The 144179-nt window shown below is 44.9% G+C and overlaps 1 protein-coding gene across 7 annotated transcripts; it reads right to left on the reverse strand.

Moving 5' to 3' along the window:
- Positions 1 to 4985: 4985 nt before the first annotated feature.
- On the reverse strand, positions 4986 to 105698 carry LOC144770022 (uncharacterized). 7 transcript variants are annotated; one of them, XM_078654215.1, is made up of 4 exons: positions 105560 to 105692; positions 99958 to 100035; positions 99719 to 99848; positions 4986 to 7167 (listed from the first exon to the last, which is right to left on the reverse strand). In XM_078654215.1, the coding sequence occupies exon 4, from the start codon at positions 7070 to 7072 to the stop codon at positions 5174 to 5176; it is 1899 nt and encodes a 632-aa protein (XP_078510341.1). In that variant the 5' UTR covers positions 7073 to 7167; positions 99719 to 99848; positions 99958 to 100035; positions 105560 to 105692; the 3' UTR covers positions 4986 to 5173. The 7 variants fall into 7 exon arrangements, with proteins under 7 accessions (XP_078510341.1, XP_078510342.1, XP_078510345.1 ...); XM_078654216.1 differs by having other exon boundaries at positions 99715 to 99848; XM_078654219.1 differs by having other exon boundaries at positions 99958 to 100030; positions 105560 to 105666.
- Positions 105699 to 144179: the final 38481 nt, after the last annotated feature.

Below are 144179 nucleotides of genomic sequence, written 5' to 3' on the forward strand. Positions count from 1 at the left end.
TCAACAGAAGAAGTGGAGCAGAAAGAACACTGAAGGTGTCATCTAGGCTTCTGGAATATATGGTAGGTAAGTCTTATATCATGCCCCTCCAACTGCCAGATGTGTGTTAATCTGGTTAATAATTGTACATCACAGAATGTAACTCACCTGTATTCCTAGTTCTTTTCTAGAAGATTTATAGCAGGTTTGGGTTTAAACTCACTGGAACTTGACTTTTGGATTCCTCCACTGCCAGCTGTTCTCTAGCAAATGGGGCTGAGCAAATGGAACGTGCAACTGTCTATATGTCCATGTTGTTCCTTCACTCAGGTAGTGGCGAGTGTGTAAGGTTAGCTTTCTTGAGTTTTGGAGAAACATAATAAGAGGGAGGAGGTGGTAGTAGGAGAAGTGGTGGCATCCTGATGTTAAATTCTTTAATAAAGGGATGACTACAGTGTATTAATGCATTGGAGGTTATTTCAGAGAAGAGTATTTGGTTAAACATTTAAGCAAGATAGGAGCACATGCAATTCGACAGAGCAGAAATGTTATCACTTATACCAGGCCTTCTCCTCTCCGATACCGACTCTCCTGAGAACAAGTTTTCTCCTACATTTATGCTTCAATTCCTAATAAGCCCCAATTTGTTTGACTACTAATCCTATTTTTCCAACAGCAATCATGCTTCCTCAACTAAAACCCCTACTCCTCTCTACTGCTAAACTGAAAAAGATGACTGAGCATGCTCCCATGGCTTAGCAGAGCTTTCTCGTCCATTAGTCCTCTTCCACGAACATAACCTCACCAACCCCTCCCTAACTTCTACACTTGTTCCTCCCAATACAAATTCTGCCCTGTTCAACGCTAGCCCTGACACACACCATTAATTCCATTACATACACTTCTTTAATACACTACTGATCTCCTTCACTTCCAGTCCTCCTTCCCAGTACTATTGTCCCACTTGCCTGAACCATGTACTTTTGCACTATTAACCCTACTCCACATCATCCGTTCGGCTCCTTATAATGGGCCCTACTCATTTTCATTTAATGTATTTTTACTTATGATAAGGAACTCCAATGGAGATCCACATAACACCATATCAGAAGACAACAAGCATTTACAATGCAATAGGTCTTGCATTGTAGAAAGGTAGAGCAATTGGTGTTGTTAAGCTACTTAAGAAATAGACGCCATACTTTCAGAAGCATTGCCTGTGTAAAGTCAGCTAAAATAAGAGGGGTCTGCCCTCCCTTTTACTGTGTTGCCCCTGCTTCCAGCTGAGACAGACTTTTATTTTGTCATATAACTGCAACCGCCAACAGTGCGCATGAGCCGGGTGTCTAATGCAGGAGCGTAATTACAGGCCGGGACTGGTTTAGCAAATGGGTGGTTCCGTTAATGCGTACTTTGGTAGCTCCTTTATGTCCTGGGCTTAACTGTCTGCCAACAAAAGGCGCTCCTTAAGTTTTAACATGAGCAACAGTGGACAAAACAGTGGGCTATGGTGTTTTGCAATACCGTGTAGCCCGTGCCTGGGACGCTGATATCCTCTTGCTAGCCCACATTGGTAAAGATGAAGCGCGGCATGCCGCGCTCCCCCCCCCCCCAAAAACATTGGGCGAGCCGCGAACAACAAAAGAAAAGGCGCACGGACGCCATTGGTAAAGATCAAGCACAGCGTGCCGCACTGGAAAAACAAATAAATAAATAAAATGTTACCTTGCACACTAGTGCAACAAACCACATAGGAAACACACTTAAAATTACAAGAACAACATGCCGGTGAAGTGCGTTTCAGGCAGTGCGTAGCTGTTGTGCCTGCAACTGCAGCCACGCCAATATAAAGAGTGCTCACAAACTGTAAATAAAACATACAAAGTAACCCCACATGTAATAGGGGCAGTCGTTATGGGATGTTACAAGAGTAGAAAAGGAGAGCCTAAAGAGGGGCTAGTTAGCAAAGTAACCAAAGAAAATAAAGCATTTACAAAGGACAGTTACAAGAGCCAATTGAAAACATGGGTGTGCAATGGGTAGAGCATAAAGCTCTAATCCTGAACACAACAGGTCTCTTAGAGACAATGCAAGCGCTGCCTAAGTGAGACCTTAAAAACAGAATTGCACACTAAACACATTGTATGCAATCATACATATAAACAATTCCTTCATACATAACAAAATAATTTAAAAATAATCTTCACACAGACTTATTACAGAAAGCCTCCAAAACAAGAAGATAATCAAAACCATTAGGTCAGTATCCTTAAAAAGTGATATTGTGCATACTGCAATTCAGAGCTTGCATATAATACATAACATATAATACATAATTGATCCTTTGAGTGAAAAATCAGACTCAAAAGTGTACATTTTGACAGAGGGGGAAACACACATCTAAATAGTAAAAAGATCTTGTAGCGACCCAATTCATAAAACAAAAATATTAAACCCTTGCTGACCGCATACAGTAGTTAAATGTTATATTTTGAAGAAGCATTAGCCAAAGTGCATTGTGCAAGATTTGGAATACAAACAGTGCCATCAAACCTCCAAACCCACATCATAGACAAAAACCTTAAACAAAACACCTACAACCTCCTATACTGATCAGATGTTCAAATTTGAGGAACAGTATCCTTGAAACGAACATTGTGCAACATTAGGCATTTAACGTTCCACCATACCTACAAAGAAAATTAAGGATTAAAGGTATTCCACAGATAATCCTCTTTCAAGTATACACAGCCCAGCTCATTAATACAAGTTTAGGAAACATCTAATAAATTGGAAAGTCTCATCACTAACCGTTCCATTAGGAGGAAACATTAGACATTTACGGACCTCAGATACTGAATGAATGCTATATGTAATAAACAGTGGCCTCAGAAAGTGACGATGTGCATTGTGCAACAGAGGACATGTGGATATTACATGACTGAAATCTTGAACATGTAACTGACATAATTTGCAGATTCTCTCCTCCTTTGGCACTTTATCCTCAATACTAGGAATAGCACGTAAGGGGAGAAAATCCAATCTCATCAAAAAGATCCGCTTTCGGATCCCGTGAGAAAGATTCCAGGTTACATATGTTTGAGGTTTATTAATAAGATTGCTCTGCTGTACCACGAAATTTTGCGCATCCGATTGCACTATCTCTATCCTGACTTATTTAATAAGAGGTATTTTTTATATGACTCTTTAAAAGATATTTAGGCAAACAGAAGCCTACATTCAAATTTAACATAAAGGTTTCTTTGGCCAACTCAAAAGACCTAAAGGCTGAACTCCTTGCTTTTTAAAGGGCAAATATTTCACACTTCAGTGCTGGACGAAGTGCGCCTGCTTCTACGCCCAAAAGCAGATTTCCCCATCTCAAAACAGCAGCCAGAACCAAGATATAAGTTGCCGTTAGGCCAAATTCCAGGAGAAAGAGCATTCGGGCTGCCAGTGTATTCAAAACACAAATCTGGCGAAAAATCCAACCTTCTTTTGGCTCAAAAGAGCACCAGTAATGTCTATCAACCACCTCACAGGCATAACTTAGGGCAGACATAATTTTAACCTTATAAACCGACAAAATATAACCAAAGTGATGTCTCCACATGATTTATATAATCTTTTGAGGGCATTTGTCTGGGAGTGGGCTCTACTCAAACAAAGATTAATATGGTCATCCCACCAGTTACTAGAGAATATTTTACCTGGGTAAAGATACAAATCCACTTTCTCTAATTTATCTTCCCCGAGTTACCAATTAAACTTCCCCCTTGCACTTGCACCCCTCTTACGAAAGGTCACATTTTTACTTTTAGATCTATTCATTTTCAGAAAGTGGACTTTATCAAAGCGGTAAGGCGATGTTGTAGGCCAATGGGAGATTATATCCATTATAGTCACAACCTCACCATAAACAAACAGCCAATGGACATATCTCTAATATTTGATGGATCCTTCTGCACCTGACCTATAGTGCACCGTCAGGTCATATATATCTACAGGGAAAACAGCAGGTGAGCCCACAAGCAGGCCTGTTTCAGACCATTATGAGTTGTAACTTTTCTAAAAACACCTTGAGCTCCTCCCATGAGAACCTGACACTAAGTATAAGAATGAAGTTCAAAGATGAGCCTTTAAAGATGGTGCGGACCCCACTGCTTACAACATTCTTTGCATCCCTCTAGTTTAATACCCACTGCTAGTTGTGCTTCACCCACTGACTACAAGCCCTGCTTCCACTATTAGGTCTGCTCCTCTATTAATCTTGCTTCCTTTCACTACTATCGCTGATCTACCTGCCCTTTGTTAGTACTTCCCCATTCCACCTAACAGTTAATTTCTTTTATTTCCATGCCTTCAACCCTTTTAGGACATTGATCATATATAAATAATTTTGTCCTACTATTATGAATGCTGATACTTCTCTATGCTTAAAGCCATGTTTTTCATCCCACCACTGCTAGCAGCACTTTCTCTATTGCTAGCCCCGTCTTCTCCAATAACCCTGCTCCTTTACCTACCCTTCTCTACTAGTATGGTTATCTCCTCACCTTGCTGACCTAACTACTGCTAGCCTTTAACCCCTCCCAGCCATTCCCTCTACCACTATTTCTCATCTACACTCCCAGTTCTTATCCACAGCAGTTCCTCTACCACCAAGTCAATCTTCCCATTCTTTTCAGCCTCACCTCCAACATTTATTAGTTTTACTGCTAGTCCATTTGCTGTGTTAGTAGCTCACCCACTTATCACAAGCAGCCCTCTATTCTACCCCACATTAATCAGGTTGCTCTTCAATAGTTCTATTCCAGAAGGTGAATCTCTTTGCACACCCAACTGAACCAAATACCAGTTTAATAACATATTGCTCAATTAGCGTACATAAAGACTTCATACCATAGTTTTCCCGTAAAATTCTAACAGCTTCAGGTTGATAACTCAAGTTGCACAGAACACTCCAAATCTATTAAGTAAAGTAGGTTTAAAATAAGAGAAAAAGAAACTTGTCTAACACTTTAATTTTAACGTATAAAAATATGAACAAACTTTTTTATAGTTACACTGCCAAGGAAACAATGACATCTACAAAGCACCTAAACCCATAGACAATAATATTCTGAACGTTAAAAGGCAAACTATAATTCTTTACATTTTCATTAACAAGTTTTCAGTGGAAAAGTCTCAATATTTATTTGTACAAAATGCTGCTGGGATACCTTCCCAGCAGCGCTTTATCAGGTGTAAATGTGGCTGAATTTAGGTTATTTCGTTGGAGTCCATAAATAATGTGCATTCTGTTTGAAAGGAGCTTTGGTTCCATACTATCCTCTATAAAAAATGGTACATATGAGAACATCTTCTCCAGGCGTGTGCTTGAGAGTGGAAGCGTCAGCAACATCCTAAATGCACCCAATGACATTTCCAGAAAGCAGGGTTTTCCAGCTGCATCAGTGTAGCTAAACACCTCGACCCAGAAGCGCTCCATGCTTTCCTCTTCTGTAAACTTGCATGAAGACACATTTGTCCACTGAGATTCCAAGACTTCTGTTGGGCAGGTGAAAAAAATACCTGGGAGTTCAATAACAGGTTTTTTATCTGCTAATGCCTTCTTTGGGCTTAAAAACTCAAGTTTCTCCAGCACATTTAGGAGTTCCACAAGACGCATTTGGTATTGTGTAAGCAGAAGTTTTATGAAGTCAAAACATCTTTTTGTGATTTCACCCTTGGCAACTCCAGGCAGTTCACTTGCTTCCAGCTTCTGCTGGAATCTAATGCCAAGATCAGCGCCCTCTGGCATTCGGTAGATAGCAGGATTCTGCAAGTCTAAACTTCGCAGCTCTTCTTCTCTGGTGCTTCTCAAAATACTTGGTTCCACTATTCTTTCCAGAGTAGACAAAAACAGTCTGTGCAAATCACGGAATTGTTCTACTGCATCTCCCGACTCCATTTGGAAAATTTTGTCAACTGTTTTAATCTCCTGTAAGAACGGTTTTAAAAAAGAGAGGTACAGAAAGTTGTTTTCATTTTCATACATTTCTTGCAGCAATTGAGAAGCATATTGATGTGCCACATGATGCGCTTGGGAAAAGTGTACTTTTATTGTGTCAAATTGCTCTAAAATTCGTTCAACACAATCAGCCATAACAAACCAACAGGTGCCGGTTGGGGAAACCAGTTTTAAAGGGGGATCTCGAGCCAATACCTCATACAGCCCCTTGGCATCATCTTGACACTTTTCTGATTCAGCCAAACACTTGTAGGTCTCTCTGATCATAAATTCAAGGTTACTGGGAAGACTTTGAACTGCGTTTTTTGCAATAGTCTCAAGTGAGTGACAATCACAGCTCACCAGCTGTAAAGAGGGTTGCTTTCCCATTAAACTAATAAACACAGCATGATTCTTACTGCATATCACACTTGCCCCATCTGCACCAAGTCCAACAAGATTTTCGGTTTGAAGTCGGTTTTCATCCAGTAGGTCTAGAATCGCTTTGGCTACATCATCTTCCTTTAGTAAGTCTATTAAACCAAGGTAACTGCAAACAAACCGATTATGCCTTTGACTAAAGTACCTAATGCAAATTCCCAGAAGTGGTTTCACTGAAATATCAGTTGACTGCTCAACAAGTAAAGAATAGGGTGATTGGCCAACATCATCAAGCAGCTGATCTCTGAAATAAGGCCCCAAAAGAGAATTGATGATTGTTGTACATTTTGTGCTATCCAATTCAAAAGATCCAAATTCATCACTAAGAATTTCCCCCAACTCATCCACATTACTAATTGCTATATTACAGGCAGCATAGGCTGTGATTTTTAATTCTCTCCTTTTCTGAAAGTCAGATATTGGTTTAACAGAAATTGCATAAGATGCTATAGACTCTGCAGAGTGCTTACTACGGGAATGGTGTTTACTTCTTCCTGCATGTGATTTTAGATCGTTGTAATGTGCACGAATTTCTACACAGCAGTGCCTGCAAAATGCCTTTGTTTTATCAGTTAGCACTGGGGCAATCCACGATTTCAATTGAGGATCAGACTCCCATTCCAGTCTATAACATTTTTTATACTGGGACCATTTACCCATTTTGTATTAAAGATGTTGCAAGAATGATTGGTCTCAAAACGCTTGCATTGCAGACTCAATGCATTAAGAGGCAGTCCCAGTGAGTCGGTGAACACCTGTTAAATATTTAAAAACAAAGAAGAGTGATATTAGATTTCGGAATAATTATTGCTACCACATTAAGCAAGCATAGTTATCAAGTAGTCCTACCTATTTAGCAAGGTAATCTGATCTGTAAATCCTGAATGATGTACACATTTCTCAGTTCATGAAAGCATATCAGAAATCTGCAAATTGCATTGTACACTTAACTGTAAAAAGAAGTTGAATAAGATAAAGTTACCTTCAAGAAGAATCCTTTTCTCCCAGTCGGTGGGCTCTCTTCCTGCACCAAATTACTGATCTATCTATTTAATAAAGAGCGTTCATGTGTTGGTATGGTGTAACTTGTACATCATAAAGGGGCATATCACAATCACCAATACCCTTGCCAGGTTCCTTTAATTTACAAAAAGGCCAATCGGTGTTTTTTTTGTCTGAGAGCAGGAGCAGTCAGGAAGAAGTTAATGCTAACTAAGAGTAAGGCAGATACCATAATTGTAAACGTTCCTACTTTTACCCGGTTTCACTCCCAATCTCAAATCGAAGTTCCACAGCAGTGATAACAAGCATTGGCATAGCAAATAGGTCCTGCTTTTGGGATCTTATAAGTATTTAGTTATGCAGCACAATATGTTTGGTGCAACATCATCAACTGTTACTTGGCTAAACACTTATAAGGTCCCAAAGGCTAGACCTATTGGCTATGCCAATGCTTGTTTCTTCTGTAGTTTAGTCTAAAAGGGACTTTACATCTCAACCAGTATTAAGTTATTTCACCATCATCATCACGCGATCTACAATTCCCTCGCAGCCTATGTATTAGCAGCCCCATCTGGGGTGGGCACACGGGGCCAAGAGACACAAAGTGTGGGCATAAGGAGGAGATACTTTAATTTTTTTTGTTGAAAAATAACACGCACAAAACCGGCGCCATGAAGTCATGCTACAGAGCTAAATCAGCCATCATTTACAGGTGGGAATTCACCTTCATTTTTATGTGGGCCGGCTATATAGTTCCAAAAGGAGACTGTCCCTTGTCTCTGTCCAGTAAGAGAATACCGGAAAGGAGATGCAGATAAGAACTAGCACTGGCAAAGCCAACAGGTCTGGCATTTGCTTCCTGTCTTTTGGCTTGGTCATTGCGTGTTTTATGTTTTTCTTTTTACTTAATTGTTAAGGAGCTGCCGGACCCTCTCCAATATTAAATAATAAATAAGATGGAAGCAAAACCGTTCTTTACTCTTAAAAAAACATTTTTGCCATAGTAGCCCCTGCCATTGAAGGAAACAACTGTGTATGGAAGTGATTTTGTGAAATATTAGAATCTCGTCCCTCAAGGTCAAGTTAGCCAATGGCAGAAATGGGCTGACCCACTGCCCCATGCTGCATGCTCTAGTGACACAACATCAGGCCAATTAATGAAGACGGCTGGCTGGTGGCCCCCATAAGTATGTATGATATATATGTATAACTTTAGTAAAATCAAAAAGGTCGTGGCTAACACCAGACCTAAAGAACAGAGTAAGGGGAGAAGAGGTATGGTTATGTGTAATAGGACGGCACACACAGGCAAATAATATACCAAGTGTAGCAGGCATTTAAAAGGTGCCCTTCCTACGGTGCAATGCCCTAGACTCTTTACATCAAGCACAGGTGTGGTTTGGTGCAGTACTTCTCAGCCTTTCAAAGTTGTGAAAGTTACAGGATCATGAAATGTAGGTTTAACAGTACTTCTCTATTAAGAAGCAATGGACTGGCTGAATAAGTAATTTGGAAGCGTTCATTTTTCTAAAAAAAAAAAAAAAAAAAAAAGTAGGTAAATAACTACTAGAACAACCAAAAAAAGATGTCTCCCCTGACTATATGCCACACATGTACATCATTTGGACAGTGGGCAAGCGTATTGAGAGAGGAGATACTTACCTGCCTTAGTGAAGCCCTCTAGCCACACTCTCCGAAACCCACTACGCCCGATACACTCACTTAACAAAACCATATTCCTTTCTCTGCTAACATCCAGGGGCATAGCTTAGTACGTAAAATTGGGAGGTTGGAGGGTGGGACGAAGGGGGGTAGGGGGCTGGGGGCGAGGGGAGCTTCGCATTTCCCAACAAACACGCTGGCATATAATGTTAAAATACTTTATACAACAAGCAGGATGCATGAGAGGGGCAAAAGGGGAAGTGGAAAGGGAGTGGAATACGGACTGGTAGGATTACTAAGTCCGAGAAACATAACATTTTGTAAAATAACCAACATTTTTTAGGCCTTTCAAAACGGAGATGAGAGAGTTTTTGTCAGTGTGTGCATGCACAAATCCCAGGTGAAATCTGACAGGCACCATACCTGACTGAAAGCACATGTGCCCAACTATTCATGAGAAAATATAATTATATGGGGGATGAAACACCCCAAACAGCCAGCCGAAGCTACCACCCTGCTAACACCGCAACGCCACAAACCTACTCACTCTGCCCTGCCTTGAAAACTTTGATATTGTTTGGAAAGTCTTCCCCATACTACTGTATGTCCTCCGATGTGTGCTATATAAGTGACAAATAACAAGAACATTTGCTAAAATGGGAGTCACCTCAGAAGCTATGTGTAATGGCTATCTACTGTGGGCTAGAGGTGCAGGTGGCTCTGCAAGCAATGACCACTACTCCTGGATCCTGCCCAAACTGGTGGCATCGAGCAGCCGTGAAACTGATGAGAGAGCTTGTCATAGGGAATATGATGTCACTGTCCAGCTGCATGGATCACAAGGTACAATGGAAAAAGGGGAAAGGACTGATGACGGATGGAAAGCACCAGAGTGAGAGGTCCTCGTGTTTGGGGCACAGACAGAGTGCAGCAGTGCAAGCAATCAACAGTGTGCCAGTGGGACTTGCTTCAGGAGCATTGCAATCAGGAATGGTGCAAGGATTTTTGTTGCTCCAAGTAAATTGGCAATTTGCAAATGGTGCATCTCCTTATCACCCAACAAAGTCATTTTCAGTCCAGTTCTTGTCATCTGGCATCACCTACCGATCACACTGTAAGGTGGCCGGCCACTTTACCTCATCTTACTGACGTCCAGACTCTACTTGTGACCATCTCTACATTATGCTACTCAAAGCCCCACTTCTCCTTAGACACTTAGTAGTGCTTGACAGAAAAAAGAGGAAGGACATCAAAGGGATAACTTCTCAAACTCAATGTGCCGTGAACTAGTGGGTCCCACTCCAGGGCTGTTTGAGCAGCGCTTTGTATAAAAGAACCTCGCCGATGAGCACCACACCATGCATGCACAGCAATGGGGTACAAAAGGGGGTGGTGATAGACTGAGCATCTGAACCAATCAAACACTCACACCCAGTCAAAAGATCTGGGTTTGATCCATCACCGTTCTTTAGCCCACTCTGCCACCCCAGTTCAGACATGGCTATATGCAAATCAGTCTGACCCTGTGCCTCATGGGAACAGTCCAGCCCGAACTGCCAAGCCATGCCTTCCCTGGACCAGAAACAAGCTTCCGAGGACCGGTTTCTGGCATTCCAGCCGTCTTCAGCCCGGCTTGCTTGAATCCAGTGGCAAAGTGAGCAAGGGACTCACGTCTCAGCATACCCTGCCACACTTATGGCGGCCAAAACGGCTAAAGAACGGTGATGGATCAAACCCAGATCTTTTGACTGGGTGTGAGTGTTTGATTGGTTCAGATGCTCTGTCCATCACCACCCCCTTTCGTACTGCTTTGGCCGCCATAAGTGTGGCAGGGTATGCTCAGACGTGAGTCCCTTGCTCACTTTGCCACTGGATTCAAGCAAGCCGGGCTGAAGACGGCTGGAATGCCAGAAACCGGTCCTCGGAAGCTTGTTTCCGGTCCAGGGAAGACATGGCTTGACAGTTCGGGCTGGACTGTTCCCATGAGGCACAGGATCAGACTGATTTGCATATAGCCATGGCTGAACTGGGGTGGCAGAGTGGGCTAAAGAACGGTGATGGATCAAACCCAGATCTTTTGACTGGGTGTGAGTGTTTGATTGGTTCAGATGCTCCGTCCATCACCACCCCCTTTTGTACTGCACAGCAATGGGAGCACTCTTTGGCCTAGTAAGAGTAGGTGAAGCTTCCTGTCTTATGGACCATTGTCTTGTACCACCAAACCACTAGTTTCTCCAAAGAGCCACAGTGCCAAAACTTACAATACACGTGAGGGACCATGAGAAAACTTTAGTGATCTAATGAAGGTTGGAGGGAATATTTAGTTTTTTAAGCAGACAATGGATGACAAAAGAATACACACTTTTACTGCCAGCAACTCAAAAAGAAGGAAATCGGGACTGCCAGGAAATGTAATGTAGCGACCTGACTGTACGATTTGAGTTTTGTTAAAAAACGCTTTTCTCCTAGTCAAAATAGTTTATTGTATTTGATTACTTAAAATCGTTACAATGTACATTTTTAAAAATATATTTTTTTAACTTAATCTTCCATTAAATACTTATTTTCAGTGTCATGGTTACCAAGATTTTAAAATCTGAAACAACATTATGATACATCTAAAATGTAATCTAACAGTTTAAAATGATCTTTGCGGGTTCTAGTAAAAGGCTTTCAGAATTGCGCAGTGTCTGTAAAAGTCCTGGATTACTTTCAGCCAGATCCTGTTCGAGATATAATGTCCAATTTATCTTTGTCATGCGACGCCCCTACCGTCCTTGATCATGCTTTATTTGTGGCCTTTAAATCGGCTGGCATTAAAAGGTTCCTTACTTTTGCTAGGTATTTGACACCCCAGCAAGCAAAGATGATTGAGGATCCTTCCAGCCAACGTATCACTGCTTGCCTGCAAGTGTGAATATTCAGTTCGTTAATAATTGGTTTTAAAGCCCCCTCCTTATGTCCTTGACTGCTGGGCAAGCACACAGGAGGTGTGTTAGTGTTTCATTACCGAAGCCGCATAGTCAACAGTGTGCATGCAGTTTGATGGTTTCTTTGCCAGGACGGTTGTAAATCTTTCAAGTCATGCATGCCTTAGCGATATTTTGTGAAACTCTTTTTTATCTCAGTACTAAAACATATCAATAAGTATGCCTGAGGCTTTGTTGATATGTAAGAGTTAATCACGGTCCACCCATGACTTCTTTGAGGTTTTATTTACCAATTTACCAAAAGCTACCCGCTCTAACGGGCTATCCCAAGTTGTTTGTATATCAAGTTCCGCTAGTGATTTTTTCAGGTATGCTCCCCATGAATGTGGTATGTCTTGGTCCATCTGGCTTTTGATTTCTTTCCAGCAGATGTTGTTCAATGATCCTTGCTCAGATGCGGGGAATTTGTAGCATAGTTTCACGAAGCCGCTCATGCTCCGGAATTTCTGATTCTGAAGGCCGAACTCCAGTCGGACCTGAGCTGGAGAGGCGGACTTTGGTAAATTAAAAACAGCTTTGTAAACCCTTGTCTGAAGATCAATTAGCAGTTTCGCCTCTTTACCGCATGAAAACTACTAGGGCGTATGACAATGTCGGTACGATTTGTGCTGCCATTACTTTTAGAAGATGTGCATAGCTCGGGCAGCCCATTTTCTTATTCAGGAGTTTGTACGTAAAGATTAACGATTGTGCATTTGCCTTTAAGTCCACTTTATGTTATTTGTGTGTTGAGCCTCGGCCTAGTTTTAAACCAAGGTATTTGTAGGCCACTTGTTCTTTTATTGGAGTCCCTTTTATGTGCCATTTAAACTTGTTTTTTTTTTGGGTCAGCAAGACGTACAACTTTGTTTTTTTCTTTATTTATTTCCAAGCGGTCTCTGTCTAGATAGGTTACTAAGTTGTTAATCGCTCTTTGACTCAGTACCACGATATCGTCTGCGTACTGTAGGAAGGGTATTGGCTCCTTGACTAGATGCGGTGGATGGCAGTTGTCCGATTGCATGTGCTTACTAAGATCTGCCATAAATAGATTAAATAGGCTCGGGGCAAGGACGCAGCCTTGTTTTAGGCCTTGCTCTATGCAGATACTGCTGGTGGTGTTAAGCTCATCGCCTAGTTTCACTCTAGCCCAGGTTTCGCTGTGCAGCGCTATTATTGCATTCAGTAATTTGCTCGGCAGCCCCCATGCCCTTAATTTTCCCCAGAGGCGATTTCGGCTTACTTTGTTGAATGCTGCTTTCAAATCGACAAAACATGCAAATAGCCGATTTTTCTTTTTCCTTGCCTTTTCAGTTAGGAGAGCCAGTGTAGCCAGGTTTGTCAAAGTACCAATCCCTTGTCTAAAACTCGTTTGGAACTTTGGAATTATGCTAGTCTCGTCCATCCAGTCCTGCAGGTGAAGTAATAGGCATGAACCGTATAGTTAGGCCTCAACGTCAATCAGTGATATTAGTCTGTAGTTTTCTGGTTTATTATTTATTTATTATTTATTATGAAGTTTTATATAGCGCTAGCCAGACCCGGAGGTATCAGAGCGCTTCACAGCCGTTCAAATGCAAGGCCAAACAAACATTCACTGTAAGTACAGTGCAGATATCAGCACAGGTGTCAGGAGTCTCGAGACAATATCAGGTATACACTTTGCGTATTGGAGGGAAAGTCAGCAGTGTCGATACGTACTCGTAGTACCTTATCAGGATGACCGTACTCTGGGTATCCCACCCACATCGGTGGGTATTATCAATAGCTCTTCTGTGTCTCCTGCCCTTTTGCTAGGGACCGGTCAAGGAAAAGATTTTTGAGTTGCTCTTTGAATTTAGCGAAGGAGGAGATAGTTCTTATATGAGGGGGAATAGCGTTCCAGATTTTGGGCGTGTTTCCCGTGAAGGATCGGGCTGCGGTTTTTTGTTTGCGAGCTTTCATTGGGATGAGTAGTAGTGTGTTTGAGCTCCAGAGTTACCTGGTTTGTCCGGCTTTTTTTAGTTTAGAGGCCAAGTATTTGGGTTTGCCTGAGTGAAGGGCTTTGTGAGTGAGGCGGGCTGTTCTGAAACTGGCACGCATTTCAACTGGGAGCCATTTTAGTTCTCTGAGTGCGGGTGAGATATGGTCAAATTTCTTCACTCCTGTGACCATTCTAGCTGCTGCGTTTAGTGTTGTTTTAAGGAGGGCCAGGTGCGCCTTTGCTGAGCCTGACAGTGTTGCGATCCCATAGTCTAATCTGGATAGCACCAGTGATTGGGTAACTTGTTTAAGGTCCTTGGCTGGTATGAAAGGTTTTATTTTGTTCAATAGCTTTAAGTTCAGGAAGGCGCCCTTTGCCGAGATCTTAATGTGTTTGGTCATGTTCAGTTTCGGTCTAAAGTGATGTCTAATGATTTTACAGAATCCGCCAGGGTGATGGTTCCGTCGAGTGTATCGATTGCAGATAACCATTCTGTAATTTGAGGGTTCTCTTCTTTGTTTGAGATGAGGAGTATTCCAGTCTTGTCTTGATTGAGTTTTAGGCGGTTCCTTGATAGCCAGTGTTGGACTTCTCTGAGCGTGTCATTGAGTCTCTGAATGTCGTCCATGGATGTGGTTTCCAGGTAGATCTGTGTGTCATCGGCATAAAGGTGAAAGGGGATGTTAGCTTTTCTGAGTAAGGTTGTGAGTGGTTCCATGTAAATGTTAAAGAGTTGTGGTGAGAGCACTGATCCTTGGGGGACTCCCTTGCTAACTTGATGTAGGCCGGACGAGCAGTTTCTGATTTTTATTCTTTGAGTGCGGTTGTGGAGAAAGGAGGAGAACCATTGTAAGACCACCTCATCTAGACCTGCCCTTTCTTGAAGAGCCTTAATGAGGAGGATGTGATCAACCGTGTCAAAAGCTGCTGATAAATCTAGGAGGATGAGAAGGCAGCATTTGTCCGCATCCAATGATTAGTGCATGTCATCAATGACGTTGAGGATCGCGGTTTCCGTGCTACATCCCTTTCTAAAGCCCGATTGGTTGATGTCGAGTAGGTTGATGCTATCCAGGTGTTGGGTAAGTTGCAAGAGCACGCATCTTTCTAGGGTTTTGGCTAGAAGAGGTAGGTTTGAGATTGGTCTGTATTTGTTCAGATCTTTTTTGTCTAGGTCTGGGTTTTTTAGCAGTGGCGGGACTTGCCCCTGTTTGAGGCATTCCGGGATGATGCCGGATTGCAGTGAACTGTTAATGATCTTGCTCCACAGCGGGGCAAGTGAGAGTTTATTCTTTTTGGTCAATTGAGGCGGCAGAGAATCTAGAGCGTGTGAGGTAGGCTTAGATGTGGAGATCAGGTTGACTATCTCGTCTTCATGTATAGGGCTGAAAGATTTCCACGATTTTGAAGGAGGTTTGCATGGGGCGTCCTTGATCTCGGGCTGGGGGATCTTGTTGAGGTATTGATGTTGATCTAAAGTGAAAGTTCGATCTTGTTGATTTTTTCCTCAAAGAAGATTGCAAAGTTATCACATAATTCTTTGGAAGCTTGCACTGCGGAGGTAGCAGGCTTGGAGGTTTGTTCTCTAATGATGCTAAAGAGTTCTCTAGGCCTGTTTTTTGCGTTATCCAGTGCAGTGCAAACAAATTAGGATTTTTCGTTCTCAATGTGTTTTTTGTACTTCCCACGAGCTTCTTTGAGTTGTTCGCGATGTGTGACTGAGGGGTTGTGTCTCCATATTCTCTCTGTAGCTCTTAGTTGTCTCCTTTCTGAGTTAATGTCGGAGTTAAACCAAGATCTGGATGGAGTACTCCTGCTTCTTTTTTAATTTTAGAGGACCTATTTGATCGAGGATGGATGTCATCTTGGAGATGTAGTGCGAGGTAAGTTCCGTTGTTGAAAGGTGATCAGAGAAGCTGGGGTGGAGTGCACATATCTTTGCGTCTAGGTCTGTTGAAGGAATCAGAGTTAGATTTCTGGACCATTTGGAGGGGTCTAGCAAGGGAGGCTGGAGAAAAGTTTTTTGGTTGATGTGAAATAGGATGTTGTGATTGTAGGACAAGTCTACGGGGAGGACATAGTTAATCGTCATTGTGTCATTTTGAGCGAGAATGGCATCTAAGGTTTCCCCATTCTTGTGCGTTTCTTCAGAACAGAATTGAGTCAAATTGTTGTCCAGAAGAAGATTGTTGAGGGTCAGAATTAGTGGATTGTTTGCCTCATTCCAGTGTACGTTGAGGTCACCGAGAATTAGGTTATTTGCATTGCCGAGTGAGCAGTGGGCAATCATATCTGACAGGTGTTCCCCGAAAGTGGACGTGTTGCCTGGGGGATGGTATAGCAGATGGCAGAGAATTTGTTTAGCCAAGTCTCAGTTATAAACGCAATGTCTATGTCATGCGAGAGGATGGTTTACACAGGTTCTGTTGCGTGTTTGACTGCTGATCTACAATTTATGAGCATGCATTTGGTAGTGCGTTCCCCTTTGGTGTGCTTCTTTGTGGGGGAGGCTCTGGGAATGGGAGTGAGGAGGGCCGGAGGTCTTGGAGAATTCGAGGAGCGGTGGCCTCTTCCGAAACCGGTGATCACTGGAATCTTGGCTGTAGGGGTATCTGTGAGCGGAGTGTTGTAGGTTAGGGATAGCTCCATCGCATCCTTAGAGGACATGACTGCTTTGGTTCTTCTAGGTCTCTGACTTCTATGTTCTAGGTCGTTTTTTTGGGTCTTTGTGTTAGGATCACATGGGTGAGTGGGGGTTCCCTGGATCTCTGCGTTTGATATTCAGTATCGGCTTCTCTGGATCTTTGTGACAGTGATGCATGGTTGGTTGGGGGTTCACTGGGTCTCTGGATTTGATAGTTATTATTGGTTTCTTTCTGTCTATGTTTCAAGCTCGGCAAGGTGGGTGGCAGCTCATTTAGGTGTAGTGATTTGTTCGATCTTGGGTGGGGGGAGCTAGTCGAAGTTTGAGACTGAGGCGGAGGCAATCTAGTCTTACGGGCCGATTCAAGGTTGGTTAAAATTTCCCTCAGACCCAGGGTTATCAGTTCTAGTTGGCTTTCTAGGAGGACTAGCCGCTGTTCCAAGTTAACTGAGGATAGGTTAGAGGCCGCTTGGGCAGTAGTGTCTCGGGAGGGGGACGTTTGGTCAGGTGTGTCCGGGAGGAGGATGGGCCCATCTGTGTTGAGGGGCCTGTTGATGTAGGAGCGGACACTATTAGGGATCATAAGTACGGGGAGCAGTTGGTTGGGTTGGGCTTTCGTCATCCTGTTGTTCACAGCATGAGTGGAGTGGCTAAGGGACTGTGTATGTGTTTGGGAGACGTTCCTGGTTTGTAGGTTGGTTAGATCGGGAGGAGGAGGGTATGACTCAGCGGGAGGTAGTTGCTCTTGGGTTGAGGGAGCACAAGTGCGGGTGATGGTTCGTTAAGGGAGGAAGGTTGTTCTGGTAGATGGCGAGTAGAAGGATGATTGTTTCTCCAAATCTGGTTGGTTGGTTAGAGGTACGGAGTAGGGCGAGAGGGGACGTGGCGTGTGAACGGGGGCGATCTTCAGTGAGGGGAAGAGAGAGTCAAAGGTTTCTAGATTCTCGTGGCTTGATTAGATCAGGACTGTGCTGTTCGTGTAGATGGTTATAGAGGTGTTGCTGTTTCGCGTCGAGAGGTTGGTAATTGTGGTTGTCAGTTTGCAGCTGTGCAGGGTGGTCGTAGTTTTGGTAATAGGTAGCTGTGATTTGAGCATGGTGATCCAGTTGTCTGGTGTTTTTGTATGGAAGATTAGATCCATTTTTATTTGCCCTTTGGAGGAGCAGTGGTAAATGTCCACGAAAAGGGTTTCGGGGTGTTCTCTGATTAGTCTATGTTTAAGGTTTCTTTTTGCTTTATGATCTCCCTGTATGAATATTGGGTGGATAATGTTCCCTTTCCATGATTTGGGGATGTTGTTCTGTCTCTAGATCATATTAAATAATGGCGTGAGGTTATCGGCCCAAAAATCCGGCGCGCGTTTGAATAGGGCGTTGGGCAGTCCATTCGGGCCTGCCGACCCCTCTGTTTTCAACCTTTTTATTATTCCGCTCAATTGTTTTTTGTCAATTAAAAGATATTGGTCATTGTCACTTTCTGCTTGACCTGCGTATTCTGCTACTTCGAGGGTTTTGCCATTGTGCCCACATCATTCTTCGCACTGCTGTACTCATTATGTACGTGCTCCATCCAAGTTATTTCACTAATTCCCGCTTCTTGTTGTAAATTTCTTCCCTTGGTCATGTTATTTATAATGCCCCTGAAATCTCTGCTGTTTGGCAAAGTACTTGCCCACAATAGCTGTGTCCAGATTTTCTCTTTGTGTTCTATCTTGGCTTCCCTCAGCATTTTCCTCTAGTTCTTCTGTAGCTCCTTTAATTTGGTCCTGTCTCTTTTCTTACCCATTTTGACCGCCATGGATTGAATGCATGCCTCTTTTGCCATCTTTCTCTTTTCGTCTCGTAGGGCAAGGTTAAACCATTGGATCCTTTCTGATGTCTATTCTTTTTGTGTTTCTGTTGGTAGCTGGAAAACTTTGGGTAAGGAAGAGGCATAGTTCTTCCCAAGTTGTTATTCGGTTTTCTTCTATCTGCGGCCCTATTTGAATCCTATGTTCTTTGAGGATATCCATTATATTTGTCATATTGTACCTAGCCATTTTATTTTCCTCAAGTTAAACTTTTCTACATGTTGTCCCAACGTGTTCATTTTCTTTACCCCGGCTAGCTTTATATTAAGCTTTGTAATTTGCAGGTGATGGTCACTTTCTATACGTGTGGGGATTTTAAATGAGTCTATCCTTGGGACTAGATTTGAGCTGATGATGGTAAAATCTATTGTAGATCGTCTTTTTCTGTTGGAGTACGTTATGGCTGAAGGTCTGTCCCCTGCGGTGTTGCCATTCAGGATTGACAGGCCCTACCTTTCTAACCCCCGCGTTATGATTTGATGTCCCCAGTCCTCCTGCCTCTTTATTTTATTTTGTTTTAGAAGGTTACAATTGAAATCTCCTGAAATGATCAAAGGGCAGAATTTGTGCGACTTTTGCAATGCAATAATCAGATTTATTAGTATTGTAAATTTTTCCTTCTGATTTTTTTTTTTCAGGGTGAACATATACATTGACTAAGATTAGTTGCCAGTCCCTTTTATTTAAGTTATGCTTTCCGGTATCTTTTGTAACTTGGAGCCAGTCTGCCCCGGCATCTAACCCTTCTGTGTGCCAACCATGTTTTTGTGATATGTATGTTGATAAGCCTCCCCTTAGGGTGACCAAACCTTGCGAATTTTACTGCAAGGATAAGATGTTCAATGTAACAGGATATTGCAGTGGGTTTCATTATCCACGTTTCTTGAAGGAGTATAATACCTTCTTGTTCGAGGAAGGCCAGAGTTTTGTGGTCTTGACCCACGTTTTTGAATCCGTGGACGTTCCGTGAACAAATAGTTATCGTGTTCTGATTTCCATCCTTCAACTCACGGCCCTGCTCTCTAACCTGAACAATCTGCCCGCACCTTTCATCAATCATTGGAGAGTTTAATTGTTCATTAGATACGCGCATTGCTTAGTGCTTTTGGCACCCAAGACCAGTCTGTGCCGTCAGCTGTGAGGTTTTTTAACTGCCTCCCAGTTTCAATGCCCTCTTTTGAATTTCCTAGTGTTACCGAGTACTAAAAAAAGGAAAAGAGTGGTGCAAATTAAACTTTTGTGTTTATTTATATTAATAAAAGAAATGATAACTATTCACATAGTCTTGCAAAAGGGTTAAATATGTAAACTTTTTTTTGCTAAATCTGTTTTTATTGGCATATATTTTATAATTAACACATTTACCAAACATATTCTTACCGTATTTCTTGGTAGTGTCTTATCCCAGTGCAATGTGGTATTATTGTGAGATGTGAATAGGTTAACATACCACCTCACTACAGGCAAACAATCTTTATGTAAGGGAATTATGTTGTCCTAGTTTGTACTGTTATTACGTAAAGGTTCAAATACTCCACTGGGGTGATATCTATGATAACATGGATATATAAGGCATATCAGTCAGTCCTACTCTAAGGGCCACCTTAAGATATTGCCGATTTAAACATTGCTCCTGGGATCTCCGGGAAGGGTACCATTCAATGTGAATCGCAACTCTGGGTTAAATATGTAACTTTGTAAACCTTTGTTTTTATAGGCCAACATCTGCAGAAAGTAAAACGGAGCGTAAGAAACTGGGGTGGAAGAGGCTGGAATTTTGTGGAAAACTAGGCACTCATTCTTTGCTCCCGGTACCCGTTTGCTCCTGAGAAGTGCAGGTGCTCTCCCCTTCAAATGAAAGACGTGCAGGTACTCAGTACCGGACAGCACCTGCCCATTTAAAGAACTGTAGGAAAACATTTATATTCTGTTGCCATTCTGGGTAAACTCACAAAGAACGTACAGGTTCGTATTAATAAAGTGAAGTATGGGGAATGGAACAATGGACTTAGTATAAATATGTAGGAATGTGGGGGTGACTGGATAACATTCATATGGTCTTAAAAGCTATCAGATTCTTAAATTCTTCAAAGCTAACATTACATATTCGATGGAGAGACTAGGATTTCCCTCTATTGCTCATTTGAATGCTAACAAAAACATCAACTTGAACCTTTTACTCTGAAAATTAAGCGATTTGTAATTATACCAACTGTGCTTCTTTATAACTTTTTCTCTCACTCTCTCTCTCTCTCTCTATATATATATATATATATATATATATATATATATATATATATATATATATATATATATATATATATATATATATATATACATATATACATACACCAATGTTTAAATAAATAAAGAAGACGTGACTTGTGAAAGAAAAAATAAACTGTGAAAACAGACTGTTACCACCATACATGCACGTAAATTATTTTTTCTTTTTCTTTCAATTTGTTTTCAAAATACATTCATGGATCATAAAAGGAAAGCATATTATTTGCACGTTTACATAATTCACAAGTCTTTACACTTGTATTCCGCATGATGCAGGAATCAAAGCATGTCGTCATTTCTTGAAGAAGAGATCAATTTCATACCTGTTCCACACGGAAATGGTTGTGGACTTGATGTACAAATGCCTCACCCAGAACTTTTTTACTTTTGATAAAGTGATATATCGTCAAATACTCGGGACTACGATGGGGACCTGCTTTGCTCCCAGTTTTGTGGGGCTGTACCTCGGTTGGTGGGAGCAGCAGGTCGCCGTCGCACTTCCCCTGTACAAAGAATGTGTGGTGAAATGGGCAAGGTATATCGACGACATTTTTGTTGTCTGGAATGGGAGTATCAATAAAGCCAATCAGTTCGTAAATTGTATTAATGACAACACCTTGGAACCTACATTTTAGCAGTAGAATAGAAAAGGAACAAATTGAGTTCCTAGATGTGAAACTCTGAGTGACAGACCAAGGTCTGGAAAGCTCCTTATTCCGGAAAGAAACGGCGAGCAACAGCTTGCTCCAGCTTTCACCCTCTGAACCTCATACGAAGTATCCCCTTGGGAGAACTACTGCGTGCCAAAAGAAATTGCAGCAGTAGCGAGGGTTATGAAAGTGAGAAAGAAAGAATGATTACACGTTTCCTTGACAGAGGTTATTGTCAAAAAGATATCAAAAAAGCCTGTGTAGAAGTTGACAACAGATCAAGAGATGATCTCTTGAAAATTAAGACTGTTGAGACAACTGAAACCAAGAATGAGAATAAGATTAGGTTCATTACCAATTTCTCTAGTCAGGCATTCGAAGTAAGGGAAAGCCTTAAAAAGTATTGGCCTATTTTGCATACCGATAATGACCTAGCACAGGTAATAGAAGAACACCCACAGGTAAGTTACCGCAAAGCTCAGTCCTTAAAAGACAAACTTTTTCCCAGCATAGTAACTCAAACACCTAAATCTGCCAATCAAATCTCTGGCTTTTACACCTGCCACAGATGCAAGGCGTGCAAATATAGTAAAAATTGCAAACTAGTGAAATTGTCTTCAAACATAAAGCCTTATGCAATTAATAAACATGTTAACTTCAATACAGATCACGCAGTTTACGCCTTGAGATGCCCTTGCGATAAGTACTATATTGGGAGCACAATTCACCCGGCCAAAAAGAGGGTTCTTGAACACCTGCGGGCTATCACCAACGATAACAGACAATACCCCATAGCTAGACACTTCAAGGAAGAGCATGAACAAAAAACACGTGTCTCTTACCTTTCTGTGTCTTAGACACAATCCCTATAAGAGAGAGGGGAGGGAACAGAGTCCTGGAATGAAGGCGTTTAGAGTCTAGATTGATAATAGAATACCAAACCATTCTGCCTTTCGGGCATAACATTGACGAGGAGCTAACAGTCCACTTGAGTTAACCTTTAGGAGACTTCACTAGCTGAACTAGGAATGCTTGTTAATTTCTGAAGTTATATGAACATACTTAGTCATTGGTATTTTCTCACATTGTGTATTTTTAAACTGTCTTTATGCTGTCTTGTATGAATGTCATGTAGTATACTTCTAATCATATGAACCACGTTGTGACCATATTTTATCATGTGTGTTTCTTACAGGCTTACCACCTAGCAAGTTTTGGATCACGATGTTCAATGGCAGTTGCATAGACCGATCAGAGGACCGGAGCACTTATGACTAGACCCCGAGACTGAAAATCTCACTTGGATAGAACTTTGAACTTTATTTAGTTAAATTTATGTTCATTTTTTACGTTTGCCCCTTGAACCTGCTGCATTAAGTTAATTTAATTTTGGCCCACTAGGGCAAAATTATAATTGAAACAAAAATAGAGCTTCCTAAGCGCACTTGCGCAGTAGTTGATAGACGGGATGTAGTACATTCCAAGTCCATCGTCACTTGAAGGCACAAGGCAGTGTATGGGGAACAGAATATACAGTTTATTTCAACAATGGGATCTGTAAAAACGACATGGTCCTCCGGCCGTAAAACTAACCATGTGACATTTAACATGTGTAGTGTAGCCATTGCCTGTAGATCGGCCCCTGATGGGGCTAGAACTTTCTGTCAGCATAGCGGGGAACAATAAAGTTTCTGTTCTCCCGAGCGATTACTGGGCACTTAGAGAAACGCGATACTTGCTGCCAGAGAGGGGCTACTTTGAATTATGTAAACGTGCAAATAATATGCTTTCATTTTTTGATCCATGAATGTATTTTGAAAACAAATTAAAAGAAAAAGAAAAAATAATTTGGATATATATATATATAATTTTTTCTTTTCTTCCAGGAATCCCCTTGCAGAGGAAAGGTCAGCTGCACACCACAACGAAGCTTATATTCTTTATTAGTGAGACGAACGGCAATCCGACATGTTTCGTCCAGCATTTAACTTCTTCATTAGGTACGCCTCTCGCATAACATCAGGTGCTTGGAAACAACAGCAATGTGTCTTTTTGTGCCCTGGTGGGCGTCCACAGTGGGTTGCAAGGTCTTGTGGTACTTGTTGTTCCCCTAAGCTTTTTTCCTCGTTTTGTACCCTCCATTGGGTGATTGTAATTTGTGTTAGTGTTATTTTAGTCTCAGAATATAAAGTCCGTTGCGCCCCAGGTACAAACCATTTTCAAGTTGAGCCGGGATAAGCATTTGTGGTGCCGTGGATCGTTGTTTTGTGGGAGAATTAAAACGACAAAAGTATATATATATATATATGGCGGTGTAGAGGCCATTCAGCCTCACGCTGGGCTAGGCTTGATTTCAGCCTCGCCCCCGCCCAATTTGTTCCTGATGACAGCAGGGTAAAGCGGTTAGGGGGAGAGGAGGAGACGGCGTGTTCCACAAACATGGGAGGAAGGACGGTTCCCCCTGCAACTTCATGTACCTGCTCCACGCAACAACCTCCAAATAACAAACGATGGACAATGCATCTTGGTACTGGTAGGCGTAGCAAAAATAACGGACTACCAGGGTTTGTTAGCGTTAGGCATACACCTTTAAGGAGCAGGACTGTGTGCAATCAATCAGGAAGGGCGGGTTACAATATCCGAGAGACACAAACCTTCCTGTTTCATTTACACCCATGGCGCTGAGGAAGGCAGACAACACGCCGAAATGCATTTGCCTGTAGTGGGTGAAGGAGAGCTGCCAATTCACCTGTGAGATGGAATAAAGCCGGTTTCTCAATACTCCCCTGCTGTGGTCTCTTCACTTTTTCCCTGGCGAAAGTGTGGAGTGTGAGATATATATATATATATATATATATTTTAATATATTATTTTATTTACCGTTTTGCCAACTACTGGCTATTATTTTGTTTAAACGTAGGGCATGACATTCGGTGATATAGCAAGTCTACAGAATATGCACTCTGCGTAACATACCCTGTTGTTTTAACATCTTGTTTACTGAGGAATTGCTATATCCAAAAGGAATCACAGACTTAGCTTCAGGTTCTTGGATTTCAAAAGCAGTCCCAGAGTCCAAAGAAGTTAGAAGCCACACTTATGTACTTAAGTGTTTCACATAGTGCTTAATAGTGCACTGTGGTTGATGGCGCTCGTGTTCTTGAGATCCTGGAGAAATTTGTGCGAGGGTTGAGGCCCGCAAGGTAGCAGGGTCCTGGTGGGACCCAGTGATCAGTCCATTGGGCAAGTATTGGAACTGCAACACTTCCAAGGCTAGATGAGTTACACGTGCTGGACCTGGTGATGGAGAGTTTGTGGGCCTGGAGGAAAGAAGAACTGCTACCACAAGAGCTTTCCAAATAGTAAACTTTACTGCTGCTCATCTGTTACTTTAGGGCAGAAGTGTTGTGCTGGATGGTACGATATAAGCAAAAGCTGACTCCACAAAGAACCTCTGGATCAGGCACTGTTTAATTTGTGCTTTTCCAGGTGATGTATTTTGGACATTTGGATTGTAAAAATAAGACTTAAAGTCGTTTCTCTACAATCATGCGTTAAAAATGTCCCGTCATTGCCCTTTCTCTATCCTTTCTCATCACTGTCTAGGAGATACAAATAACAGTGGTGGAGCCATCAAATCTCTTTTGTCTGGCTTGGAAAAATTTAAGGGTGAAGCTTCAAGTAGAACATTAATTAAAGTTCCACTTGAAAACACAATTTGGACAAGAATCAGGTGGATTGCATTCCCTGGGGTGATGAAATAACATGCTTGTTGTTCATGTGAAACGAGGAAGACCACAGACACCACAAACCTGGTCAAACTGGTATTGAAACTTGTTGTATACCAATGGCTACACCCTTACGGAGTCTCGTCGAATTCAATAGGTCTTCTAGGGACATTAAGTTTAACTGACGGAAAGCCGGTGGCGTATGCAAATGAGGACCCGTTTCAGAATAATACATTTTTATCATTTGAAGAAGCATAGACTATCTTTGAAATGAAAGTCAGTTTCCTCCATATGGGTGACTAGTTAGAGTGGCTAAGGACACTTGGAGTACGTTTCCTGTCGCCCATGAGGCGTCTGTCATACTAACCAGGATCCTCGACTTGAAAAATTGCTCTTGTATAGGGTGAACTGGAATGACAGAAAAAGGGGGGTATCACAGATGAAACTTAAATGGAAAAGGAATTGTGAGTGTGATTTTCAAAAAGGAGCGGGCAGAGGCAGTCCTCAGCACTCATAAGTCCTTGACATTTAAGCAAGCTTACTCAATTTCATGGACTCCAACTATCCAACATAAAATGAACTCCAAGAGAAGTGATTCTTGCCCTAAATATGGGATGTTTAATTCTGTGTTCTTTTGCCAAGTATGAGATTTCCCTGGACCTATAGAGTTCTGTGGAAAGTCTCCAACAGCTTTTCCAACTTGGCTGGGCTACACCGGATGAAGACCACTATGACATGCTTTCAGGAAATTCCACCAAAAAACGAAAAATATATGATTCAATGAATGCAACGCTACTAGCACTTACAGTGGTTAGGCACAAACCAGCGATCAAATGGATAAGCCCTGAAACTCACCCGCAGGTCGATTGGTTAACGAATTTGAGGGAAGGATCAGTGAAGGAAGTAATATGTATGAAAATCGTTAGGAAAGATGATAGTTTAATCGAGGACCTGTGTGACTGGAGCAAATTAATGCAGAGATTGTAGCACCAACAACATTCACTCCTCCACCCTGAACATAAGTTATTCATGTTTATATTCACGGAAGTATTTACTTGACAGAAAGTTAGTGAGACATACAAGCTTGGGGTATATTGCAAAGAGCTGATGAAGACATCTGGGCATTAGATGGGTCTACGTGGCCCGAGGACCAGTGTGCAATCTAATAATATCCGATTCATGAAACAGCTTTCTCGGAATACCCAACGTAATAAATACAACTGCATTTAAAAAAAAGTTCCAAGAAATTTACAGAAAGGTAACAAAAACACATTTCACAAAAACATTCATAAAAGTTGTTTCCATGATGAATCAATTCCCCGTTTTCAACTGAATGCAATAGAATGATTGTCAATTCTAAGAAATGAAACTAATTGAACGTCTTATATTCTAACTTTTCACCTAATGCCCTGTATTGACAGTTTTCACATTCCGCCGAGTCACTTCACGCTTCGGCTGAGTGGTTGTCCTCTACAGCCTGGAGAGGAACGTGCACTGCAAGAGTCGTCTATGTCAACGAGGCATGTCCAGTTCCGGTGTTCCGTTGTTTTAATCTCCCCATCGAGATGATCTGTCCCTTCGCATATTCGCATAAGCCCCGAAGGGGGAGACCAAACCGACGGGGGAGAGCATCTAGTTAGCTTATAGCTGTATTTGTAAGCTCCCCACTGAGTAGGGGGATCATCTAGTTAGAACAGTGGCCCTTTTGAAAGGGAGGGGGCATTTACAGCACAGTTTGTACGCTTTAAGGAAAACAAACGGGATGTTTAAAAGACGGGTAGTGGTAGTTCACAGCTCGGGCAATGGGTGACTGTCATTTGTAATCGGTAGTTGTTGTTGCCTGCTGCTCTCAATAGAGGAGTCTTTGCTTTGAGGGGCAAATACAAACCCATGCTGAAAGAAAAACAAGCAGAGGTGACCAGAAGGGCGGGGGGAGAAGGGTGGGGGTAGTGCAAGCAGAGGAGCCTGAATAAAGCTGACGAGGAGGGAGGGGGGGAAGGGAGGAGGGAGGGGGGAGTGCGAGCAGAGGAGCCATTAGAACAAGGCTTAATGAGATAAGAAAGGCAGATGTCGGCTGTGCGTGTTCACATTGATTGTTAGCACTTTGAAAAGCCCCTTACTAAAAGTCGAGCAACAGCGCATGCGCTGCTCTAGTCTTGACCTAAAAAGGAAAAGAAACAAGCATTTACAATTCAACAGTCTCGCCTTTGCAAAAGTTAGAGCTATTGGCATTGTAAATGACAAATTTGTAATTTATGTGTTGGTTTTGAAAACAGATAAATAAATGGCATTGTCATTTACAAAGCCAATAGCTTATGCAATCAGTGCAGACAGCCCATCCAATAACCAGAGCAATGGAGCTCATGTGGAGAGCACCTTGGAGCTCTTAGTAGGGGGTACCACAGAGATCACTCACGTAAGCAAGTGCCCTGGAGCACCTTGTATTGACACAGTGCCTTGAGACCATCATTTCCGGGTCTCAAGCTGTCAAAGCTCAGTGCCAAAAGGCTGAATTCCCCTCCTAACACCACCTCCTTCTTCTGTCCACTGGAGGGTGGCAGGCCGCAGCACACCAACAACAGAACACTAAGCACCGGCAGCAAGAAACTCATGGTACCTAATGTATAACAAAAATCAAATATGAATCCTGGATACGCCATTTTTCAAGAATCTGATTTAAATAAAAAATAAACATCTTTTAGAAAGGATTGGGTCGAAACATATTGCAACCAGTTTATATCCACAAGCCCTTAGTATCTGAAATACAATCCCAGACCAGATGTGCATAGTTCCATTCGTTGAGGAAGTCTGCACGGAGCTGAAAATCGTTCCTTAAAAGCAATACAAGGCAAAGGAGTAATCAACTGGATGTCTAACAACCCCAAAGTGTTCCCACTCCTACCCATCCCAGTCACTACACAATACCTCAAAATGCCCCTGTAAACCATAACCCAGCACCGTTTCTGAGTCCGCTAGAATTTTCCATCTTTATTCTTTAGATTCAGAATCCCAAACCCATTCTTCTGTATTACCCTCTATAAAACAGGCATATTGCCACACTGTAGCTAAGCTTGCACTAAATGCATTGAACATTTAATGCAACACAGCAAGGTCAAAAGGATGTACGTAGGCTGTTAGAAATCTTAAATGCTACCACAGTTCTAAAACCAATGCTTTGTCCTCAAAGTATATGGACTATGAGCAAAGTGAGCAAAATTCTCCGTAGGGGAAAATTAAAATTAAACGCACCAATTTTTTTTATAACAATCATCAAATGTTCAGCCATGCTTACAAATCAAACAAATGCTAATGGACTGAGAGCCTGGCAATGTACCAATCTGGGAGGGGCAGGTTTAAATTATTACTTAACTCTTTTGCAACAATAAAATGTCCAGTGACACTGGGGACGAATTTGAATATTGTATTGACTACACAAGAAATTAAGGTAACTGATAAGACAGGCATAAGGGCAGATCTTGGCATGTTTAAATCAAGTAGGGATTAAGCATACTGAGAAAGGGAAGCATGGTGTTTCGAACTAGCACACTAAGCACTTTTAAAAGAGTGAAAAACAGACTACAGCATTATAATTACGGAGTCAAAAATCAAAGGTGTTGTTCTGCTGTGTCCTGTACAAGCAATGGTTGAACTCCAACAAACAAGCACAAGCAGTGAAACAGTGACAAAAATGCCATTCACTAAATAGACAATGGAAGCATGCCTTTCTTCTGATTCCATGTTTGAAATTGCTCACTGTCCATCCTCCTTTTAAGAACAAACTACGTGGAAAACATTACCACATTGATATTTAAGGGCATCCAGCATGTAAATATGACCACACAAAAAAAAAGGTTACATTGCAGCTAGCTAACTGCTCGCCTACCAGGAAAAGTTGCAAGGATCACAGGGAGTCACGAGGCGCACGGTTACCTGGAAAGGCAGTAAGGGGGTGCCATTCTCCGCCCTGAAAGCGTTCTCTTCCACCCAAGATTTGGGGGGGGCAGCAGGATGTCCCTTGGAAACTTAGGAGGCGCGATAACATTGCTGCAGAATGGCTTCTTCAAGGGTGAGATGGGGTTCAGCGGGGAGGGTAACCCCACGCTGACACCCACGGCCCTGCACGGGTCCCGACCGACGGGGACCAACCCTAGGGGCTGGACTGCCTGCTCCAGGCGGCGATCTGCTGGCTGCTGGTGTTATAGCTGGACGTGGTGGAGGGCTTGCTGGTCATAATGGGATGGTGGTTGATGACGCTTATGTGGGGGGCGTACTGCACTCCCAGGGGGCCCTTCTCTGCTGCGGAGCGGCGGCTGCTGCTGGGGGGATGGTGGTGGTGCTTTGCGCCAGGCCGAGCTGCGATCTGAAGCCGCCGAACACCAGGGCCTAACACTGGACTGAGGTGCGAGAAGTTCTGAAAGAGCAGTGCGCCGTTCACCGGGGCATTCCTTGGAAGAAAGTGCTGCTGAAGTACGACGTGATTGCTGGTGCTGCCGCAGGAAGTGCAGGCAGGGCAGCAGCGGGGATTCCATCTGCATCTTGTCCTTGCTGTACTGCGTGCTCACGCTCACCAGCACTGCGCCCCCACCAAGCCCCACTCACCGGAGCTCTCGGGCGTCCCTCGACGACTGGACACTGCCTCTGGGATTCCTGGAAGCTTTGTGGGGCAAAGTCGCGGGGCTCTCCCTCACGCAGGGGAGCTCCCCGGATTCACCGGTCGAGACGCGCAGTGGCTGAATGCGGGACTTTCTCCTTTGGAGCCTCCAACGCTCCAAGTAATAGACTGCACGCGGGGCACGAGCAGGCAGTCCTGGGCTCTCCCTCGCTCTCAGGAGCCCCGGGTGATGACGCAACGATCTCCCTCATTGTACAGGAGCGCGGGGTGGGCTCCCGTCTGCTTCCTGTTTGATTTCAGTCACTTCCGGGTCGCAGCGGGCTACGCGGCGGCCCTCAGCGTTACTCCTGGCGGCTGTGATACGGGGTAGGCTCCCGTTATTTTTACATAAAGTCCCTGGCCGGGGGGGGGGGGGGGGGGGAGGACCAGCTAAGGGAATAAGGAGCAGCACAAGGTCCCTGGTGGGGTGGGCACCCGCTAATGATATCAAAAACAGCAAATCCACGGGGTGGGCACCCGCGCCGAAATCGGGCAGATTGCCGGGTAGGGATCAGGGCCCTAAAGCAGGGAGGTTGAGCCGTCGCACTTGGAAGGGCTCGGCATGACTTACTGCTGGAGTAAAAGGTTTCTTATCTTCTTTATGAGGCCATCTGTTTCACCCTATATAGAAGATAAGAAACCTTTTACCACAGCAGCAAGTCAAGGAAGCCAGTCTAAAAAGGACGGGGCTTAAAGAGAAAGAAGTACGCCACTGGGACCTCTTTTTCAATGGATGGCCACAGTTTAGCATGAACGGTGACGCCAGCCAATGGAAAAGAGGGGCGGGCTTAACCTCGCTAGTGAAACTCACTCTAAGTCATTAAGTCTCGCCAGCGAGACTGCGCATGTGTGCAGCCATCGCAGGCCTAGTCCTAAAATGGAAGACAGTAATTTTACGCAAATGTTTGCTCTGAATCTCTTGCCATGTTGTCCATCTGCCAATTATTGTCTTAACAGTTGGCTGGATGGCATCATGAGCACAGTGACTGCTTGGCGTTCAAATTCTGGAGTGTGTTCAGCCGAGGAGGCTTATAATAGAGGGGAAATTATTTCTTCATTCATGTGACTCTCTGACAATACTTCTGGAAAGAAAGGGGGTGAATTAATAGAACCACACATTCCCTAGAAAAGAAATTCTGGACAGCTCTGAGACACAAATAAAAGAATTAGGCATGCACATGTCTTTCAAACGCCTAGTCGGTTCTTTCGGATGAGGCCATTAATACCCATTGGCTGCACTTTGCCCCCACTCTGAACAGCACCGGCCATGTGGCCTTAAGTCCTCAAGCAGACCCATGTGATGCAGAGGGGTCCTCTTCTGAGCCTGAGATCTCCAAAGATGAGGGAACCATCTACTGAGCCCCCATAGTGTGTGTTTGGAAATTCCCAGCTCATTTTGCAGAGGTGATGGCAGCTTCTCTCAAGGGCAAAACAATGTCCTTGCAGATGGAAAAGAAGAAGTCTAGATCCAAAGGGCAGTGTCTCCCTGCAGCAAGGGAATGGTTGAAAAAACTGTCAATATCTGTGGCATTGATTTGGGCATATTATTCATTATCCAGGAATCACAATGGAGATCACCTCCAGTCGTTATTGCATGAAAGCCTCAGCTCAGATGCAGATATTTATGGTCACTGGTACATATATATATAATTCAGTGGTCTTCAAACTTTTTTATGGTGTCCCCCCTCTTACCCCCCCCCCCCCAAAAAAAATTAAAGAAATACCATTCTTTGGGCTCCCCAACAGATTTTTCACAATTATTCAATTCAAGCGGCAAAGTTTAAATAAGTCTTGACTTATTTAAACACAAGACATATTTAAACATTGCAGTTAAATTCTGTTACCATTTTTCCAGCTAGGATATAAATGACAAAATAAGCTTGGATAGCCCATTACAGAGTGGCTTACTGCCGCCCATTTTTTACCACTGCTTAAAACAAAGCACTGCTATCAGCATAATGCTTCTTTTGGTCAGAGCATGGTGCCCCCCTGGGATCACAGACTGAAGACCCCTGATCTAAGTTTTCAGCAATTGCGTGAAAAAAGTGTCATTCACATTTTGGAGCAGGCCAGAGGAGTTATTTCATTTTCACCATTTACTGTTGGCTATTAGAAATTTCAATTCACCAGCTTAAAAAGTACTTCTAATTGCAGTGCATGGAGAATTAAGCTAAATGTCCACGAACTGTATCTATGCATTTAAAACTGGTTTCACATTTCTGTTGATGCTGTACCAACAACGATTAGTGCTCCTAATTCCTATTGCTGATATTGCACTAAGGGTGTGCTTATTTCTAAATGTGGGATATCGTACTGATACACAATTATTACAATTAATGTATCATGTTTTCTCCCTGCACTGAGTAACATCCAACAGCTTAATGTCGCAGCTCAAAATTTGCTTTTCATGATGAATAACATTCATGTTTTTCATGAGATCCTATTATGGCCATCAAAACACAGTACGCATCATAGCAGATCAGACTCCAGGAGAGTAATAACACCTCAGAGATTCAATTCCCCTCTGGCCTATCCCAAACTATCCTACGATACTTAAAACACCTAGCCCTGGTGGTCACCTGGAAACCTTTATCAGGGTACTTCTCTTAAATGTCAATTTAGGATTGCAATCTATTCAAAACGAACGTTTTGTTTAACATTTAAATCAAACATATACCTTTGTGGATTGATAAACTACTTTCTTCTCGGTCTAAAGAACACAACAATCCATTATTGGGAAAATTTACTATCTCTGGTTACTACAACTAAAATGTGAATTGCACTTCACCCTGTATAAAAATGGGAAGGCTATAATCTCATCCCCTGATATATAGCTCCATGTCATCACCACGTTGTTTTATACCACGAAGGTCTTACAAAACTTCCACTATGCTATATGACATTAATACTGACACTTTGCCTACATTCCCTGCCGAATGTGACACCACTAGCTGACCCTCCTCTACTTCTCCCATTATTTCCCAAACTCCCTGGAGAAAATAAATCATATCAAAATGGGAGGGTAATTCAACACAGACAGCGAGGTGTGGCGCCGCGGCCAGGGCGACTGATGCTGAAATCTGGGGATCAGGGTTCGATCCCCGGCTCCGGCGGCAGGTTAGCCCAGCACCATGTGACTCTGGGCAATAGCTTGCTTAATCTTCCCGACGGCCCCCAGCGCCTAGAGACCCTTACGGGGGATTGTGCGCTTTACAAATGTGGATTATTATTATTATTATTATAACCTGGAGCAAGGCTACTCTCAACTTCCAAAACCCTCTGGTATTGACCACCACTCCTTGATAAAGCTGCCCTCCAGTCCAGCTACACCAATACAGTGCAAAAACCGACTACACACAAGAGGACATGAGAGAGATTAAACCCAGCCATATGCAAATTAGTCTTGGTCCAACTCCTCCTCTCTGTAAATGGAGACAAGTAACCAAAGACCAGCTCCGTCCTAATTGGGCCTTTTCAGTCACATCTTGATGCTATTGCACTCATAGAACCCTGGTCGTTGTCACCTTCCATACCATTATCTTACTACCAGTATAAAATGTTATACACCTCAACTAAGCAGACATGCATTGGCAAAGATAACAACACTTGCTTTTTTTACATATTGGCTTTTCTGCTGATACTGTGAAAGATGGTCCACAAGAGGCTTTCGCCTTCAGACAGGTAAAAGCTGTCTGATAAGCGGAACCTAAAACAAAATTCAGAGGGGATTGCCTTTATCCATAAGGATTCCCTAAAATTAAAACGGATTACATTTAATAAAGACAAAGATCCCAAATATCCCTCTCCAAATCCTTATTGGACAACAAATTACTACGACATTGCACCTTGACAATCCACAACAAGCACTGGCATAGCCAATAGGTCTCGCTTTTGGGACCTTATAAGTATTTAGTTTTGCAGCACAATATCCTTGGTGCAACATCAGCTGTTACATGGCTAAACCTTGTACCTTATAAGTGCTTAGCCATGCAACAGTTGATGTTGTTGCACCAAGGATATTGTGCTGCATAACTAAATACTTATAAGGTCCCAAAAGCGAGACCTATTGGCTATGCCAATGCTTGGATGCGGAGGGGAGAAGGGTGCAAGGCAGAGGGGAGAAGGGTGCAAGGCAGAGGGGAGAAGGGTGCAAGGCAGAGGGGAGAAGGGTGCAAGGCAGAGGGGAGAAGGGTGCAAGGCAGAGGGTAGAAGGGTGCAAGGAAGAGGGGAGAAGGGTGCAATGCAGAGAAGGGTGCAAGACGGAGGTAGAGAAGGGTACAAGCCGGATGGGGAGAAGGGTACAAGGCGGAGGGGGAGAAGGGTACAAGGCGGAGGGGGAGAAGGGTACAAGGCGGAGGGGGAGAAGGGTACAAGGCGGAGGGGGAGAAGGGTACAAGGCGGAGGGGGAGAAGGGTGCAAGGCAGAGGGGAGAAGGGTGCAAAGCAGAGAAGGGTGCAAGGAAGAGGGGGAGATGGGTTTAAGGTGGGGAAGGGTGCAAGGCGGAAGGGGAGAAGGATGCAGGGTGGAAGGGGAGAAGGATGCAAGGTGGAAGGGGAGAAGGGTGCAAGGCAGAGGAGGAGAAGGGTGCAAGGTGGAGAAGTGTGCAGGTTGGAGGCGGAGAAGGGTGCAAGGTGGAAGGGGAGAAGGGTGCAAGGCAGATGTGGAGAAGGGTGCGAGGCGTAGGGGGATAAGGGTGCAAGGCAGAGGGGGAGAAGGGTGCAAAGCGGAGGGGGAGAAGGGTGCAAAGCGGAGGGGGAGAAGGGTGCAAAGCGGAGGGGGAGAAGGGTGCAAGGTGGAGGGGGAGAAGGGAGCAAGGTGGAGGGGGAGAAGGGTGCAAGGCAGAGGGGTAGAAGGATGCAAGGCATAGCATGAGGAGCGTCTTGCAGCACCAGGCCCGTCAGCAGTTTTTACTGACCCCTATACTATGCAGGGTCCCAAGTCACAAGCGCCTCTTTCGAAGTTTAAAAATAAAGTGTTATGGGAAAGAGAAAACACAGTAGCTCCAGTGTCCGCCACCAACTAATGATTTCAAATGCGTCAGCTGACATGAAAAAACACAAAATGCTAGCTTCAAAACATATGCATAGATTTTGTAGCAGAAGCACTGGTCCCGTCAAGGCGCAGGGTCTGAGGAAAAGAGTCCCTTTAGCAGTCCTCGAGTCTGTATCAAGGTGTGACTGCATCAGTGCTCCCTTTACACACGGTATCGCAATCAGCGGCTGTCTTCTCCCGCGTGTGGCGGTGGCTGGGGCCTCAGAATACATTATGATGGTGCTGAGGCCTCTAAACAGCAGCAGGTTCGGTATTATCGAGAACATGCTCTGCATACAGCGTGGACCCGTTATCATCAGTGGCGCGTGGGCCAGACACGGCTGGGGCTGGAAGCTTCTCAGCACAGCCAGCGTGTTTACCAAGGAGACGTGTCCTTGGCAACCACTGGCCCCAAATTCATTCTCTGTAGGTCTCACTAGGGAAGTAGACGATCCCGAGCTGGCGGGGCCCGAGGGGTGGCAGCACATGCCTAAAGTCAGAGGGGCCCTTATGAGTGCAGCAACTTCTGCTAGTAGCGAGAGGAGGGGGGGTGCACAGCGAGGGATATAGGTGAGGGGGGGAGAGTGTGGAGGGATCGAAGGGACAGAAGGTGATAAGGGGGTGAGAGGGGGCCTGAAAGGTGGGAGGGCACAGAGAAATTCAAAAGGAGGCTCTGGTGAAAAGGGGCGAGAAGGAGATTTCAAGGTGGTGAGGGGTGAATGTAGCAGAGAGGGGAAGAGAAACAGGAGACAGGTGTGCCAGGGGGAGGGAGGGATACAAGTGAGAAAGGTGTAAAGGAGTGGGGAGGGGAGGTAGCAAAACGAAGTAAAGAGAGGAGCCAGGTGAGAAATATATTAGAAAAAGAAGGCATTAGGGAGCGAGAGAGACAGGGATAGGGCTTGTGAAAAGGGGAGGCACGAGAGAAAGTGACTGAGGATGAAACCGATGCAGACAGGGAGTGAGACAGTGAGCAGGTGGGTAAATGAGGTATGGGGGAAGAAGGAAGTGGGTGAGCGAAAGGCCTTGGAGAGATATCGAGGAAAAGAGAGGCCAGAGGGAGCATATGTGACTGGAAGGAAGAGGCCGGGTGTGCAGAGAGGCCTCAAGAAGGGGGTGCAGGGCGAGATGAGAGCGGGTAGCAGCGGGGAAACAGGTGGAGGCGAAGGGGAACATGAATATATGGAGGCGAACAAGGGGAGGCCGATGAGCAGGAGAGAAGGGGAGATCAGAGGGCCGAGGAGGGGAAAGAGGGGGGCTAAGTGAGTGGGTGAAATGGGGAGAAGGTGGAAGAGGAAGCAGCGAAAAGGAAAACAGGTGGAATAAAAGGAGCTCAAGGAAATCTGATGCTGGAGGGGAAAGAACGACAGATGTAGAGAAACGCGGGGTGAGAAGGGGTTGAAAAGAAGACGGGGATCAATAGGAAAGAGGTGTGTAGCAAGGGGGAGGAGAGGTGGACGAAAATGAGGGAGGAAGAAGGGATCACAACGGAGCCATGAAAGAAAAGTGAGATAAGAAGTGCAAAAAGGAGGTAAAGAGGAGGGGCATGGTGAAGAGGGGAGGGTTCACAAAGCAGCGGAGAGACACTAAAATGTTATGAAAGACTGTGTACAGGGAGAAAGTGCAGGGGGTGGGTTAAAGGTGAGAGAGAGGGAAGATCGCAGGTTAGGAGAGATACAGAGAACCAAAGAGGACAGAGAATACAAAAGCAAGAAGAAACGGGGTGGCACTCGTGCCAGGGATAACAGGAGGAGAGGCACAGATAACATGAGGAGAAGGCGCACAGCCATGTAAGTAAAGCAGCCATGTGGCAGTGAAAAGACTGGCTCACTGAGAACATCAAAGCGGCCGTGTAAGTGATCGCGATCAAGCGCGGCGAGCGATGCGCTTAATGAGCATGACGAGGAAAGCCATATGGCGCCTCTGCTCGTAAGCGTGCGCCTGCGCCCATACACTCAAGCTGTAGGCCGGCCATGGTAGCATTTTTTGAAGTGATTACTAAAAGTCTTGCCAAACCAGCACATGCGCTGGGTCAGGCGAGACCTAAAAATGGCTCTACACAAGAACTGATTTGCATGAAGAAATATCACATACCAATATCGTACCACGTTAAACTGGTCAGACAACATTCCTTTCAAAGTAATGACTGCCTTACAAGCCGAACAGCTGAACCACTAGTATATGTACTAGACCTTTGTACTCACTACCATTCCTATGTGATTCTTTGAGTTTATCCATTTGTATCTCTTCCTAGAGTGACTTTACAACTTGTACATTTGCAATTTTTTCTATTTGTATCTCTTCCCTGTGTGACTTTACAACTTGTACATTTGCAATTTTTTAGGTCTCGGCCTATTCCATTCCGCAAGGAATGAATAGGACGAGTCTATTGTGGTGAAACTAAGAGTTAAACTAAAGCGGTTTTCCACGAGTGCATGAGTTCTCGTGACCGCGCTTTTATCCGAGCCGCCTGCCTCCGAGAGCTTCAAATTAAAGCCATCTGTTGCTTCCCCAGCGCACTCGGCCTCACTTCTCCTCCCCCTAATTAACACACACTTCTTTCACGGCCGCGAGGCCGTGCTTCAAAGGGATCCGCTCCAACGCCCCTAAAAGCTTCTGTCAGCGATGTTCTTTCATTCACAACTTGTTTCTTTGGTTAATATGCTTAGTAGTCCCTCCTTTTCTACCTCCCATGAGGACTGCCCTGTAACATGTTCTCTTAATCTTCGTGTTATTTTAGGATACTTGGAGAGAAGTATTCTTTTTGTTGGCCTGCCTCTGCTATGTTTATTTTGTGCATGAAACTTCGATCACCTTGCTGTCACAATCTCATTCGGCCATCCCACCACCCCCTCACCCCTTCCACAACACTGCTTGCCTGCGCCCACCACCACTCCACGGACGCTGCTATTTTTTTCTTTAATTTAAATTTAATTTGCCACTTCATTTGCAGTGCCGTCACTTAATCTCCCTGTGCCATCTCCACCTACCCACCCACAACACTGCTTGCCCGCCCCCACCACCCCTCCCCACCACCACTTCAAGATCGCTGCTGTTTTGTTCAAGATCGCAGCTGTTTGTTTTTTTTCTTTAATTTAAATTAGTAAATTACATTTGAAGATTTATATAGTGCTCTCCTTGGGCACAGGGGAAATTAAGTGCTTTGCCCAGAGTTACAGGATGCCGAGCCCAGGCCAAGACTCGAACACAGCTCCCAAGTAGGAAACTGACCGCAGCGCAACATTCTCTCCCTCTGAGAGCAAGAACGGTTGAGAAAGAAAAGTGAGAGGCGAAATCCCAGCAGGCTGCTCCTGGTCTCGCTCCACCCTCCCCTTTCCAGAAAGCCATAGATTTGTTTGTTAGCAGCTCTCTCGATCTATTCACTTCCCTCTCCTCCCCCACGCGTAGTCTCATGGAAAAATGAGATCAGAAATCTTCAAGCCCGACTAGCAAAAGCCTTGGTACCTCAGAAACAGCAGCCGTTGCTAATTTATGTATTTTTTCAGCACACAATACCACTTTAAGGTTTGTAACCACTTAATGGAAGGATTTTTTGCCTAACCTGTGCACATATATTTACTGATTTACTAGTTGAGTTATTGTTCGTTTTTGGTAAGATCTCTAACTCATTTGAATTAATCTTCTGGATGTTGGACGAAAATAACAATGAACTTTTCAAAAGATAAGAAAAAGATCTGCTTTTATCATGAATGGCATTTGGTAGAAAAACTTTTCCACAAGTATTACATATCTGTAAAAATCTTCTCATCTCGGTTTCCTCAAATTCTAATTAACATCATTCTTAACACATTAATTAATAATTAGCTTTTTCGTGCCGAATATTTCTTCGACTTTATAACTGTTTTCACACGCGTCCGTCCTGTTTATAAGGTCCCAAAGATGAGACCTATTGGCCATGCCAATGCTTGTTTTCTGTTTGTATCTTTTATGTAACTCATGTAATCCTAAGTCCTTATGTATCGCAACTGGTTCTTTAGTAAAGCGTTCTGACACCTTCCGGTAATGTTTGCGCTATAGAAAATCGCATTAACTAAATAAATAAATAAACACTAACAGCAAACACTGGCAAAGCTAAAAAGGTCTGACTTTAATGTGCACATACAGACTGTTTGTGCTATGCAACCTCTTTCGAACTGGGCCTCCAATGTTTTTTGGTCTGATTGTTATACTGCAAGCTTCTAGAGCACTGAATTTGTATTCTGCATGTTTACAATTCTGGAGACATGCTGCACCACAAGGTTGGGAAATGAAACATACTGCACCCACCTAAGCAATCCTGTGTTAGCATGTACTAGCACATTAAACCATGACTTACAGCTTTTGCTAATGCATGCAGGATCTATTTTGAGATGTAAATAGTTTCCCTCAAGCCAAACAAAACTCTACAGCAACATTCAGAATGTGGCTGCCATGTTGTACAGAGCTCTACTTGGCAGTCCTAGATTAGCACAATTGCAAAAATCAAAGAGGTAATTGACAAATGTATTCAGCACTATGGTTTCAAGTGAAATTCCTCCTTATACCACTATACTAGAAGAAGCATCTACTAGATCAGAGAAGTTATCTACCCAAGATAAAGATTATGAAAAATCCCACGTTCCTTGCCATGATCGAGAGTGTTGGGCATGGAGCCGGGCCATAAAGACGTTCCACTTGTTGGGAAAGTAGCGAGTTACCAGAATTTCTAGTTTAGGATGTTCAGTTTCAGATACCATAGAGCCGTACACCAATAAGCATAGTCCAGAATCAGTGTGTCATTTGCAAATATGTAGAAGGCATAGCCAATTCCATGCAGTATATGAGCAGGAGGTGATATATAATGACTGAGCAAGAGATGGAACAAAATAAGAGCTTTGAAGTGACTCCTCAAGTCCTGTGTGGAGAGGAGAGAGAGCCTGAGGAATTGAACGTGTTCCTCCACTCAGGAATAACTTAATTCATTGTAGCATTATTCCACCCAAGAAAGAGACAACTAAATGTCACAGAAGTGCCGGATAGTCAAAACTGTTGAAGGTTGCCAATATTTCTAAAAGAATCAGGGGCCTGGCACCAGCCCAAACCATCACAATGAGAAATGTGTTCACCACAGAGGAGCTGGGCTTAACTCCGGGGTACAGAGCCTACAGAGCAAGGATTACTTGCTTCACTTGCATACTGCCAGTGAGGGCAACTATCTACTGGGAAGGAGAGGATAACAGGGGAGTGATGCCTTGCTACATCACCGGAAAGAAGGGTACAGCTGATCGACACCTGTGGACAACACCTTGTATTTAATTCTTTACTCGTCTTAGCGATGAAAACCAAACACCTCTTTTGGGAATGGTGCACCCTCAATCTGCATGTACACCAAGAGTTTCCAAAGGGACCTCATACTCATGATAGCACACAAAGAACGGATAGGCACTGGATAACTATTCCCCAGACACAAGAGTCAACCCTATTATATGGCAAAACGCTCTAAGGTTACACAATTCATCTGTTCAAACGGCTTATGACACTATGTTCATGGCTTAAAGGCAGACTGCAGTATAACTTGCCAAAATTGCATGAACATGGAGATGGAAGGTAAAATACATTGAAAAAAAACCCAAAACAAGGAGCAAAGCCCCATTAAGAAATCTAAGAACATACAAGAAGCAGATTCTAAACCACAGCAACTCGCACAAAAAAAAATGAAAAGTGATGATTGAGTAGAGATGAGGAAGTTCCAAGTATGAGGTACACCGACATATGTGGTACTGCCACGTGAAAGCTAGTCCTGCGAGTAGATGGCAGGGATAACTACAAGCAGAGTATGAAATAGAGCCTGGACTAAGACAAAAATGGCTTCTGCGCACTAGTGTCTAAAATGGCCACTTCAGAAATCACATGCTAAGCATCTGCTATGCTCAAAACTAAACTGTGTTTTATACTAAGTACTAATGCATAAAGAATAATTTTGAGTAAATGGGATTAGAGTAGACATAAGTGGTATACAGTGAAACCATTTTAAGTCTAACATCTTGTCTTTTTTGCCTTCTCTGTTAGATCGCAATTTGGCCTAAACCGAGAGACGAGGCTAAAACTCACATGAGTAACGTGCGCAGACTCAGTAGACAATAACCCCGGCGTCATGATCTCAAGCTTTGGAATATGGTCAAGGTCGATCTTTTCTCATAAAGAGAGCAGACGGAACATCCTGAAGACTCAATAAACAAATGTACAAATAAGATACAATTTTTATTTTTAATGAAGAAAAGGGTGGGAATAAAGCTTGGGAAAACAAATTAAATGGGCGGGAATATAAGACAATACTCTTTAGAAAAGTAATACATTTAGTATGGTGTGATGATCATCTCCCTTGGCTCGTCCAATCAGAAAACACAATTTAACACCAGTCTGAAACATTTAGGGGCGAACATGCCACCAGAAGGTATAATTGGGATAGTAGCAATATTGATTAGCCTTAATCGCTACCAGAACACTGAGAGAGAGACCTGCTGTACGATTGCTGATAGACTACCTGAAACAGACTTAGAAATTTCAAATAAAATTTAGGAAAGAGTGTGTGGAAGAGGACCGAGGAGGCAAGGGATTAGGAACGAGAGAGCGGAAGAGGACCGAGGAGGCAAGGGACTAGGAACGAGATGCAGAAGAATTATCGAAGAGGAAACTATTATCTGAGAGGGGTTTGACGCTGGCATTGAATCCAGAAGAGGTGATCCGTCCTGTCTAAACCTGTCCTGAACCGATACCTGGTCATTTGTGGGGTCCAAACTCTTGGTCAGAGGGGGTCTGATCTCGCACCATCCTAGGTAAATATAAATGCATTGTGTCAATGTGCCTTTTCTCTCTATGCTCTCTTCCTGAGGTACTCGTCTTTAAACGTCATTAGTCTAATTTAGGGAATTGGAACGTACCTTTCCAGAATGATGGAGTTAACACTGTAATTTGTATTTGATTCACTAAATATTTTCCGATAAAATTTTAAACTAGAACTGAGTCTGTGGTTATTTCATTAAGTTAAATAAGTAAATGCTTTAAAGTCATGAATTACCGTTTCTAACAACTAAAAAACGATCCAAGAGTAAGGAAGGGCGTAGAAAATTAAATAGGGTTAAATTCCTTTAGGCCAATGAACATATAGAAAGCCCTAAATTGATTCCCGGAGGGGTTTATCAACTGCATTCAGTAAGTGAGTATGGTTAATGGGCCCGAGTGTGTGTCCACAGGTTGGTGTCCCGCTGGATCACTTGCTGCGTAAGAAAGCAGTGGGGACTCCAGTTCTCGCCATATGGTGAGGTCACTTGGCCCTGGCGATTATAGCCACGTCCCTGCACTCACGTCCCCCATGGGAAAGGCAAATATTTACTCAGGGACACTGCCTGGGTTTCAAAAGAAAAGAGAACTGGAAAAAAGAGGCAAAAAGCCTAAATCCAAAGAGGAAAAGGCTCAGATCTCTCACTATGAACAGAACACAGGTAGAAGAACCCAGACACAAACTGCACTGTTTCTATGAACAGAAGAGAGAAAGCTCCCACCCCTAACACTTGCACAAACAACTCCATAAGATCTTTATCGAGAGAAGAGAACACAAGTTATCTTTCTCTCTTCTTCCATCCACATATATGAAACGTTCTTGTTAAAATGTAAAATCTGATTCTCTCGTTTTTTGATTAAGCTATGCCTCATCCATTTTTCACCCTTGCGCTGCTTCCAGCTCGGCTCTATCCTTGACACCGCATCTGTATAAACATGAGTAAAGAATCCAGATTGGGGCATTGTAGGCTGTGTGCACATGCAGAGTCCGCGCAAAAGAACAGCTGGCATCCGCTCGAGGATTTTCAGACAATGATTAATCATCAAGTAAAGTTTGCTCAGATAGCATATCTTGTTGTTCAGCCTTAGGACGTAGCAATTGCACAAGACACTGAAGCGGTCAGTTACCTCATTTGTGTGTTTTTACAGAATCTCTATTTACCTCTGGGCGTTCCTGGTTTGTGATCTCTTGCTATAAAAACCCATGTAACCCATCGCTCAGTGTGCTTCTCTCAGAGTATTTCTATGGTGCATGTGGGATGGGCCCCCATTCATGAATGCTAAATAAATGAGCCATTGTACTTCACTCCAGTGCCGATGCCTCCTTACTTGTTAAGAACCCATGGACTAAAGGGTGACCCTGCACAAGTGGATTATTAATAATCTACTTTCACAAATTGGTGCCCAGACGTGGTGCCTCATCAAAGTCTTGCAGTCGGACCGGGGGAGGAGATCGTGTCAGTAAGATGAACTTCGCTGAGGGGCACCCCATCTGAAGAGACTAGTGTTTCTTGTGGCCCAAGGTGATTTTTCAGCTCTCCGACTCAGATCTTCTTGGCGGCTGCTAGCCTTGGTCTGTGGCTCTCTGATGGTCATTTTTTTGGATCAAGAAGGATCGACAGGTGGGAGTTGAAGACTACACAGAAGGTGGATCTGTATTGAACTGGTTCATTTGGTTAGAATTTGTTTGGTATTTGCTTGGAATTTATTTGGAATTTGCTTGGCATTTGTTTAGTATCTATTAGGAATCTGCTTGGAATTTGTAATCTGTTTTGGAACTTGCTAGTTGTTATGACTAACATTTTTCCTTACAGGTAATGTGAGAAATTTTCTTATTTCTCTCTGTTTATAAGTTTTTTATATCTTATATAAGATGCCTGTATTTAGTAAGCTTTGGAAGTTTTGTTGCTGCTGCTGCGATAACCAGAGCATTTTGGAAGCAAGTCAGCCGGCGCCACCAGAAGGTACAACGAATTTTGAGATGTACATCAAATATGGTATTTGTTCCATCATGTATAATGCATTGCGGAACAAATATACAAAAGGGGATCCCCAGTTGCATTGGCCATTAGAGGGGACAATGGACCCTAGTATTTAGAGAAACGATTGTTTTTAAAGAAAGTTAGGCCAGCTATGTTTGACAGTTTGCGTATGTAGAGGAAGGAAGTATAGGAGTGGAAGGAAGTATAGGAGTGGAAGGAAGTATAGGAGCGGCAACTCAAGGCAGAGAAGGTACAAAGGAAACAGGAAAGGAAGACAGAGTATCATAAGTATAAGTAGAAGTAGAAATATAAGTATCAGAAGTATAAGGAATTGAAGGATAAGGAAGTTCAGGAGAAAAAGGAATGTTTAGATCGAGAGCATAGATTGCTAATATCTAAGGAATATATAGTCAGACCGACAGTAGAAGCACAAATCCTCCAAGAAGATGTGGATTCAGACATTGACGGAATATTGATTGAACAAACCCCACCCCAATATGTACCTTGGACACCTCTTCGCCCTGGACTACCAAATGTCGTTCCCCCTGTACCTCCGGCACCACCTCCTTTGCCTGCGATTGTCCAGCTCCCTATTTTCCAACCAGTACCGGTACATCCCTTACCCCCCGCCCATCTCAGGCCACTTCACCTGAAAGGACTGATGATCCCGTACTTCCTGTATCTGTCTCTACCCCTCGAATTCTTCGTTCTACTGTACCTCAGATTCATCAGGACGCAATAAAGGTCCATAGTACTGAAGTGGTTAAGTGATTTAGAAATGGAAGTAGAAGAAATGTTTGTTTTGTTTTTGTACTTGTATAGCGCACAGCTACCTGCAGTGGGTTTCCCGGCGCTTGTACGAATACCGCAAGGGAACCCTTCCTGGCTTTCCCTGTGAAGTGTCCACTCCTGGGCACCCCCATGGTGCAGACCAGGCATCCCTCGCGTTGTGGGGGCCGTTGTGGAGACTAAGCAAGCTATTGCCCAGAATTGCAGCGCGGGACCCATGATCAGAATAGGCACTGAGACGAGAATTTCCGGTCAGGGAAATTAATGAGCCCGAGACCCGCCGAGGCGGGAATCGAACCCTGGTCCCTGGCCAGAGCTCTGCATCAAGGTCTGCCTGCTCTAACCATTGAGCCACACTTCTCCACATGTTAGATCAGATACACTTCTCCAAATATTAGATCAGATACAGGAGTTTTCAGATGGCGAACTTCTTTGTCTGATAAATAAGCTTTCTCATCAACTTATAGTTCAGTGGGAGATGACTACAGGACAAAACGGTCCAGATGAAGTTAGATCTATTAATCGACAGTGTCAGATAGGAGCCTTCCCTGTAAGTAGAGTCAACACGGCCATAGCAACAATAATTGGATATAGTATTGAACTATCTTCCTCTCCTCGAATAAGACCCATGACGGAAGCCGTGCCACAGTTCATTTCTGGAAGAGGGAATGCAGATAATGATGACCCTAATGAGCCCAATGCTAGAGCCCATTCTTTGTATAATTGGATATATACGCCCTGGAAAAGGATGGATGTACTTACTTTAAAAGCCTCTTTACCAGACATACGGAAAAATGATGATGTACAGGCAGCCATTGATTCCTGTGTCATGACCTTAGCTGATATGGATATGTTTTTGGTAAGATCCTGCCACCGCATATGTGGCGACTTACTCGGAAACAGGATCATGCTGCTGATTTAGGTGAAGACTGGGCTGCCCTCATAGCAGCCAACAGGGATAGGAAACCTGGTCAGAAACCTAGTCAGCTCATACTGGATCTGCCTGGTCACATACTTACTTACATAAAAACGATGGTACCGGCAAGGAAAATAGATTGTGCACTTCTCACTGCTTATAAACAAAAACAGCGAGAGGCCGTCCTTGATTTCTTTACTCGCTTTGAGGAAGTGTTCCACGATTTTAATAGGCAAGACACTTCTACACCTACCGGTGCGCCTTTGTTTGTAGATAGATTTGTAGGAAATTTACTTCCTGAGATATCTGTTCGCTTAAAAAATTCTGAGAGTACATGGGTTTCAGTAACCCCAAAAGCTATATTAGATATGGCTCAGTATTATCAGAATCAAGTGATCACTGAGCAAGAACGGAAAGAAGGAAAACTAAAAGAATTGAAAACGAAGGTAATGATGGTCAAGGACTATGGACCCCAAAGTCGACGTCGTGATCAAACCTATGGTCAGAATTTTAGGCAAACACCTCCAGAAGGGCCACCACGAAGACAAACTCCACTAGGACCAGATCAATGAGCTTACTGCAAGGAGAAAGGACATTGGCCTTCCGAGTGTCCTGTTTTAGCTGCTAGTGGTAGACGAAGGGGACAAGTGTATGGTAGCCGGGGCACTCAAGATTCCCGACAGCAGCTACAACAAGCTCAAGCTCCAGAGAAAAACAGGTCAGACAATTATTTTGATCAACGGAATAATCAATATTCTATGGAGGATTGGGAATCAGAGGAAACTGTTGGAACAAATTTTGCGTAGGACAAGGAGGACCCGTTGAGATACCTGTAGACTAGTCATGACCCTATATAATAGCCGCCATACTTGGGCAGGATCAAAACATTTTAGTGGATACAGGGGCGACACGCAGTGCGATATCTCAGAAACTGGTCCATGGGACACCCTTGTCTGGCCAAGTGATTACATCGATTGGATTTGATGGAACACCAACTCCTAGCCCTGTGTCCCAAAAATTGCCTTTGCAGGTTGAGAATTGTATTGCTTTAACCCCCTTTTTACTTCCCCCACACGTTCCTGATAATTTGATGGGACTTGATCTTTTGAAATATTTCAATGCAACTATACATTGTTCCCCATCTGGAGTAAGTGTCATTTTTGGGAAAAAGACATTGCCTAAACAATATAATTTCCCCTTATGTTCGATCTTGATTCTGTTCCTTCATGTGTTTGGGCTACTGCTGACACAGATGTGGGAAGAATCGACATTTCCCCAGTACACATACAGGTTCGAGAGGATGCTTCCTTACAAAGGGTCCCGCAATACAAGATATCAAAAGAAGGTGAGGATGCGCTGATATCTATCATTGATGACATGATACGTACAGGAGTTGTTGAGGAGGTTTCCTCCAATGTATGCAATAGGCCCACTCTCCCCATCCTAAACAAGCATTTGCAATGCAATAGGTCTCGCATTAGGAAAGTTTGAGCTATTGGTCTTGTAAATGACAATTTTTTTATTTATGTGTTGGTTTTGAAAATAGCTAAATTAATAGCTTTGTCATTTACAATGCCAATAGTTATAACTTTCGCAAATGGGACACCTATAGCATTTGTAATGCAACATGTTTTGTATTTACGTGACTTAGCTGTATTGATATTACAAATTACAATGGCTTTTAATTTTTTAAAATAATTAATACTTAAACAAAAGTGATTGTAATTTATAATGGCAATCGCTTAAATTTTTGTAAATAACTATTGTGAAGATTATGTTCAGTGTATTTTATTGTGACGAAAATCCAAGAACAGATGTGAAATATTAACATCTTTTTGTGACATTTGTAATAAAGCTTGAAACATTGAGAGAACATATTTGAACCAGTTGTTGTTGAATGGTTGCGCAGATTGATGCTGGGGTGGCGCTGAGTGATGCTGTGGTGGTGCTGAGTGGTGCTCGTGGTGGTACTGGGGTGGTGCTGGAGTGATACTGGGGTGGTGCCGAGAGATGCTGGGGTGGTGCTGAGAGATGCTGGGGTGGTGCTGAGAGATGCTGGGGTGGTGCTGAGTGATGCTGGGGTGGTGCTGAGTGATGCTGGGGTGGTGCTGAGGTGGTGCTGAGTGATGCTGGGGTGGTGCTGAGTGATGCTGGGGTGGTGCTGAGTGATGCTGTGGTGATGCTGAGTGATGCTGTGGTGATGCTGAGTGATGCTGTGGTGATGCTGAGTGATGCTGTGGTGATGCTGAGTGATGCTGTGGTGGTGCTGAGTGATGCTGTGGTGGTGCTGAGTGATGCTGTGGCGGTGCTGAGTGATGCTGTGGTGGTGCTGAGTGATGTTGTGGTGACGCTGAGTGGTGCTGTGGTGACGCTGAGTGATGCTGTGGTGATGCTGAGTGATGCTGTGGTGGTGCTGAGTGATGCTGTGGTGGTGCTGAGTGATGCTGTGGCGGTGCTGAGTGATGCTGTGGCGGTGCTGAGTGATGTTGTGGTGACGCTGAGTGATGCTGTGGTGGTGCCGAGTGGTGCTGTGGTGGTGCCGAGTGATGCTGTGGTGGGGCTGAGTGATGCTGTGGTGGCGCTGAGTGATAATGTGGTGGTGCTGAGTGATAATGTGGTGGTGCCGAGTGATAATGTGGTAGCGCTGAGTGATGATGTGGTGATGTAGAGGTCAGAAAGGCACAAAAAGTGAGTCTAACAGAGGGGAGAAGGGCACAAAAAACGAGTCTAACAGAGGGCAGAAGGGCACAAAAAATGAGTCTAACAGAGGGCAGAAAAACAAGGTAAAAACGAGTCTAACAGAGGGCAGAAGGGCACAAAAAACTAGTCTAACGGGTCAAAAAGGCACAAAAAACGAGTCTAACAGAGGGCAGAGTGGCACAAAAAAAGGAGTCTAACAGAGGGCAGAAAGGCACAAAAAAAGCGACGTGCTAGACCTTGGAAAATGTCGAGGGCAACTCACTGGAGCGGCCTCCATAAGTAGCCTTGGGAGGTTGGAGGGGCTGGGCGGGAGGGCAGAGGGCGGGAAATGACGCGTGAAAAACTGCGATAAAAACAAAATAGAAACACAACAGAATTGCAAAGTGGTGCAGAATACAGTAGTAAAAAGAGTAGAAACATTGCGTATAAATGCAAGCACAGTAATGGCAGACAGCAATAACAGGGGAGACCTGTGACTGAAATACAGTATTACAACGGGAAACACAAAACTTGCAAATACAGGCACAATAATGGCAGACAACAAGTACAGGGGAGATCTGGGACCAAACAGCGGTTCGAGGCGAGCTCGAGGCTGTGGTGGTGCCGCTGTGGTTTGAGGAGCTGCAGCGAGGGAGTGGCATGCTAGACTTTGGAAAAGGTTGAGGGCTATTCCATTACCATTAGATCAAAGTAACATTGTATCACAGAACAATCTCTTTATAACAGAAATCAAACTTGGAACATATCGGCTAACTGAAGGTCAAGTGGCAAATAAGCCGTAATTGCTCATAAGTAGCGCCCGCATTTTAAGATTAAACAAAAATGGCTAATGTCGCCGGCCCCGAAAAGTTAAAGAAACTAGGTGGTAAAGTAAGTTGGCCGTAAACAAATGTCGCCCACAGCAACAAATAAGCTGACAAGTCAGCTAATGTGTATATAGTGCCCTCATCGAAAAGTTAAACGAAGTGGCGAGAAAAGCTGTGATCAAATGTAATAAAAAGGGCCCGCAGCGTGATTAGACAAAGCAGTACACTGGGTGGGGGGAGGATGTTGAAAGAGACACGGCCTGGTGGCCGTGAAAGTGAAAGTACGGCCGTGGGCAGCAACAGCAGGGGTGAATAATTAGGGGGGAGGAGAAATGCCTGAGGCCGAGCGCACGCTGGGGGAAGCTTCAGATGCCTGTGGGAGGGAGGCTGATGGCTTTGATGTGGACGCGCTTTCCGCACGAGTGCACCACACGAACTGTCCGAAATCCGTGATGGTTTAAGACCTTGGTTTGCCCACTATACTCTCGTCTATTTATCCCTTGCGGAATATAATAGTCTCGACCTAAAAAGGGCGATGGAAAAGGGGACAAGATTTACAGATTCGTGATTGATTCAAGAGAAGTCTCTGATGTTACGACCTTGTTGACATTAATCCCACCTACAGCCACTGTATTTTCTGTTATTGACCTCAAAAATGCATTTTTCTCTATTCCTATACATGAGAATAGTAGATATTTATTCGGATTCTCATTTAGATTTTGTAGGGCTCCACAAGGCTATACAGAAAGTCCCAGCATTTACAGTCAGGCACTTAAACGACAGTTGGATGAACTTCTTTTGCCACCAGGAATTACACTTCTGCAATACGTCGGTTACATTTTGCTTGCAGCAGACACAGTTGAGCATTGTAAAGAAGCCACTCTTTCCCTATTGCATCATCTTGCTACTAAGGGACATACGGCCTCTAAGAATAAGTTGCAATATTGTCAATTTCTGGTCACTTATTTGGGTCACCTCTTGTCTAAGGAAGGCACACTCTGACTAAAGACAGAGTTCAAACTATTCTAAAAATTTCCAGCCCAAGTACTCGAAAAGAAGTCAGGGTACTTATTGGCATTACTTCCTATCGTAGATAGTAGATCCCCAACTTCTCCCTTATCATCAAACCTTTTTTGTCCCTTGTTAGTAAAGATACTCCCTTTCCTCTACCATGGACATCTGAATGTCAAGAAGCATATCAGCAGCGTTGTGCCTCCCTTTGTTCTACTCCAGTGTTAGGCACTCCAGACTATGCTATGCCTTTTATATTATATGTACATGAGAGAGAAGGATGTGCATTGTCAGTTTTAACATAATCATATGGTAGTAAACATCGTATATGTGCTTATTTTTCAGCTGTATTGGACCCAGTGGCCAGAGGACTTCCAGGCTGTCTTAGAGCGCTTGCTACCACAGCCATTCTTATACGACAATCTGAAGGGATAGTGTTGAGTAACATGGTTAGTGTACCATATTCCATAGATGCACTCCTTAATCAGACTAAGACACAACACCTGACTCTGTGCTAGACTTACAGGATACAAACTTACACTCTTGGCACCTCGTATCACACTCAAAAGATGTTTGACATTGAACCCAGCTACATTGTTACCTTTGCCAGCTGAACAACTCATGATTTGCACAACTGTATTTTTCTGACGAACAAAGTAAGGGAAGAACAGATCTTAAAGATACACCGTTGTTAGATCCTGAGGGGGAATTATGGGTGGATGGTTCCTGCTTGAAATTACCTGATGGCACCACCTCTGCATCCTTTGCCATAACCACATTACAAACTCTGGTAGAAACAGCCCGTATTCCACAAACATCTGCCCAAGCAGCTGAACTTATTGCGCTTTTAATGGCCTGTGAACTTAGTGAAGGGTTATCAGTGAACATTTACACAGACAGTCAGTATGCATTTGGTGCGGCACACAATTTTGGCAAGCTTTGTAAGGAACGAGGATTCCTAACCTCCCATGGTTCTAAAATACAGCATGGTGAATTGGTAAATAGTCTTTTTACTGCCTTGACATTGCCAAAGTGTGTAGCCAATATCAAATGTAGTGCCCACAAGAAAATTATAGATAAAGTGGGACAAGGAAATGAATTTGCAGACGAAATTGCAAGAAAAACTGCAATTATACACACAAGTAGGTTGTATTATGATCCCAAGCTGAGAGATGGGAAAATATGTATACAGAGATCAAAGAAATACAGCAGTTAGCTACAGAACAAGAAAGAGCAGAATGGAACAAGCATTTACAATGCAACGGTCTCGCCTTTGCAAAAGTTAGAGCTATTGGCATTGTAATTAACAACATTTTTATTTATGTGTTGATTTTGAAAATAGATAAATAAATGGCATTGTCATTTACAATGCCAATAGCTTAATCTCTCGCAAATGCGAGACCTATTGCATTTGCACCCACACAGAGCAACACACAGAGCCACATGCACCCACACACAGACAGAACCACACACACACACACACACACACACACAGACAGAACCCCACACACACACACAGACAGAACCCTACATACATTCAACGCAGGTTTCAAGTTGTCACTTTACTACGTCTCTAACCACGACGACATGACCTCACTTTCTCGAGACAAAAAGGATTTGGGGAACAACTAAATGGGATGACGATGGACAAATATAAGCGGTAGAACTGCATTCTTCAAAAAATTAAAATTGGACTATAATAACAAGACTTGAACCTGCTTCTCCAGCTATAAAGTTGGCAGCTTTGAGAGAGGGAAGGAGGGCGGAGGAGAAGAGACTGCTGGAGTGATAGCATGAGACGAGAGCGGAGGTACGAATGGCTGATGTCAGCAGCAAAGAGTTAAAGAGAGAAGCCGGCTTCAAGAGGGAATGGATGCAACAAGCTCTGAAGACTGAAGAGGAGAGAGGTAAGAAGGGCGGGGGAGTAGAGACTGCTGTAGTGACAGCATGAGACGAGAGTGGAGGTATGAGAGGCTGATGACAGCAGCAAGAGGTTAAGGAGAGAAGCCCGCTTCAAGAGGGAATGGAAGCAACAAGCTCTGAAGACTGAAAGGGAGAGAGGGAAGAAGGGCAGAGGAGAAGAGACAGCATGAGCAGAGAGCGGAGGTACGAATGGCTGATGTCAGGAGCGAGGAGTTAAGGAGAGAAGCCGTCTTCAAGAGGGAATGGAAGCAACAAGCTCTGAAGACTGAAGGGGAGAGAGGGGAATAAAGGCGGAGGAGAAAAGACTGCTCGACAGACAAACACTAGACAGAAACTAGACAAACACCAGCAAACAAGCTTTTGCAAAACCAATAGGTCTGGACTTGATAGCTGTTTTTTTTTTTTTAACAGATTTACGGAAGAAGATTTTCTGACCAAAGCCCCAATAAGTGGATAGATGAGGGAAATGTTTAGAGAAAACAAATGTCTTAAAGGCCAGACCGAACAACAACAAAAAACAAGCATTTGCAATGCAATAGGTCTCGCATTAGGAAAGTTTGAGCTATTGGTATTGTAAATGACAATATTTTTATGTATGTGTTGGTTTTGAAAATAGCGAAATTAATAACTTTGTCATTTACAATGCCAATAGTTATAAATTTCGCAAATGTCACACCTATAGCATTTGTAATGCAATATGTGTTGTATTTACGTGACTTAGATGTATTGCTATTACAAATAACAATGGCTTTTAATTTGTTTTAATAATGAATACTTAAATAAAAGTTATTGTAATTTATAATGGCAATAGCTTAAACTTTTGTAAATAAATTTTGTGAAGATTATGTTCAGTGTATTTTATTGTGACGAAAATCCAAGAACAGAAGTGAAATATTAACATCTTTTTGTGACATTTGTAGTAAAGCTTGAAACATTGAGAGAACATATTTGAACCAGTTGTTGTTGAATGGTTGCACAGATTGATGCTGTGGTGGCGCTGAGTGATGCTGTGGTGGCGCTGAGTGATGCTGTGGCGTTCAGTGATGCTGTGGTAGCGCATAGTGATGTTGTGGTAGCGCATAGTGATGTTGTGGTAGGGCATAGTGATGCTGTGGTGCCCCTGAGTGATGCTGTGGTGGTGCTGAGTGATGCTGTGGTGATGCGAAAGAGTGAGGGCGATAGATAGATAGAGTGAGGGCGATAGATAGATAGACAGATAGATGGTTGTGTGTGTGGTTGTGGTTGTGTGTGTGTGTGTGTTGTTATGCTTTGCTATGCTATGTTTTGCTATGCTATGTTTTGCTATGCTATGTTTTGTTTTGCTATGCTATGTTTTGTTAAGCTATGCTATGTTTTGTTAAGCTATGCTATGTTATGCTATGTTTTGTTTTGCTATGCTATGCTATGTTATGCTTTGTTTTATGTTATGCTATGTTTTGTTATGCTATGCTATGTTTTGTAATGTTATGTTTTGTTATGCTATGTTTTGTTATGCTATGTTTTGTTATGCTATGTTTTGTTATGCTATGTTTTGTTATTCTATGTTTTGTTGCGTTTGGTACGCTATGCTATGTTTTGCTATGCTATGTTTTGCTATGCTATGTTTTGTTTTGCTATGCTATGTTTTGTTAAGCTATGCTATGTTATGCTTTGTTTTATGTTATGCTATGTTTTGTTATGCTATGCTTTGTTGTGTTTTGTTATGCTATGTTTTGTTGTGTTGTGTTTTGTTATGCTATACTATGTTTTGTTTTGCTATGCTATGTTTTGCTATCCTGGTGTGTGGTTGTGTGTGTGTGGTTGTGTGTGTGTGGTTGTGTGTGTGTGGTTGTGTGTGTGTGTGGGGGGGGGGTGGGGGTGTGTGTGGGTGGGGGGGTGTGGGTGGGTGTGTAGGTGTGTGTGCGGGTGTGCGTGTGCGGGTGTGTGTGTGCGGGTGTGCGTGTGCGGTTGTGCGTGTGTGGTTGTGGGTGCAGTTGTGGGTGCAGTTGTGGGTGCAGTTGTGGGTGCAGTTGTGGGTGCAGTTGTGGGTGTCTGTGGATGTGTGGTTGTGTGTGTGTGGTTGTGTGTGGTTGTGTGTGTGTGTGTGTGTGTGTGTGTATGGTGTGTGTGTGTGGTTGTGCATGTGTGTGGTTGTGCGTGTGTGTTTGGTTGTGTGTGTGTGAGAAAGAGAATGTGCATGTGTGCGTGCCTGTGTGTGTGTGTGTGAGAGAGAGAGAGAGAGATAGCGTGTATGTGTGTGTGAGGGGGAGAGAAAGAGAGCAGAGCCTGCACTGCATGTGTGAGTATGCGTGTGTGTGTGAGTGCGAGAGAGCGTTCATGTGTGCCTGTGTGTGTGTGAGAAAGATAGCGCGTGCATGTGTGCATGCATGTGTGTGGGCGAGGAAGAGAGAGTATGCATGTGTGAGTGCATGCGTGTGTGAGAGGGAGAAAGCTTGTGTGCGTGAAAAAGATAGAGTTGTAGGGAGAGCGGGTATATCCTATCAATGAGAGGAAAGGCGCCCCGCGGCACCGGTTCTAATGCAATCTTTTTGTGTTTTAGGTATTTTAAATGCTGTGTTTTCCGGACCTTTGTAATATACACACGCGGGACAAGCGGGGAGCATGGAGTAGAGCAGGAAAAGGTGTGAGGGAACGCACACACACCACCCTAGCCTTTCACAAACGCACCCACTGCTGACTCCGCAGCTGCAGGAGAATCATAACAGGCACCAGCCCTGAGCAGCTGGAATAAATGATGCACCACCACTGCTGGAGACTTTATAGGGAGCAAAGGCCTGCCTGCTGTCAAGCCATGGCCCTATTGAAAGCAGTGAGCACCAATGAATGCCTTACTGTGCATAGCAGTAGTCAAAAGTGCTTCGGCACTGCGCACTGCCACCACTACGCCACCAGTGCTTGAGGCCTGAAAGGGAGCAAAGGGGTCCTTGTATCATACCATAGTGAAGCTAAAAGCACCAGTGAAGGTCTTACTGTAACTACCCCCACCACGCCACAAGTGCTAGAGGCCTTGCAGGGAGCAAGGGGTCCTTGTATCATAATAAAAGCACCCATGAATGGCTTACCGTGCCTAGCAGGAATAAATGGTGCTTCGGCACTACACACCAAAGAAAGAGAGAATGCATGTGTGCGTAAGTGTCTGTGTGTGTGCGCGCGAGAGAAGGGGGAAGAGAGAAAGAGCGTGGGCGTGTGTATGTGTGTGAGAGAGCGTGCATGTGTGCGTGCATGCATGCGTGTGAGAGCGTTGAAGTCACCAGTAAACAGAATGATCACTTGACACAGAAATGAGGAGGAGGTCAGTATGGAGAAGCCTCAGTGGGGTGATTTGGCTGGGGGTGAGAGGTGGTAGCAAGTGAGAAATGTGTATTTGATCTCAGGAGAGGCTTGAATGTATTTTGCTGTGACTTTGTATGCAGAGAAGGTGGTTGAATAGGGGTGTTTATGAGTATATAAAGTGGTTTTGGAGAATAGTGGCTTCTTGCCCTTTTCATCTAGTTAGTTAATTAGATCAGATACGAATAGATAATGATGTACTTACGGGGATCTAAATTCTGGAAGGTGAGTGCTTAGGGATTACGAGCCATGCTTCTGTGAGAGAAAGAGAGCGTGCATGTGTGCGTGAGAGAGGGAGAGAGAGAGCTTGTGTGCATGAAAGAGAGAGAGAGTTGATGCTGCATGGCAGAGCATGTTGGGGATCCCACAGCAACCCTCGAACCCCTGTAGGCATGTATTTCGTGGAAAACATGAATATGAGTCCAACTCGAGGTTCGTAGGCGTGTGTAGGGCACCCTGCCATAAACAAGGAGAGACAGATGGCAGACTGAGAGTGAGTAACCAAGAACGAGGAGGGAGAGGCCATAAGACAAGGCAGCGCTGGGAGGGAGGCTGGGCAGAAATGCGAGTCACAGCCAGCCTGGCGGCCGTGAAGTGTGAAACAGTGGGCGGGGAGGCAGGAGCAAATGGTAAGGGGAGCCTTTGAAGAGCAAGGCAGGGGGATAGAAGCGCGTTCACGAGCACGTGCACTTCTACAAATCCGGATCGTAAAAGTCAGCTTTGTGGTTTGGTTGCAATAGGTCTCTCTGCGAGACCTAAAAAGGCGTACTGTACGGTATAAAGTGTTGCGAAATTCTCAGTTAATTTTCATCATAAGTATATTAGTTCTTTTTTTTACCGATTCAGTGAGTCGCTTTGCTTTCACAGTAGCAAAGCGACTCTCAGTATGGTTTACCAGCTGGCACCCTATACCTTACCTACAAATGATCATTAGGAAAGGTACATGTGACACTACCTGTAAGTTTACCGCTGTGACTTGGTCCACAAAACCAGGCCCATAAATAGCCGTCTTTCAAGAGGTTTTGAAAGGCTTGAAACCAGGGGCAGCTCCTCCACGTGGGTGGAGAAGCGTCACCCCACTGATTTCTTGCAGTGCAAGAAGCAGAAACATAAAATGGTATTAGACGCCTGTGCTGTAGGCGTCCCATCCAATCATTGCAGCATTGTGATTGGTTTAGGGGAGGGAAGAGAGGCTGCTTGATTCCTGTGAAGAGCAGAGAGTTGCAGGACGATGCAGCACAGCACCGGACCGGGCTGACGAAGATAAGTTAGCATTATTATTTTTTAATTTAAAATTACACAACCCCCGCCCCCATTTCCCCCTGCGTGACTCCCCCTCCCACCCGCGAGTCCTGCCAGCCTCGACTGCTTGCAACAAGAGGAGAAAAGTTCAGAAGGTATACTCGAAATACAGCAAAATCAAGAGAAATGTAGCAAAACTGTAAGTCATTGGCAACTACACAGCACTGCTCTTGATATACCTTTTTCACAGGGCAAACAAATGGCATATAAATGGGAGTTCAACTGTCATCTGATTTTGGGGTAGGTCCAAGACCATTCGTATATATTTTCCCTGTGCAATGCATTTTATTTATGTGTTTGTGTTTTACAATATAAACCATGATCCCTTTGTGTTTTACAATGCCAATAGGTTAAACTCTCGCAAATGTGAGACCTATTACATTGCTTCCTGTTGCAGCGGAAAAGAGGGATCGAACGGGGAATAGGAGCAGTCGGCTGCGAAAGGTGCGGCTTGGTAAGCAGCACAGTACACCACCTGTGGCGCCCTTCTCACAAAAAAGTTAAAATTTTGAAAAAATAAACTATGGCGAACTGCGCCTTTCTTTTCTTTGTGGCGGCTAGCCGAAGTCTATTTTTTCAACTCTGTAAAAGTCTGGTAAGCAGCGCAGCATGTAGCCTGTGTTGTGCTGTGCTGTAGGAGAAATTTCTTAAAGAAAATAGTGTTGACACACTGTAAAGAAAAGATGTGTAACTGCACAAATAAAAGGGCCAGGCCTCATGGGAGGTTACAAATGTAGACATGGCGGTACAAAGGAAATACTAGCTAGCCTATCAACAAGTCAGAAGCTAACATTTACAAAGGACAATGCCATAAGCCAGTGACAAATGTGGGCAGAGAGTGGGCAGAGCTCAAAGTTCATACCCGAATACAGCATGCCTCGCGCAGCTGCGCATGCGCTGCCCAGGTTCGACCTAAAAAACGGCCACTGGCAGTTTGTGTTATGGTTAGTTATAACGTCAGAGGCATCCAGTCTTCTCACAAACACCCACCTTAAAAATAAAAAAAGTCAACTTTGTTCTCTTTCCCATTCATCCTGCTTTTTTACTGTAAAACGGCATGAGTTAAAATGCCTTCCCAAAAGACGTTAATGACTTGTGGCAGCGTATTTAATGGCACAGCTGTAGCTGCCATCCACAGACTCGAACAACAGTCCTCAAAATACACTGACTCTTTGAAATGGAAACGCTGGCTAAGAAATGCAACTGCAGAATGCTTGTGGGTTTTGGAACGGAAGTGCTCTGTGTATGATGTTTCCGAATCAACACAGAGTGACTGGCGGATGTGGTTATCACAATGCAAAAAAGGCACGCGCGCAATGTGTTATCTTCCTTAATACAGAAGAAAATTGAGGCGAAACAGGAAACATCAAACAGTAGACACAGAACCGGTAACCACACTACGAGAGACCATTCCTCCACTACAGCATTCCAACTAGAAGCAGTGACCCTGCACTAACGTTTCACTTATGCTTAGGTCTGCCAGTCACAGTGTAAACACTACACTGTTCGTATCATGTGATTCGGACTGTCAGACACCCAGACTGTAAACATTGGACTGTTCCTATCATGTGTGTAGGTCTGTTCATACATCCAGACTGTAAACATTGCACTATTTGCATCACTTGTTTATGGCTGTTGGTCACGGACTGCAAACATTGCACTGTTCCTATCACATGCTTAAAACTGTCAGACACACAGACTATAAACATTGCACTATTTGTTTCATATGCTTAAACATTGCACTGTCTGTGTCATGTTCTAAGGATTGTTCAGACACCCAGACTGTAAACATTGCACTATTTGTATCATTTGATTAGGATGTCATTCACAGTCTGCAAACATCGCACTGTTTTTATCATGCGCTTAGGACTATCGGACACCCAGACTGTAAACATTGCACTATTTGTAACACTTGATAATGACAGTCGGTCACAGACTGTAAACATTGCACTGTTGGCATCATGTGCTTAGTATTGTTCAAACCCCAGACTGTAAACATTGCACTATTTGTATCAGATGCTTAGGGTTATCAGACGGAATAAATACTGAACTCCTACTTCGTGGTTAGGACTGTCAGACAGTAAACATTGAATAGTTTCTATATTATGGTTAGTTGGGGCCATCAAAGACTGTAAACTGCGCGATTCGAATCGTGTGCTTAAAGTGGGAAGAGACTAAACATTGCACCACTTGTAAGTTGCGCGGAGGGTTGTCCGAGACTGTAAACATTGCACTGAGGTTTCATGTGATTGGGGCTTGTAAACTGATTGTAAAATATGCACTGCTGCCATCGTGTCCCCGGGTCGTTCAGACTGCAAGCACTGAGCCGTTTGGTTATGTGCTTAGCACAAGTAACCAGAAATAATAAACACAGCACTGTCCATACAAAAACAAACCCCCTGTAGACCCCACTCTGATATAGGGTTCAGCAGTTGATGCTACCAGGAAGCAGCGTTCATAGGAACGGTTACAGATACAAGCAATCTATTCATGGCTGCCTGAAAACCGTTACCAAAAGACAAATCACTGTAGGGCACAATACCTCCAGGTAATATGTACACATACAACCATGACTGGCAACGCCTCAATTCGGTCCACAATGTAATCATAGAAACCAGGGCAAGAAAATACAATTACGAATTTTGCTGTTAAGGCTTTAAAATAAATGAAAACAAGGGACCATATAAACTAACATTTACACGATGTGGGTAGATGACATCAACAGGAGTTTGGAGTATACGAGGGGGACAAAACAAATACGGGTTTTTTTGTGCAAGAGTAATGACAGTTTGAAGGGCCCTTGCTTAAATACTAATGTCAGAAAGCTAGCTTTTTGAATCTCTGTAAAATAACATTTAATACGATCATGAAATTATAAACAAAAATAAATTCACCTTCATGTTTCTGCTATAAGATGAAAGGAATGCAGAGGGCAAAAAAAGATAACAGTGAATGGCATGCCAGGCATGCAGCCCTGGTAAGCTCACTCCCATCTTCACTATAACAGGAGTTCAGTGAAAATCTGGCTAGTAGGCACGCTGAAGGAAAACACACCGTCGTTCTAATTGATGAGATTCAAAACTAAAGCAGCCCTGAAATGATGCCAATGACAATTTTGAAATATGCACATACTGCGCTGCAGTCACCAAACGGGTTAGGCTGAGCATTTGCTTCCAGACTTCATGCACGAGCTTAACACACTCCAATCTTATACCCTTAAGTGATGCTGATGAGTATTTTTTTTATTTATTTTTTAAACAGTGACATCAAAATCAGGCGTGCATTCTTTGTGTTTTGCTCTGTATGTATTTTTAACAAATGCCCATCTGAACAGTTTTCTCTTCTGAAACGAGCAATCGCATCCAGTTAAGGAAACCTGGACAGAGCCCCCTCTGGGGAGGGTCAGAAGAAAATGAGAACAGCTAAGAGAGCATGTCAATGGTTAAAAGATCAACTTGAGGGAATTTAGGGCACACTTCTGGGGCTTCCATAAAGTTATTCTGTATAGAAGACTGCTCACCCCCCTAGTTGTAAACCAACATCTTAGACACCAAATACATATTCAGATATATGACCATTTAAGTTGTCAAAGACTATAATAACTTTTCTACTACAAAGTAAAGAAAACTGGTTGGGTAGCTTCCTCCAAGTTCGACATTTCTTAATCTAATGCATAATTTCACACACTCATACCATCTTTACATTGGAAATTACAAAGTCAATTTAGACTGCCTGCTCCTTTCACAAAAGGAAATGTTCCTTTCAGGTAAACAAAAAGCTAAGCCTCCTTATAATTCTTTTTCTTAGGTAACGGATTTGACTGTCCCCGAGGGCAGCCAAGTACTTAAATCGGCATGCTCATCCAGTTAAGCAAGCTTAATTCTAACATGCGTGAAACTCTCTGAATGACCCATAACAAGTCCTAGTAGCAAGAGGGTTGACCCGAGCATTAAGCAGATATGTGAAGCCATTCCAACAGTAATCTTGAGATGCTGCATAGCTCTGTTTCGATAAAACAACTAAAACCCCTGAGGACAGCCCACGGTCTTTAAGATACCCTACATACGCCATGCTGTCAGATCCAATCTTTGCCTTTATAAGGAGACATATAAAAAGGCCTCATTAGTAAAACAAAGGCACGTATTAAGGTTGGGCATGGTTTGTTTTGGTGGTGTAATTTTCATATAAAAGCCGACATAGCAGGGATGAAGACCGTAACCTGCCAAATTTCATAAGGAGCGGAGTGTTTTTTAGTTTCAGGGGATATACATTCATTGGAAATAGTTTACAGCACATTGTTAACTCCTCTGTAGAGAAAAGAAACGCTTTCTACCCCATTTATCAGCTCTGTATATTTGTATTGTCAGACAGCTTACTCACAAAATCCACCATGCTTCTAATTCAACTCTAACATTTGAAATGGTGCTTTAATATGTGTGTATTTTACAAAAAAAAGTCCCTTCAACAAAACACAATATATAAAGGTATGCATATCAAGAAGAAGCCAACGCTTTTTTAAGTAAAACAAGGCATGCAAACTTAATAACAAGCTAGCAACAAAGCAAACAAATCCCGCCGCCCCCCGTCCCTCACTTACCTACCTCCGGCCGCTGGAACACCCTGTGACGCACACCGCAACCGCAAGTCTGCCTGGAGCCGCCTCGGCAGAGAAGCGGGAGGACAGGAGCGTGACGCGCGTGAACGTGCACGTTGACGTTCCCGTGCGTTCACGGACCTGAGTCGGCTCGTTCCCAGCTCTGTGTCGGGCTCGTTCACAGCTGCTACTCCCTTGACAGGGAGGAAGGTGACTATAGAACTCGCTGGCGGGAGCGCTTCGCGCTCCAACGCCAGGCGAGCCCTAACCAGTAGACTGGTGATACGGCTAAATCTGCCTGAAAGGCCAGATCTCAAAACAACCATCATAACTAGAGAAATCACTATTGGCGGGCACCTGGTGTGTAATTCTTTTACAAGTCAGCATCCAGCACTCGGAAGGGGCGAGCATGCTTATGAAGATTAGTCCTCTCGGAAGCCACAAGTTATTTTCAAGTTTATTTTAATGTAGATAAGAATAGAGTCCTCAGTGAATACTGATATTAAAAGTGAGTTAAAAGTGAATGAATATGGTAGCTTAACATGTGTGGGAGTTATGACGAATATAATGATAGGTGGGTGATTGGACTGATTGATGGACAGGTGGATGCAATGAGGGGTGTAGGGAAAGAGGAAGGTAGGCAGGAAAGAACGACCAAAAGAGAGATGGATGTGCGGATGAATGAATGACTGCATGGATGGATGGATGGACTGACGGACGGACGAATGGGTGGATGATGCGTGGGTGGATGGTTGGCAGCCTCACGAGGCAGAAAGGCCCTGTGTGTTTGACAGCTTAATTGATTTAACAATCATGCGTTCCAATGATAACAGTTGAATATAGTCTAACGCTCCAGGCCCGTTGTATCTCTTTCTGGCACTGTTGAAGTTCAACAGCGCAGCCAATAACTTCACAGCATGCAATAACCATACACAACGTCTCCTTTCTTCTGAAACATAACCAAATTCCATCAGCAGTTGGAAGGAGACAAGTACTTGGTCCATGCTCTACAAGAGGGCCAGATACAAGAACAGGACATGACACCCGCATGCCATGACGAATGGAAAGAAAGCAAACCAGGGAGATACTGAAGCATACCAATAGTAAGCTCTGGGCAGGCTGTAAGCCCACTGATTTAAAACAACATGTCTTGAAGACACAGCGTATGCCCTGTCTAGCTAAGACCTAAAAAATCACCCTCTGCCACCAGACTACTCATGACGGAAAGCCACTCTCTACACAAACAGGCTGCCATGTAAGCAGGGCTCCCCTAGTTGCAGAAGTTGACGATTTCACATGCTCACAAAAGCAGTGCCCAGGTCGGCATTAACCTCTTTTATTCCCACAGAATCGTTATTACAACGAACGACGCTCTATGCACTCTTCAGCAAGACTTAGATGACGGTTGTTGAAAAAAGAGCTAAGCAGTTTCGAACGCACAAAGCTCCGTGGCTGTAGGAGCTTTGTTAATGATTCACACCACTGCGTTTCACAGCTCTGCCAGCTTTGCCTGTAGTTTAGAGCACCGACGACTGGGCTTTTGTACACAGGACATGAAACCAAGGTACATAGGTCTAGGCACTATGCATTTAACTCAGCACAGTGTTGCACAGCTCCAACATTTTGCCAGTGTGTCACATTGCAAGTACATACTAGTCCCTAGCAAGTTGGATAGCGTACACGGGCTCCTGCACTTTGTCTATAGTGCACAGCACAAGGTAAGATAAGTCTAGGTGCCATGCCTCTATCAGAGCACAGTGTTGCACGGCTCCAAGACTCCGCAAGTGACCTATAGCATGAGATGACATAGTCCCAGGTATGGTATGGTACACAGCAAAAAGTCAAGTTACACAACTCCAGCATTTTGAAGCACACAGCACAAGACTAAACATCTGTCTGTGATCGGGAAGGAAACGAATATTATTGGAGTAGTCTGGAGGCGCCTGCTCTAACTGAGTGCTGAAACGGGGCAATACAACAGCCACCACCGGGGATCGGGGCTTAAAGAATGCTTCACTGTTTCAACAGGCTACAAAACTGAGCTGACCACCATTAAAATAAACCGCACTAGAGTCAAGGCAACAACAATACCTTCTACTTGCTCGTTTCTCCATATTTTACACCACTTACGTCATCACCCCATCTCTACTGGCTCCTGCACAGCCCTCTCACTTCAGACTCCATGTCGGCTCCTGCAGCATCCTCTTCTCGCAGCGTCTCCTCCTGTTCTGACTCCAGTTCCCCTCCAGGCTCATGCAGCGTCCTGTTACTCCAGGCAACCTCCTTACACTTTCATCAACAGTTTCAGCGTACAACTACTACTGGGTACGAAAAGAGGTCCGAAACAATTCCAGCCCACACAACGATGCCGACAAACATTTCACCGTCAATTGTGTGGTCCACGCTTTACTTGGTCTTCTCTGTGTCATAATTTTGCCTCTTTACGCTAAATTACTCTGAAAAACAAGAAATGCTGAAACCACACTAAAAGCGAAAGAAAGTAAAGAACAAGCACAACGAGAAAGGGGGGGGTGCGGGGGGGCGGACGGGCGGGCAGCACAACCTTTCTCCAGCGGCGGTCGGGGGAAATGGCAAAACAAGAGTGCCGGCAAAAAAAAAAAAAAGTAAACACCCACCTCCGAATGACGATGAAAAAGGGGCGGGACTTAAAAAAAAGAGACAGAAACGCCCATGAATCGCATCAAGGCGGGGAAAATAGTAATTGACACACATCTCTTCCAATGGCTAGCCTCTATTTACGAAGCTAGCCAATGGAAGAGAGAGGTGGGATTAAGCTCCACTGTTGAAGTCATGAAATCTCGGCTCCGCCCCCCACTGCTTCGCAGTGAGACGGTAGCCGAGACCTAAAAAGGAAGGAGAGTTAGATGATGAGGGATGTTGGAAGTCCAAAGATATGTCGAAACGGAAGTTGCCCTATGCCTACTTATCACCTTTCGTGACTATGGCTCATGGACCTGCTCACGTCAGTGCCAAAAACACCATCTCCCAACCAGAACAGGTTTGGGATATTCAGCACATTCGGAAAACAGCTGAACATTTGGTTAAACATTGCATGATATGTCTACAGCACAATCCTGGGAAAGTAGTATTAACTCCTACTGGTGGATTTTCTCCACCCCAGGCCCCCTTCGAAGCACTTCAAATGGATTATATTCAGTTAGAGCGCTGCAATAATTTAAAGTATGTATTAGTAGTGGTTTATTTTTTTAGTAAGTGGGTGAGAGCCTATCCAACCAAAGACAACACAGCCTTGACAACAGCTAAAGTTCTGCTAAAGGAGTTCTTCCCCCGTTTTGGGGTTTGTAGAGTCCTATGGAGTGACAATGGCCCCCACTTTACTGGCCAGATAATAGAGTACCTAATGAAGGGTTTAGGGGTAAAATAAAAGTTTCACGCCGCTAATTACCCCCAAGTGCAAAAACAACAGTTGATGGACAGAATGCAGAAAAATGTCATACATTCACTCCAGTACAGAGATCTGGCCCGAACTACCAAGCCATGTCTTCCCTAGACCGGAATCAAGAAACTAGGACCGGTTTCTGGCTATCAGCCGTCTTCAGCCAGGATAGCTTGACTCCAGTGGCGTGGAGAGCACGGGACTCACGTCTGAGCACACCCATCCCACTCGGGGTGACAAATGCAAAAACAACAGTTGATGGACAGATGCAGAACAATGTCATACATTCACCCAAGTACAGAGAGCTGGGCCTATATCCATCATTTTTTTGCTCACCACACCACCCCAGTTTGTTTTTCTAATTACCCCCAGGCAGCAGGTCTAATAGAGAGGTACAATGCCACATTGAAGTTGAAACTAGCGAAGATACAGGCAACAACGGCCAGATGCTTTGCCCCTAACATTGTTATCTGTTCGTTCCATCCCACATAGTAAAATTAGACTTTCTCCCTATGAAATAGTCTTCGGCAGGCATATGAATGTATGAGGACCCCCAAGGCCAAACATGATAAAAGAAATACAGTACCCTATTTTGAGTGATTATCTAAGAAACTTAGGTGCATGAAGATATACCAGACAAATCAGAGGGTCCGGCTCATGGTCTCCAACCAGGCGAGTTTGTGTTCGTGAAGAACTTTCAACACTATGAATCTGAAGCCTCGCTGGAAGAACATTGAGCAAGTCTTGCTGGCAACCCGAACTGCTGTCCGTGTCATCAACAGACCCAATTGGATAAATGCTGCACACTGCAAGCGAATCCCTGCAACTGTTCTCCAGCCAGAAGGCAAAGATGATCTGAAAGACATCTTACAGACTCAGAAAAGTGTTGCTCCTCTGAACGAAGATACTTTGTTTCCTGATCAAACTACGCCTTCAGCAACAAGGTACGATTTACGACCAAGGAAGGGAAGGAGCAGATACCGGAGGACCAGTTTCAATTAGTGGAACGGTTCGGCTGTGACACGGTAGGATCGCAGAATGGGCTGAACTAGGTTCAGAGTGGGTTGTGATACATGTTCAGTGGTGCCTGGGTCTCTCTCCGACCTGTGGTTGTATTGATACAGAGAAGGAGAAATGCTGAGATTGGGATCCAAGCTGCGAAGTAATGACAAGACTGTGTATGGTGATCATATTGTTGATAATATTGGCAGCAGTTTTTTGGACAATGGAGAAAGTAATTCCAGCTCAAAACTTATTGCCCACTACTACTCCTGTCACCATGGAACATTATTATTTCACCCTTCCCTACCACGAGAGAAAGCACCAAATGTCCTACCTCAATAACACTTTCATACAAATGCTACATCATACTCATAATGCTACGAACACTACCAACTGCTGGGTATGTGGAATGATGCCAGCCCATCAGAAAAAAGGAGGAACGCCTTTCATTCCCCTGCCATTCTCACATAATGGCTCTTATGGAGCCTGGTTCACAATTTTGTGGGCCTCTGCAATCAATAATATTACTCTAGCTGATGTTGGAAGTCTCAATGCCCCATTAAACAAGGTATGTCACCCCGATGATGAAGGCCTCCCGCAGGCCAGAGGAACTGTATGGAAAATGGAGGAGTATCGCAGAGGAAATTCCTCCACAAGATATGTTTTTCCTAACACTCGTACAGCCAAAGGTAATGGACCTCCTGTTATTGCTGTAACCAGAGCCCGAGCAGATCTTTGTGTGAGCAGCATTGGCAGTATTCCTGTGGGGAAATGTGACTGTACTACAATATTGAATATCACTGGAACGAATAATAGTAGTTTCCTATGTTCACATAACACTTATTTCATTTGCAGAAACAAAGGTTATCATCATCTACCAGTCGGTTGGTCTGGAACTTGTTATGTGTCCTTTTTGCTTCCTCCTGTATTCTTAGCACCTGCATCTTATCACAAAGACCATAGACTGTTTAGTGACATTTCTTTGAATAGACTTAAAAGAACTCTAAATAATGATGAAGTAGATCAAACGGATACAGCATTACAGCAGTACGTTGATTTTAACTTGGGATTCTTTTTCTTTGTTGGGGCAGCCCCAAATAGTAGGAAGATTAGACGTCTGACCCGGGTGGTAGAAACTGGAACTAATCAAACAGCAATGGCTCTTGGAAATATTAAGGAAGAGCTTCAAATTACGAGAATTGTAACGTTACAAAACAGAATGGTCCTAGACATATTATTAGCTGATCGTGGTGGAGCATGTCGCATTATCGGGAGTAGCTGCTGTGTGTTCATCCCTGACCGCGCCCCATCGGTTTATGACGCCATTTCTAATTTGCATAAAATAGCTGCGGAAATACATCAAGACCAACGAACATGGACTTGGTCTGAGTGGTTATGGGGAATCATTTCTACATGGGGCTGGAAATTATTATTGGGAATAGCTACCATAGGAATAATCTTTCTCACATGCTATTGTTGCATTCAATGTGCCCCTACGATATGTACAGCTTGTATAGCTACTTGTAATAATATTAAACCTCCCCCAATTAATGTTCATGAATCAAATCGAGAAATGATGATTCAAACTTAAATTTTGAATATTATCATCAGCTATTATTACATGTACTTTTAAAATGGATTCAGAATAGGCTGAAAAGGAAGGACTGTTAAAATGTAAAATCTGATTCTCTTGTTTATTGAATAAGCTATGCCTCATCCATTTTTCACCCTTGCCCTGCTTCCAGTCCGGCTCTATCCTTGACACTGCATCTGTATAAACAGGAGTATAGAATCTTGATTGGGGTATTGTAGGCTGTGCACACATGCAGAGTCAGCGCAAAAGAACAGCTGGCGTCTGCTCGAGGGTTTTCAGACAAATGGTTAATCCTCAAGTAAAGTTTACTCAGATAGCATATCTTGTTGTTCAGCCTTAGGATGTAGCAATTGCACAAGACATAGGCTGTCGATTCTTGCCGTTACCTCATTTGTGTGTTTTTCCCAAAGCTCTACTTACCTCTGGGCGTCCCTTGTTTGCGATCTCTTGCAATAAAAACCCATGTAACCCATTGTTCAGTGTGCTTCTCCCAGAGTATCTCTATGGTGCTTGTGGGAAGGGCCCCCATTCATGAATGCTAAATAAATGATCCATGGTACTTCACTCCAGTGTCGATTCTTCCTTACTTGTTAAGAACCCGTGGACTAAAGGGTGACCCTGCACCAGTGGATTATTAATAATCTACTTCCGATCTTAAAATGCCATCCATCAGCAACTGGGCGCTCCATGGCTTACTGCACTTGCTTAGGTCGACCAGATCGGCCCCGATTTTTTGAGGGCTAGGTGTAATCATAGGACCATAGGAGGAGCCAACAAAGATGATATAAGTCTCAAATCTCGGCCCCATCTCGAAAGGGGCTGCCAGATGTTTGCAGAGCTAGCCTCAGTTCCGCCGTGGTCTAGGCGAGCCATAGAAAATGCAGCTTTAAGCCAATTCTCTCTATTCGGAGGATGGGGATCTTCCACTTCATACATATTTCTCTCCAGGCCAGTAGCATCATGTATAGAAGCAACCCACTATGAATCTGTGAAAGGTTCAGAGTAGATATGCCATTGTTTCCAAAGAATACCAATGATAGATTGACCTCAATGTTTACTTTAAAGATGTCACGGAGAGTATCCCCAGCCCCTTTCAGAAGGCTCTTAATTCGGGACACTCATAAAAGATATGGATGTCATTAGCATTGAGTGCCTTACACCTAGGACATTTTGGGGTGGGCTGCGGGGCAATCTAGGCTATCTTAGCTGGTGTGTAGTAGAGTCGATTGGTGACAATAAAAATATTTTTCTTTAGACTGGCTGGTTTAATAAATTTGTATACTAGTTTCAGAGAGGGCTCGAGTAAATCTCCAATGTTGGACTCAAAGGGGGATTGATTCCAGACCGAGGATTGTGGTGGAAGATCCAAATCTTCTGCATCCAGAGACTTCTTATACCGAATAGAAATGTCTTTCTTATTTTGGCTGTGCGGATTGGAAAAGAATCTCCGTGTCCCAGTCTCCAGTTATTTCCCCCTTTCCTGCTTCATACCAAGATTTAAGTTGTACATACTTGAACTTCGAGAACCCAGGACCTACCTTGGCTCTTAGTAAATCCCAAGGCTGAATTCCTTCTGCATCTACCAAGTCGGACCAGATGGTTATGCCTGCTCTCTTAATAGGTACAGCCAGACTATCTTGGAGGCAGAGTGGTGTCCCAGGGGAATCCCATATAGGTGCAAATTATGAATAATAACCAATTCCCCACCTGCTTCTCACTTTATACCATGTTTCCCGGGCGGCCCAGAAGACATTCAGATGCACTCGTTTAAAGTACCTTGGGGCCCCAAACTTGTATAAAAAGCCTTCTCCACCTCCTCCGCAGTCCATCCTAGCCATTTCGCCCAACAGTCTTCCCCACGATGAATCCACCGGTTTAGAAAGTAGCATCCGAATACTTTTAAATTGGAATGCAACAGAATACCATCTAATGTCCGGAAGAGCCAACCCTCCTTTAGTGAGCCTACGCCTCAACTTCTTCCAGGATAGCGTTACTCCTTTATCTCCCCAAATAAAGCTTCCCTTTTTAAGATCTGCAGAAGCTTACGGGCGAGATGAGGACAATTAATTAAAAAATAAAAAATAATTAAAAATGATCTACTTCCACACTCTGGCCAATAAAAGCCTAGCCAGTCTAGCGGCGGTCCATAAGGTTCACTGAATACGTGTTTACACATAGCTGAAACTTTTTAACTGTTCTGGCAAAGAACTCCGATACACAAGAATCTTTGCCCATATGAACAGACAAGAATCACACTGAACATGAATCACTTTTCAATGAGAAATACCAAGAGCAAAGATGCAGTTTCCTCCAGAAACACAGACACACGCCTGTTAGTATGACAAGCACAAAGGAAAGGGCATTACACACTTCCACCATGTGGATGCGTAGAAGAGATTTTACATATTAGAAAATAACTCCTAATTGAACAGTGTTTCAGTCAACACGACATGGCCGCAGTCAGCTTGCGTTAACAGCTATTTCTATTTGCACACTAAGTGCAAGTGAGCCTCTTTCTCTCTCTCTCTCTCTCTCATTCAGGGTTGTGTTTTTCTATTTCAGCAAATTCACTGGAAATTAAGCTGCAACCGTGGTGTCTGGTGTACAATCATAACATGTAATACTTGTGTTCTCTCAAGGAAGCAATGCTTGCTTTATTTTGAAACTTTTTAAGGTTGCATGCAGATGTCCTGTGTATGCCATTCATCAGTCATACAAACCATTGTATTGCCGAGTTACATAAAATGTGAATTTGTACGCTTAATTAATTAAGCATTACCTAACCATGAAATGCTTTAGGAAGTGGTGTCTCTAGAAGGAACTTGTTTACTAAAATATTGATTGGTTTATCTGTTTGAACAATTACTAGTGGAACCTGCACCCCACCCCACCCCACCCCACCCTCAGCCCCTTGAGATCCTTACGGGTGAGTTGTTGCGCTTAACAAACACCTGATTGATTGATTGATAGTCCAATACTGTTATGTCAAATCATACCATAAAATGTGCGTGGCTTCTGTATCCTGAAATATTGTAAAAGTGGCATCATTTTGAACATGATAGTTGTCTTTTGGTTTAATTCTTATAAGGCAGGCTCTTTTTGCCATTTCAACTGAGCAGACTGTCCGTCTGTATATTGATTTGTACTCAGTCTTTCCTTGGGTTTTCTTCGGTAGACCTTACTGTAGTTTTCCTGCAGAATTATACTTTGACTATGCCAATTCCCCGATTGACTAATTAATTTCTTTCTGTAACTATGACATATTAGGTTTTAACTTGGAAACTTGTCTCACACAGGTTTGTTTTTTTAGCCTTGGACTAAGTCTTACGAATACTCAAAGTCTTATGAAAATTCAGATAATTCCGATCCTGCGCCTCTACTTTCTCATTTAGTTACAGCATCAGATTTTGGTGGTGAATTAGGGCAAGGGGCTAATTGATTAAGCTAATTAACATTAAGATAATTGATGAAAATTAACAGGTGGAGAAAATTTGCATGATCTTGGAGATTTATTTGATTATTGCCATAGTACGCTGCCATGGTGCGTGTTGTCTAGGGAGTGGATTTGGGGAGTATTAATAGGGTTTTTGCATTGTGTGAGATGTCATGCGACGTGATAGGTTATACTGATTTGGCAATTGCGTTTGTGTCACGATACATTTGCATGCAAAAGTGAAGCTGTGACATACTGGAATGTGGCGTATGTTGTAACAAACTGTTGATTCATATTCTGTTGAAGAGATATTATTTAATGTGATATATGTAAAGGTATTGGATTTATGGAGGACTCAAATTGGATATAAAGTTGCCTGCTGAATAAGGTGTGGCAGCAAGATAATTATAAGTAGGGGTTTATTACATCCTTAATAGTCTTGCTGTGAATGAATACTACTTAGGAAATGCATTTTGTTCTGTGCAGAAAGATAGAATACATGTATCCCAGGTTGGGTTTGAATTTCCAGTTGATAAACCTAGCTCAGAGTATATGTATGTAGTATTCCGAGGTATTACATTTCTTTTAATTTACTCATTTTAAAGTTTCATAGAGCGCGAACCAGACCCGTGAGGGTATCGGAGCGCTTTACAGGATTGACGGGTGGATACAAAGGACTTAGGAGGGGAGGATACCAATGGGATACAAAGGGGTATGTACATTATACCAGAAAAACAAGTGAGGAGTTTGATTCATTAACCATGTTCCAGTAGACAGACCAAGGCTTATGCACTTTGATTTGTTGACACTGTGCATTGTTTTTGAGGTTTCACTATGAAATTGTATAGCAATTCATTATGCGTATTGGGAAAGTTTGATTGAACCAGCAATGGATACGCTTATGGCAAAAATCAAAGAGATCGTTCCATGGTGGGGAGATTCCACCTCCAGTGGACAGTGCTGAGTATGAGATGCTGCTGAATCATGGTTTAACTAAGTGTCTGTGGCTTCAATAAATGGCATATGGCTACTAAAAGTGATAGAAAATTTGGAAATTCCTGAGAACAGTACATTTCATGTGAAGAAACATAAGCATTTGAGGTGTGCCATGTTTGCTGTGAGACTGCAACCAAGACCTATACAGTTTGAGGCACTGAATGAACGCGAATCTCTAGCCTATGACAAAAGACAACAGAAAAGGTTAAAGTGTCAAGTTGGTATGGCCATGAATAATTGGTTGAAAGGAATATTGCTTTATGGAAAAAGGAATGGCATTAGAGCATGTTAGAAACTGAAAACGTTTTTCCTGTGACTGCTACTAACTCTGATAAAAACAAAACAAAAGAAATTAAACAGAAAATACAAACGAGAATAAGTATGTGAAGAGAGTGAGAATAAAAGTGATTCTGAGGATTAATGCATAGCTGATTTGACAATCGTGACAAAACCAGACCAACTCCCTATAATGAGGTTCATGCACAAGAAGTTAGAACAAATATATGACGCTACCATTAAAACGGGGGGGATGTGCAGTACCAAATTTTTCATTTTATTATTTAGCCTGCCTCCTGTAAAACATGCAGTATCTGGTGATAGGAGCAGAAGTACAACAGGTGGAAGCACCTAATATATATCAAATGTTGATGGGGACTCAGGTCAGTGAGGACTTACTTAAGTTTTTTTAACCTAGTTATTTTAAGAGAACGCGGTTTAACATTTTCAGTACAGCATATAAAGCCTGGAAGATAATACGCAAATTGATATTGCTAGGTCCTATAAATCATTATACATCCTGAAATGCCATAGAATTATTCCCTGCTGTATTTTGGGATGCAAAGATGGATAGATGGCGCGAGAAGGGGATACAACATTTAGGAGATTTGTATAATGGTGAGATAATGGCCTCTTTTACCGAGCTGGCTGAACAATATAATTTAGCTAAACATGACTTTAAATTTTTACAAATCCGTGACTACTTAACGAAACATTGTAGACATTTAGTAGTAGCATCCTAGGAGTTAAAAGAGCTAGGATTGGGACATTATATGGTATTTTGACGGAGACCTTGTGTGATGATATAGAGAGACATGATGCTAGGTGGAGTGAAAGATTTGGGACCACAGGAACATATGTGCAAAAATCAATTGATACTGCAGCTAAAGTCATGTTGACAGCTAACTTGCGCACTCAACATTATAAAACTTTGTTCAACTTATATCACACCCCAGTTAAATCCAAGAAGTGGAGGTGGCCCCACGATGGGAAATGTTTTAGATGTCAGATAGACAATGCTGAGATTGTAAATTTTTTGACTTATATTACAGGGGTTAATGTGTCTATCACTAGAGAGGTGATGTTAACAGGATATCTTATGTTTATGGCAGCTGCAGTTGCTCGACTGTGTATTGCTACTGTGTGGCTTCAGCCTGAAGTACCATCGTTTGAAATGTGGCGTGCAAAGCTTTACAATGTATTTAACTTGGAATATAGGCTGTATAGTATTAAATCGATGAGGAAAAAAAAATTGGGGGCTCATATTTGGGGGAAGAAGAAGAAGAAGAAGAAGAAGAAGAAGAAGAAGAAGAAGAAGAAGAAGAAGAAGAAGAAGAAGAAGAAGAAGAAGAAGAAGAAGAAGAAGAAGAAGAAGAAGAAGAAGAAGAAGAAGAAGAAGAAGAAGAAGAAGAAGAAGAAGAAGAAGAAGAAGAAGAAGAAGAAGAAGAAGAAGAAGAAGAAGAAGAAGAAGAAGAAGAAGAAGAAGAAGAAGAAGAAGAAGAAGAAGAAGAAGAAGAAGAAGAAGAAGAAGAAGAAGAAGAAGAAGAAGAAGAAGAAGAAGAAGAAGAAGAAGAAGAAGAAGAAGAAGAAGAAGAAGAAGAAGAAGAAGAAGAAGAAGAAGAATTTAGACCAATTTGTGGATTCAGATATTTATATAGGTAAACGAATAAAGAATAATACATGTTTCAGAACTTGGAAGTCGGGAAGAGCACTAAGCATGCATATGAAACACTTGAGGTTGGCTGAGGAATTGCATGTAAACTCAAAAGAAAAAACTGATCTTTGTACCATACTCAATGAGATGGGCAGAATCTGAATAGCACTGAGAACAAATCTCAGAAAATTAATTGATTTGAAAGATGATTGGGTTCCAAAGTTGGGAGCAAGTCAAATCGAGTCATAACTGCGGGGGATTCAGAAATTGCAGTGACAGCTGAAATAGTTCTCCTTGCAAAAAGGGCCTGGAGGAGCATATGTGCATGTTCCTTGGATTCAATGGCATTTGTGGACCTTTACAAATATTTTCCCAAAGCTTAAAGGAACCAGAAAAGTGGTACAAAAGTACAAAGACCGGAACAGCAGAGGGAGGGTCCTTGTTTTAAGCTTTCACTGTTTGTCATGCAAAAGTTTACTCAGGTTATTGAACATTTGAAAGGTACAGTTCCACAGAAACAGGCTACTTGGTCAAAAATCATGACAGCGACAAAATGCACATAAACCAGTTCATGCATGTTATGAGAAATTGATGCAGATTTAAAGGCAGCAAAGTGGAGTTGAGAATCCTTCAAAGGAAGGTGTGTCAGGATTTGTTTGCTTATGTTTTTTGTGTGCAACCTAGAATCAGTACACTTCTTCACCAGAGTGTGATACGTAGATGAAATCCTTGCCTAAGCAAAGTATTGAGTGAATATAGTGATGCGGAAACAAAACGACAAAGAAGAAGTTGATGGTGGTGCAAACTCAGTTTTTTCAGAAAGGGGCTGACGGTAATTTTTATTGTGGGGGTGCAAGGTGGAAATGGTGACTCTGAACACAGAATAAGAGGTTTTATCAAAGATTATGTTAACAATATTCAAATGAAATCAGGAGCATCATGTCAAATTTGTGGTAGAGAGGGGAAAAGGAAATGTACATTTAGTGTGAAGAGATTTCCAAATAAGTTACAAAAAGTCCCTTAAATGAATCTCATACAGCAGAATAGCAACTGGCTCCATATTTTAAAGCCCGTCTGGCATTTGTGCAGAATATGCACATTACAAGGCAGTTGAATAGGAATAGGCCTTCAGCCCCAGTCCTACAACAACCTATGCAGAATAATACATCACAATTTCAACCAAATTTAAAATTTCAGCAAAAATGTTCAGTAATAAATGTACATTTTTCAAAATCTGCAGCTCGACTCAGAGTCCCTTCTGGACCGAATCAAGCACAAATGTCTGTGTCTCAGGGAGAATAGGAGAATTGCATGCTTAGTGCAGCCCCAGAGGCTTCATGATGGTCTATATGTGGAAGGAGAAGTTAATGGCCATCTCACATCATACCAGTGAGAGCTCTAGACCTACCCATCTTGGGAAAAGAAGTCAAGGTCGAGGAGGGTCCCGATGTAGTCAGTGGCAGGGACCAGTGCAGTGTCTGTGCTGTGTTTGCCATGAAATCCTGATTGTGAGGCGTCAAGAAGGTGGTTTCGTTCTAAGTATTTGGTGAGCTGTTGGTGGATGGCCTTCTCGAGTACTTTGGCTGGGTAGATGAGTAGAGAGATCAGTCTGTAATTCTTGAGGTAGCTGGGGTCGGCGGAGGGCTTCTTTAGGAGGGGTCTGACTTCAGTGTGCTTCTATTTGTCAGGAAAGGTTGCTGTGGAGATGGAGTTATTGAGAATGCTGGTGAGTTCCGGGTTGATAGGGTTGGATCAGAGGTTGAAGAGACAGTGGAGGTAGGGGTCGGCGGGAGCCCCAGAGTGGATGGATGACGCGATGGCTGGGATGGTCTGAGGGGTGATCAGAAACCAGGTGGTTATTTTGCAGCTGGTGTTCACTAGTTGAGAGAGGTTGTCAAGGATAAGAGTGGTGGGTTGGGGGTCGGAGTTGTGGTAATCTTGCTGTGGGAGTAGTCTGAGAGGGTGATGCAGAGTTCTGGGGAGGGGTCGATGATGGTCTTGGTGGCTGTCAAGCTGGAGAATTCCTTGAAGATTTTGAAGAGTTCTTTTGTGTGGTTGGCTGAGGTGTCAATGTGGGCTCTCTTGGCTACCTTGATGTGGAGGTGGTAGTTGCTTTGTGAGAGGCTCTGTCGGAGTCCTTGGTCATACGCCAGCGATTCCTGAGTCGGTGCAAGTTGTGTTTGGCAATTGTGAGCTCTGGAGTGTACCATCTCGCTAGCTCAGATGGGTTGTTTGATTTTAGTGGTATCAGTAAGACTAATGTCTGCCCATTCGGTGACCCAGGCGGTGAAGATCTGGACGATCTGGTCGAGGTCCGCCTTGGGCTCGGGTTGTGAGGTACCGAAGGCCTGCAAACATTGGGTCTCAGTTACCTTGCCGCAGCTCTGGTGGGTGGTGCTTGGGGATGGTGGCTGGTCATTGAAGATGGTAAAGTGGACGATGTTGTGGTCTGTCCAGGTGAATTCTGTAACGTGGGTAAAATTGATTCTGCGGTTGGAGGTGATGGCATCAAGTGTGTGTTTAGCTTTGTGCCGGGGTTCAGTGACCAGCTGGGTGAGGCTGATGTTACTGAGGTTCTCCAGGAGGGATGTTGAGTTGGTGTCATTGGTGTTGTTGAGGTTTAAATTGAGATAGGAGAGTAGGACGTACTGGAGGGAGTCGATGGCAAAGACGACGATGAGCTTGGAGATGGCCGGTCAGGGTCCTGGGGTTCTGTAAGTGAGGGTGCCTTGCAACCTGGTCTTAGCATTGGTTTGTAGTCAGGAGTTGAAGTGTTCCATGAGAGGTGGGGGGTCGTCCTCGTTAACAGTGCATTGGATGGCGATGCCCCCGCCGTCTTTGTTGGTGCAGTCTAGGTGAATCATTTGCCATCACTGGTGGCAGTGGCGATGTCTGGGGTCGAGGAGGGGTTTAGTCATATTTCGTTAGGTGACATCTGGGGAGCAGGCGGCGATGGTATCCCAGATTTCTGTGGTGTGTTTGCAGAGGAAGCGGGCGTTGAGCAGGATTTTTTGGAGCGGTTCTGGGTTGTTTGTAGTCTTATGTGTGGAGGTATTGGGGTTGTCTCAGGAAAAGCGGCAGGTGAAGGGTCCTTTGGTCGACCATGTGAAGGATGTGAAGCAGCTGTTGTTACGGTGTGCAGGGCCAGGAGCTCCTTGGTGGTCTAGCGGAGTATAGTGGGGTGACCAGGGGTCCCAACGCAAGGCGTGGTCCAAGCGCAAACAGGCTTGCCTTTGGTGCGGCTACTGCGTGTGGCTGTGCGGTGGCCTCCATTATCAGTCATGGGAGGAGCAGTGGCAGGAAAGTGGCTTCAGCAAGTTTCGAATGTAATGCGGACAGTAGCTAGGCAACAAGAGGCAGGACCGCAGAGATGCATCTGGGGAGCTGTGACTGGTCCAAGAGGTCAGGCACTGCTCACCAAGACCGCACTATGTCCCCATTATTAGTTCTGAGAGGGGGGCGTGGACAGTGGCAGGGGGGTCTGGAATAGCAGAAAAGAGGCATCAGCATGACACAAATATAATGCAGGCATTATCTAGACAACAAGAGGCAGGCCAGCAGAGATGCGGCTGGGGAACTGGGACAAGAGTCAGGCACAGAGTAAATACTTAATATATCTAGGGTGGTTTGTATCATAAAGGTGGAGCTACCATTTATATGGATCTAAAGGTCCACAAATAAAATGCAAAATGGGTCTGTTCAAGAATGAGAGAAGCGCAAGGCCTGGCAGCAATGTAAACTACTCTAATACGGCCTATCACTTGTAATTTAGCAAAGGGAACTTCTAGTCCTCAATGTGCAGAAGTCAGTGGCAGAATTTTGGTCCTCAGGCCTAGATCATGTTCCAGCACTGTCACCCTTGTGGGAGCCAGATAACAAGATAAGAGGATGAGCTCAAACCCAGAGAGCATAAGCTTTTCTGAGAAGGGATGCATGCCAAGTGACTTGCATGGTACCAACAGATGGACTGCAGGACATTGACGCAAGCCTCAGCAGAAGGCAGCAGGGTGGAAAAAAACATACTAGGATTGTTGGACTTAGTCCTTTTTGCAGGTTCACACCAAAACTTTCTGCATTTCTCCCAGCCTTTTTCTCAGTGTAGTGTTAGTGGTTTTAGGATGCTGGGCACTTTAGCCCTGTGGTCCAGTGTAAAGTGTGTGCGCTCTCCGTTACATTTAGTGGGAGTGAGGGTGGCCTGCCCTCCCATAGGAATGCATGGGGTGTTATGAGAGTAGCAGTATGGTCAAGTCTGGTATGTATGAAATTGTGACAATAAATGCTGCGCAATGGTGTGCGCAGATTTATTATGACTTGTAACTTTTGAGAACAAAGTCTTTTGGTGGTATAAGTAAAGGGGCTGTGACCCCATTAAATTGTTCAGTTCCATGGTGCTCTTCTAGGATGATGTGCTGTTCCTGATCCTGCTGGGGCATGCTGCTGCTGGGGCCCAGGTGGCACTGCCATGAGGGCTTGCCTCCCTGGGCAATGCATTGCCCCCTTGATTGCTGAGGACTTTTGCTTTTGGAGCTATGGCTCCCTGCGCCCTGTGAGCGCTATATTTTAATTCTTTCCTGGAGGAAGAACGTGTTACTTCTGGATGTCAAGACGAACCACTGTCTGTGTAACTAGAGGGAAAGGACTTTGAAACGTTCATCCATCTTGCTAAAGCAACTACCCAAAGGCCTGATTTGAGCTTGGTTCCTGCTGAAGTCTCAGGGACATTAGACTTCACCCATCAGCCGTCCGGTTTCCTATTTGAGGGGAATTCTCCTCTCAGGTAAGGCCTCTGTTGAGAATTCCAGAGCCTCTGGTTCTACTGCGGGGAACGCTTGATGAAAGTCAACATTATCGCTACTAGGGGCCGAAGCGGAGGAGCTGTTGCCGCTAGGAGCCCGCATTTGCCTGTGTTACCAAAGTCATCGTTATCGCTATTGTGGGCCTCCGCAGCTGAGGAGCTGTTGCCGCTGAGAGCCCGCATTTGCCGTCATAAGGGAATCATGGCTATCGCTATTGTGGGCCGCTGCAACTGGGGAGCTGTGGCCGCTGAGTGTCCGCATTTGCCGTCCTACGAGAATCATCGCTATCGCTATTGTGGGCCGCTGCAGCTGAGGAGCTGTTGCCGCTGAGAGCCCGCATTTGTTTGTGTTACCAAAGTCATCGTTTTCGCTATTGTGGGGCGCCGCAGCTGAGGAGTTGTGGCCACTGAGTGCCCGCATTTGCCGTTATAAGGGAATCATGGCTATCGCGGGCCGCTGCAGCTGAGGAGCTGTGGCTGCTGAGTGCCCGCATTTGCCGTCCTACGAAAATCATCGCTATTGTGGGCCGCTGCAGCTGAGGAGCTGTGCCGCTGAGTGCCTGCATTTGCCGTCCTAAGAGAATCATCCCTACCGCTATTGTGGACCACTGCAGCCAAGGAGATGTGCCGCTGAGTGCCCGCATTCCCCGTACTATGAACATCATCGCTATCGCTGTTGTGAGCCGTTGCAGCAGAGAAGCTGTGCCACTGAGTGCCCGCCTTTAAGCCCCATACTTTCACAGCTGTGCAGCACTTAGTGACAGCTGCAACGTTTAAGTCTGCGCAATTGCGCACGTGGATTCTGCTGCATTGGCAGCTGCCCTGACACTTTGGACATAGGGCATTTTGATCCCCTTTGAGAAAGCCAGTTGGCCAGGGGGACTGTTAGGTTTGTAGGGCGCCAGGCCCTAATGTGATGGATGTGGTGCTTGACAATGTGATTTATGTAGTATGATTTACGCACCCTGTTTTATGCCTCTAAATGTGGTTTATGATTATGAGGTTTTGCATACTGTATTTATGTTTGATGGTCTCAGACTATTCCTTTTTCTAAAACCGATTCATTAGGTTAACTCTTCAAAGTTCATCTGATTTAGTGGGCACATATGATTAATTTCCCACAATTCAATCAGTGTCCATATTTCACAATAAGCGAAACAAAAAGAATAGCAACAGCAAAAATTCAAATAGTTACGGGGCAATTTTAATTCATTGCATTTGTGGCTGTCTCATTTAGAAGGCATTGTATAGTTGCCCAAGAAGAATGTGCAAAAAGATAGGAGTAAAAAGTGATGAATAGAAAAGTTGAGAGAAAAAACATAGAGTAGTACAATATTTACAATATTTTACAAAATTATATATACAATATATAAATTTAAACAAGAATAACAATAGATTCCTCAGAGTCCTGGTGTCTATTGCAAAAACTTAAGCACAGTTCATCATTAAATGGAGACACTGCTTCCAAACTGGTATTTGCACTAGATTATATATGCCACCATCCAGGACAAACTAGATCGTCGACGTTTCGACTCGTCTTGGGGCCATTGAGGTAATTTTAAACCGTGGCTATGCGAGTCTTCATCAGGACTGTGAACTAGGGCAACACGGGAGCAGCACTTGCCCTGAAACATAATAAATAAATATGTCAAGCTGTTGCTATTCTTCCAAATGCGATCAAATATGAATCGCATATATCCATGGTAAGTAGTTAAACTTACCCAAAGTTGATTGGATAAACCTCTATGGATAGGACTCTTACTCAGCTGGTAAATTAATTACCTAAAAACATAACGGAGGGGTCATTAGACCTCACTCAAGAGGGGTCAACAAATCACAATTTCCGACCGGAGGTTATAAATCATTACCTGTAAGTAAGATGCGGAACTAAGTATCTGGGTCCTCCAATTAGAGTACTTGAATTCGAAATTACAATTGACCCTGTTGTAAACAAACATGGGTAAGGTAAGTGAAGGGGTTGTTAAGGATCCAAATAACAGGCATATATATACACCGTGTTTCCATCAGATTCCACCATGTCATAAGTAAATCTTACCAGTAAAACAAGGGAATTGATGCCTGTATAGTGGATTTCAATCTTGTGGGTTTCAAAGATGTGGGGCTTCCTATAATAGAATAGCAATACCCCAATGATTACCATGAATATATAATGGACCGAGTTCAAAGTAAATAGAAGGTGTGGGTCGCATTCACCAATTAAGTAGATATAATGCGCACCCACTTCGTGTCATGCTACACGGGACACCCTGCCGAAATAAGCGGAGTTAACGTTAGAAATCCGCACATTTTTAAATGTTGGTCAGGCATCTGAAAAAGGCTTATTCCCACGTATTATCTTACCACGCAAAACAACTTCTGTATCCCACAACTTCAATGTCAGCTGTGACCGGCGTCCGTTCGCTCGATACTACAACGCCATCAATAGCGGAAAGGGACTACCGACCCAGTCAAGCTAGATGGGCTTCAATGGAAATGGAAGACGGCCGAAAACGTGTCGGCCATTTTGGAGCAGGGGCACAGACACGGCGCTGGTGTGGACGTCAGCAATTCTGTGCTTGTGCTACACAAAGTTATTCCATCATATTACACTCGTATTCGTGGCTGAATAAAGAGACTTATTTACATCATGTAAAAGAACAGTACCATCATTCTAATAACATCATGTTAGGTATATGTTAACATCATATGAGAAACGGTACCATCATAAAAGTCACATCGCAGTAATACAGTGTGTCATTCATATTATTATTACATGTATTTCAATCACAGTAAAACCGGGGGTAGACATACATGCATAGGGTACCGATAGCAATTTAAAAAGAGTCACTTCACAGTTACATGTATCTGTCTCGTATGTATTCACGAAAGTATTCACCACTAATTGTTGTTAACACTGTGTAGTGGTTACACCCTCAGGAGAGACACCTGTCTACTAATCTCCTCCTGTTCATTCAGTCCTCGATTTACAGTATTAAGTGAATATATCCACTTGCACTCTCTAATGTTGAGTGTATTCCCAAAGTCACCACCCCGAACATTCCTGGCCACTTTTTCAATCACCCACCATCGAAGACTGTCGCAATCGTGCCCGAAGGCGGTGAAGTGTTCAACCAGAGGGGCACCTGGTGTTCTACATCTAATGCGACTGCAGTGCTGTAGAATTCTGCATTTAACTCTCTGGGTAGTTTGGCCCACATACAAAAATCCACAGGGGCACAAGATGGCATATATGACCCCGAGGTGTTACAGTTACTGTGCTGTTTAAGGGTATGTATTTGACTATTGTGTTGAAATGTAGTACACTCATTTGTTAGAGGGCAAGCGCGACATGTGCCACATTTCGTGTGGCCTTTAATCGGAGGAAGATCCCACAGTGTAGTCTGGCCCATGGTAGGATTTGAAGGCAGCAATGCTCGCACTAGATGGTCCCTCACGCTCATTCCCTTACGGAATGCATGTAAGGGTGGGGGCATGTGTCCCAATTCCTCACTCACAAGATGCCAATGCTGGTTGATAGATTTCTTGATGGCACTACTCTTAGTATTAAAAGTCGTGACACATACAAGGCGTTCCTCACTTTGCTTCTTCTGGTTTGGTACTAGTAGGTCTTCACGATGGTTATACCATGCCCTCTTCCGTGCTTTTTAGGTCTCGCCTGTCGATGCGCATGCGCATCGAGCAAGCGAGACTATAGGGGCTCATCGACTCTTTATCTAACTTGCAAGGAATCGTGGCGATTCCTTGCAGTGCCCGTGACTTTTAAGCTCAATGCGCATGCGCATTGAGCTTAAAAGCGCGTGCACAGCCGCCCGCATTCCTCCGACACCTTTGAAGTGAAGCTTAGCTTCACTTCAAAGGCCCGGCTTCCACGGCCGCCAGGCCACATCAAAGGCTTCCCCAGCACTGCCCCGCCCATCAATCACCCTCCCACTGCCACCCCCCTCCCTCTCCATATGGTGCGCTCTGCCTCAGGCCTCTGAGCCGTCCCTACGCTCCCCGCCCACCCCCATCCTTCACACCCTTTGTCATTACTTCGGCCCCGAGCCACCCCTACGCTCCCCGCCCACCCCCATCCTTCACACCCTTCGGCACCACTTTTACATGAGAGCTAGTTGCATAGTACAAGAACACATTGCCTTCTTAAAGCCGCAGGAACATTAACTAATTCTCCCACAGTCACAGTATAGTGAGCTGACATTCTAACTTGTACCTGGCTTTCTAGCTTTTCGCTTGCAGCTCTGGGCATTACGCCACATTCTTGTTATCTCATTCATCCTCCCTGGCTGACCCACATGCATGGCGCTCCTCCTCTCTTTAGATGCCGTCATCCTCCTCGCACTTCAGTCTCCCGCCACTCAGCTCGCGCCCCCTCTATGAACGAAGATGTTTACGGGCGTCGGTCTGAAACAGGCAATTGTCTTCCAGCTCCCGTGTTCTTAAACCCGGACATAGCGCAGAGCTGTAAATAACAGAACTCAACTTTTCAGAGAATATTTTGATCAATAATGTTCGTGTTTGTCTTCAGGCCCTATTACTTGAGTCAGAATGTGGCATAACGGCAAAAGCTGCCGACTTTGGAACTGGGAAACAGGGTTCGAGTCTAGGCGTCGGCTCAACATCCTGTTGTGATTCTGGGCAAATCACTTAATCTCCGTTGCTAACAAAAATGTGTTCTTGTGTAATGCAACTTGTGCTCGTGTAAAAAGCGCTCCTATACCATCGCGTCGAGTTCATGCTATATAAAACTGCAAAAACACATGAACACTCGGAGACGCAGAGCTGTGCCAGGGCACTGACTCAACTTTTCCTATTTTTTATTTTTATTTACTTTTGCCCCTTGCCTCCATCGGATTGCTTCCACGAGCCTTCTTCCGCCAGTAGTTTGAGACTTTGTTAATCACGTCTTAGCTCGGCCTCATTATTTATCTCTCGCCTATCGCCTAATGATATTTAGTGGTAGCCCTCCGCTCCTACCTTACAATTAAACTTCAGCTACAGCCCTGTTTGTCCGCTCCTGCGGACTCCCTGCTGTGTGCCTCACTTGAAAGCGCTACTGCTGTATGTGTTAGCACATAAAAACAAGACCTGTTCTCTTTACCAGTGCTTCTTTTAATAGCCTCGTATTCTTCATTTTCCAGGGTCTGTTTGCCTTAAATTACTATAGTGTTAGAGTGGTCTAACAACCCCATCTCATGAGCCGAAATGGATAGAGCCACATGGCGGCAGGGCTTGAGAACCCTGCGCTCTGGCAACTTGACGAGCGAGGAACTGGTCAGTATTACAGAGAAATAACATTAGAAAGGCCAGAATGCTTCTGTGGGCAGGTGTGTGGAGAAATGCCAGGGCCGGGTCATGTGCCGCTCAAACCCCACAGCATTTTATTTTTAGCTCATTCATCCTCCCTCGCCGACCCACATGGCGCTCCTCCTCTCTTTAGATGCCGTCATCGTCCTCGCACTTTAGTCTCCCGCCACTCAGCTCGCGACCCCTCCATGAACGAAGATGCTTACGGGCGTCGGTCTGAAACAGGCAATTGTCTTCCAGCTCCCGTGTTCTTAAACCCGGACATAGCGCAGAGCTGTAAATAACAGAACTCAACTTTTCAGAGAATATTTTGATCAATAATGTTCGTGTTTGTGTTCAGGCCCTATTACTTGAGTCAGAATGTGGCATAACGGCAAAAGCTGCCGACTTTGGAACTGGGAAACCGGTTCAAGTCTAGGCGTCGGCTCCCTCCTCTTTTGGACACTCGCATTCAGGGGTAGATTCAGCCGAATTTTTTCTCTCCCATTTTATTTTCATTCTTCCCCTTTTCTCTTCCTCCCATCTGCCCCCTTAACCAATTTAGCTCCCTCCTGATTTCTTTACATGCACCTGTCTTTTGTTATCTCTGTTTCTTTGCTCCTCTCACTTTTTTTCTCTCCTCAGTTTTTACCATTCCTCCCCTTTCAATAATGTTTCCATTGTCTCTTAACTCACTCCTCCCGACCACTTACCGTCCCCACTTCCTTCATCTCCCGTTGGACCTTCCCCTCTCACTCCTCCACATTTTGTACCATTCCCTCCTCAATTTTTGCCTTTATTTGCGTCTATCCTTGGGTCCCCCCTCACCCACACTCGTTTACCTCCTCACTCAGCTCTTTTCTATATCTCTGTACCCTCCTCTATACCTCGCTCTCTTCTTTAGCTCTCTGTGGCTCTCCCTCCACCACCCATTCTGTTACCACCTCCTCTGTGTTTATCCCAATTTTTTTTTTCTTGATATGCCTTGTATATTGAGTTTGATTATGTAAACATACAGTAGGTTGATCCTTCTAAATGAATAGGTGATAACTGTCATGTTAAAACCAGTTGTTTATTTATATCTATTGCGTAAAATATATGTACTCTCTTTTTTAAAGTTACAGTTTCCCATATATGTATAAATTAACGAATGTATTGCTTATGACTTCACTGCAATATTCATTGGGAAGAGAATTACATCGCTATGGATACTGTTTTGGGGGGACCACATAATTACACTCCACATAATTACACTGCGCACAATGCAACATACACTCCAAATCCCACTCAGTGCCACATAATTACACCCCACATAATTACACAGCACTCAATGCAGCATACACTCCAAATCCCACTCAGTGCCACATAATTACAATCCACATAATTACACTGCACTCAATGCAACATACACTCCAAATACCACTTAGTGCCACATAATTGCACGCCACATAATTACACTGCACTCAATGCAACATACACTCCAAATCCCACTCAGTGCCACATAATTACACGCCACATAATTACACTGCACTCAATGCAACATACACTCCAAATACCACTCAGTGCCACATAATTACACGCCACATAATTACACTACGCTCAATGCAACATACACTACAAATACCACTCAGTGCCATAGAATTACACACCACATAATTACACTGCGCTCAATGCAACATACACTTCAAATGCCACTCAGTGCCACATAATTACACACCACATAATTACACTAAACTCAATGCAACATACTCCAAATCCCACTCAGTGCCACATAATTACACACCACATAATTACACTAAACTCAATGCAACATACTCCAAATCCCACTCAGTGCCACATAATTACACGCCACATAATTACACAGCACTCAATGCAACATACACTTCAAATCCCACTCAGTACCACATAATTACATGCCACATAATTACACTACGCTCAATGCAACATACACTCCAAATACCACTCAGTGCTACAACACATATTGTGTTACAAATGTTATAGGTGTCACATTTGCGAAAGATAAAACTATTGGCATTGTAAATGATAAAGCTATTAATTTCGCTATTTTCAAAACAAGCACATAAATAAAAAATGTGTCATTTACAATACCAATAGCTCAAACTTTCCTAATGCGAGACCTATTGCATTGCAAATGCTTGTTTTACAAGGCGCATGGGGTAACCACGTTCATGGAGTCTCACCATAAGTAAAGCTGACTCATCAAAGTAGTCCTCTTTTTTGGTACAATTCCTCCGCAACCTCAGAAATTGGCCGAAGGGCAAGTTATCTCTGAGGTTGCGGGGATGATGGCTCGTGTATCTTAGCAAGGTGTTACGCTCACTACTTTTTCGGTAGAGGGTGGTATATAAATGTCCCTCATCCGACTTAATTTGGATGTCCAAAAACCTGATTGATGCCCTGTCATATTCCAAGGTGAACTGAATGTCATGAGGGTGTAACCACTACACAGTGTTAACAACAATTAGTGGTGAATACTTTCGTGAATACATACGAGAGAGATACATGTAACTGTGAAGTGACTCTTTTTAAATTGCTATCGGTACCCTATGCATGTATGTCTACCCCCGGTTTTACTGTGATTGAAATACATGTAATAATAATATGAATGACACACTGTATTACTGCGATGTGACTTTTATGATGGTACAGTTTCTCATATAATGTTAACATATACCTAACATGATGTTATTAGAATGATGGTACTGTTCTTTTACATGATGTAAATAAGTCTCTTTATTCAGCCACGAATACGAGTGTAATATGATGGAATAACTTTGTGTAGCACAAGCACAGATTTGCTGACGTCCACACCAGCGCCGTGTCTGTGCCCCTGCTCCAAAATGGCCGACACGTTTTCAGCCGTCTTCCATTTCCATTGAAGCCCATCTAGCTTGACTGGGTCGGTAGTCCCTTTCCGCTATTGATGGCGTAGTATCGAGCGAACGGACGCCGGTCACAGCTGACATTGAAGTTGTGGGATACAGAAGTTGTTTTGCGTGGTAAGATAATACGTGGGAATAAGCCTTTTTCAGATGCCTGACCAACATTTAAAAATGTGCGGATTTCTAACGTTAACTCCGCTTATTTCGGCAAGGTGTCCCGTGTAGCATGACACGAAGTGGGCGCGCATTATATCTACTTAATTGGTGAGTGCGACCCACGCCTTCTATTTACTTTGAACTCGGTCCATTATATATTCATGGTAATCATTGGGGTATTGCTATTCTATTATAGGAAGCCCCACATCTTTGAAACCCACAAGATTGAAATCCACTATACAGGCATCAATTCCCTTGTTTTACTGGTAAGATTTACTTATGACATGGTGGAATCTGATGGAAACACGGTGTATATATATGCCTGTTATTTGGATCCTTAACGACCCCTTCACTTACCTTACCCATGTTTGTTTACAACAGGGTCAATCGTAATTTCGAATTCAAGTACTCTAATTGGAGGACCCAGATACTTAGTTCCGCATCTTACTTACAGGTAATGATTTATAACCTCCGGTCGGAAATTGTGATTTGTTGACCCCTCTTGAGTGAGGTCGGATGACCCCTCCGTTATGTTTTTAGGTAATTAATTTACCAGCTGAGTAAGAGTCCTATCCATAGAGGTTTATCCAATCAACTTTGGGTAAGTTTAACTACTTACCATGGATATATGCGATTCATATTTGATCGTATTTGGAAGAATAGCAACAGCTTGACATATTTATTTATTATGTTTCAGGGCAAGTGCTGCTCCTGTGTTGCCCTAGTTCACAGTCCTGATGAAGACTCGCATAGCCACGGTTTAAAATGACCTCAATGGCCCCAAGACGAGTCGAAACGTCGACGCTCTAGTTTGTCCTGGATGGTGGCATATATATTCTAGTGCAAATACCAGTTTGGAAGCAGTGTCTCCATTTAATGATGAACTGTGCTTAAGTTTTTGCAATAGACACCAGGACTCTGAGGAATCTATTGTTATTCTTGTTTAAATTTATATATTGTATATATAATTTTGTAAAATATTGTAAATATTGTACTACTCTATGTCTTTTCTCTCAACTTTTCTATTCATCACTTTTTACTCCTATCTTTTTGCACATTCTTCTTGGGCAACTATACAATGCCTTCTAAATGAGACAGCCACAAATGCAATGAATTAAAATTGCCCCGTAACTATTTGAATTTTTGCTGTTGCTATTCTTTTTGTTTCGCTTATTGTGAAATATGGACATTGATTGAATTGTGGGAAGTTAATCATATGTGCCCACTAAATCAGATGAACTTTGAAGAGTTAACCTAATGAATCGGTTTTAGAAAAAGGAATAGTCTGAGACCATTGTTTTTGTATAACGATCACTACCCAGGTCTGCCGACTTTAGGGTTACCCCATTTTCTTGATGGTATTTATGTTTGAGTTATCCTCTACTGTGGTTTATGCTAGTGAGATTATTTCCCAAAGGTGAGTTATGCTTAGGAGGTTATGGTCTAATATGTTTAGGCTTATGAGGTTGGCGCAGGATATATTTCACACCTAATGTGATACTGTGCAGAATATGATTTATGTTACAGGATGATGCAGAGTCCAGTGTTTGCCAGTAATTACTGGTTGTGTTCTATGTTTTGTATATGTTTTCCATTTACTATCTTTACTAAGGGATGGTTCTGACAGTGGTCCAAGTAGCCCGGTCATGTGTATATAATCCCCTGTAAAAATTGCCCAGTGGCAGTTGGCACAGTGTATATTGTGTGATTACTATTCTAATGTGTTTATGATATTACAAAAGCTATTTTTGATATAACCTTGTGTGGAGTTCCTTTTGAGGTGTGCCCAGTATGTTGTTGCTGTGTGGGTTGCGCAAATGCTTTACACATGGCCTCCGGAATAAGTCTGACTGCTCAAGCCAAGCTACCAAGGGGATGAGCAGGGGTTATCTTTGGCATGTAACTCCTTTGCCCTGACTAGAGTGGTGGTTTCTGCCTGGCTTAGGGTCAAGCCCTAGCCAACCAGAAATCCCATTTCTAACAGGGATGTAGTCATACCATACGTTATGGTGCAAAGCCAACCAAGTCCCACACTAACAACAATGAACCTCTGCATAGAGTATCACCCAAAAAAATAAGAGTGGCTCCACTCGATCAGGCCATTTCCTAAAAAGAGCAATGACGGTCGATGACACAGGTGATACGTATGACATCTCAACTTCTATGCCAACGTGACATGAGAACAGAGCGCACAAGCCGGAAACGGAAGAGAAAGCTAGAAATAGCAATAAGAAATTAGAAATCATCAAGATTCAGGAATAAGAGGACCTAATTAGGTTGAATTCCAAACATCGATCTTTGGCCAAGGAAGCAGGGTAACAAGTTAGGACGAGGCATCAAAAAGGGATTTTTTAGATTTTCTCAGACTAATTTCATGTTTTGTTTGCCCACTATATCCAAGTATGTGACAAACTCTGCCTGCCTCTACTCTTGAATGATGCATGCCAGACAATATAGCCTTGCAAGTATGTGGTTGATGATATTGTGGTGATTGCATGAATTTACACACTATTTCATTTATTGGTTAACAAATGTTATCCAAATAGGACGGTATAACCAACTCTAATGCCTTAAAACACTAGTCACATAGTAAGCGAGTGATTCTATTAAAAACGAACAAGGTTACAGAATACACTGTGTATTCAATATGAAAAAGGGCCCCAAATGAGCACTTTTAGTAGAAAAACATTACTCTGTGGTTACGGGTTATGGATATTTGAATGTGCACTTTTAAATCACATTATTACGCCGAATAAGGAGACGGGTTTTTGTGCGGTGTCCACTGCATGTTTTAGATCACAAAAGCATAAGCTGTATATGATTAATAAAACGGTCTTTCTTAATCCTACAGATATTGTACTGGGGCAAAACCTCAGCCGGTGGCATACATGAAAGAGTGTGGCTGCATGAAAATGGGTATTACCTCTAAATGAGAGAAAAACCTGTCATAGACCACTATGTATGTATGTATGTATGTATTTGAATTTGTATAGCGCATAAATCACCGATAGGTCTCATAGCGCTTGCAGAAAATCAGAAAGAAATAGGGTGAAAAGGTAGCACAAGATCTAAAAGAGCCATGTTTTCAGATTCTTGCGGAATGTTTTGTGGTTTGGATCATTTCTGATTGATAATGGTAAGGTGTTCCAGATAGTGGGTCCTATTTTGGAAAAGCTTCTGTCCCCATTTCTAGCCGTACGTACTTTTGGGACTATTAGAAGGCATTTGTCTGAGGATCGGAGGGTTCTAACTGGGCGATACCCCTGGAGTTTTCTTTCCAGGTACTTTGGTCCCTGGCCGTTTATAGATTTATGGACCAGACAGCAGATTTTGAATTTAATTCGTTTTCTTACGGGGAACCAGTGCAATTTCTTCAGACATGGGGCCGAAGGAGTGCGGGGTGGAAGGTCCAGGACCAGTCTGGCTGCTGTATTTGAGGGTTTGAAGTTTGGTTAAGGAGCTTTCATTGACATCTGCTAGCAGTGCATTTCCGTAGTCCAGATGGCTTATAATTAGACCCTGCACTAGTGGTTTACGGGATGATAGCAGTATCCACTTAAAGATCTTTCTGAGGCTGCGCATTAGTCCTACGCTATCATGCACTACTTTGTTTACATGGGAGGACATGGATAGTTTGTCATCGGTGGTAACTCCCAAATTCCTGACTGAGTTTTTAGGGGCAGGGTGAGGACCAAGTGCAGGTGGCCACCATTCGTTTGTCCAATATTGATGCGCATTTCCAAATAGCATAATTTCGTTTTTTCCGGCGTTTAGCATCAGGTAGTTGTTAGTCATCCACTCTTTTATAGAAATCATGCACTGTTGGAATCTGAGTTTTGTGTTCGAGGGGTTGGGACCTAAGGTGATTAAGATCTGAGTGTCATCAGCATAAGACACAGTATCAAAGCCATAGTCTCTGATTACCTTGGATAGTGGGGATAGATATATATTAAAAAGGGTGGGACTTAGTATTGATCCCTGAGGGACACCTTTATCATTGTCTACACTAGCTGAGGAGAAAGGTCCACTTTTGACCCTTGATAACCTACCGGTTAGATAGCTCTGGATCCAAAGTAGGGCAGAGCCCTCGACACCAATCTCAGCTAGGTGCTCCAAAAGAATACTATGTGAGATGGTGTCGAAGGCTGCCGACAGATCGAGTAGGATCAGGATGGCTAATTGTTTTGCGTCCATGGACAAACGGATGTTGTCCACTACCTCGAGTAGGGCAGTCTCGGTACAATGAAAAGCTCTGAAGCCAGACTGGGATGTGTCCAGCAGCTTATTGACTTCCAGGTGTTTGATTAATTGTTTGTTTATTAGCGACTCCATAATTTTCCCAAAGAGGGGAAGGAGGGAAATAGGGCGGTAATTTGAGGGGTGTATTGGGTCGGCATTGTTCTTTTTTTAAATCGGTCTGATTATAGCCTCTTTCCATATCGAGGGGAAAGTGGATTGGGCTAGTGAGAGATTCAGAGTTGCAGTTAACTCAGTGATCATGGCCGGGGCGATTTTGGTCAGGATCTGGGCAGATGCTGGATCAGCTGGGGACCCTGATTTGGTTTTCCTCATTGTGGCACCTACTTCTTCCTCTGAAAATAAACGGAATTCTTGTAGGACATTATGTGGTAGTGATTGTTCTTTGTATAATAGGTTGAATGACCTTTTGTCGGAGGCGGATGGAGTCAATTTGGAAAATAATTTGTGTATATCATTTATTTTGTCCTTAAAGTAGGTGGAGAGGGTATTTACCCGCTCTTGGGACTCCGTGATTGGGGGATGACAGGATGGAGGGTTTGAGAATTCTTTTACTATAGAGTAAAGCTCTTTATGCGAGTTCCCAGCTTGATTAATTCTGGTTGCAAGGTAGATTTTCTTTGCTGATGCTATTTGGTTCATATAGACTTTGTGAAGAGCTTTATACTGTTGTTTATCCGATAAGTTTTTAGTTTTACGCCATTGTCGCTCAGCTGTTCTTGTGGCCTGTTTTAACTATTTTTAGATTTGGTGTAAACCAGGGGGATCGTTTGTTGGGACATTTGGTAGCCTGTTTCGGGGCTATGGAGTCTAGGGCTGTGGTGATTGCTAAGTCGAGGTCAGTAGCCGCCTTGTTAGGGTCAGTGAGTTCGGTCATTTGAGGAGAGGTGAAAAGACTGGTAAATGAATCCGGGGTAATTTTGTTCCAGGAGCGGCTCATTTTCACTTCCTTTCGATGGTCTGATGGTATAAGGTTCGCAGCGATATTAAACTTAATTATGGAATGGTCTGACCATATAACTGGATAAAGCTCAACTATCTGAATTCCCTGGAAGTTTGTACATACGATATCTAAGGTGTGTCCTGCGATATGTGTGGGACCGGTTTCTAATAGGGTCAGGCCTAATGAATTAATACTAGTAATCAGCTCGATGGTGTGAGGGTCGTGTCGCAGTTCGACATGATGCAGATCTCCCTTTGTAACAAATAGAGGGATTGTGGACTTGGTCCTGAAGAAAGCCAACTTATCTTTTCAGGCAACAAATTGGCTGGAACACGTAGACTCGTGGATGATCGAGATAACATATCTTGTATCATAGCTATCGATTTTTAAATTTTATTAGGGGACCCTTTTTATAAACTCAAAGTTCTTCCATCAGGTACCACTAGGTAATTGTAGTTTTCGATACCTCCAAAATGTAGTAAGTGCTTCATGGTAATCAAGGTTGAGACCACCGGACACATTAGGTGCCTGTTGGACAGGCCACATGAAGGGCTCGCTCCCTCCCCGCAGGACAGGGCCCGGGCCACCGTCAGCACCATTGCCCGGCCCAGCCGCCATCTTGGACACGGCACCACGCGGCCGCGCGGCCTCAGCCCGACCCCAACCCTGGGCCTGGCCAGGCCCCGACATCCCGGCACCACCCTCCACCCAGGAGGTGAACGGCCCACTTGGCAGGTCAATGGGAGTACGAAGTGTCGATGGCTCTCCCCCGCCAGGTGCCGAGCACCCCCAGCCTCCTCGGGCGCTGGCTCCACCCCCCTGCTGGGTGTCTGGACTCCCTCATCCCAGACCTCCCGACCTCCAAGAGCGAGGGTCCGGACATCAAAGGGCGCCAGACCTATAACTGAGGCCGCCCCAGGACAGGAAGGCAGTTGTATCCTGGAGTCGAGAGACACCGCGACGAACTCATCCTTGACGGACTGTTGGCGCTGCCACAGCCCTGCCTTGTGAACTATTGTCCTGCCTACTGGCGCTGCCGCGGCCCTCTGCAACCTTCATCCTCGTGGGACCTGCTGGCGCTGCCGCGGCCCTCTGCAACCTGCATTCTCGTGGGACCTGCTGGCGCTGCCGCGGCCCGTTGTAACCTTCATCCTCGTGGGACCTGCTGGCGCTGCCGCGGCCCGTTGCAACCTGCATTCACGTGGGACCTGCTGGCGCTGCCGCGGCCCGTTGTAACCTTCATCCTCGTTGGGACCTGCTGGCGCTGCCGCGGCCCGTGCCACCTACGACCTCTTCGGGACCTGCCGGCGCTGCCGCGGTCTGGCCCCTCCGAACACCGAGCTCGAGGATTGTGAGCTATCACCGTTACGCACCCGTACCCGTGGGTACCAAGACTGTCCCGCTACCCCCTTCCCTTACTAGAGACTAGAATTGAGAGGATCATCGTGTCCTGATCGCCCTGTATCGTACCACTCTACTACCCGAAGTGCCTATAAAAGGTGTTACCATAAGCTTTGTGTGGTGTCCATCTGTGGGGGGGGAAGTTACCTGTCTGTGCGATCACTGTGCTCGGCCGACCCTCCAGGTCCCCGTCTAACATTGGTGGCTAGCGGCGCGATCCGAACCAACGCGTACCGTACAGACAGTAACTCACCCTACGACTAAAACCACAATGACGACCAAAGAGAGCGGATCGGCGGAGAAGTTCCAGATGGAAAAGATGGAAGAATACAACCACCGAGAGCTCAAACAATTTTGCATGGACTTAGGCATTGCTACCACCGGGCTAAGCACAAAAGAAGACTTCAAGAACGCCCTAGAGGCCTGGACAGAGACAAATACCGCAACCCCCCGGGACCCCGCAGCCCCGGAAGTCAACACCACCCGGACGGAGGAACGGAGACCAGGCCCCTCCCATGAAGAGATCCAGGAGCGGGAAAAAAATTGATTACACGAGTTAGACTTGGCACGACTCAGATTAGACGGAGAATTGAAACTGGCGGAACAAAAAATAAACTTAGAACACTTACGGCTCAGAGAAGAGCGAGAGGAAAAACAGAGACAGAGAGACCTCGAAGAAAAAAGACTGGCATACGAGCACGAGTGCAAACTAGCGGAGATAGAAATACGCAAACTGAACAAAAACCTAGGGGTGCCCGAGCAACCGCACTCCCCGGGTCCTACCGAGCAGAAGGTCCACATCCCCAAGGATGTGGTCCGGGAATATCACCGGAACGACGACATACAGCAGTGGTTCAAAGCCTATGAGATTGCCATGACCGCCCACCGGGTCGCTCGAAGTGACTGGGGAGCCGGTCTATGGGGGAGATTCGTCAACGAGGGTCGTGATGCCCTGCTGCAGCTTCCGGACCATCAAATGACGTCCTACGACCATATGAAGGCCGCCCTCCTCAGTCGATATGGACTTACACCCGAAATGTACCGCCAGAGGTTCCGCAACTGCACCCGGATCCCAGGTACGACATGGTTGGAATACGTGAACTATTTCAGCCGAGCCTTCGAGGGGTGGATCAAGGGTAACAACGTAACCACTTACGAACAACTCTTCAATCTCATTGTATGGGAGCACCTCTCCAACAACTGCTTTGTCGAGCTCAGGCAGCACCTCCTCGACAGTAAATTGACTGAACCCCGGCAGCTCGCCACCGAGGCTGACCGGTGGGAGAGCACCCGAGTGGCCCGGAGTGGGCCGAATGAGCAGAACAGAACCAACCAAGGTCACCATCGTCCCCGAGGAGGAGGAGGAGGCCCGGGCCGGGGCAGAGACGCCGCCCCGGCCGCACCCACTAACGCCACCCCGGCCCCAGCAGGCCGGGGAAACCCCCCGATGCGCCCGGGGTTCCGAGCTAACGTGACGTGTCATCGATGCCAGCGAGTCGGCCACTATGCCAGTGACCCGACCTGCCCGAAGAACCAGGTCCCCGGGCCCCGCCAGATGGCGGCCGCCGCCCTGGGAGAAGAACAAATCTCCGAAGACACGGAGACCTATGAGTCGGAGCAGTTCGAGTGGGAACCCGCCGCCATGACCCTGGCATGCCTGGGAGGAAGAGACATGGTCCCGCGGACTCCCCTGCCCGCCAACACTCGGAAGTACAGCCAATGGGTGAGCATCAATGGGCGCAAAGCCGAGGCCCTGCGTGACACCGGGGCCAGTGTGACGGCCGTCCGCTGTCACCTGGTGACCCCAGAACAAATCCTACCAAACGTACTTTGCCCCGTCCGATCGGCAGACAACTCGGAGAGCCTGTGTCGGATGGCCTGCGTCCCCTTCGAATGGGGAGGAGTGTCCGGCATGCTGAAAGTAACTGTCCGTGACGATGCCCCCGTAGACTGCCTCCTGGGGAACGATCTCGAGAGCTCCCCGTGGGCCGCCGTGGAAAGAAGAGAGCACCTGGGGATGTTGGGTCTCCCGGACTGGGCATGCGTAACCACCCGGTCCATGGCCACCCGCACCATCCCTAGACCAGAAGAACCAGAATGGGCAGCACCTCCGCCCTCGATCACCCCAGAAGAAGACTTCCTCCAGACCGACCACCCGGACCCCACCCCAGAGGGGTCCACACAGCCCCCCGAGCTTCCCGACCTGGCTCAGTGGCGTCAAGAAGGGGGGCCCACCCAGGAACAATTCCGGCAGGAGCAAAAGACCTGCCCCTCCCTCGAGGGATTGCGACAGCAAGCGCTCGCCCAGAGCCAAGGAGACACCACCGGGGCCCACTGGGTTTATTGGGACAATGATCTCTTGTACAGCGAACAGAAAATCGCAGAACTGGGGGCCGGGCGAGTGCTGGTGGTGCCCCTCCACTTCAGAGACTTCCTGTTGAACCTAGCCCACGATGTCCCCCTGGCCGGGCACCTGGGCCAAGACAAGACCTACCACCGCCTGGTGACTCACTTTTTTTGGCCCAAAATGAGGAACGACGTATCCAACCATTGCCGGTCCTGCCCGACCTGCCAGGCCAGTGGGAAGAGCGGCCGCAAACTCAAGGCACCCCTACAACCATTCCCCGTGGTGACCACCCCGTTCGAAAGGGTGGGAATAGACATTGTGGGGCCCCTGGACCCCCGAACAGCACAGGGACATCGCTTCATCCTGGTCCTGGTGGATCACGCTACCCGCTATCCTGAGGCGGTCCCCCTTCGTACGATAACAGCCCCAGTAGTGGGTCGAGCCTTGATGGGGATCTTCTCTCGAGTGGGCTTCCCCCGAGAAGTCGTCAGCGACAGGGGTACGAACTTTATCTCAAAATACATGAAGTCCCTCTGGCAACAGTGTGGGGTCACCTACCGATTCACGACCCCCTATCACCCTCAAGGGAACGGACTGGTTGAGCGGTTCAACCGCACGCTCAAAGGGATGATTGGGGGGTTGGAAGAGCCCCTCCGTCGCCAGTGGGATGTGCTACTACCGTGCCTTCTCTTTGCCTACCGAGAAGTCCCCCAGAAGTCCCTCGGCTTCAGCCCTTTCGAACTCTTGTATGGACACCCGGTGCGAGGCCCGCTCAGCCTAGTCAAAGAAGGCTGGGAAATGCCCCCTCTAAAGAACCCTCCAGATGTTTTCAAGTACCTCCTAACCCTCCGCAACCAGACCAGAAGGTTCAGAGAGGTGGCAAAAGCAAACCTGGAGGCCAGTCAGGAGGACATGAAAAGGTGGTACGATAGAAATGCATCCTCCATCGAATTTGAACCCGGTCAACAAGTGTGGGTAATGTCTCCCACCGAACCATGCGCCCTGCAAGACAAATGGACGGGGCCCTTCAAAGTAATCGAGCGCAAGAGCCCTGTCACCTATCTCATCGATATGGAATCTTCCCGAAACCCTCTCCGGGTCCTCCACGCTAATAGACTGAAACCCCACTTTGTACGCTCCAAACTCAGTCTCCTGATGGCAACCGACAATGGAACCGAGGAGGACTCCGAACCCCTTCCGGACCTCCTACGGTCACGGGAGAAGGACGGCTCCGTGGACGGGGTCCGACTCTCGGAGGCCCTCACCCTGGAACAGCGCCAAGACTGCCGAATCCTCCTGCTCCAGTTCTCCACCCTGTTCTCCCTCACCCCAGGGGTCACCCCCTGGTGCTTACACGACGTGGACACTGGAGACAGTCCCCCTATCCGCCATCGGGCCTACCGCGTACCAGATCGGGTACGGGCCTGCATCCAAGAGGAGGTGGCCAAGATGCTCACACTCGGGATCATCGAGCCCTCAGACAGCCCCTGGGCCAGCCCGGTAGTACTGGTCCCCAAAGCGGACGCCCCCGGCGCCACGCCAGAGCTCCGGTTCTGCGTCGACTACCGGGGCTTGAATGCGGTCACCAGAACAGACGCACACCCCATCCCCCGAGCCGATGAACTAATCGACCGCATGGGAGCTGCCCGCTACCTCAGCATCTTCGACCTGACAGCGGGCTACTGGCAGATCGGTCTCACACCCCGGGCCCAAGAACGATCTGCATTCTCTACCCCGGATGGCCACTATCACTTCAAGGTCATGCCATTCGGCATGAAGAATGCCCCAGCAACCTTTCAGCGGCTAGTTAACCAGGTCCTGGCAGGACTCGAAGGATTCAGCGCCGCCTACCTGGACGATATCGCTGTGTACAGCCACCACTGGTCCGACCACCTCCACCACCTCCGAGAGGTGCTACAGGCCCTCCAACGAGCTGGCCTCACGATCAAGGCCAGCAAATGCCAAATTGGACAGGGGTCCGTGACCTATCTCGGGCACCAGGTGGGAAGCGGTCTGGTGGCCCCTCTGCAACTCAAGATCGCGGCCATCCAGTCGTGGCAGTCCCCCATCACCCAGACCGAGGTCCGCGCCTTCTTGGGACTCACGGGCTACTACCGACGGTTCGTGAGGGACTATGGCAGCATCGTAGGGCCCCTCACGGAACTCACCTCCAAAAACCAACCAAAGACGGTCAACTGGACCCCAGACTGTCAAGCGGCCTTCGAGAAGCTGAAGGCCGCCATGTGCTCCGCCCCGGTGCTCCAGGCCCCCGACTACAGTCGGGAATTTATCGTCCAAACAGATGCCTCCGACCATGGCGTTGGGGCAGTCCTTTCCCAGCTGAACCCCGAAGGACTTGACCAGCCAGTGGCTTTCATCAGCAGACGGCTCCTGGCCCGAGAACGACGCTGGAGCACCATCGAGAGGGAGGCCTTCGCCGTGGTGTGGGCCCTCAAAAAGCTCCGGCCTTATCTCTTCGGCACCCACTTCCGGGTCCAGACCGATCATCGACCCCTGCAATGGCTCATGCAGATGCGGGGGGAAAACCCGAAACTACTACGTTGGTCCATCTCCCTGCAGGGGATGGACTTCACTGTGGAACATCGACCCGGCCAAGACCACGCCAACGCGGATGGCCTGTCCCGCTTTTTCCGCCTCGACGAGGAAAGTCCCCAAGAAGATGGGTGACTCTCCCCGCCTTCAGCTGGGGGGGACGCATGTTGGACAGGCCACATGAAGGGCTCGCTCCCTCCCCGCAGGACAGGGCCCGGGCCACCGTCAGCACCATTGCCCGGCCCAGCCGCCATCTTGGACACGGCACCACGCGGCCGCGCGGCCTCAGCCCGACCCCAACCCTGGGCCTGGCCAGGCCCCGACATCCCGGCACCACCCTCCACCCAGGAGGTGAACGGCCCACTTGGCAGGTCAATGGGAGTACGAAGTGTCGATGGCTCTCCCCCGCCAGGTGCCGAGCACCCCCAGCCTCCTCGGGCGCTGGCTCCACCCCCCTGCTGGGTGTCTGGACTCCCTCATCCCAGACCTCCCGACCTCCAAGAGCGAGGGTCCGGACATCAAAGGGCGCCAGACCTATAACTGAGGCCGCCCCAGGACAGGAAGGCAGTTGTATCCTGGAGTCGAGAGACACCGCGACGAACTCATCCTTGACGGACTGTTGGCGCTGCCACAGCCCTGCCTTGTGAACTATTGTCCTGCCTGCTGGCGCTGCCGCGGCCCTCTGCAACCTTCATCCTCGTGGGACCTGCTGGCGCTGCCGCGGCCCTCTGCAACCTGCATTCTCGTGGGACCTGCTGGCGCTGCCGCGGCCCGTTGTAACCTTCATCCTCGTGGGACCTGCTGGCGCTGCCGCGGCCCGTTGCAACCTGCATTCACGTGGGACCTGCTGGCGCTGCCGCGGCCCGTTGTAACCTTCATCCTCGTTGGGACCTGCTGGCGCTGCCGCGGCCCGTGCCACCTACGACCTCTTCGGGACCTGCCGGCGCTGCCGCGGTCTGGCCCCTCCGAACACCGAGCTCGAGGATTGTGAGCTATCACCGTTACGCACCCGTACCCGTGGGTACCAAGACTGTCCCGCTACCCCCTTCCCTTACTAGAGACTAGAATTGAGAGGATCATCGTGTCCTGATCGCCCTGTATCGTACCACTCTACTACCCGAAGTGCCTATAAAAGGTGTTACCATAAGCTTTGTGTGGTGTCCATCTGTGGGGGGGGAAGTTACCTGTCTGTGCGATCACTGTGCTCGGCCGACCCTCCAGGTCCCCGTCTAACAGTGCCTTAGGGAGGACTCTATATTAAGCAAACACTAACAATAATAGAGGGTGAGAGTCCCTTTAAAATCAAGAAGAATGCCCCTCTAGTATAGACAAGAGACAAGATTACAGTTGGAGTGTGTTCCCCTCTGTTGATATAGCATATGTAAATTTTGGGAAGTAAAGTTAATACATTGCATCTCTTCTCATTTCCTCCATTTTTATTTCAGACAAGACCAACCCTAACACAGATAGCACTCTCTTGATAACCCATTATAGCATTCTTCCACCATAACCCTCAAGAACAGACTTGAGCTGCCCACTGTCTGCCTGACACTACCACCCTCAGCCTCCTAAATCAACAGTAAGCTGCAGACTTGACCAGATGGAGGATGGGTATAGAGTAAATTAAAATATAGAATTACTGGTAACTCCAAAGGGTAGTACTCACTTACAGAATGATGTATTTCTGCCCCGCTTTGATTGAGAACAGGGGTTTGTGCAGCAGCAGCAGAAAAGAAACAGAATGCTTGGTGCAGTTCCTGAACTGATGGCTACTTTCTGTTCTTCAGGCTTTGACTTATGCTGCAAGTGATAATAACTTGTTATAAAGATGTAAACAGCAGGTTGTATTACTCAGTTTAATGGTATTCACTTTACCAACTCAGAACGATGTATGCTAAGTCAGCCTTACCTGGATTCAAACTTGGTACCTGTGGAGCTCTGAATTTTGCAGCATAGAGAGTTGAACTCGCTGAGACACACTCCTGCTCTACACATGGCAGAAAGATAGAAGAGAACAACATCCTCACTCTAATGTCTCTGCGTAAATGGTAAGTCAGCATAGAAAGACAACCCCTTAAGCCAAGCCTACTAGGGACTACCCAACTGCTACATGTCATCAAGTGTCAATAACACTAAGCGCACTGAAACTTGTTGGCCAATACTTGCAATGTGAATTATAAACAACATATCCTAGAATGATCTGTGATATTAGCCGTAAAAACAAACTTGCAGAAAGACACCCTCAAACCACAATATGCCTTGCTGACTCCTATGGACTATAAACCATTGCCTGGCTTAGTGGGAATGCAAGAGAGACTTATGCCGTCTTCAAGCCAGCCTGGCCACTTCTGGCACAGTGATGGAGCATGGTTTTGTACGTAAAGAAACTTGCTTGAACTCAGCCCTCTCGAAATAACATGCAACTTATTAACCAACATGTTTTGTGATTGCTAAAACCGCACTACACAACATTTCTAGTATCTAGGGGAAGCTTTTCTATGTGCTTTTACTAACAGTAACCCTAGTGTATTAAAATGGCCACCGAAAAAACGCAGGAAACCTTTGCGCATGCGTCTACTGCATCTACGTAGTATGACGTACTCTGCTTTTGGTGGGAATTTCTTGCTGCTGCACAGTAGTGTCGAAAACGGCCGCTACGAACTTCACATACTATTGCATATGCTTTGCTTGAACTAAACCTTGTGTGTTCTGCTTAACCATTAATGCAATAGTTAAATTAAAGTAATGGGGCTAGAGTAGAAATAAGTGATATACAGTGCATTCATTTATTTTTGTATTCTAATGTGTCTTACTTTAACTTTGCTGATAGCTCGTATTTGGGCCTGAAGGGAATCGCAAACTCCATTTTGAAACACTAGGACATGCGCAGATGACATCAAAATATTCGAAGCGTTGACATTGAACAGATGCCAGATCCCATCTTTCTGCGACGTTTGTGGGGAAACTTACCTAGTGACCCGAAGCAAGAGGAGAGAAAGCGCAGAACTTTATACATTGTATATTAAATTAAATATTATTGCTGGGAGGAATAAAAATGCATGGGAAAGTAAATTATGGGCGGAAACCTGAATCAATTGGTATCAATGCAAATTACTTCATACTGGTATGGTGTGATGACCTCTCCTCGTCTTTCTGACCAATCAAATGAAGGGAACACATAGAATTTGCAACTTAGGGGGGTGGTACACACTCTGAAATTGTATAATTAAGGTAGGCTTAGTCAGTTAGATTGTCCGACTTGTCACAGACCTGTCACTGACCCAACGTATGCTGGAGAATCGTGGCTGTCGCAGACCTCAGAGGGCTGGTCGAGCACTCTGAAAGAAGAATCGGGAAATTACTGAGGGAGGAGACTGTCACCCAGAAGGGATTTCGAGAGTAGCTGCAGAGAGGGGTGTGACGCTAGCATTGCATTAAGCGGAGGTTACCTGTCCTGTCTTGCACCTGTCCTGTTGGCACCTGATTAGTCGGGAGCCTTTTCTTGTCCCAGCCCGTGGCCAGGGTTGGTCCTCGTACCATTCTAGGTCAATATAATCTGTGTGGTATGTCCTTGTACCGTTTTCCCTTTCCACCCTTCCCAGGTACCAATGTTTAAAACTATTTGCTTGAAGTCTCATAAGACTTTTCTTTTGCTTTAATAATTATTTTCCTACATGAAAAATCCCAGATTGCATTGCTTTTGTTCTTGACTCATAAAATATTGCATAGATAAAGTGTTTAAAATGTTCCCGAGTCTGTGGTTATTTTATGACGGTAAATGTTATTCTCTACCTATTATTCTAACTCCCTTGATCCTTAGATTTAGGACTTAGAGCACAAGTGACAAGGATTTGGTAAATCATGGTGTACAGGTATAAGTCCTAAGGTGAATAAAACTCTGATAGGCAGGAAGTTAAGTTGGATTACCGGTTTAAAGTGTGAATGTTTATGGGCCCAGGTGAGTATGGGCCCAGGTGAGTATGATAAACTGAACCGGTAACCACGCGCCATCAACAGCATCACTGCAACTGCACTTCCCCCCCCCCAAAAAAAAAAACGTAAACAAAAAGCACCAAATGTCACTAGGGAAATCAACATGAAAGTTTTTATTCATGCATCAGTTTGTGCAGCACACAAAGATATCTAGCTAATAGACTGTTTATCTCTGGTCAATCGGGTGCATTCCGGCGGGCAGACTATGTCCAGCTTGAAGCGCCAGGTTTCAAGCAAGCAAGAACTCTCAAACAACATGTCTAAAATAGCATTCTCCTCTTGATTGAGACGATCGCCTCTTTCCGGAACCGTCAAGAGAGAGCTCAAAATCTTACTTTCCCCGACAACATTTTCCAATGGCAATATCATCACTGTGGCTGCAAAAACTGAATGCAGCTAAACTGTATACCGCTATGTTTTAGAGTTTTTGTGTTGACAGTTTTGTTTTTTCTGGTTTCATGACCGTTGGTCTTCAAGGTGGACCCATGCAATACCACTCTGTATAGGTAGGAGGTGATGTGGCCGTGGTCTAGTGGCTAGAGTTGCACTTTATAACCTGGGAACCCAGGTTTTAATCTTGGCTTGGGTTCAATATCCTGTGATTCTGAGCAAGACACTTGCACAGAAGGGTTATTAGGATGACGGGCGGACTTTGTTCGCCGTTCATCCTAGCAGTGAAAGGGACCGCCCGCCATAAGGGCGGGGGTCCCGTGGCCAGCATTAGGATGCGTCCGCCACAGTGGCGGGCGCATCCAGCATTCCTACCACTGTGGCGGACGGTGCACTCAGCACCGCCCGCCACAATGGCAGGAAGGCATGCTGTGCACTTCCATACACAGCATGGCAGGCACCGCGCGGTGCCTGTCATTCTATGCATGGAACTGCTTGGGGGTACCATAGGTACTCCCCCCCCATGTGCACCCCCCCCCCCGGAGTCCATGGGGGCCCGCATCGGGCCCCCCTAGCAGACTCCGCATGCCTTTCCATAGCAGCATTGCCGCCACGGAAAGGCATCTGAGGAAGCCCATACTAATATGGCTGGCGGTGTCTGATAGACACGCCACCATATAAACCCTTTTTATATGGTGACCGGGGCGGAAATGCGGCAGACGGTCTTTCCGTCCACCGCGGACCCCCCAGCCATGTTAATATGGCAGGGGGGGGGGTCTATGCAGCAAGGATGGCGGGCGGATTGCCCCCACCAGACCGGCGGTGGCTACCGCCAGCTTGGCGAGGGCAATCCGCCCGCCATCCTAATTGGGCCCTTAATCTGCCTGTGCCGTGAAATATATTTGTGTAATGCCCACTTGATGTACATATCCTACTCAACTCCCCCAGATCCCTATGCAACATATCCAACTTGATCTACACGATCGGCTTGCTTCTCACCCCATGTAATATTCAGAGCTTCGCTGCTTCCTAGTTAGATTTCCTCTCTATAAATACTAATACATACCGTACAGGTGGAACGTGAGGCAGTACAAGAATGACTATCTCCAATGCACTATGCATGAAGAATCTGTATCGTGGCCGTAATAGAAAGACTACCTTCAAACCATTTTGAGGGAAGAATCTGTACTTTGAAAATGTCCTGTCGTTCTAGGTATGCATGTTTTCCTTCTCTCACTTACCTGTAAAGCACTCCGCTGCCTCGGTGCGTTAAGCAAAACTACTAAAAAATAAACGCACCCTCCCTATTTTTAGGTCTCGCGACCTATCGATGCGCGCATGCGCATCGAGCGGAGCGAGAATTCAAGCGGCGAAAACATCATGAAACCACCAGCTTTTTGCTGGCGTTTTCATGGCGTTTTCATGCAGTTCATGTGAACCACGTGTTCAAACATGAACGCGCATCAGCCTCCCTCCATTTGCCGCAGAGCACATCAAAGGGCTTCGCCCAGCGTGCGCTCTGCGGCTTCTCGGCTTCTCCTCCCCTAATTAGTCATTTTCGCCGCTCCCCTGCCCGCCGTGTCGCATTTCTCCTCCCCTTCTCTGCCTTCTGCCTTCCTTTCCCGGCGCACGCATTTTTTTTTTTTACTCCCCCCTCCCCTTCTCTGCCTTCTGCCTTCCTTTCCCGGCGCACGCATTTTTATTTTTTTTTTTACAAGCCAAGCCGGCGGTAAACTGAGGTTTTTTTTGCCGAGTTTTATATAGCGCGAACTAGACCCGAACGGAATCAGGTATCAGAGCGCTTTACATATTTTCCTTCTTTGCTTTCCTTTCTTTAGAGTCCCCTCCTTGCAGCTCTGGAGCAGTTTAGGGTTAAACATCATGCAAGCAAGCAGTGTGACGTAGCATCATGTTCCCTCTTTCCCTCACTCCAATTCCCTAAAGTATTCCCCCCCATGCCCTGTCATTCCCTCTTCAATTGTGTTGCAGCGCTTTAAACGTCTTAAACGCAATAAGCACTATACAAGCCAATACATTACATAAAGTGACATCCTCCCCTCGCCACTTCTGTGTACCTTTCCCCTTCAGATGCAGCGCTTTGACCCTATCTGCATGTGGCATAAGCACTATCTATGCAAACTGCTGACATATTACATCGGGTTTTCCTGTTCCCTCTCTCTAATTCCTTTTCTCCTTCCACTTGTTTCTCCTCACCTTTACTGCTTCCTTAAAGTACTAAGTTGCACTATAAATGTAGGGCAACTTTACTGTCGTATAATAAGCAGCCAACGTGACATAACTTCCAGGTTCCTTTCTTCTCTCTCTCCGGCTCCCTCCTGTGTCCACTCCTTCCCTTGCTTGCCCCCGCTCTGCGCATGCGCCAGCTGTTTGCAAGCGTTTATTAACAAAAGGAAAACATAGTCTGGGAATCACAGAGGCGGGTAACAGGGGGTCCTCAAGCATTGGCATTGACAATAGGTCTCGCTTGTGGGACCTTATAAGTATTTAGTTTTGCAGCACAATATCCGATTATGCAACAAGGATATTGTGCTGCAAAACTAAATACTTATAAGGTCCCACAAATGCGAGACCTATTGGCAATGCCAATGCTTGTTTTACATTTGTTTTCGAACACAAAACACCTCAGCTGTGTATCAAACTGAAAAATGGTGCTACCCAAATGACCAGGGAGTTCACTGCTTCCTACGTTCTGCGTCCCTCCATTCCCAATGAACAGAACCGAAAGCACAGTTCGCAAACAAACCTCGCCCTCTTTTTTCGGTATGAAGAGCAGAAAAGGTGCCATGAGCCTACAGACACAAAGCCGACGTTAACCAACCTTTGAACAGCACTTTTTGCCATTGTTGGATAAAGTCCATAGACTCAGCTGCATCTTTCGCCGTAAACAGCACAACACGCACTTCCATCAGGCAGCAAAAAGCGCGCAGACACACACAAGCGCGCGCACATACACCTCAACACTCCGTCATCCCTCACAGTGACACGCACCTAGCAACTCGCTTTTCCCTTAATACATAAAAATCGCATAAGCACACAGCTCTTTTCTTCTCCGGGTTACGGTGATGGTTATACACGAGAGGAAAATGCCTGGATAATGGACTGCTTACCCCAAAGCAATGCGTCATTCCAATCTAGCACTTTGGAAAATAGATTTTCATTCTAATACATGCTGAGGAAACTGTCAGCTGCTTTCTCCGACCGCCTCTCACTGCCCTCTCTCTGCTTCCTGTTCCGGGTCATAAGGGGGAGGTGAGAGCATGGAGGATTGGAAAATTGCACTTCCGTTTCAAGCCGAAACAAAGACTGAAAAGAATTACGAAAACAGGAAGCGCGGCTGCAGAGAGCAGAGCTCAAAGATCAGCGCTTCGTTATGTTATCAAATTGCATAATGAAAACGCCAGTGCATCTTTGGCAATGGGAAGCGTGGTGCATTATTTTGTGATGGCTCATTTTAGGCGTGCAATTGCAGTTTTAAAGTAGGCATTCTAGTTCCCTTCTGTTTTTAGTATCAAATAACGAAGATTTGAGAACAGCGGACGGTGTAAGGCTACTTTTTAGTAAGGTGTTATTTTTTGCACATTTTTTAGAGGTGTCTATACTTCCGCCCATGTTACTTTATATGCCAATGATGCAAACGATTATATGACGTCAGTTACTGTTGTGTCTGTATTTATTTGTGCGTTTTTATATAGCGCGTACCTTTCCCGAAGGTGTAGGATCGCTTTACAGTAGAGCCAGTTACATTACTTAAGGATTTAAGAGTACATGGATTGCGTATAAAATACGAAACAGATACTTGAGTCTAAACTCTGAAGGGAAACGTTACAATGGTGTTTACGAAAAATGTTCAATTATGACTAGGGCTCCCGGTTTTATGGTATTTATTTATTTACAATTTCCGTCTGTATTTATCCATACTTATTTTTGGGCCATCTTATCCATATTTATTCTGTGTTGTGTGAATACATTAAGTTGTAATATGGTACATTCCCACATGTATTACAATAATTAATATGCACTCATACTTTGACGACTGTCATGCTTTAGTAAATTAAGCAGCCAAATATAACATAACAATACACCCAGAGGTAAGTAATGGCATTAAAATACAAAAGGATGTTGACATATGTTATTTAATGAAACCTCATCCTGTTTTTAACTCCCCATGACATCTATCTCCTCAGCTGTTCACCTGGAATTAACAAACTACAGTATGGAAAGCAGTCAAAAGAAGCCCAATTTTCTGTATTTTTCCATTTTTAAAAATAAATACAGACATGAATTACATTGATTTCTGTCTGTATTTATCTGTAAAAATCAGTAAAAACAGAAAACTGGGAGCCCTAATTATAACTAAAGAGACTGAAGTTAGCTTCCTATTCAGCCAGCATCTTATTCGCTGGCTGAATTTAGCTTCTAATTCAGCCAGCATCATATTGGAGGTGGAAGTTAGCACGTTTTTCGGGCAGCATCTTATCTGCCCAGCTTTGTATGTGCAGGCAACATTTTATATAGAAAACAACCTTAAATAAGGTAACTCAATTTTATCTGACTTTTCAATGCCATACTATAAATATGTTGCTTTTCAATCACAACACATAGCACTAATATGCTTATCAGGATTTAGTCTGACACAAGCCAGCTTTCCACCAAATAAGGGGCCAACGTTGCCACACACAAAATTCATAATCATCTTTAAAAAATGGAGCACCCCTTTGCAATACCTGTAAGTAAATTGTCTGAACCAAGCAAAATTTGTCACAGCATCAATTGGTTGCCCTCACCTCAATGCATTCCTATGAAATTATATCCGAATAGATAATTGTAGTTCTCTTAAAGGAAAAAATAAATGTTTTAAACAACCGCATCTCCCTACAAGATCCATAGAGATTTAGCCTGTAAAACAATGTTTCCACCGATGCCCACTCTGCAACCTCAAACCATTGCATTCCTATGGAGTTATAGACACATAACCATACTTTCTTCCATAGAGATCAACTTGGTTCACCAATTTACATACTGATTCTAATAAAGGGAGCATCCTTGTACACTATGTATATGTATAATGTCTAAGTCGAGCAAAATTTGTCTCAAAAGGTGGCACTAAACGAAGTACTTATTCCTAGGCAATTGTCTGAATAGGTAATTGTAGTTTCCTTACAGGAAAATCACATTGGGCCACAAATATGTGCTTTGTTTTTCAAACACACCACACCCCCCTACATGGTCCATAAGGATTTAGCCTAAGCCAAACAACATTTCCATCAAAACATAGGCCCACTGTGCCACTCAACAGCTAGTACATTCCTATTTAGCGATAGGCGAATAAGAAACCATCCTTTATCCCATGGAGATCAGCTTGCTTCTCCAATTTTCATATTGATCCTAATAAAGGGAGCTCCCCTCTACACTATCTGCATGTAAATTTCCTTAGCCAAACAACAGTTGTCATAACAGGTGGCACCAAACTGGTTGCCTTCACCTCAATACATACCAATGTAGTTATGTATGAATAGGTAATTGCACTTCTCTAATAGGAAAATAACATTGGCTCACAATTATTTCTTTTTTCAAACCCACCACATCACCCTACAACGTCCACAAGTATATAGCCTGAGCCAAGCAACATTTCTACCAAATATGTGCCCACTTTGCCACCCACCAGCCAATACATTCCTCTGCAGATATAAGCAGATAAGAAACCATCCTTTCTCCCATGAAGATCAACTTGGCTCACCAATTTTCATATCGATCCTAATTAAGAGAGCACCCCTCTATACCATCTGTATGTAAATTGCCTGAGCCAAGCAGAATTTGTGACGGCAGGTGGCACCAAACTGGTTGCCCTCACTTCAATCCATTCCGATGGAGTTACATCTGAATAGGTCATTGTACTTCTCGCATACGAAAAATACATTGGCTCACACATTTTATATATTGTTTTTCAAACACACCACATTCCCCTACAAGATCCATAAGGATTTAACCTGAATCAAACAACATTTCCATCTGTGCCTACTGTGACACCCTCAAACCAATGCATTCCTACAGAGTTATAGATGAATAAGTAACTACTCTCTCTTCCATCAAGATCATCTTGGCTCACCAATTTTCATATTGGTTCCAATAAAGGGAGAATCCCTCTATAGTACTTTTATGTGAATTGTCTGAGTCGAGCAGGTGACACCAACCAGGGTGCTCTCACCTCAATGTATTACGAGGCAATTATGTTTGAATAGCTAATTGTGGTTGCCTTATAGTAATATCACATTGGCTCACAAATATGTACTTTGTTTTTCAAACACACTCCATCCCCCTACAAGGCCCACAAGTATTTAGCCCGAGCCAAGCAACGTTTCCACTAAAACATGTGCCCACTGTGCCACCCGCCAGCCGATACATTCCTATGGAGCTGAATCTTAATACGAAACTGTCCTTTCTCACATGTATCACCAATTGTTTATTGATCCTAATAAAGAGAGCACCCCTCTACACTACCTGTATTTGAATTGCCTGAGCCAAGCAAAATTTGTCAAAACATGTGACACCAAACTGGTTGCCCTCACCCCAATACATTCCTATGGAGTTATATCTCAAGAAATAATTGTGGCACTTTAATATGAAAAACACTTTGGTTCAAATATATGTATTTTGTTTTTTAAACACACCACTTCTCCCTACAAGATCCATAAGGATTTAGCCAGAGAAAAGCCATGTTTCTACCCGTGCCTACTGTCCGGCCCTCAAACCAATGTATTCTAATGGAGTTATAGATAAATAGGTGACCATATTTTCTCCCATCGAGATCACCTCGGCTCACCAATTTTCATACTGATTCTAATAAAGCGAGCATCCCTCTATAGTACTTGTCTGTCAATTGTCTGAGTTGAGCAAAATTTGTAACAAAAGGTGGCACTAAACTGAGTACCATTACCTCAATGTATTCCTAGGCAATTATGTCTGAATAGGTAATTGAGGTTCTCTTAGAGCAAAAGCACATTGGCTTACAATGATGTACTTCTATTTTCAAATACACCACATCACCTTAAAAGATCTTTATGAATTTGGCTGAGCCAACCAAATCATCCACCAAAACATGGGCATGCTGTGCCACTCAACAGCCAATTCATTCCCATGGAGCTGTAGTCGAATAAGAAATCATCCTTTCTTCCATGAAGATCAGCTTGGCTCACCAATTTTGAAATTGATCCTAGGAAAGAGAGCACCCCTCTACCCTACCTATACGTAAATTGCCTGAGCTGAGAAACATTTGTCACAAGAGATTGCACCAAACTGGTTTCCTCACCTCAATGCAATGCTATGCAATAATGTCTGAACAATTAATTCTGAATCTCTTATTGAAAAAACACATTGGCTACAAATATGTATGACGTTTTTTCAAGCACACCACCCACCCCTACAAGCATCATAAGGATACATTCTGAGCCAAGCAATGTTTCCACCTATGTCTACTGTGCCACCCTCAAGCCATTGCATTCCTATGGACTTATTGACAAATAAGGAACAATTCTTTCCTCCATCACGATCAACTTGGCTCACCAATTTCATCTTGATCTTAACTTAGGGAGCACCACTCTACACTACATATATGTGAATTGCCTGAGCTAAGCAAAAGTTGCAACAACATGTGGCACCAAATATGTAATTATGGTTCATATAGGAAAAACACATTGGCTCCCAAATATATATTTTGTTTTTAAAACACACCACATCCCCCTACAAGGTCCGTAAGAATTTAGCCTGAACCAAGCAACTTTTCCACCAAAACATGGCCCACTGTGCCACCCAGTAGCCAATGCAATCATATGGAGCTATAGGCGAATAAGTACCCATCCAGTCTCCCATGATGATCAATTGGACATACCAATTTTCATATGTATCCTAATAAAGGGAGCTCCCCTCTACACTACCTGTATGTAAATTTCCAGAGCCAAGCAAAATTTGTTGCAACAGGTGGCACTAAACTGGTTACCCTCACCTGAATGCATTCCTATGAAGTTATGTCTGAATAGGTGAATGCAGATCTCCTATAGGAAAATCCAATTGGCTCAGAAATATGTATTTTGTTTTTCAATCACACCACATCGCCCTACAAGGTCCATAAGGATTTAGCTTGAGCCAAGCAACGTTTCCACCTGTGGTCACTGTGCCACGCTCAATTATAAACTAATGAGTAGCCATGCTTTCTCCCATCAAGATCAACTTGGCTCACTAATTCTCATATTAATTCCAATAAAGGGGGAATCCCTCTATAGTACTTGTATATAAAATTGTCTGAGCCAAGCAAACTATGTCACAACAAGTGACACCAAACAGGATGCCCTCACCTCAATGTATTACAAGGCAATAATGTTTGAATAGGTAATTGTGGTTGTCTTATAGTAATATCACATTGGCTCACAAATATGTATTTTGTTTTACAAACACACCACATCCCCCTACAAGGTCCACAAAGATTTAGCCTGAGCCAAGCAATGTTTCCACCAAATCATGGGCCCACTGTGCCACCCACCAGCCAATACATTCCTATGGAGCTATAGATCAATAAGTAACTATCCTTTCTCCCATGAAGATCAACTTCACTCACGCATATTTTTATCGATTTTAATAAAAGGAGCATTGCAAATGGTTCACCACCACTTTAATGCATTTCTAAACAGTTATGGCCAAAAGACTGAAAATGGGTTGCACTGTGGCATTTAATGTCCTGTCGTTTGTCTATAAGGTACCTGCAATACTGGAATTATGGTAAGTCTTCATCCAGCAGTAGTGCTCCATGCTTAAAATGTACATATGCCGGCCGGCAGGCCAAGTTCTTATTGAAAAGGCTTGGAGACGTTCTATGCTAGAAGATGATGATTGGAAAATGTTACTCTGCATGAAATGAATACCCTCCATGACAGTTTGTCCAGGGTACATATGGAAAGTAAGCTTTTGTTGCACACTCCCATGCAATTAAGATGCAGAAACCGCTTCTGGACTAACACCTTTAATGTCCTAGGAGGCAACACCAACAAAGTGCAGACAAATATGTAGTCAGACAGCTACTGCCTGCAATTTGTATCCAAATAGTATAACCCCCATTTTCATGCTCGCCTTCTATACAGCTGCAAAGTAAAAGATGGACCATAGCAACTTTATTAGAATATATTTCATATGCGAGGATTCTCTTGCCCAGGTGTTACAGATATTGGTTATATGTCTGTTCTCATTGATGTGACTTATGCATATAGATGCTGCATTGGTAGGAATTTAGAGAAATGTATAGATGCCGTTCAACTGACCCATGGAGGAAATAATACTTGTAATTTGTCATTTGATGTGTCTGTTCTCTATGTAGTTGATGTGTTTAGTTAATATACATGTAAAACTAATAATTATGCAGTTTCCAAACACAAATGCCATAAAAAAAATTACTTTGCAATCAAGTGCTGTAGTTCGGGTTGTAGGGTACTCGTGGTGGTGGTCCGACCACCATCATACTGTTGGTCCCCTTGCAGTATTCAGAATGTGGGGGCGGACCGCCAGGAGACCACTGGCTTCGCAGGGATCAAAGAATCCACTGGGCCGGCAGTCTGCAACCGGCATGAATATGCTGGTGGTGCCGCTGCCAGCACCGCCAAGCCTATTACAAGACTGGGCAGGCGGTGCATGCAGAGGGTCTCATGTTGTGCCCCCTGTAATTGCACCCCGGTCCTGCACGGTGTGGCATGCATGCCACACCATGCAGGAACGTGCTGCAGACACTGTCATGGCAGCGGGCTGTATATAGGCTCTCCTATTGGCCTAACATCCCACCGAAGTCTGACCACTGCAGCACCGCCCTGACCTGGATTCAACTCTCAATCTGGCATGCGGGCTCCCTACGGCATTGGCGGTCCTCCCACGGACGGAGCGCTGACTGTGCCGCAGGGGAATCTCCAAAGTCATAATGAGGCCCTATATTGTCTTCAAAATTTGCAAGTGTTTGCTCCACTTCTATTTCTTCCATGCTGAGTATCTTTGGTTTACATATGTCTCCATTCATTTTGTACATGATCACTTCAAGGCACTTGTTTGCTGCCTCAATATCATGAAGCATTCTCGTTCCCTGTAATATGAAGAACTATGTGTAAAAGTTTAAATATCAAGTAACATTTAATGTTTTGCTTCAGTGTCTTTTCATAGCTCATGCATTTTTAGGAACTGTCTAAAGCCAGTCGCCGCGTAGTACGTACTAATAGAAGATTTGAGATCAAATGTGGACAAGTCCTTATCTCCACTATTAGTGAGGTAGAGTACCAGATTTGTTGAGTGAATTCGGATATTTGGGACCTGTACTATGAAAAAAATAGTTTTGTGATTTTTTTTCTTGTCCAATTATTTTTTAACAGCTTCAGAATATGACTGAAATTCTCCCGTCAACCCTATTTCCAGATCTTTGCAGTCATGGCAACCTTACAATATCAAATGTGACATTGCTGGTATTCCTCACTAACTATGAAACTGGGTACTTGGGGCCTGATTAAGAGTTTGGCGGTAAGGGAATTACCGTCGAAATGGCATTGGAAGCCCGCCTCCCAGTTGGCAGTTCATGCGTCTTATTACGATGTTGGCAGTTTGCAGAACGAAAGACCACCGCCAGCCATTCGCATATGGCAGCAAGGGTGAAGCAGCTGTCATGAGGGTGGTACAGAGAAGTTCACCACCATCGGAATTATGAGTTGACTTTCCTTCGAGCCAGCTGTAGCAGGAAAACGCCTGGATCGAGTTGGCAGAATCGAAGGACTTGGGATGCATTCCCACCCTTTTCCCTTTCTTTCCTTCAGTCTCCGGCATGGATCCTTTCCTCCAGGGCTCCTCTTCACAGCAGCATCTTGACCCTGAAGAAAATGACCCTGTTTGTGCTGAAATCCAGGTAAGTCAGTTTTGCACTTTATATCCACTGACTGGACTGGGCACATATGGTCCGGACTCCAGCAATGGGAAAGTACTGGTAGTAGGTATTTTTTTCACTTGTCATGCACATGTGTACATTTACCACTTGTACAGTCAAATTATACATACCTGCAATGACAAATATGATAAAATAATCCCCGCTATCAGGAACAGCGCCGATGGCCCATCGATAACATCGTAATATGGTGAGCGGGAGACCGCCGCCATATCTGTACGTTGATGAGAGCACCAAACTTGTAATCAGGCCCTTGGTCTGAAATGTGTGGTAGGGAAAGACAAGTATCCTTGACTCTCCAGATAGCTTAGTTGAGCAGTCTGTGCCTAGCACAATGGAAGTGGTATGAAGGTTGACATGAGGTAGAGTACAATACAATGATTGTAGCTGTAATAATGATGGGATGTCGCGCCAAAGTACAGCAAAATGGTGCTTCACGGATGAAAATGATCGAAATATAATTAATTAACAACATACACAAATTAATTCAGTTGCAACAGTGGACAACTAACTTACACACTGAGGACATGATTCGCAAAGGTAATCTAACATGCTTGTGCAAGTTTACTCTTTTTAGGTATTCACAAACAAGAAGTTAATAGTTAGTTTACGACTGTGGAGACTCCTCAATCGGGGCAGAGAACTTAACAAGATAGGACAGGCCTATCTTATGTGCAGAATTCTCTGCCCAGACTGCTGTGTCTCCACAGTCAAAAACTTTCAGCGAACAGATGCCGGACACCATCCCCATCCCCACCGCCTAATACAAGCCTACCATCACAAGCTGGGAACCCGCCACCATTGAACACACCACCGCGACCATGAAGAACACCCACGCAGGAGCCCCCACGGACCCCTGCTCACCGCACATCTAACACAGGGCTGCCACTTCCATCGCACCCGAACTAGGACAGACCATCAACGCCCCCTTTAAATGTAAATGTAAATGTACAGGAATTTATATAGCGCAAATCACCAAGCGGTCTCTAAGCGCTTGCTTAGGGAACCCGTCCTGGTATTCCCCTGTGAGATAACCCCGGCAGGGTATCCGCAAGGTGAAAGCCAGGCATCCCACCGCGAGGGGCCGTTGTGGAGATTAAGTAAGCTATTGCCCAGAGTCGCAGAGTGTGAACCCATGAATCGAGTAGGCACCGGAGCGAGAATTATCGAGTCCATGGACATTTTAGGACTCAAGACCCCGCCGAGCCGGGAATTGAACCCTGGTCCCTGGCTGACCTCTGCTTCCAGGTCTGCCTCCTCTAACCAGTGAGCCACCGGCATCTACCCTGATGTTTGGAAGTGGGCGGAGGTCAAACTCCTCAAGAAACCCACGGCCGACCCTACGGACCTGAAAAACTACCGGCCCATCTCTCTTCTCTCCTTCAAGGCCAAAGTCTCCAAGAGACTCGTAAACGCCCAGCTGATCGTCTTCATCGAAGAAAACTCCATCCTAGATTCCTCCCAGTCCATATTCCGGAGCAACCACAGCACCAAAACTGCCCTCCTTGCCGCCACTGATGACATCCGCATGCTACTCGACCAGAGCCACACGGCTGCCCTCATCCTACTAGACCTCTCTGCAGCCTTTGACTCTGTCTCTCATCGCACCCTAGCAGCTAGATTTCACGACGGGGGGATACGAGGAACCGCCTTCAACTGGATCCAATCCTTTCTCTCCGGCAGAACCAAAAGGATCAGACTCCTTCCCTTCCTCTCCGAACCCACAGAGATCAACTTTGGAGTACCCCAAGGATCATCACACAGCCCCACGCTCTTCAACATCTACATGGCCCCCCTCACCGCCATCGTCAGACAGCATGGGCTCAGCATACACAGTATCATACGCTGACGACACCCAGCTCATCCTCTCCCTCACGAAGAACCCTGATGACACCAGACTCAGCTTCCAGGAAGGAATGAAGGACGTCTCAGATTGGATGAAAAACAGCTGCCGGAAGCTCAACTCAGAGAAGACTGAGGTCCTCTTCCTCGGACCTTCCACCTCCGCCTGGGACAACAATTGGTGGCCCGCCCCCCTCGGGACCCCACCCACCCCCACAGACCATGCATGGAACCTCAGCATGATCCTTGACTCCTCCCTCACCATGACCCTCCAGATTAACTCCGTCGCCTCCACCTGTTTCAACAGCCTTTGCATCCTCCTCAAGACCCTCAAATGGATACCCCACGAATACAGAAAGACTGTCACCCCGCTCTCATAACCAGCAGACTGGACTACGGCAACGCCCTCTACGCCGGAATCAACAGAACTCTCCTACACAAGCTCCAAACCATCTAGAATGCTGCAGCCAGACTCGTCCTCGGGACCCCACAGCACAAACACATGACCCTCCACTGGTTCCCTGTTGAGAAGAGAGTGACGTTCAGACTTCTCACCCACGCCTACAAATCCCTCCACAACATCGGACCCAAATACCTCAACGAGAGATTCTCCTTCCACATACCCAAAAGGAACCTCCGCTCCGCTGACCTCGCACTGGCAGAGACTCCCCCGCACCGGAGAAACAGAGCAGGTCTCGTATGTCGCAGCCAAGGCTTGGAACGAGCTCGAGCTACCAGCCAACATCAGATGCTCCCCGACCCTGCACACCTTCAGGAAGAACCCCAAGACCTGGCTCTTCGACTGATCCGGACCTGCAGCCCGCCCCGTGCCCCCCAGATCCCCCTCAGTGCGCTGAGACCTTAACGGGTGAATAGTGCGCTGATTGAGTGATTGATTGATAAACTTACTATTGAATTGCAATTTTAGGAATATTGAAAAAGAGCAAACTTACAAAAACGTGTACGTTTACCTTTGTGAATCAGGCCCACTGTGATCTGTGTGCAATCTATGAATCTGAATACTGCCTTGTTCATAGAACAAAGATAGTACATAAGATTATGATGTACCCCCCCCCCCATCATGCCAAGTCTCAACCAGTGTTTGTAGTTCCTACCCAATCACAAATACTAGAAAAATATAAATAAGTACCATACAACTGGGGAGACCTGAAAAGGAAGGGAACACAATCCCACAGCAGTAAATCACGTGTTTAGGATTTTATGTTCAGAGTTATGGAATCACAAAGATATGCTTATCTCCCATTTTGGGGTTATTATTTGCCAGTTGTTTGGAAAATGTTGCTTTCTTGACCTGAGGTCTATTAGACGACAGATCAACATCTGTACACTATAGAGCTAGATGGTTGTTGGACAGCCAAGAGTAGTTGTTGTTTAAGTTGAAATGCGCAATTGCCCTCGCTAGAACCATACAGTTCCTTTCCAGCTCTTTGAATTAAGCTAGTACAAAATCCTGCAAGTCACTAGTGCTCTGCAATGCAAGGCAGGGGACAACCAAGTGAGGCTTGGGTACAGTCCTACCAACACTCAAGCCCTTTCAAGTTCAAGAATTTATATAGCGCACTACTCACCCAGAGGGTCTCAAGGCGCTTGGGGTGGGGGTTCATTATTTATCGAATAGCCAGGTTTTAAGTTCTTTTCTGAAGGAGATGTGGTTCTGTGTAAGGCGGAGGTGAGTGGGGAGTGAGTTCCAGGTCTTGGCCGCCAAGTAGGAGAAGGATCTACCTCCCATGGTGGATCTTTGGATACGCGGAACTGCGGCGAGGGCTTGATTGGCGGATCTTAGTTGGCGGGAGGGAGTGTAGAAGGATAGTCGGGTGTTGAGGCATTCGGGTCCTACTTTGTAGAGGGCCTTGTGTGCGTGGGTGAGGAGACGGAACGTTATTCTCTTGTTGACGGGGAGCCAGTGAAGATCTTTCAGGTGGCCGGTAATGTGATCTTGGCGATGGATGTCCAAAATGAGTCTCGCTGATGCGTTTTGGATGCGTTGGAGTTTTTTCTGTAATTTGGCTGTGATTCCGGCGTAGAGGGTGTTTCCGTAGTCTAGTCGACTCGTGACCAGTGCGTGGGTGACAGTTTTTCTTGTCTCGGAGGGGATCCAACGGAAGATTTTTTTGAGCATACGAAGTACGTTGAAGCAGGAGGATGAGACGGCGTTGACTTGTCTGGTCATTGAGAGTGAGGAGTCTAGGATGAAGCCAAGGTTGCGTGCGTGGTCTGTGGGTATGGGTGCTGTGCCCAGAGCCGAAGGCCACCATGAGTCCAGTCCATGAGAATCAGAGAGGTTATGAACCAAGCTCATCATTGTATTGTATTGTACTTACATTTATATAGCGCTTACTACCCCATAAAAGGCATCAAAGAGCTTTTTCGGCAAGTAGTATGCTACTCCGAACCCATAAAGGGATTAGTGGTGAATTCGTATAGTGAAATATGAAAGCAATTTGCCCAGTGGATATGTTAGTCTGTTATTTGGATTGAGAAGGATAGTGGAGGGCTAGAAGAGGGAAAAGGTTTGCATTTATATAGCGCTTGCTACCCCTGATGAGGTGTTAAATTGCTTTTCGGCAGGTAGCACGCTACTCAGGAACCCAAACAGGATTCTTCACCAATCACACCACAGAGACCGTCCTCCTCGCCTCCACAGATGACATTGGCACACTCCTCGACCAAGGCCACACCATGGCCCTCATCCTACGAGACCTCTCCGCTGCCTTTAACACTGTCTCCCACCACAATCTCACCACCAGACTCCTCGACGTTGGCATACATGGAACCACCCTCGACTGGATCCGCTCCTTCCTCACCGGCAGAACTCAAAGAATCAGAATCCCGCCCTTTCTCTCCAAACCTACAGAAATCAACTGCTGAGTACCCCTAGGATCATCGCTCAGTCCCACACTCTTCAACATCTACATGGCTCCCCTCTCCGCCATCGTCAGACAGCATGGACTCAGTATAGTATCCTATGCCAAAAACACCCAGCTCATCCTCTCCCTCACAAAGGAACCCAACACAACCAGACTTAGCTTCCAGGAAGGAATGATAGATGATGCATCCTGGATGAACAGCAGCTGTCTGACGCTCAACTCGGAGAAGACCGAAGTCCTCAGGCCCACCCCTACAGCATGGGACGACACCTGGTGACCCACCTCCCTCCGCAACCCTCTTCTACTACGGACCAGGCCCAGAACCTCAGCATCATACTCCACTCCTCCCTCACCAGGACCCGACAGATCAACGCCGTCACCTCTGCCTGTTTAAACACCCTCTGCATCCTTCGCAAGATCTTCAAATGGACCCCCCCCAAATCCAGAAGAACCGTAACCCATGCACTCATTACAAGCAGACTGGACTACAGAAACGCCCTCTACGCCGAAATCAACAAATCCCTGCTACGTAAACTCCAGACCATCCAGAACACCACGGCCAGACTTGTCCTCAGCATCCCACAACACGAACACATCAGCCAACACCTGCAAGACCTCCACAGGCTTCCGGTCGAAAAGAGAGTAACCTTCAAGCTACTCACCCATGCCTACAACTCCTTCCACAACACCGGACCTAAATACCTCAACAAAACAGTCTTCTTCCACGTACCCAAGAGAAACCTCTGCTCCTCCGACCTCGCCAAAACCCCAAGCATCCGCAGAGCGAGTGAAAGAGCCTTCTCCTACATTGCTGCAAAGACATGGAACAAGCTCCCTATCAACATCAGACACTCTCCTACTTTGCACACTTTCAGGAAGAGCCTCAAGACCTGGTTCTTCGGCTGATTCGGAGTTGAACACCCTCACTCCTTGAGACCCTCACGGGTGAGTAGCGTGCTTCACAATTCCCTGATTGATTGATTGTGTCAAGAAAGGGTTATTTTGGGGATCATAGTAGTGGTATGGGATAAATGAGACAGTGGAGGTGGTTATAATATATATATATTACCTACTGGGGTGATTCGTCAAGTGGGGGCCGAGAAAAAAGGGGGTCCCAAAACATGTTTTCTCCATGCAATTTCCTTAGTAAACTTTAGACAAGGCTACAGGTCGAATGGGTGAATGGAATTACGCCAAATTTGGCAGGGAGAAGGGTCTTGGTGTAGAAAGCACGCTTTTGTTTATTTGGTGTAAATCTGTTCAGTAGCTTTGGAGAAATATCGAAATTTACATATATCGATATTTGGGAATTCTGCCATCTGATTGGCTGAGGCGTTATGAGCACGAGCTTGCTGCTTATTGGCTGCGAGTGGCTGCAACTAGGAAGTGTTGGCAGCCATTTTGTGATTCCGTTGAAACGAGTAAGGCGAAAAAAAGGGCAAAAAGAGTAGGAAAGAGGAGGATAGGAGCACTGTAACCTCTGTGTGGAGTGCGAAGCGAAGTAGTCACTCCTACCGGTCTGAAAGTGCGGTGTTGCTCAGAGTGGCATGGTGCTGAGGTGAGATGCTGCTACTTTCGGGTATGAAACCGAGAGCCTAAACCATGAGCTCATTGCTGTAAAGTGATGTGCTCTGGTATTTGTAGCATACATGTGCAAGTAGTGTTAGTAGGCGTTTGTTGTGAGTTAATTTCATGCCCTTCTTCTTCCTTTGCTCTTTCCTCTTGTTCAGCCTATGATGCCTATAGAATGTGGTGACTGCATGGAATGTGGTGTGCAGGGAGTTAGGCAGTTGATGTCAGCGGGCTGAGCAGGAAGGATATCCTGCTCCTGGTGGGGCATACTTTACAGCTTAATTTCCATCTTGGCTTATGTAGCTTCCTGTAACTTCCTACAAATAAAGTTACTACTTGGAACCAACTACCTGACTTCCTGAAGATTCATACTTTATTACATTGTAAAGGAAGAAGAAGGGCATGAAATTAACTCACAACATATCCTCTTCCTTTACACACAATAGAATGAATAAAAAGAAGAAAGAACAGAACAAAGGCGCCAAATAAACTGTGGCGCAAAACAGGAAAATACGAAACATATAATAAGCAATGACATAAAAAGAGAGGAGAGAAATAACACCAAAAGCAACAATGTTTATACCATACAGGGAGTGGGAAGCGAACTACTGACCCCTACCGTGCGTTTATACTATACCGGAAGTGGGAAGAGAAGTACTCACGCCTACCGGTGTAAGACTCGGGGATCAAAGCAAGCTGATTGCTGTAAAGTGATGGGCTCTGGGCGCTGTAGCATACTGGCCCCCGTAGTATAACTGTGTAAGTAGTGTTAGTATGCGTTTATACTATACAGGGAATGGGAAGCGAACTACTCACCCCTACTGGTCTGAAGACTCGGGGATTAAACCGTGAGCCTAAATCGTGAGCCCATTGCTGTAAAGTGATGTGCTCTGGACACTATGGCATACCTGTGGAAGTAGTGTTAGTTTGCGTTTATACAATACAGAGAGTGGGAAGCGAACTACTCACCTCTACTGGTCTCAAGACTCGTGGATGAAACCATGAGCTCATTCCAATGTAAGTCATAGTAGAATGTTAGTATGTAATGCTACTAGAATATAAGTATGTAATGTTAGAATGAGGGGTTGTCATGGGGAACCTTGGGAAGTTTGTACATGGTGCTGGAGAAGACGGTTGCCTTGCTGTCTGCTCCTGTTGGTGGCTGTTTAAGCTTTCTTGTTTTCCTGCAATAAATCGGATCCACCGCTGTCTGCCTCTTCACTACATAAATTTGGCGAAGAGCGGGATAAGGTAAAAAGAAGACAGCACTTACCAAAATTTCGAGCTTGCTTGCGTTCTGCTGAAGACCCGTTTTCTTCGTGAAGCTGTTTTTACTCATCCCAGGGTCGTCGTCTCATTGAACTATGTCATCCGACCTCTGGTAGGATTTATATTTTTTGATTTTGGGCTTCCTCTGCCTCTTCACTACACTCTGGTCGCTGTACTACACATGTGCAAATAGTGTTAGTATGCGTTTATACTAATTCTGTAGTTATGCAGCAACCAGTGCATCATGGTCCTAGGGAGCGCCACCTCCCAGGCGCAGCTCATACAATGTCCCGGGGTGTGCATCTGTGGAACATTTATGTTTGCTATTACAGGGCGGGTGCATGGCTTCCACCCTGTGATAGCAAATCCTTGTTTGCCTCTTTGAAGCGAGAGGAGGAAAACCTCGTATCGTTTTAATATAGCGGATCCGGATGGTAAAAACGGAGCAAAAAAATGAAGCAGGGTTTCACCCGTTCATTTAAATGAGCCCCCTGGTGTGTAATGTTCCGGGGACAATCCTATTATTATATTGCGGGGTCTCTGCCGCACTGGGGACCTTAATCTCACATGTAAATTAGGCGCGGGAGGGCACAGAGACGTTTCACAGCCTAGGGGATCGCCACGTCCCCGGGTATTGTTTACTAATTGTTCGGGGGCTTCGAGGCCGGGGATCGCCACCCTCCGGGGCTTTACTTAAATATGCTGGGTGGGCCTCGCCAGTCCCTGAAGCCTCGGTGGCCCTAGGCAGTGCCTTATTGGTTCTGTAATCACACGGGCAGTACTCATGGTTTTATACAGTGATACACTCATAGAACCCTTGCAGTTGTAGAATTACGCAGGCATCGTTTATGTAATAGTCTGTTGGTTTATATTTGGTAGGTGCACCACAACATTACAAATATTTTCCCTCATAAACTCTATAAACAGCCCGTGACCATAAACTACAGACAAGTGTTGTCAATAAATAAGTGTTACTTATTTATTGGTAAAAAATATTACTTTTATTAAAACAAAGTAAATAAATGGAAACGCAACTTTATTCGAACAAACAACAGTATAACATGAAATAAGTGTGTAGGACTCCTCCGGAAGCAGCTTACAAAATCTGCAAGACAAAAAAAGAAACAAAAGTATGTGTGCCATGTCCAAGAGAAAAAAAGGTAGTCAGAATGAAGGGAAGATAGTGAGAACGGGACAGAGAGGGAGTGGGTGGAAGAGATAAGGGGAGGGAGAGTCAAAAGAACAGAGGGAGGAGGAGACAGAGCATCGGCCTACTGCACCCAGCCCTCACTGTTTACCTCCCGTCACCCGTGTATCTAGGACGCTGTGGTCCGCAAGAAAGAGTGCGGTCCAGCAAGTCCTTAAAATGAAACAGATATGAATGAGGCCAGAGATTACATTATTATCTACGGCAACATCGCTTGCCTGCACCTTTGCACCCAGGCTGCTGCACGCCAGACCCTTCCCCCGCACGGTGCTTAATTGCAGCGCCTGCACACCGAGGCTTCACGGCTCACCTGCCACCACCGGCGTGTCCAACGATGTGCCGGTGCAAGCTCCGACTCTGGGGTCCCTCTCTCCTTGCCGGCACCTCTAAGGAGCATGATGGAGTGGAGAGAGGCCCTTCGAAGAATTAAGTGGGTCCTCACATCATTCAATGATGAATTATACATATGTTGACGGATGTCCAATTAATTAACCGGAACGCTGGTATCCTTGGCGACATTGGGCCCTGGAATCATTTATGGATCACTTACCTGAGTAGCCAGGCTTGGCACCAGGTCTAGGTTACCACCTTCTGTCCTGATGAAGACTCGCAGCTGAGGCCCCAAAGTTCCCTCCTTGCATCAGCCAAGTCGAAACATCGCGCTGCCCCTCTGAAAGAACCTGTACCTACACACTTCTTTTTTATCATGTAAAAATGCATTAAATGCACACTACAATTTACAGAATACATGTAAATGAAGGTGATAACGTGGACAGGTTTTCGTAGTCTGGTCTTAGTTACCAGTGTTTTTTTAATATCCTTATGTCTTTATCCTTATCTTCATGATTTGCACTTCCCACTACCTACCACCACTATCCTTTCTTTTTTCGTGCGCAACCTATGATTATTGAAAAAAGCAACTCTTGATTAGTCCTAAATAAATACGATGTTTTGAAAAAATTTCCTTACATTGTGGCGCCCTTTCATGTGTGGTTTCTTGACATATGCATGCATAAAAAGAGATTATTACATGCATAAGAACATATTTAATTTGTGGTTTTGTTTAGTTATCAAATAACAGTGCTGTATAAACTCTACACAGCACCTACGGTTGAGAATTTAATTTAATTAATTATACTTCATGGTCACGGACCAATTTTTCATTCCCGCCTCTCTCAGGGTGGCACAGCAGGTCTCCGGTCGGGGACGGTGTATTGATACCACGATGGAAGGCGTCAGAATGACCAGGGCATCGTCACGGGGTGAGCACCCGCTCCGCCCATTTTAGAGCAAGCAACTCAGTGTCTGAAAAGGAAGAAATAATGTAATGCTGAAACGTCTTGAGGTAAATGAACGTTTATTTCAAGCTTATTAGAGAACACCAGTTGCGTGCATCCTTCCTTCTTGAAGTACGATTTATGATATGATATGATATGATACAGAATTTGTATAGCGCACTATCACTCCAAGGAGCATCTTGGCGCTATGACTCAACTAAGCTGATGAAGATGTTCCCAGCTATACTGTATCCAGAGAAAGAAAATTTACATCAATAACTGTTAGTGGTAATCGTGGTTCAAAGAGGAGTTGGAGTGCACGAGACTACACAAGGTTAAATAATAAAATGTTATGCCATCGTTTACAAACAAAGGAACAGAGCGCATGCTAGAAGCATAATGTGCGCGTTTTAAGCAGTGGCGCAAGCCTGTGTGTATGTACACTTAGTAATTAGCTCACTACAGTGTTCCAAAAGCCAACGCCACATGTCTGTAGGGCAGCGGTGCCCGCTGGCTCAGGCCTACTGTATGGTCCAGCAGGTCCTTAAAATGAGACAGAGATGTGACTGAATTAGGTCAGAGATCACATCATTACGCACGGCAACATTGCTTGTTCGCACCTGCGCACCCAGGCTGATGCACCCCACCGCTCCCGCAGCCCCGCCTCAATTGCAGCCCCTGTGCACCCAGGACCCACTGCTCACCTGCAGTCATTGTTGTGTGTCCAAACACAACGGGCAGCAGTGTCCCAATTCATATGCACTGTTGATTTCCAGGATGGTGTACACCTCATGAATCCCTTTCCAAACACGAGGGCCAGTCGGGTTCACAATTCATATCCAGTGTTGATTGCCAGGATGGTGTACACCTCACGGATACCTGTTGTTTTAATTGCGCATTGTGATATGCGAGGTGGATGCAGCCATATCACCTGAGGCAGTGTGGAAGAATTGGGAAATGTGGCGTCGTCGTTATCCTATTTATACGTTCGCAAAGTGGGCTGGGCTGGGCATGCGACCGCCAGGCCAGCGTAGGGTTGTGAATAATACTCCGGGTTCCTGGGCGCTGTTCAGTTCCTGCATGGCCAGGAAGTGTACTTATGTGTGTTTCTGTTGCAGTTTTGACGTCACAAAATGCGCAATTTACATTAATGTAGCATGTACCGGGAGGGCAGCAATTATCGCTAATGAGATGCTGTTCGAAAACATTGAATGGCCAACATCACATGTCGTTGTCAAGCCTGTGGATATGCGGAGACACGCATGTCAATGGTGTCCAGTATTATTGAAAGCGTTGCTATCGCGAAGCGCACACATGTGAATGTGCTTGGATGGAGGGAGGATCAGCAGTGAGGCTACGTCATACATAGTGATAACGCTCATTACAGTAAAGCAATGTATGTCAAATATGAATCTGAAAGTCTCACATATGACACACTACTATACTGGTAAAACCTGACAACAGAGCATACTGCAACACAAATCTACACATTACTCTTTACTGTTTGTCACATGTGATCTAGGATGTGCACTCTGCCCGTGGCTGATGATACCCCTTTGAGCCACCAATACCCAGGCCGAAAGGCAGCACAATAATGCGCACACACAGACACCAGGGGCATCGTGTAACACACACTTTTTTTTATGTAACTTTTCAGACGCATTGCCATCACACGTGGAAGAATAATGTACAGACCATGAATATTGATCAAGATGATCGTTGCATGTTGCGTGTAGTATAAGATATGTGTACACAGCAAAAAACTTTTCAAAAAAGCTCTCTAAGGAGAAGGGGTGTGTCTCATCAAACGCTGTAGAGAGAATGACTAAAATGGGTGGGGTCCTCCAACTGTTATAATGAGAAATGTTATGAACTAATCAAATGCTTTTTTTTAAGGTCACATGGCAATCGCACATTGAGCGCGCAAGGTGTCTGCACCCTACGTGATTTATCATAATATAAGTTTATTACAGTTAGAAATATATAAATGTTTAAAATATTTTAGATTATCGTTTGCTGTTATATATACTTTAAACTTATTTAGATATCGTTTTGAGCCATAAAAAAAAATGAGGGAATGGCGTACCCAGCGTGACATCATATGTCTATGATGTAACACAGGGCCCGACAGCGTGCACTCATCACATACGCAACGCGCAGCGGGCGTGACCCCATACGTACATGACGTAACGCATGGCTTGGCACTGCGTACCCGTCAGATACCAAAGTAGCAGCTGGCGGGACCTCATACATTTATATGATGTTACACGGGATGCGGTGCCACACACCCGTCGGATACGAAATGCGCATCATTTACGAGTTTAGCAATATGGCGGATAGGATTCGCGTGGTGATAGAGCTTGGTTCACTACAAAAAAAAAAAGATATACATATTTTTGAGGGAAGATATAAAACATTACATACTTTTTAAAGTGAAAAAAAGGATAATAGATTCCCAAAATATTACAAAAAAATATAAAAAATATAGGTTTTATAAATGATAAAATATGAAATTAACATTTAAAAAACCTTCGAAGTTCACGGAAAAAAACATAGGTTTCACAGACGTTATAGTTAGGAATTACCATTAAAAAACTGACCCCTTTAAAAAAGAAAAAAATTAACAGGACGGGGGCCTTGTGGGCCCCCCTCCAGTGGCCAATTGCGGTCCCGGGGACCCCATTCCCGGGGCATGGCCACATATTTTTTGTTTTTTAATGGAGGGGGGCTGCGTGGCCCCCCTCCTGAGGCCTCTATTGGCCCTGGGGACCCCGGGCCGGCCATTCTTTTTCTTTAAATTTGGGAGGGGGCTGAGTGGCCCCCTGCCCCGGCCGGGGACCCCATCCACTAGGGCGGGCCCTATCCGTTGGGGACCGTGGGGGGAGCACCAATTCTCCCACGGTCCCGCCGGCTCCCCATGTCCTGCAGGAGCCGGCATTGCTTTTCCACATGGGGAGCTGCTGACATGCAGCTTCCCATGTGGAAAAGCAATCTGCCTTTGCTTCATTGAAGCAAGAGCATGTTTCCCTGTTCCCGCTTCAATGAAGCAAAGCAGTTTGCAATGACAGGGTGGGAGCCGCACGGCTCCCGCCCTGTCATTGCAAACAGCAGTGTCCCAAGGGTGGGCACCCTGGGACACTGCAGGAGCCGGCCCTGGGGGTGGCGGTCCCCATGGCCATCAAGGGCTCCTGAAGGGGGGCCGTGTGGCCCCCCTCCCAACACTGGCAAAGCCCCTGGGAGGTGGTGGTCCCCAGGGCCGGGGGTCCGAATTTACACAGTTAGTGCCCTGGGGAGGTGGTGGTCCCCGGGACGTGTGGGGGAGCTCGAACCTCCCACACAGGTTGTTTATAAAAATAAAAACAAGCCCGGGGAGTGGTGGTCCCCGGGGCTGCAGGGGGGCCATGTGCCCCGCAAATATTTAAGAAAATCCCCGGGGGTGGCAGTCCCCGGGGCGTTTGGGGGCCTTGGAGCCCCCCCACCCATTTCAAAAACAAGCCCCGGGGTTGGCGGTCCCCGGGGTTGTGGGGGGCCATGTGTCCCACAAATATATTTAATGAAAGCCCTGGGGGTGGCAGTCCCCAGGGTGTGGGGCCCCCCTGGGCCCCCGCAATCACAATATAGCATGCCCAAGGGACTTGGCCCACCCAGGGGCTAAATAATAACGAAGCGCTGGAGTCCATGCTTCATTTTTTTTTTTTTCGCGGCAGGATCTACGGATCCTCCGCGACTTTGCCGATTTAAAAAAATTAATAAAAAATGCTTGTTCGAGGCATATGAGCTGCAGATTGTACACTTAGCAATAGTTCGCCACCTGGTGTTGGGCTCGGATGATTGCAGGTTGTTGTCTTCTTGGAAGAAGTCTTTGTAGTCACGAGATAGGTGACTCCTCCCTTGGACAATACTGCCCATGGTCATCGACTCCATTCTCAGATTGTTTTTTTCCGCCACTGGGTACGGATGAAAGTTTTCCGCTCCGGCTAGAAAACACTTTTTCTGCATTTTCGAAGCGTGAAACTTTAGATAAACTTTTTTCTACATCGAATAGACTTTTCGACATCGCCAGCTTCATCCCGGTGCGTCGACGCGGGCCGTTGGGCCTATCGGCGCCGTACGACCTACGCCTCATGGACAGAACTCCATTCAAAAGATGCCCAGTATGTCGAGCAAAATTCCCTCATAGCGACCATCACGAGGTTTGCAACCTCTGTCTGATCAGAACACGACGAGTCGACCTGCACAGCCTGTGCCTCCTTCCGATCGAAGAAGACCCTTCGGGATCGGAGGGCCCGTCGACACGAGATGGGGAGATCAGCGCCAGCACCGGAGGCCATCTTTGAGGAGGAAATCGTCGAAGAAGACGTCTCCGAGGAAGAGAACCCACTCGAAGATATCTCCGAACACGAGGATCCACTCGTCGCCGAGGAAGACTCGCCTGATCTCCAGATCATATCGGGAGCAGAGGACTCGGACGATTCGATTCCATCTCGACAACCCATGAGTACCTCTGCCCCTGCACAACAGACACTACCCAAACAAAAGGCAACGATCAGCACTCCGCCCATGGGGCCCAGTCGAGACCGAAATTTACCCTCCGATGCCCCGCCTTCGGGCCCGGCTCCGAGGAAAAAGACTACGCCTTCCGGTGCCTTGGCGCCGAAAAAAACACATGTGCCAATTCCACCTCCTCCATTGGCACCAAAACATCCTTCGACACCGAAGGACTCTTCGACACCAAAGCCAAAACGCCCTTCGGTGCCCAAACACCCATTCATTATTTACAACAAGGGGTGGTGATGGACAGAGTCTCTGAATTAAGCAGAGTACTCTCACCCAGTCAAGAGATCAGGGCTAGATCCAACACCGTTTTTTAGCTCATTGCACCATCCCAGTTTCAGAACCTGGCTGTATGCAAATTAGTCTGTCCCTGGCCCAGTGCATCATGGGAACAGGGCAGACCAGACTACAAAAGCCAATTCTTACACTGGGAAGGAAACAAGCTTCCGGGGACCGGTTTCTGGCATTTCAGCCGTCTTCGGCCCGGCTTGCTTGAATCCTGATGGTGCAATGAGCAAGGGACTCACGTCTGAGTATACCCTTCCACGCTTAGGGTGGACAAAATTATTTACAACAAGGGGTGGTGATGGACAGAGTCTCTGAATTAAGCAGAGTACTCTCACCCAGTCAAGAGATCAGGGCTAGATCCAACACCGTTTTTTAGCTCATTGCACCATCCCAGTTTCAGAACCTGGCTGTATGCAAATGAGTCTGTCCATTCGGCACCCGAACCAAAAGACACATCGGTGCCGAAGCCAGGAACCGTACCGGACCCGAAATCTTCGACTCCGAAACCCTCCGGTTCCAAAAATAAGAAAGGGAAGCTAGATTCCGGCGCTGCAGGCCCAACAAAACCTGTCTCCACGCCAAAATCTTCAATATCGGTACCAAAGACTCCAGACAAGCCTAAACAACCTTCGGCACAGAAAAAATTGCCACAGGACTCAATCACTCCTCCTACGGCAAATACCACTAAGCAACCCCTATCGGCACCGAAAAAAATCGACGCCGAAGAAGATTATAGAAGAGGAAGGTCTGTTTAGACCAGATCCTAGACAGAAAAAAGTCCATATTAATCCAAAAACTGGACATGTGGAAGCAATTCCTTATAAAAAAAAGACCAGCAGACACACCACTTCCACCTGTGGTTCCTGACAAAAAGGATTGTGTAACTTCTCCAATGCACCCTTCCTCTCCTTCACCGTCTTCCTCTCCTATTAATCCATATATTGAACCTATAACTTCTCCTGCTCAATCTCCTGCATCATCAGGGTGGATGACGTACCAGAGCCACATACATACCCTTTAGATGAGGATGTCAATCCAGAATATCCCAAAGATGACGATGCATATAATTTTCCACCAAACAATGCACCAGACATCCCTGATCCTCAGTACTACCCAACAAAACCTTCCCCTCCAGAGGATAGTATTGGGTTTAATCATCTATTAAACAGAGCTGCCCTTTACCATGGAGTTTCAATGCACTCTGATGCCATTGAGGAAGATTTCTTATTAGACACTTTTGAGCAGTCACAAAAGTCTACTCAAATATTACCCATGATCAAAGGAGTCATTAAACATGCTCCAGACATTTTTAAAGATCCAGTACGGTGTAGGGTGCTAAATCCCAGAATAGAGAAAAAGTATAGACCAGCACCAGCGGATCCAGTCTACATTAAGGGACATCTGCCACTAGACTCTTTGGTAGTGTCAAATGCACGTAAAAGAGCCAATTCCCAAACTTCTGGTGACACCCCCCCCCGCCTGACAAGGAATCTAAAATTATTGATGCGTCAGGGAAACGGATTGCTGCGCAAGCAACAAACATATGGCGCATAGCAAACACACAAGCCTTACTCTCACGCTACAACAGGGCTCACTACGACCAACTAGAAAAATTAATGGAACACCTACCAGATTAATACAAAGATCAGGCAGCAGAGCTCTTACAAGAAGGCAAATTAATATCTAATGCCTCAATTAAATGCGCACTAGATGTAGCTGACACAGCATCCAGAGCAGTTAATACTAGTGTTATTCTCAGACGTCATGCATGGTTACGCATTTCAGGTTTCAAACCAGAAGTACCAATTACCATCCTGAACCAGCCCTTCAATCAGAACCAGTTGTTCGGTCCGGAAGTAGGCAACACACTAGAAAATATGAAGAAAGACACGGACACTGCTAAGTCTATGGGTGCATTACAATCCACATAGACTAGAGGTTCTTTTCGCCGCTCCTCTTATAGAGGAGGCTCCAAGCAGACCGGCACAGATACCACATCATCTTTTAAGACACACACACAAACCTCCTCTAATAAAAGGATACTTTAGAGGAGGATATAGAGGCAACAACAATAAGGGAAGAGGTAGAGGTAATAACAACAACCACTCCTCTTCCACTCCCAAACAGTGACTCCCGTCTGTCTCCCCTACAGCATTCCACTCCTGTGGGGGGCAGACTATCACAGTTCCTACCTGTCTGGAATTCCATCACAACAGACAAGTGGGTAAGACAGATTATCCAACATGGCTACTGCATAGAACTCACAGCTACCCCCCCAAACATACCACCCAGGCAGCATCCAATGTCCGCAGAACACATAACTCTGCTTCAACAGGAAGTAAGTTCTAGCACTTCTAGAAAAAGATGCTATTCAAGTGGTCCCTTTACAGGAACAAGGAACAGGAGTCTACTCCCTGTACTTCCTTATCCCCAAGAAGGACGGGACATTAAGACCAATTCTCGACCTCAGGCCCCTCAACCACTACATACAATCAGATAATTTTCACATGATCACTTTACAACAAGTACTCCCATTACTAGAACAGGGAGACTTTCTTACAACACTAGACCTAAAGGACGCCTATTTTCATGTTCCTATACATCCTGCGCACAGGAAGTATCTAAGATTTGTCATACAAGAACAACACTATCAGTTCAAAGTCCTTCCATTCGGGGTCACAACAGCACCACGAGTGTTTACAAAGTGCTTAGCAGTAGTAGCAGCACATCTAAGAAGACAACAGCTACATGTCTTCCCTTACCTCGACGACTGGCTCATAAAAGCAAGATCGTTCAACCAGTGTGTACAACACACAAAACAAACGATTCAAACATTACACGACTTAGGGTTTACAATAAACGACACCAAGTCTCACCTAGAGCCTTCGCACGTTCATCAATATCTAGAAGCTCCCATAGACACATCGGCAGCTCTAGCATATCCCAGTCAAGCCAGGATTCAAAGCATTCAGAACTTAGTCTCCCCTTTTCAATGCCAACACTCTCTTCAAGCCAGAGTGTTCATGAAACTAATAGGCATGATGGCGTCTTGCATCTTCATAGTTCCCCACGCAAGACTGCAAATGCGCCCACTACAAGAATGTCTAGCACAACAGTGGAATCAGGCTCAAGGTCAGCTCACAGACCTGGTGTTGGTGGACAGCCATACATATCGCTCTCTGCAATGGTGGAACACCAAAAACTTGACAAAGGGACATCCGTTCCTAGACCCTGTTCCACAAATAGTGCTCACGACAGATGCATCCCTCACAGGATGGGGAGCCCATCTCTTGCATTATACCACACAAGGCCAATGGAACAACCAACAGAAACAGTTCCACATCAACCATTTAGAGTTGCTAGCAATTTTCCTAGCACTCAAAACTTTATAAGTACAAAACAAAGCTGTTCTAATCCGGACGGACAATATGACAGCCATGAATTATGTACAAAAACAGGGGGGGACACACTCTCTGCAACTGTCCCAGCTTGCACAGAACATTTGGAGATGGGCCATCCCTCAAAACATACACCTGACAGTAGAACACCTTCCAGGAATTCACAATCAGATAGCAGATCTGTTGAGTCGTCAGTCACAACAGATTCACGAATCGGAGCTGCACCCACAAGTCCTTCAACCATTCTTCCAAAAGTTGGGGCATCCACAGATAGATCTGTTTGCCACCCACGAAAACGCAAAATGCCCATCCTTCGCCGCCAGGTTTCCACACCCACGATCGGAGGGAAATGCGATATGGATGAACTGGTCAGGCAGATTTGCGTACGCTTTTCCGCCTCTCCCACTCATTCCACTAGTAGTACGGATGTTTCCATCCAAAATATTATTTGCTACCTTCTATACCTACAAAGGTCCAATTTGGCTTATTCTTCCATACGCCTGCATCTAGCAGCAATTGCAGCCTATTTACAAAATAGACAGCATCTATCTCTCTTTAGAGTACCTGCAATAAAAGCATTTATGGAAGGATTAAAATGAATAATACCACCTAGGTTACCACCTGCACCAGTATGAAACCTAAACGTGGTCCTTACAAGACTTATGGGTCCCCTTTTGGGCCTTTACACAAGTGTGAACTGCAATTCCTAACATGGAAAACTGCCTTCCTTGTTGCAATCACCTCCCTCAGAAGAGTTAGTGAAATACAAGCATTCAAAATAGAAGAACCATTTTTTCAAATACACCCTAACAAAGTGGTTCTTAGACCCAATCCAAAATTCCTGCCAAAAGTTATTACTCTTTTTCACCTTAACCAATCAGTAGAGTTACCAGTGTTTTTTCAAAAACCGGACTCTGTTGCAGAAAGGGCTTTACACACCTTAGATGTTAGAAGAGCTCTACTATACTACACAGACAGGACTAAATCCTTCAGAAAGACAAAGCAACTATTTGTATCTTTCTCTCCCCCACACAAAGGCAATCCCATCTCTAAAGGAGGAATTGCCAGATGGATTGTAAAGTGTATTCAAATATGCTATCAAAAAGCTAAATGTACACTAACGGTTCCTCCTAGAGCGCACTCCACTCGCAAACTCGGAGCCTCTATGGCTTTCTTAGGAAACATACCATTAGAGGACATATGCAAGGCAGCAACATGGTCTACAATACACACCTTCACTAAACACTATTGTGTTGATGTGCACGCCAAGCAGCAAGCTGCAGTAGGCCAAGCTGTCCTCAAAACACTATTTCAGTATGCTGCAACGGATACAAGCGACCACCGCTAGGGGAGACACTGCTGCACAATCGTTGCTAAGTGTACAATCTGCAGCTCATATGCCTCGAACGGAATATGCTACTTACCAGTATGCATCTGTTCTTGGCATGTAGAGCTGCAGAGTTGTACATGCCCTCCCGCCTCCCCGGGACTTGTATCCGTTCCAGTACTCATCTTACTTAGATGCACACGCATGGACATCCTTTTCTCTTTACTTCTACTAACTCCATCATTTCCCAACATGGCGAAAAACAATCTGAGGATGGAGTCGATGACCATGCGCAGTATTATCCAAGGGAGGAGTCACCTATCTCGTGACTACAAAGACTTCTTCCAAGAAGACAACAACCTGCAATCATCCTAGCCCAACACCAGGTGGCGATCTATTGCTAAGTGTACAACTCTGCAGCTCTTCATGCCAAGAACAGATGCATACTGGTAAGTAGCATATTCCTTTTTGGCCCTGGGGGTCCACCCCCTAAGCAGGCCTAGAGGGTCAGGGTGTTTCTACCCTGCCCCCTTTTCTTGTTTTACGCATTTGTTTTTCTGTTTTCTGTTGGCTGCCAACACTTCCTGGAGTGTTGACAGCCAGTTAGAATAATGCTCGTGGTCGGGAGGGTCCGCGGATCCACTGCGCCTCCATATATCGAAACTTTTATTGTTTGATTTTCTCAGCAACTACTGAACGGATTTACACCATTTAAAAAAAAGGTCTCTTTCTGAACCAAGGGCTACCTTTTTGCCAAATTTGGTGTAATTCCGTTCAGCAGTACGAGCTGCAGCCGTGTCTAAAATTTCCTATGGGAAATTGAATTTCTGACCTCAATTTATTTAATTTCTCAGGAACTACTGAACGGATTTGCACCATTTAACAAAAAGGTCTCTTTCTGAACCATGGGCTACCTTTTTGCCAAATTTGGTATAATTCCGTTCAGCAGTTCGAGCTGTAGCCTTGTCTAAAGTTTCCTATGGAAAATAACATGGAGAAAACACGTTTTGGGACCCCCGTTATTTCTAGGCCTCCGCTTGCTGATTCACCCCGAAACTTTCAAGACCGGAGCGTACTGGAGCGCCCCACGAGATTTGAAAATTTCGCGAAGATTCGTCATCCTGCGCCAAAGTTATTGGGAAAACAAAAAACGCTTTTCCTATGGAAAATAGGTCATAACTATAACTATCTACTGGCGACTGCCAGTAGATGATATATATATAGGTTTCAGGAGTTATATAGTTAGGAATTAGCTTTTAAAAAACCTTTGAAATTCACTCAAAAAACTATAAGTTTTAGTGGTGTTATAGTTAGCTGGACATTTTACTCATACAAAACCATTGAAATTGCTCCTATATAGTTAGTTGTACTAACTATATTTCGCGCACCCGCAATCCACTGCTGATGATGTCACATATTAGATCATTCATGACATGGTCAGTGACATCACTGATGACATCTCAAATGACATCACTGATGACATCACATCATATAATTCCTAACTATATAAGGCCTGAAACCTATGGTTTTTTCAGTGAATTTCAAAGGTTTTTTAAATGCTAATTCCTAACTATATAAGGCCTGAACCTATGGTTTTTTCAGTGAATTTGCAAGTTTTTTTTAAATGCTAATTCCTAACTATATAAGGCCTGAAACCTATGGTTTTTTCAGTGAATTTCAAAGGTTTTTTAAATGCTAATTCCTAACTATATAAGGCCTGAAACCTATGGTTTTTTCAGTGAAATCGCAAGGTTTTTTAAATGCTAATTCCTAACTATATAAGGCCTGAAACCTGTGGTTTTTTCAGTGAATTCGCAAGGTTTTTTAAATGCTAATTCTATTAGCGGATAACGTTTTTATATATTAAAACGTTTTTTAAATCTAAAATGCCTGCTTTGCTAACAGGGTTTTTAAGCACAGGCTCTTTTGTCTCTGGTGGCCATCTTGGGAGACTGCATATCAAAAAAATTTAATGAAATATAAGAGGATTTGAGAAGTCACTCAAAATGTGCCCTAATTTTTCTTTCTTCAGTACTAATCATAATTTCTATGGCAAAATGAACCCCCTCATTTTGTTCCTTTGCAAATTAAATGTTTTAAGTGTTAACACTTTATTCCAATCAAGATGACTTCGGGTGTGCCATACTTTTGTCATAAGTAAGACTGTTAGCGCTCTAGTTGTTCTTTAGAACACTCTGGGACATTCTGTCATTGGGCTATAGTTGGGCTACATCTGGCTGATATTTGGGCTACATTTGTTTTTTTTTGTCTCTGGTGGCCATCTTTGGGCTACATTGGGCTACATTTGGGCTCTAACATATATATAGCCCAATGTAGCCCAATATATATTTTTTCAAAGTTAATTTTCGTAAAAACCACTGGAGCACATATCTTGAGACATAGCAAAGGCACATCGCGCTACCAGTCCCTACAATTTTGCCAAGTTTGGTGGAAAACCATTCAGCCGTTCGGGCTAAAAGTGAGTCCAACCGCCCTATGGAAATTAACATGGGGAAAACACATTTTGGGATCCCCCTTTTATCTCGGCTTGACGAATCCCCCCCAAACTTTCAGGGAAGGACCGGAGTGCCGCGAGGCAAAGTTAAGGAAAATTTCAGGACGATTCCTCAACCGGCGCCAAAGTTATTCCCAATAGAATGTTGCGATTTCCCTATGGAAAACAATCCTAACTATATATACCTACTGGCTATCGCCAGTAGGTAATATATATATATATATACATATATATATGTATATATATATATGTATATATATATATATATCTGAAAGAGCAAATTGCGCAAGCGCTTTGGTGAGGGCTCACCACAGTACCTTGTACCCTCCGGTTTCTGTGTGGCACCCAAACAATGCTTGAAAGCTCCCTCTTTCTTTAAAAGAATGTCCGACGCGTTTCGGGGCCCAAAACCTGCCCCTTCTTCATGGACTGAGAGAGGAGATCGCCAGACTCGACTTGCACTTTTCAAGTTCGTTTTATTTTGAACAAGGGCGTCAACCTCCCTGAGTGGGAGGAGTTTCGGACACCAAGACTTCTGGTAGTTGTAGTCCTTACAGGTTGAGTGGTTTGTTAGTACCTTGAGTAGGTTGGCGTCTTCCCTCATTTATCAATGTCTTTGAAATCCTTGAGTAGGAAGGGAGGGTAGGTTTCAAACATCGCTCTTTGTTTTCAAGAAGATGCTGTGCTGACAGGCGGTGGTGAGTTGCATCGCCTCAGGCTTCAATTGCTTGGATACTTGTTCCGCTTTTGAAGCGGAGCTCCTCACCCCGACCAAGGCAGGCCGTTGAAATATGAAAGAGCAAATTGCGCAAGCGCTTTGGTGAGGGCTCACCACAGTACCTTGTACCCTCCGGTTTCTGTGTGGCACCCAAACAATGCTTGAAAGCTCCCTCTTTCTTTAAAAGAATGTCGACGCGTTTCGGGGCCAAAAACCCGCCCCTTCTTCATGGACTGAGAGAGGAGATCGCCAGACTCGACTTGCACTTTTCAAATTTGTTTTATTTTGAACAAGGGCGTCAACCGCCCTGAGTGGGAGGAGTTTCGGACACCAAGACTTCTGGTAGTTGTAGTCTTTACAAGTTGAGTGGTTTGTTAGTACCTTGAGTAGGTTGGCGTCTTCCCTCATTTATCAATGTCTTTGAAATCCTTGAGTAGGAAGGGAGGGTAGGTTTCAAACATCGCTCTTTGTTTTCAAGAAGATGCTGTGCTGACAGGCGGTGGTGAGTTGCATCGCCTCAGGCTTCAATTGCTTGGATACTTGTTCCGCTTTTGAAGCGGAGCTCCTCACCCCGACCAAGGCAGGCCGTTGAAATATGAAAGAGCAAATTGCGCAAGCGCTTTGGTGAGGGCTCACCACAGTACCTTGTACCCTCCGGTTTCTGTGTGGCACCCAAACAATGCTTGAAAGCTCCCTCTTTCTTTAAAAGAATGTCCGACGCGTTTCGGGGCCCAAAACCTGCCCCTTCTTCATGGACTGAGAGAGGAGATCGCCAGACTCGACTTGCACTTTTCAAGTTCGTTTTATTTTGAACAAGGGCGTCAACCTCCCTGAGTGGGAGGATTTTTGGACACCAAGACTTCTGGTAGTTGTAGTCCTTACAAGTTGAGTGGTTTGTTAGTACCTTGAGTAGGTTGGCGTCTTCCCTCATTTATCAATGTCTTTGAAATCCTTGAGTAGGAAGGGAGGGTAGGTTTCAAACATCGCTCTTTGTTTTCAAGAAGATGCTGTGCTGACAGGCGGTGGTGAGTTGCATCGCCTCAGGCTTCAATTGCTTGGATACTTGTTCCGCTTTTGAAGCAGAGCTCCTCACCCCAACCAAGGCAGGCCGTTGAAATATGAAAGAGCAAATTGCACAAGCGCTTTGGTGAGGGCTCACCACAGTACCTTGTACCCTCCGGTTTCTGTGTGGCACCCAAACAATGCTTGAAAGCTCCCTCTTTCTTTAAAAGAATGTCCGACGCGTTTCGGGGCCGAAAACCCGCCCCTTCTTCATGGACTGAGAGAGGAGATCGCCAGACTCGACTTGCACTTTTCAAATTCGTTTTATTTTGAACAAGGGCGTCAACCGCCCTGAGTGGGAGGAGTTTCGGACACCAAGACTTCTGGTAGTTGTAGTCTTTACAAGTTGAGTGGTTTGTTAGTACCTTGAGTAGGTTGGCGTCTTCCCTCATTTATCAATGTCTTTGAAATCCTTGAGTAGGAAGGGAGGGTAGGTTTCAAACATCGCTCTTTGTTTTCAAGAAGATGCTGTGCTGACAGGCGGTGGTGAGTTGCATCGCCTCAGGCTTCAATTGCTTGGATACTTGTTCCGCTTTTGAAGCGGAGCTCCTCACCCCGACCAAGGCAGGCCGTTGAAATATGAAAGAGCAAATTGCGCAAGCGCTTTGGTGAGGGCTCACCACAGTACCTTGTACCCTCCGGTTTCTGTGTGGCACCCAAACAATGCTTGAAAGCTCCCTCTTTCTTTAAAAGAATGTCGACGCGTTTCGGGGCCAAAAACCCGCCCCTTCTTCATGGACTGAGAGAGGAGATCGCCAGACTCGACTTGCACTTTTCAAATTCGTTTTATTTTGAACAAGGGCGTCAACCGCCCTGAGTGGGAGGAGTTTTGGACACCAAGACTTCTGGTAGTTGTAGTCTTTACAAGTTGAGTGGTTTGTTAGTACCTTGAGTAGGTTGGCGTCTTCCCTCATTTATCAATGTCTTTGAAATCCTTGAGTAGGAAGGGAGGGTAGGTTTCAAACATCGCTCTTTGTTTTCAAGAAGATGCTGTGCTGACAGGCGGTGGTGAGTTGCATCGCCTCAGGCTTCAATTGCTTGGATACTTGTTCCGCTTTTGAAGCGGAGCTCCTCACCCCGACCAAGGCAGGCCGTTGAAATATGAAAGAGCAAATTGCGCAAGCGCTTTGGTGAGGGCTCACCACAGTACCTTGTACCCTCCGGTTTCTGTGTGGCACCCAAACAATGCTTGAAAGCTCCCTCTTTCTTTAAAAGAATGTCGACGCGTTTCGGGGCCAAAAACCCGCCCCTTCTTCATGGACTGAGAGAGGAGATCGCCAGACTCGACTTGCACTTTTCAAATTCGTTTTATTTTGAACAAGGGCGTCAACCGCCCTGAGTGGGAGGAGTTTTGGACACCAAGACTTCTGGTAGTTGTAGTCTTTACAAGTTGAGTGGTTTGTTAGTACCTTGAGTAGGTTGGCGTCTTCCCTCATTTATCAATGTCTTTGAAATCCTTGAGTAGGAAGGGAGGGTAGGTTTCAAACATCGCTCTTTGTTTTCAAGAAGATGCTGTGCTGACAGGCGGTGGTGAGTTGCATCGCCTCAGGCTTCAATTGCTTGGATACTTGTTCCGCTTTTGAAGCGGAGCTCCTCACCCCGACCAAGGCAGGCCGTTGAAATATGAAAGAGCAAATTGCGCAAGCGCTTTGGTGAGGGCTCACCACAGTACCTTGTACCCTCCGGTTTCTGTGTGGCACCCAAACAATGCTTGAAAGCTCCCTCTTTCTTTAAAAGAATGTCCGACTCGTTTCGGGGCCAAAAACCCGCCCCTTCTTCATGGACTGAGAGAGGAGATCGCCAGACTCGACTTGCACTTTTCAAATTCGTTTTATTTTGAACAAGGGCGTCAACCGCCCTGAGTGGGAGGAGTTTTGGACACCAAGACTTCTGGTAGTTGTAGTCTTTACTAGTGGAGTAGTGTGGCTCACTGGTTAGAGGCGGCAGGCGGCAGGCCTGAGAGCAGAAGTCAGCCTGGGACCAGGGTTCAATTCCCGACGCGGCAGGGTCGTGGACCTTGGTCAGCGGACTCGATAATTCTCGCTTCGGTGCTTACTCTAATCAGGGGTTCCACTCGGCAACTCTGGGCATTAGCTTGCCTAATCTCCACAACGGCCCCACCAATTCCGGGGATGCCTGGCTCCACCTTGGGGACTCCCAGCAAGGGACCATCCCACAGGGAAAGCCAGGACGGGTTCCCCAGAGTTATACAGCGCCGGGACGCCCCGTTGCTGGGGCAGCTGTGCGCTTTACAAGTATACTACATTTACATTTACATTTACATTTACAAGTTGAGTGGTTTGTTAGTACCTTGAGTAGGTTGGCGTCTTCCCTCATTTATCAATGTCTTTGAAATCCTTGAGTAGGAAGGGAGGGTAGGTTTCAAACATCGCTCTTTGTTTTCAAGAAGATGCTGTGCTGACAGGCGGTGGTGAGTTGCATCGCCTCAGGCTTCAATTGCTTGGATACTTGTTCCGCTTTTGAAGCGGAGCTCCTCACCCCGACCAAGGCAGGCCGTTGAAACATGAAAGAGCAAATTGCGCAAGCGCTTTGGTGAGGGCTCACCACAGTACCTTGTACCCTCCGGTTTCTGTGTGGCACCCAAACAATGCTTGAAAGCTCCCTCTTTCTTTAAAAGAATGTCCGACGCGTTTCGGGGCCAAAAACCCGCCCCTTCTTCATGGACTGAGAGAGGAGATCGCCAGACTCGACTTGCACTTTTCAAATTCGTTTTATTTTGAACAAGGGCGTCAACCGCCCTGAGTGGGAGGAGTTTCGGACACCAAGACTTCTGGTAGTTGTAGTCTTTACAAGTTGAGTGGTTTGTTAGTACCTTGAGTAGGTTGGCGTCTTCCCTCATTTATCAATGTCTTTGAAATCCTTGAGTAGGAAGGGAGGGTAGGTTTCAAACATCGCTCTTTGTTTTCAAGAAGATGCTGTGCTGACAGGCGGTGGTGAGTTGCATCTCCTCAGGCTTCAATTGCTTGGATACTTGTTCCGCTTTTGAAGCGGAGCTCCTCACCCCGACCAAGGCAGGCCGTTGAAATATGAAAGAGCAAATTGCGCAAGCGCTTTGGTGAGGGCTCCCCACAGTACCTTGTACCCTCCGGTTTCTGTGTGGCACCCAAACAATGCTTGAAAGCTCCCTCTTTCTTTAAAAGAATGTCGACGCGTTTCGGGGCCAAAAACCCGCCCCTTCTTCATGGACTGAGAGAGGAGATCGCCAGACTCGACTTGCACTTTTCAAATTCGTTTTATTTTGAACAAGGGCGTCAACCGCCCTCAGTGGGAGGAGTTTTGGACACCAAGACTTCTGGTAGTTGTAGTCTTTACAAGTTGAGTGGTTTGTTAGTACCTTGAGTAGGTTGGCGTCTTCCCTCATTTATCAATGTCTTTGAAATCCTTGAGTAGGAAGGGAGGGTAGGTTTCAAACATCGCTCTTTGTTTTCAAGAAGATGCTGTGCTGACAGGCGGTGGTGAGTTGCATCGCCTCAGGCTTCAATTGCTTGGATACTTGTTCCGCTTTTGAAGCGGAGCTCCTCACCCCGACCAAGGCAGGCCGTTGAAATATGAAAGAGCAAATTGCGCAAGCGCTTTGGTGAGGGCTCACCACAGTACCTGTACCCTCCGGTTTCTGTGTGGCACCCAAACAATGCTTGAAAGCTCCCTCTTTCTTTAAAAGAATGTCCGACGCGTTTCGGGGCCAAAAACCTGCCCCTTCTTCATGGACTGAGAGAGGAGATCGCCAGACTCGACTTGCACTTTTCAAATTCGTTTTATTTTGAACAAGGGCGTCAACCGCCCTGAGTGGGAGGAGTTTCGGACACCAAGACTTCTGGTAGTTGTAGTCTTTACAAGTTGAGTGGTTTGTTAGTACCTTGAGTAGGTTGGCGTCTTCCCTCATTTATCAATATCTTTGAAATCCTTGAGTAGGAAGGGATGGTAGGTTTCAAACATCGCTCTTTGTTTTCAAGAAGATGCTGTGCTGACAGGCGGTGGTGAGTTGCATCGCCTCAGGCTTCAATTGCTTGGATACTTGTTCCGCTTTTGAAGCGGAGCTCCTCACCCCGACCAAGGCAGGCCGTTGAAATATGAAAGAGCAAATTGCGCAAGCGCTTTGGTGAGGGCTCACCACAGTACCTTGTACCCTCCGGTTTCTGTGTGGCACCCAAACAATGCTTGAAAGCTCCCTCTTTCTTTAAAAGAATGTCGACGCGTTTCGGGGCCAAAAACCCGCCCCTTCTTCATGGACTGAGAGAGGAGATCGCCAGACTCGACTTGCACTTTTCAAATTCGTTTTATTTTGAACAAGGGCGTCAACCGCCCTGAGTGGGAGGAGTTTCGGACACCAAGACTTCTGGTAGTTGTAGTCTTTACAAGTTGAGTGGTTTGTTAGTACCTTGAGTAGGTTGGCGTCTTCCCTCATTTATCAATGTCTTTGAAATCCTTGAGTAGGAAGGGAGGGTAGGTTTCAAACATCGCTCTTTGTTTTCAAGAAGATGCTGTGCTGACAGGCGGTGGTGAGTTGCATCGCCTCAGGCTTCAATTGCTTGGATACTTGTTCCGCTTTTGAAGCGGAGCTCCTCACCCCGACCAAGGCTGGCCGTTGAAATATGAAAGAGCAAATTGCGCAAGCGCTTTGGTGAGGGCTCGCCACAGTACCTTGTACCCTCCGGTTTCTGTGTGGCACCCAAACAATGCTTGAAAGCTCCCTCTTTCTTTAAAAGAATGTCCGACGCGTTTCGGGGCCAAAAACCCGCCCCTTCTTCATGGACTATATATATATCTATATATATCATAGAGCACTCCTTCAAGATTGCGCCTTATTCCTGCGTGCGCGAAGAAAGAGCACAGAGCACAAAAAATCCATTTAGACCGCAATGTTTATTTAGCTCCAAAACATACAGCAGCCGCCATCGCAAAAATGCAACCTAAAAAGTGTAACCAATGTGACACTTTTCATAATAAATAGCAGCATTTCCCCATTTCTGAAATTCATTAAGCAACACTCCATGTATCAATGACACAGTCATGTGGTTAAAAATAAAGCCCAAGTGGGCCAAAGTTATATCAGCCATGTCGTAAACAATCAGAACCAGTGCAAAATAAGCAACGTCACATCAATAAAGTACAAACCTAGTGCAAAATGGTGCAATACAAATATATTAAAAAAGGAATATTTTGGTTACATTAAAAACATATGGGAGGCAGTTATCAGCAGTCATAGTTCTATAAGGACACAATGTCTAACAATTTAAAGATGTGTATACATGTCCTCACTCAAATTTATTCCATGAGGGGTTTTATAGTCCAATTCAATAATGTATTTGGTTTCCATTTTGCGTACCATTGACTCTCTATTTCCCCCTCTTCTCAGTGGAGGGACTGTGTCAATTACGAAGAATGTTAACTCAGTAGAGTTTTTAGCATACAGTTCTTCAAAATGCCTGGCAACAGGATAGTTGGAATCTCCATTGCTGATAGCCCTTACGTGCTGGAGTGTCCTCTTGTGGAACTGCAATTTTGTGCTTCCCACATATCGCAGGCCACAGGGACACTCCAGCACATATACAGCAAATTCGGTTTTACAAGTCCATTTTTTCTGAATGAGGACTGGTTTATTACTGAAGGGGGTAGAGTATTCACTCCTGCTTACTCCATTGTTGCAAGCTTTGCAGACTGTGCATCTTAGAAATCCCTTACTAGAATTCAACCATGTAGTATTGGTTCTAACCTCAGGACTACATTTAACAAGGCAATTGCTCATGGAGCGAGCCTTCCTGTATGTGATCCTGGTTGAGGGTGTCAAATTGGTACCCAAAACAGGATCATTTTTGATGAAGGCCCAATTCTTGTTAACAATCTTCCGAATTGCTTGATGTTGATTGTTATATGTCAGAATCAATCTGGTCTGTTGAATCTGACCAGTTTATTTTATCATGGTCTCTTTACGCTTGCCTGCTAATACTTGAGGCCTGCCCTGTTCATTAGCTTTGACAATAGCTTTTCTGACTACCTCTGGAGAATACCCTCTTCGAATAAATCTCGCTCTACATTCTTGCTGTACAGTAAGGCAATCCATGTCAGTGCTACAAATTATTCTTATCCGCAGCATCTCCCCATAGGGGATACTGGTGATAAGAGGTACAGGGTGATGACTAGACGCATGCAAAATAGCATTGCCAGCCGTCGGTTTCCTGTACATTTTGGTCTGCAGTTGGTTATGTTGGCTATTATAAGCAGGTCCTCTATATACCTGTACCATTTAATAACATTTTGGGACATGATTTCAGAGTAGGTGGGTACAAGGACCCATTCCTACCACAAGCCCATATGGAGGCAGGCATAGCTTGGGGAGAAACAGGCCACCATGGCCACGCCCCTCACTTGCTGAAACACCTGGTTAGAAAATAGGAAATAATTGTTAACCAAACACATATTGATCATGGACAACAACATCCTATTGTGTTCAAAATAACATATGGGATTAGTATTCAAATAATGTTAAATTGCTTTCAGACCATCCGTGTGATGAATGCTAGCATAAAGGGATGATACATCCAATGTAATAAGCAAATACTCAGGTTGCCAAACAAGTCCCTCTAACTTTTGCAACAAATCACCGCTGTCAATAATAAATGATGGAAGTTTCTTTACATGGTCTTGTGGGAAGAAATCTACATATTTACTAACATTCTCCATAATGCTATTACAAGCTGAAATTATGGGGCGCCCGGTGGTTTTAAGTTGTTCTTATGAATTTTAGGTATAAAGTATACCATATATATATATATATATATATATATATATCAAAAACAGCTCCTCCAAATGAAGAAACAGAGACCACTAGCGGGGA

Source organism: Lissotriton helveticus, chromosome 7, assembly GCF_964261635.1.
Source record: "Lissotriton helveticus chromosome 7, aLisHel1.1, whole genome shotgun sequence".
NCBI lineage: Eukaryota > Metazoa > Chordata > Amphibia > Caudata > Salamandridae > Lissotriton > Lissotriton helveticus.

What these genes read in the sequence shown, in the direction of transcription:
- LOC144770022 (XM_078654217.1), bottom strand. Translation starts at nt 7,072, where the DNA reads ATGGGTAAATGGTCCCAGTATAAAAAATGTTATAGACTGGAATGGGAG.